Raw genomic sequence first — 142,781 nt, forward strand, 5'->3', positions numbered from 1 at the left:
TGCTTTTCAGAGCTGGAACCATCGAGCTTGGATGTGCTGGTCCACAACCGCACAACAGCCGTCAGTGAGGTTCATATAGATAAATAAATGATGCTGTACATACTTGTTTTACAACATTTTAACAGTATTTTATAGGTATATGCAAGTATGTATAGGTTGCACTAATTATATTTCAGTTTTGGGGGGTTCTTTTATCAACCTGGCTCCTGCTGCAGTCTTTAAGGTTAGAGCAAAAGTGGAGGTTGAAGATGGAGCTAGTTTAAGTTCAAAGGTGAAACAAATAGACTTAACCATCTTCTATGACCACATGGGGGGGTAACAGGTTTTTTTGTGTTTTTTTTTACAAAATTAAATTTAGTTTTTGTTCCTGTTGTTTCTCCTTTTGCATTTAAAATTGTTTACTCAGTTAATATATACATTCAGCTGATTTAATTTTGTTAGCCATTATTTTTTGGTGCCGTTGTATTTAGCTGAACCTCTCAGTGCCCATTTATTTCTTAAAATGGCTTATTTATGTGATTGTGCATATCTGACATTATTTTTGTTGTTTGTGGGGTAAAATAAAACCCACATTTTGGAAATCATTACACTTGTGCCTGTATGTTAATGGCTGCTTAGTCCCTGATATTGGTAGAGGCACTGAACAGTTGGCTTTTAGAGCGTAAGAGGAGAAGGACGCTTCGCTTTGTTGCAGCCTATAAACATTTGTAATTTAATGGAAGCTGCGTATTCTGAGCAGATAAAAACTACACTATTACATCTTTTATTTTATATTTTACCTTTATTTTAATCCATTATAGGAGTGTTGAAGACAATGTGAAGATATTAATACTTAACGTGGGTTAGAGGCTCTTAATGTCGTCTAGAACAGAGTCTCAATAAAATGTCTGAACCTTTCTCATCAGTATTAAACTCCAGCACTACAGGCTATTTAGAGGTGAGTATTTGGTCCAGCTGCGGCCCACACATGTAGTGGGCCACAGCTGTTACGTGGGTGAGCTCAGCTGCCTCAGTGCAAGAACATTTTCACCTTACATGGGCCAGATGTCAAGTCACACCTGTTCCTGCCAGGACTTTAACTGAGCTGTAAGTGCCAAAAACAACATAGGTCTCATCTTGGTCATATCCCACATACATGTACACTCTCTGGCCACTTTATTAGGTACACCTTGCTAATATTGGACCCTATTTTGACTTCAGATCCAACAAGATGTTGAAAACAGTCCTCGGAGATTATGGTCCATATTGACATGATAATATCGCACACTTTCTGCAGATTTGTCAGCTGCACATCCATAATGTGATTCTCACATTGCAACACATGCCAAAGGACTGTGGAGGCCATTTGAGTGCAGTGAACTGTCCCGTTCAAGAAACTAGTGTGAGATAATTTAAACTGTGCAACATGGTGCGCTATACTGCTGTAAGCAGCCATCAGAACATTGATTCACTGAAACTGTCATGGTCCGTGGAAGTGTCTGGGGATTTTCCAGCCTGAGTTAGTGTGTTTCCTGCGCGGAGGTGGTGTCCCACTTGTGTCGTTTCCACGACTAATCAGCAGGTTCTTTAGGTCAGCGCTGTCTGAATGAAACCCTTTCAAAAAATTTGGACCAGCTTGCTGGTGACAGGAGACACCGAGAATGTGTACAGTGTCAGGTTTATTTAAAGCTGACTTATGTGTTCCTTATTTTTCTCATATACAGTTACAGTAGTGTGTGTGCTCGTACAGTTTCAAATGTTTTTAGCCTCTGTCACAACTTCACTGCAGCAGAGGAACATTTGTTATGATTTGGGGGCGTCAAAGCAGCTTTGCGACTGTGTTACGTAGAGACAGTTTCCTGTGTCACGTTTGAATTGTAAGCTTTTCCTTCCTTACAGACTAGTCATAGCTCATGGTTGTTGTTTATTTGTTTGTTTTATGTTTAATTTTACGTGACATTAGTATTTGGGCTTTCTGGCTCCATGATGGATAGATTAGTAGGCCTGTGAAATTGTCCAAAAAATGAGTAAGCTGGTTAGTGAATTGTAATTGAAACTCTTAGCCTCATGGCCCTGCAGATGTTTGCACCACCATTGTAACATCAGTCTTCGGGGCGTTATCGTCTCGTTGACTGGCGCTTCAGTGCGCACTGGAGAGCGCAGCGCTTCTTGCGCCCCCAGCAGTCTCTCCCCGGGACAACACTTGGCTGTGAACCTGTCCCGCCTGCCTCACATATCGCAGACAAGCTGCTGCTCCTGCGGCGGCGTTCCTCCAACACTCCAACCGACGACTCGGTGGTTTCGTTATGGACGTGCAGACTCTGAGCGAAGCAGCGCGCCGCATTCCCCAAATGGCGGAGTGAGTGAGGATGCGATTCCCCAGTTCCATCTTTGTGTCGGTGTCTCTGTTCACGGCCGAGACCACGGCAGCGCTGTACCTCAGCTCCACGTACCGCTCCGCCGGAGACCAGATCTGGCAGGGGCTCACGCTCCTCTTCACGCTCGTACCGTCCGTGCTCGTGCAGCTCACCCTCACCTTCATCCACCGGGACCTGAGCAGAGACAGACCGCTCATTCTGCTGTTGCACATCTTGCAGCTCGGTCCCATCGTCAGGTCAGTGCTGACATGTTTACCTCCGTTTGTCAAACAGGAGCTTGGATCCCATTGTATCCACAGTGTCCACTGTGTTCTGCCGAGGGCATGTCTCTTACCTCCCACAGGTGTCGTGCCCACGGATGTTTTTTTTCCTCTTAAAAACATGCCAGGCCTGCCAGCGCATAAGCTGCTTACAGATGGTGCGATGAATGCATTGCGCACATGCTGTTGTTTTCATTTTCTCTCGCCTTTTGTCTGGTTGGCTCCATACATACTGGCGCATGATGTGCTGTATGTCCGTGTTGTTCAGCTCGGAAGCAAAAGGCTGATCAATGTTGCCACTGTTGATCGATATATGTTACATATATACACAGCTGGCAGGCTGCTGAGCCAAAGCACTTACAGTACAATAAGGTCTTCTACCAGTTTGATCACCTTCAGCCATGATCGTTCGGGCAAAGCTGATTTATGACTGTTCTGACTGAAAGGACATTAAATCATCGTTATGAAGCCTAACTGGAGTCGCTCCACACTCACGGAGAAACCTTTAAATCATAATAGGCCCGGTCTTCCTCTTTGTATAAGCCTGAGCCCAATCCTGTACATAGAAAGCATCCCTGCTGTACACACAGAGATGAAACTGCTATCAAACATACAAACAGCAGGAAATCTGACTCTGGTAAACTCATTAAAACCCACTCATGGTTTGCAGTTGGTTGATTAATTCATTTCCAGATGGACAGAAGAGTGATTTACAGACTATGTGTGTGATTCAGTGATGAAATGGGAAGACTTGCTCTTGTCTTAGTTCAAAGTTGGTTATGTTATGGGTTGGTACATTTCTCCTCTTTTTCCTATGTTCGATAAACCAGAAATTTTGGATTAGTCATTTGGGAACTGATCAGCAGTTTCATCACAAACGCAAATCATTTTAGTAGTTGCCCAAAGGGAAGTAAACAATAGAACCCAGCGACTGATCTGCAGTGGTAAAGACTAAGCATTAAAGGTGTTTCCATTATTAAAATCGAAATAGACTTTTGTTTTTGTAACTTAAACCTAGAAAGGCTTCAGAGGGAAATCCTATCTTTCATTTGACCTAAAGGTCAGACTCATGCCATGAATGATGATGACGACTATGGAAGTGCAACTCCACATGCTCATACTACCACATCTGTTTTTATCACTCACTCTTTAAGTCCTTTCTGAGCTAAAATGCACAACTGGTTTCTCAACTGTGAACATGTATCATGTTGGACAAAACAAGCTGATTTAACAAGTAATTATTTTTTAAGATCGGTTATTTGAGCAGTTGATTAAACTCATGGGTGTTTTTCTAATCTTCCTCATTCAATTCAAGCTTTTGCTATTTTCCAAAATTAATAGACCATATTAATAACAACTGTGACAGGCAATCCTGACAATCTAAACAACCAGTATTTGCAGCCACACATACGGTAATTATGCCTCCTCATGATTCAGCTCGTGAATAGAGTCGTACTGAGCAGCACAGCCTCCCTACCCTCCCGACTGCATTCAAATGATTACTGTTCAGACCTCTACATCCTTCCTCGGTGAAGACCAGATCTAAGAATAGCACATGTCACTGCTGGCTCCTTATCTCTGACAGCAGACCGGGGAATGTCTCTCTCTTTCTCTGCTGCAGACAGCACAGCAGCACTTCCTCCTCTTGACTTCCCAAAACAACACCTCTGATATTTTGATGTGTGTCACCATCAGAGAAAGTATTCAAATCTCTCACAAGTCTGCGTTGGGTGTAATCATTTCTTCTGTTGTCGCCCTAAAGAGAAGTGCTCTTTAATCTATTTAACACTAAAGTGTTGCTGAAGAGTAGTTTGTCAAAATAACAGAAGTCTACTTCCGCCTTTTCTGCAACTCGAAATAATTTAAAGCTCATGTACAACTTAAACAAGTGCAAAAGCTTCAAAAAATTGCATAGATGTGGGATTTTTAAATGGGCGTATGCAAAATTATTAAACAAATTATCCTTAAGATGTATTTAAACCTCCAATAACATTTTTTTTAAATACTCGTGACTCTGCAGTAATGTTACAGGTCAAAAATCTAAATGTTGCTAGATGAATGGGAACAGAGGCCTCATAGGCTAAAGGGACAAATACGCAGAGCTGATCTGGGAGTGAAATGACCTTTTAACTCTTGAAAGCTTATTTGGAGAAATCTTGTTTTTTTCTTTTGTGAAGTGAGCAGTTTCTGTGGTATTTCAGGCCTGCTTGTAGAGCAAAATGACTGGATGTGCATCAGAAGTCTTTATAAAGTGACGTGTCCCAACCTGTCATCGGGGATATAAAAATAGTGGTTATAACTGCTATATTTCGTAGCAAGAAACGTGAAATAACCAAGTGAACTGGGTCACTTGTAATATGAATCCAAAGCAGATGTTTTCCTCGCGAGCTGGTGGAGACCAAAGACGAGCAAAAGAGAGCAAATGCTGATTTCAAATACACACGAGTGACTGAAGCATATGACTATCATTCTGCCAGCAGTTCATCATATGACCTGGAGTGTTGTAAACAGCTGTTTACATGATCCTGTTACATAAGTTCATGAGTTTTGTCAGCTAAAGGATCCTGTTCTACGACGTCTTTAAGCTGTTCTACAGGATTCAGATCTGGTAGCTTGACAGACATTTTACTAAACTCATCATGATGTTCATAATGAATCCAGGTTGCTTTTGCTCTGTGACAGGCTGGGAGCAGCCATAAAAACATGCTGAACTCTAAAGGGCTGCACATGTCCAGTAATAACACTAAAATAGGCTGTGGCATTGAAACAATTGCTAATTTATATTAATGAGCCCAAAGTGTGCCAAGATGACAAGACAACACCACCCCTCCCCCAACAGAAAAGCCACAGCTTTTTTGTATTCAGCTGACATCTTCAGCTTCAGTCTCAGGATCGGACTCATTTTTCACTGCAAGATGCTGTTCTGCTCAGCAGTTAAGAGTGGTTATCTAAGTCACCGTAACCTTTTTCTTATCTCCATCCAGCCCGACCGTTTTGGCATCACCGTCTGCAGCACTGCTGCTGACACGATGGGTTTTTTGGTTGTTTTTTACTCAGATGTCTCTGAGTAAACTCTAGAGACATCTGCGGTGAAAATCCCAGGAGAGTTGCAGTTTTAAAAATAGTGAAATCGAGCCATCTGGCGCTGTGATCACATTTTTTTCACAATTCTGTTGTTTAATGAAAACATCTGCAGGATTTTGCATCACCAATAGTCGAATAGTTACATGGGATTGCAGGTGTTCAGGTATTCCCGACAACATGCTTTGCTCTGCAGAGACAGAGCGCGAGACTGATATTCACCCTTGAATGACGTCGTTTATTTTTACTAACTCAGTGAGGCGTTCACTAAGCACGTCTGTTCAGTGTAAGTCATGCTGATAAACGGTGTGTCCCTGAGCACTCCTGTGGCTAAATCCTTGCGACTTGCTGTTTACCGGCTGTGCATCAGCACTGCTTGACAAGGACAACGCTGCCTCAACCTTTGGCGCTTTGCCCGCTCTATGCACCTCAGTGTTTTTAGAGTCGCACTTGCCAATACATGACTCTGTCCTGTCATTGAGGCCTCATTTGACACAGATAATGGATAGCCAAATGAGGATCATATGAAAATTACCCCTGGCTCTTTGGGCTTCTGTAGCTGCTCATAATTCTGAGCAACAAGCATTGAATTAATATGCAGAATAAGCTATATGTATTCTTCAGCTATACTTATTATAAACAGTAATAAACTTTATGTTACATCAAATTTAAGCTCTGAATAATAGCATTTTTCCTGTAAAGTACAACCTCACATAAACTCACAAGACTACATAATCAGCAAGCAGAGAAATGGACTAAATCGACCTTAGAAGGAAAATGAGTCCTTTCCTTAAAGAGCTGTTATGGCCATTAAAAGATAAGCACAGTTCATTTGCCTTATGCTGGTCAGTGTTTCTAAATTAAATAAAGAGAACTACCTTTACAACACTGTGCTGAATTATTAGATTAGAGGGTTGTTAATGAGACAGTACAATATATCCAACTTTCATCAGGTGGATGAAATCCGATGCACACGCTCATCTCCTCTCCTGTTTCAGGTGTCTGGAGGCCTTCTGCATCTACGGCAGCGTGGGCCGCGTGGAGGAGCCTTATGTCAGCATCACGAGAAAGAAGCAGATGCCCCGCAGGGGTCAGGCAGAGGAGGTGGAGCGGCAGGTTGGGCAGGCAGAGGGGAAACTGTTTACGCACCGAGCGGCCTTTGCCCGCACCTCTGTCATTCAGGCCTTCCTGGGATCAGCCCCCCAGCTCACGCTGCAGCTCTACATCTGCGTCCTGCAACAAGGGGTGTCCATCGGAAGAGGTGAGGGGAGCACGTATGACGTAAGCGTGTGTTTGTGTGGGACCGGACAGTTTTATGGATCATCCACCCATCCGGCTCTGCTAAGAGTCCGTCACAGGTCCTCTACAATGTGGGCTGATCAGCTAAGTGCGATATTGGAAATGAGAGAATGGATGTTTTCATGAGTCAAAGTGGTGTTATGTAACCGCCTCTCTGATACTAAAGATGGAAAATGGTGATTCTGTTTGCCAACAGGGAGCCAGGCTGTGTGTGTTTCTGTGTATGTGGAGTGGGGGGGTGAGCAGGTCTATTCCTGAGTATTCCTGGGAGAAATCGAGTAAAGGGTTCAAACAGTCAAACTAGGACATCTGGTCTTTGAATTGGGTCAAAATAAAAGATTTTATAAATATCTCAGTCTTATTTTGTGTCATAGCCCGAACATGAAAATCTTAAATTACATATTTTAAATCTGTCCTAAAATAATGGTCCCATATTGCTATAGTCATTTATACTCATACCGCCAATTTAAGATCCCATCTTTATTTTCTTGCGAGTGTAAATTGTTCACTTACATGGAAAGCACAAACAGCTTTTTGTTTTGTTTTTTAAAATCTTTCTGAAATCGATCTGTGAACACATGAAGAAACAACCGTCTAACTTCACTCATAATTTGTATATAAACCAACTAAAGTAACTGAAGTGTTGTTACGACCCCCTCTGCTAGGCGACAGGAGGGGAGAAACATACACCAGCCCTCTCACAAAATCTGAGTAAATAAGGGGTTTTAGAACAGAAAAGAACAGGCAAGAGTAAAAGCTTAGGGTTAACTAAGGCAAGCCAGCATCACAAAACTCTAATGAAACTAAGTTCAGCTGTATACCAGGTTTAAACAAAGAGCAACACAGCAAACAGGTTTAACAAACAAGCTTCACATGCAAAGCAGACGAGGAGGCCACTGCATGTTCACCTCAGAGCAGCAGTTCACCATAGTGTGAAGGATCTTCAGCCTTTTATACTCCCCGGTGCAGACAATCAGCCAGTCAATTGGTCATGGAGTGGTCATGGGATCTCCAGGCAGCCAATCGTCCGCGAGGTCTGGCACACTGTGATCTGCATAAGCACAAAAGGGTAGTCTCACTCTCTCCAAGGCCCAGGGCCGTAACAAGTGTTAAATGGGATGTTAATGGCTCAGCATGTGTAAAATATTTTATGAAAGAAAACTAGTTTGTATAAAATTATGTTGCATGTAATTAAACTGTGATATGTTGTTCTTCTTTTAACCTTTTTGGGTTTATAAATAGAGAAATAACCTAAAACTTTAGGCCTGTATGTATTTAGAGGCCTATCTCTGCTTTGTGCCTTGTTACTTTAATACTGTGTACCTAGGGGAGAAAGCTTTAACTACACCTTCAGTCTGCTTTTGATTTGTTTCAATTAGCAATCTCTAATCACAGATTAGTTTCACGTGCAGAAAATGCCAAGTTAATGGTATCATGTCTGTGAAGGTTCATCCACTTCTCCCTGTGATTCAGTCTATCCTGTAATAAACTAAAAATGTCAGCCTTATTACTGTTCTCGAATATTACAGAAAACATAGTAATTTTGACAGCAGAAATTTAAACTCATACCAAGCTTCTTTTATATGCACAGGACGTCTGTTTTCTTCCAGCTGTGAAATGAGTCTGCAGTGGCCTGTCATATCTGTCTTTGAGTGAGACGTTCTGTCAGTGCTCCAACGTCACTGCAGTGATAACACTGTGTGACAGCTTTCATAGTCATCAGTGGATATTTTCTTATTTTCATTCTCTGTAAACCCTGGAGACAGTTGTTAGAAAATCCCAGTAGATTAGCGGTTTCTGAAAAACGAACGCAAACATCCTTCTTCTCCATTCTGATGCTTAGTTTAACTTCAGCAGGTTGCTTTGATCGTGTACGAATGCCTAAATTGAGTTGCTGCATGCGACAGCTGAACTATGGACACGCGCACACATACACTTAGACTTACACTGATAGGCACTCACTCATCCCCCCTCCCTTTCCAACGCCTTCGATGCTTGTTTCCTGCGAGGGAACACGGCGGGTCTGTGTGCCGCGCTGGAATGGTAGCGCTGTGCAGGGCGGCTGCTGTGTTCGCTTCGGATTACTCCTCACCCCCCACCCACCCCTGTGGCTTGTCATGTCTTCACAATGTTGTGCTGTGGACATTTATGTGCTTTTTTGTGCAGAGGAGTTTTTTTGTTTCCTGTTCTCATGCTGTCCTACCATGGAAGCATAGCATGAGTTGGGGTCTCTTTTTTTCCTCTTGTACTTTCCCCATTGTAGTGTACATTTCAATGTTTTTTCTCTGATTCTACCAATCTCCGACCTGTATGTTTGCATGTAATGTTTGTGCTATATGTGTAAGGTCGGGCAACCTGCATGTGACGAATAAAGCTTTGATTGATTGATTGATTGATTGAGATATTTATCTTAATTACCAGTTAAGCAGATGTACCTTACAAAGTAGATGGTGAGTTTAAAGCTCTATTATCATATTTTTTCTCTCAGAAATCTGGCAACGCAGTACTTCATGTACACACTCACCTTGGTAGAAGAGTTTTTCAGGAACGAAGCAGTGTTTACATGGAATGAGCTGCAAAGTATCCTAAACTGGAGACGTGCTTTCACTGATTTATAGGCAGATTTGTTTGTTTTATTTTTTCCAACTTTTTTAAAAAAATGACTCTGTCTCTATCTGCATGTCAGGCACACTGATGGTGATCTCCCTCCTGTCCATTGTGTATGGAGCCCTGCGCTGCAACATATTGGCCATCAAGATCAAATATGATGACTATGAAGTGGACGTCCGGCCTATGGCTTATGTTTGCATATTCCTGTGGCGAAGCTTTGAGATCGCCACTCGCGTTGTGGTTTTGGTCCTGTTCAGTTCGGTGCTCCAGCTTTGGATCCTGCCCGTGGTTCTGCTGAACTTCCTCGTTTTCTTCCTCTACCCCTGGATCCTGTTCTGGCAGAGCCACTCCCCTTTCCCTGAGAATATAGAAAAAACTCTGACCAGAGTGGGAACCACCATCGTGCTTTGCATGCTCACGTTCCTCTACGCTGGCATCAACATGTTCTGCTGGTCTGCCGTGCAGGTGAAACTCAGTGACCCAGACCTCATCAACAAGTCCCAGAACTGGTATCGCATGGCCGTGTACTACATGTTGCGTTTTGTGGAAAATGCCTCGCTGCTCTTGCTCTGGTACATCTATAAAACAGACATCTACAAGTTCATCTGTGCCCCGCTGCTGGTGCTGCAGCTGCTGGTAGCCTACGCCATCGCCATCTTTTTCATGCTGGTCTTCTACCAATTCTGCCACCCATGTCGGAGGCTCTTCTCCTCCAGCATGACCCAGGGCCTTTGGGATTGCTCCTCACTTCTCTGCCTGATGTGCAGCTCTGGCTCTCCACAGAACCGGCCCATGATGAAGGAGGCCCCGACCCCATCTGCGCCAAAAGAGCCAGCCACACAGCGGCCCCACGACACAGCCAGCGACAGCACAGACGACATGCCTAACGACACGACGTATGACATGCTCAATGACACCACCTTCGACACGCCGAACGAAATGGACAGCAACATAGGAGGTGGAATAAATGGCGACATTAGACACGGTGTACCCTGCACCGTTTAACGCATCAGAATTATTCTTACGTGCCATTAAGAGGACATTATCTAACCTTCTTTAATCTTTTTAAGTGCCACATGGATCCCTCATACATCCATTGCAATTCTACATGAAGCAAATGTGTCCTTAACGTGAGAGCTATCCTTGCTGTAAACGCGCAGCCTGTCTTATCAGACTACATGCCAACAATTCATCCTGCAGCCTTTAAAACCAAGAAAAAACCCACAGGCACCATCACCTCACTCTCTTCTTTAGGTTCGGAGACCGTGTCCACGTATATGCTGCATTTACTGATCACAAGGAGCCAATGCATTTGAAGTGATTGTATTTAGTGTCTCTTTGGCATGGAGGCGTGCATGTGTGGAGCCTCAGACGAGGTGTAACTGGTTACTCTGCAGAGGAGGGGGAGAGCCGGCCCCGTGCTAGTTTTTTTGGCCACAATTATGCTTTTGTACTCCTTAATAAGAGCTTTAAGATTAATACGCGCTGCTTTCGTGATGTGCTCGTGTTTGATGATGAGATATTAATCGCCACACGTTGTAAAAGAGCCTGTTCCATCGCCAGACATACTGTTACTGTAAAGCACGGACATTCCCAATGGCTTTTGCACGTTTACACAAAAAAAGAAAGGACTTTGGTGGTTTGGTTCATTTTTTGAGCAGCAGCAGCTGTAGTGATGTGCTTTGTTTGGATGTATTTGCATTTTCCTTTTCTTATTTTCGCCTATTATGTCTGTCAACTGTGTTTCTGTCTGTCTGTCTCTTTAGTTGGAAAATTTACACTGAGTGCACGCGAAACATTTACTGTATCTAACTGAAAAAGAGTCTGTGTTTTGAACTGTTAAAAGTATTTATTCTTATTTCAACCTTTAATGTACTAAGAAAGCAAGAGATAGAGAGAGAATGTGATTGTGGTTGTTTTTGCACTAACTACTTTTTGCAACGTGTCTGCAGAGAGATGATGACCTCGGGAATCACATGAATGCTTCTTATGTTTGTACAAATAAGAAAAGCACTGTTTAAGCCAAAAAAAATTAATATACACATCAAACATATAGAGACACAAAAGGAGGCACTGAAAATATGAAGTCGTACTTTAAAAAAAAAAGAAATTAAATTTATATTTATATGTGAATATTGTCTTGCATTATTTTGATCTGTCACGCAATGTGAATCTGTGCTGACCTCTAGTGGTTGATCAGTGAAACTGCCTGTTTTAGCAAATCCTCGTTTGCAGATGACTAGTGAATTTTGCTCTATCCTGACTTACTGAAGTGACCTGGGAGGGATCTGTGTGGCTAGTGGGATGCTCTAAATGCAAATTAAAGGCACCCACTGTTTACTTAATTATCTACTTTAGCAAAGGTGCATTGGCACACCCTTTATAAAAGACTTCTTTTCAGTGGGTTGGAGGTGGACACAGAGAAAATCAGGATATTTAATCAGAAATAAAAATAAATTTGACGTAAATGTTGAGAATAACTTGTGTTTCAGTTAAAAAGTGTGTGGCAGCATTGTGCACCAGCTGAAGATGAGACAGGGAGGACTGGCTAACACCAACATACAAAGAATTACAGTAATCCCATGGTAAAGATGTGGATTATGGTTTTAAAATTAGATTTCAACAATGTTTTTTTTTTTTTTTTTTTTAAATCTTCACCAACTGTCTCACCTGAAAGAAGCTGGATTTCACCACTGCACTGATCTGACCACCCGGTCTAAAGCCGCTGTCCATCCTAAAACAAAAGTTTGTGACAGTAGGCTATCCATACTGTGCCATAGGGTAAGTCCCACCGGTGACATCAGAAACAAAAACAATCACCTCTTAAAATTTAAGACTTAGGCTTAAGATTTAGAGCCATGCAAGCTTTTAGTTTCTCAAGACACTCAATTCAAATTTGAATAAAGCAGTCATCCTTCCCAATAGCAGAGGCCCAAGTATTGAGCCCTGTGGAACCCCACATGACTAATATGAAAAGTTCTCTGAGCCAGGTACGCTCTGGATCACTCCAGAGCAGTGCCAGAAATGCATACACAATGCTCCAAGTGGTATACAAAAATATGCTACACTGAGTTGAAGGCAAGTTTAAGCAAATGTGGTGCTATGAAGAGACCAGAAACTAGAGTGAAAAACCAAGTACGCTGTACTCCAACACTGGTTAAATCCATCCTCTCATCCAAAGGTGTTGGCCTTCAGCTTCTTTATCAGTGCTCACGAAAACACACAGTGGAACATCTTTAAGGACTTTATTGGACAAAATTCAACAAAAACAGTCTTGAACTCAACAGTAATACAGAAGATCTTAAAAAAGAAAAGAAAAAAAATCCTGGTTACAGGGACTGACCATTAAATGCATCACAGGAAAAACACTGTTGTTTTGTCTAAACATTTCAATAACTTATTAAAATATTAATATAGACTAGTAGAAATACAGTATACTGTAGTGATTACTTAAACAGAGCTTCTCTAACATACAAAGCTTCTTATAGTCATAGTTCAGTTTCTATTAAGGGAACATAGTGAAGGAGACAAAGTTGCAAACATGCTAACATTTTCTAATTAGCAGCACAAAGCACAGTTGAGACTGAAGGAATGTCATCAATTAAAATTAAAAATTAAAATAGTTTTTCCTGAGGGATGAATATCAGTGCTAAATTTAATAAGAAACAATCCAATGAATGTTCAGATATTTCAGTCAAAAACACAAATGTAAACTTCCTGCTGCACACAAAGAGCAGTCATCTGTTTTTACACAACAGGAAAAAAAAATACAGTCAACATGTGGTACTTCTGGGCCAAAGAAAACACCTGAGCATGTTTGAAAAGTACTTTCCAAACAGGTCTGTTTGCAGATCATGACTCCAGTCCAGACCAAACAACATGTTGTCACTGTCAGACCTGCACGTATTCACAGGCTGCCAACTCACAAACCAAAACTGTTGTTCCTGCCTGCAGGGAGAAATAGATACTTGTAGGTCAGCGTCTATCAGAGGGTATATAATCAGAGGATCTTCAGTGTCATTCAAGCAAAGTTTGAGACATGACAGTGTTCGAAGATGGAGAGGTGGGCGCAGGGCTGTCACAGCGCCACAGCTACAGCAAACACACTGACCACACAGTACATGGTGCGGTTCTCCCACCTGACAGTACAGCTCCCTGAAAACCCACAGACAAGCAGAGGAAATTACTCCAAATCATACATGAAATACATGTTTTTATGATTCCATTTATAAACCAGTTTTGTGGGCAAGTTATTCAATAGATCAAAAAAAAAAACAAAACTGACCAACAACCATGGCACCATGCATCAACATAAGGGAGGCAAATCTGGTCTGAGTGTTGGGGGGTGTTACAACCCACCTCTCATAAATTAATTAACCCGGTTTAATCCAAAATGTAACATCAGTGTCATATGTAAAATGCAAACACGGATATTAACTATTATTATTGTTATTTCCACAATTATTGCTCCAAGTTGGCAGCACAGTGGTGTGGTGGTTAGCACTGTTGCCTTATAGCAAGGAGGTCCTGGGTTTGAATTCACCCCCTCTCTGGGCGCTCTCTGAGCCTGTGTGGGTTCTCCAGCTTCTGTGTATGTTAGGTTAAATGGAGATTCTGCATTATAGCAAGAAAATGTGATTTATTCTAACATTTGAAAACAAAAAACAGAAAGGAGGTTTCTGGCACAACTTCACCAACTTCTAAGCTACATAGAGAAAAGAATAAAAGATCAGTCTCTCCAGTCTATTTAAGCCTAGTCCTTGACTAAAAACTTCTTTCAATGGCAATCATAATCAAAGTTTTCTAAGATTAGGCTTAATCCATGTGTGGGAAACTGAGCCTTTAACTTATCCTCTTCTCCATGAACCTTGGTCGTGGGTGAAGCAGTCCCAGAAACTTCTTTAGGAGCACTCCCTGTCGACAGGGACGTTTCAGTTTTAATGAAAGTCTGAAAAAATTAGAAGTCCAGTAACTGGTGACGAAGTCCAGAGTGTAGATCAAACAGTTAAGTTGTTCCATGTGCTGAAAATATTTTTGGAGTTTTAATTTCCTCCATGGGATTAATAATTACAAGAACACGTTTAGGTTTCATTATGATTTCATCTGCTTGCAGGCAGGTCTATGCTGGTCCGGCCATCTACTTATATTTTTATTATAAGATCATTCCTCTATTTTATGCTGTGGGTGATTGAGTACCTCTGTATTTTGACTGTTGTGGTTATTTTTTGTTTGTTTTAAATCAGTAAAAAAAAAAAAAATCACTAGATAAAACTGATTATTTTCTCCTCTTGGATGTGGAGGAGAAAAAGTGGCACATCACTCTAATGTGTTATCATTTGTGCCACTTCCAATTAAAAATATTGGATTTAAATTATTTTGAAATAATGTTTGTTTTTTTGAGTGTCTCACCATCAGTGGCTGTGTCCCAGTAGCAGGAGTTGGCTGTGTGGAGCCCAGCGCCGCTCTTCTGCATGATCGTACAGTTCACTGGGACAGATCAGAGAGCGGCTTTACAACAAACACACGCTTACCTTCACACACAAACGCTACAAATAAGCTTGATGTCCTTGAAGCTCACGTTATCGAACACAGGGACTTGCTCACCTATGTATTTGAACGCCCGACCTTGTTTCACCAGGTGAGTGAGTGAATGCTCCACTATACTGGCCGTCCACTGGTTGACTTTACTCTGGTTATAATCTGTTCCACCGATGACGCCTTCAACGCACTGAGATTAAATCAGTAAACAGGAAGTCATCCATCCATCTGATTGCATTTAAAATACTGTTTATTATGAATGTTTCCAAAGATTAGAGAACATACCTCTTTTACCGAGACACTGATCTCATCGGGATTAAAGCCGACCTGCAGGATCAGTTTTAAAAGAAGCACAAAGAGGATCCGGGTTATTCCATGAATGTTCAATCACTGCCTCCACCTGAATCCCTCAACATCAACAGATTTTGTGTGCGGTCATTTTCGTATATTTAATCAAGTGATGCGAAATCTGATGTTCATGCTACAAAAATAGTCCTCATTACAGGTCCTTGAAGTACACAGGGCAGGCTGAAATTTGGCCCTTTTTAATTCATCATATTTTTCCCAGTACACGAGATTAAAAACAAGTGAGAATTTCAAACCAAAATCTGTTTTACAGGCAACTTTGACACCAATATCATAGGATACGTCATAGTTTCAACTGCACAAATGAACTCCTATGACACAGAGGAACAGAGACGTGCATTTGTATCCTGGATGTTTTATTTGTTTTCTGACAATTCACTGGCGAAAACTTCAAAAAGTACATTTTGATTAAACCTGGTGATGTCATAGGCGGCTGGTTTAAAAAGAAAGTTAAAGACTTCATTTTAATCTGAGTAAAAATAATCTGAACTGGAAATCATCCTAAATAAATCACATAAAAATCCAAGTCCATGTTTCATTTGTTTTGTTTTGTTTTTAAATGCACGCTTCGGTAATTTTATATGCGTGTGTATTTTCTCTAAAATAACGTGCCCATAAACGCACCACTGAACTCTCATTAAGGTCGACATTCTGCTTTGAAATTAAAGTTGCATGAATTACATTTTTGAATCACAGTTAAACTAAGTATTACTAAATGAGTCAGCTTGCCCTCACCTCTGCAAGTAACTAATAACCATTTTATTTTATTTTTAATGAGAGCAGGAAGTTCTTGTCCTACTGCGTTTCCTGTTTGTATAGCAGAGGATTTATTGCTTTGTATAATGGAGATTTGAGACCAAACCACAGAAGTGTCCAACTCCAGGCCTCAAAGACCAGTGTCCTGCAGGTTTTAGATATCAATGATTTATTCATTACCAGCCACTAAAGAATTTCGAGACATGTTGAGGAGGAAATTTAGTCATTTAAATCAGCTGTGTTGGATCAAGGACAAATCTAACACCTGCAGGACACCGGCCCTTGAGGCCTGGAGTTGGACACCCCTGAAGGCTTTTCTCATTTCTCCAATTTGTGCCTCCTCGTCTCCTATCCCTGTGACCTGGAAAGCAATGTCAGTGCACCACAATGAAGGATGTTTGCATCAGGAGGATAGAGAAAGCTGTATTATTTGTTATTAATATTAATATCAGATGATTAACTGCATGATCACATTTTCCCTTCATTGTATTTGAGGCTGGGTTAAATTAAAACAAATGTTATCGCCTTAAATAAATCTGATAACAGGACCACACCTAGCTAACAGGCTAAGCTAGCAGCTAGGTAATTTAGCTGTAAGTTTACTGCTGGCTGCGGACCTTTGGATGAACTTCGCTCATAAAGAAAGCCGTACCTCCTCTCCAGAGTTATACTCCTCCATCGCTGCCGTCACAGATAACACTGCTGCCTGCCCTCTTTGTGGTCTCCGGTGTGTCGGCTGTTATTGTTCCTGTTCACTTCCTCTTGTTCGCGGATGAGGAGCGAAGAGAAGAGCTGGACCCGCAGCCTGAAGCGGGACTCTGTTTTCTCTGTATCGCCTCTCAGTGGCTCAGTTCAGACATTACAAAAGCGTTTTAGCACAGAAGCGCCACACAGAAAGAAATATACTGAGAAACACAAGAGGAGAAAACATTTGTGAAACCTTTAGGATGACTAAGATTCATCAAATATGTTAGAAAAATGACTATACTTATTATATTACTATTCTTTTTTGGGGGGATAAACATGGTCAGCAACAACACTCAGGTAAGCTGTGGTGTTTAAATGATGCTCCGGTCCAAAGGGCTGAAAATATCCCACACACCATTACACATTTCACTCTCTACTCACGTCCTCTGATGCAAACAAGCTGCCAAATGTTGCCCATAAATGAAGTGAAATGGATTTAAACAGCATTTATAAAGGATGACTGGCAGGAAGCCCTGGTCAAACCTATCTCTACATTTAATAGACTGAGAGAGACTCAGTATAAGATTTGTTATGGACTACATATCACTGTTGTTTTGCACAAGACAAATCTCTCTCTCTCTCTCATCTGTGCATTAAGTGCCATTCTGATAGGGAGGAAGCATCAATTGATTTCCAAGTTCTGGACAATGATTTCCAAAGAACATAATGAGATATTTAAAATAAAGATAAAATGTTAAAATCCTGGCGTTTTCCTCTTAAGCCTCCCCTCCCCAACCACAGCGCATTAAAGCCTTCTGGAGAAGTTCCTTGTAATTGCCAGAAAGTGTATTTTACACAGTTGGATCAATGCTTCTGAGCCAAGTGTTACCCTTTGTTACCGGGAATGAAAAGACTACACACAACTTTGTTTTGTGTGTGTGTGTTAAACTGTTTGGTGTTCATTGATAAAACTTAAGAACAAGTATTGGGGGAGAAACAAAGAAGATTGCACAAAAGCCAAATGATCTAATTGATTAGAACAATTATTAGACTGATCATTTTTTACTTTTACATATAGGATTTTGCTGTAGCCTACTTGTAAAACAATCATACTGCATTATTTTCATTTGCTTAATGGTATGATGGCTAAGCATCCATCCATTATCTTCCTCTTATCTGACCTTGGGTCACTTTTTGCAGCAGGGTAAACAGGATGTTGTTGACGCCCTTCTTCAGCAACACTTTCCAGTTCCTCCTGCAGGATTCCGAGGGGTTCCAGTGCCAGATGAGATAAATGACCTTCCCAGTCGGTTCTAGATCTAACCCAGAGTTTCTTTCAGGTTGGGCAAATATCTGAAAAACCTCCAGAGGGAACCACCTCAAGCAGCTCCTTCTGAGCCAAATGAGCAGCGACTCTACTCGGCGCCATCTCTAAGGCTGAGCCTAGCAATGAAGGCTGGGCTGTGGGTAAAGGTGGGTGTCTGACCCCCAGCTTCACAGACTGGCAAAAAGCATTTGTTAATTTTTTCAGATTTGTTGCAACATTTTTAATTTGATTAAATTATTATTCAGTCATATCTCTAACCCTTCAAATGATCCCAGTAGGTGTTCTGTTTTTTTAACGAGTTACTATATTAAAGAGTTCACTTCCATTTTGCAGCTGATTGCTCAGTGTGTTGAACAAAAACAGACAAATACAGCTGCTTGGTGTGTGGATGGATGAGTCAGATTGTGTTTGACATTTTAAATGTAACCAGAAATCCTTTTTATTTCAGACTCCTGCACTGTTTACCAAAAGGTGTGCGGCACACAGACATAAACAAGTTGTGTGCCTTGTTAATATTGATTTGTGTGTTTTATCCAAAGATAATCAACCCTCCCAGTCCTTCGTGAGACTAGTAAATAAACAGTCACTCTACAGCAGGCATCTCCTGCGGCCATTACCACAGAAATACAGACTCCCAGAGGATGCCAGCAGGGAAATCCATAATACATAATGTAGCAGTGACAAGTGGGAGTTTCCCTCAGCCTAGATCTGCACTGCAGTGTGCGCTTTATGAACCGACTTGCCCTTTAAAGTTTAATTTATACGGACAATAAGAAGAAAAAGAATGAATGTCGCATTGTCAGAAAAGAGCCATTTCTCTGTCTCTCTTTCTCTCTGGCTCTCTCATTCACACACACACACACACACACACACACACACACACACACACACACACACACACACACACACACACACACACACACCACGCCCCCTCCTGTCGGGAACACCCTGGCTGTGGATCTCTGCCTTCAGACGGTGCTGAGGCGCACCGACAGGCTCTCACACGGTTCATGATTCTCGGGCTGACTCCGCAGCCGGCCGTGCTCACCCCCCTCCGGACCCTCACCGTGAAAGGCGAGCACACCAGGTAAGACACCGCCGCTCTGCAGGTCAGCCGGCAGCGCTCCGGGACGCTGAAACACCGGCGCGTTGCATACGGCACATATGGTCAGCAGTGCAGCTTGTTCGCAGTTCCTGATGTTTTATTTGTGCCTTTTCCTTGTTTTGCGGGGACGAAAGAGGAGGGGAGGGGGCTCTCTCCGTCCACCATCACGACCACGACCTCAGAGGACTCAGCACACATCAGTGGGTCCAGACAGCCCCGCTTCTTACCTAAAGTTAGGCGCGTTTGGGCAGGTGCATTGCAGCAGAAAGCTGGTATTTCCCTTCTTGCCTCCGCTGATTTCGACGGTAGATTTACCTGTTCGTTAATTTAATAACCTGTTGAGAATGTGTTGCACTGCTGAACTTGTTCCAGCAGACCGAAGAGCTGTTAAAGATGATGTGAAACATAAATAAAGCACAAACAATGCGTGTTTAGATCAAGTGATCTGAGCTGGGTTTGATGTGACAAGAAGTGACCGTGTAACAAGGCTGTTTCATCCTATTCTTATAATAAACCGAGTTTTAGCCTAATTAGTGATGACCTTGTCCGCGGAGTCACCAGGATATCCCACCAGGTCTTTTCATGGGGATTTCACCGTAAAGGTGACAGGCGCACAGCAGTGGCCTCGGGATGCTGCTGAATGTATGGAGGCTGGGCTGGTTGTGTGACACAGTGCTCATTGTACTCTGGCTGCGCTGATAAAGAAACAGGCTGACCTCATTCTGCTGTTCAGAGGTGGGTTTTGCTTCAGATGAGCAGAGGTGCATGTGGGTGATTCAGAAATGAGAAGTTCTTCTTCCATTTGGTGGTTGAAATGTTGTCAGCTGCAGGATGTAAAAAAAAAACCTCTGCTCAGCTACCAACAGGAAAACATGATGTATGCAGGATTTATTTATTAATATTTTATGCTTGGTTGGCTTTCCATCAATTTGGGGCCTCAGCCGTGGAGTAATCATCGGTGACTCAAATGCATATTTGTGTGTTTTTGTTTCGGGATACAAAATGACAGAAAATTGAGGAAAAAGTGGCAAAAAGGATGTTTTCTGATTGCCTTGTTTTGTCTGAATCAACAGCGTAATAGTGAGCTTTCACTCAAGAATAGTTCATTTTTTCATCAGTGATTTAGGCTCCAGAGTGAATTATTTGTTTGTAGATGGGTTTTTTTTTTAAGTGCTAAATAATTTTTGATTTAGAGAGGATGAAGTTGAATACTTTTTGAAATATCCAAGCAACAAGAAATCACCTAATGATATTTACACAACTGGTGAAAAAAACCCTTTTAATTTCTTTCTCGTGTAATCAAAATAACAGTTTTTTCTTTCTTTTTCTTTTTTAATTTGTCACTTGTTTGAATTTGCAATATTTGATTTAAAAAAAAAATATTTGAAGCACCCATTGAAATGAGGAGCAAGTTTGCTCCTTAGGTCAGACATGTGGGCTGATCCATAATTAAATTGTATTTACTTTTCTTATTTGGCCTCAAGTGTTACATCTTAACAGCCAGTATAATGTGAAAATAGAAAAGCCCAATTCAACTTTCCCAAGTGGCTCTTAGACCTCAGACAGGGTTGGCTGCTGTCCAGAGTGGCTACTTAACACTGACAAAGTAGATTCAGACGAGAACTGGCAACGTTTTCATCTGTCAGCCCCGTCCACTGAGTAGATTTAAACAACACTGCTGAGCTAATGAGCTCATATATTGCATAATTTTTATTATGAACCCCTAAAGGCCAATGTGAAAGATCCAAAATGTACACTGCTGTTTCCTTCATAAACAACAAGCCATTGCAGTGTAAGAAATTATCCTGCCGTACTGTAATTTGTCATACTGACGCTTCCCTAAATTGGTTCATTCGGCTCCTCTAAGCAATAGGTGCGGTTATCATTTGAGGCTGTTGTATCGTAGTCTCGAGCAGGGTACCTCGGTGATGATAACCGAACCTTCATGCAGCACACCCGCTGTGGGGGTTGTGAGGGGAACAAATGGGCAAATAAAGAATGAGAGAAGCAAGCGAATGTAGGGATTCCCTGATGTCTTAACACAAAGGCAGGGGAGCTCATCCAGTAGTGCAGAAAGAATCCCTGGGGATTGCAGTCACACAGCATTAGAGGTCTCCGGGATCTGCCGGCACAGGATAGAGGAGTGTGTGCGTGCATTTGTATGTGTGCACATACATTTGCTCGCACATGCATTCTTGTGACAGACACTGCAGGCTGCAGCCAAATGTGCCAGACTGATACTTGTGTGCTGCAAATCCAAAACCTCTGCTTAAAGTTTGAGTCATGGTGTGGCTCTTTGTATCAGATTGACTTGAGACAAAACTATTATACCACAAATATGTCATACTTTCTACAAAGTCGTATTTCAAAAAGCAAACTAGACAGCTGCACCACCTTTCTGTAGCTGTCTAGATTGCAGTATCTGACTAGCTCATGCTGCGCTTGTGGTTGATGCTCGCAGCGTTGTCGTGAGCTGTGAGATCTTGTTGTTGTTACAGATAAAGAAGGTGAAGCTTCTTTGGGAAGATGGTAAAATGTTGCTCAGTGCAGCATTTAAAGCCTCAATCTAAACTTGGTGTGCTCATAATCATTTCTATTTTTTTTACATGAGAAAATATGTGAAGATATTTTCTGGAGTCTGAGAGCCAAAGTCCTCTGATTTCTTACGCTTCCTTCCATTCTTGTCTGCCTAACCGATTCAGGGTCCTGAGGGAGTGGAGGGAGGGTTTTTGGAGACTATCCCAGCTACCATAGTTCGAATCAAGGGGTACACCCTGTACAGGTTGTTAGCCTGTCGCAGAGCTAACACAGAGAGACAGACAACCATTCACATTCACACCAATGGGCAATTAAAAATCACCAGTTAAACTAACGTCACTAACTACATGTCTTTGAACTGTGGGAGTAAGCTGGAGTAAGGATTTCTTAGGCTGTATGATAAAATGTTCAAGTTGAAGGTTATAGTGCTGGATAAAAGAAGAGTAGCTAAGCCTCACACCTGACTTGCTGTATCCATAAAATATTTAATTCATTCCCTTGGCTTTGTCCATAAACTGTATATAAAAGATGGCCATGGCTTCTGTCTTCAGAAAGTGTCTTAAACAAACATTCATGTTTATGTCTGTGGGTGAAAAACAACATGTGGTGATCTCTAGGCTGTGTCGTCATATAGTCCCTTTCATGTGATCACCAGTAACTGATACGGTTGTCACTGGGGCAGGTAAGTGGAACGGGTTAATGTATACTAGTTAATGGAACTATATCCACCCACCATAATGCATACTGCACACCAGCGAGTTTATTTCCTCCATTTATCTCCTTCACAAAGCGACCAGCAGATGAGCCTTGTTTAGACTGCATCGAGCGATTGGAAGTACCGTAATTAGTGACCTTAAGTGGATGGATATGAGCTCAGCAGTTAAAGCAATGTTAACCTTTGTGTGACTTTTGTTTTCCTTAAAATTTCCTCTTTAGGACTAAATTTATAGTAATGTGTTCAAGACTTTCTTTGTGAAATGGCTTCCTGTCGCTTCTCCCTCTTCACCCTGCCCTCCCTTTACAGCAACACGCACACAAAGCTCTAGTGAAACCAGAAGTTTAGGAGAGGACATAAAGTCAATGTCTCTTCAAATGGTCAGTTTTATTCACCTCTGTTTTAATATAATGGATTTAATTTAAGTGGAGTGCAGAACATGGATTTGGAAGATGGTGGCATGAAGCTTTAGGAAGGCAAAATAAACTTGATATGAGCCGAGTAATAACAATATGTCATGCATTAATATTCTTCACCCTCACATGTCTAACTTAACAGTTATTTTTTAAATATTTGAATATTCTCTTAACACAATGGGCCTAAAATCACACAAAAGACATAAAATCTGGCTAAATAAAGTCTATAGTTTTGTTTTTTGTAACAGCTTTTTACCATATTGAAACAGATTTAAACAAACAGTGAACTGATTTCTTGCAGAAGGGTTAGTGATAGATTTTATTTTGATACAGTCTTTTCTTGTAATTTTACCAGTTTGGAAATATCTCATACTTGCAGTCCCTAATATTTCAAGCTTCATCTCTCTGTTAATGAGACATATGAATGAGCTGGGGCTAAAAATACATAATGTGCTTGCAGTTTCCTAGAAAGCCTGGAAACTTGAAATCCTTTTTTTTTAGTTGTTATTCTCCGCCTCTGTAGGGAACCCTCTTTGCCTCTTAAACAACGTCTCTCTGCATTGTTCATTTACTCATATTTTCACAGATGTCTTAAAGAATTATGGAGATTCACACATCAAACTGTCGTCCTTTAAAGCGCGAGTCATATTGTGTTTAAGATTGGTCCACAATTACATTCAGATTAACTGCTGATGCCTGAGGTGCTGAAACAAAGCTCCTCCATGCTGCTGCACTGAATGTCTGATCTCTGTAGTGCAGTGTTGTGCGGGGTTTCCCTCCCTCCCACTCACTGATGGCGCTCTCATCCAAAGCTCTCCAAACGCATGCTGCTTGCCCGTTTGGTATGCAGCCTATAGCCCCGCGTGGCCTCAGAGATGCACCGCATCCTTGTTCAATCACAGCAGCAGCAAGGGAATCAGTAGGCAACCTGTCCAAACAACAACCCCGCGGATGTGGGAGGGGAGGGGAAAAGCATCTCGACAGCAGAAATGTAATTTGGAGGCAGTGCTGAGGGAAAGGGCTCAGTTGAGTAATAGATTGCTGGTCAGGGAGTGATGCCTCACTGTCGCCCTCCATAAACCTTGAATGTGTGGACACATGCCTCTGTGGGCGCTGCAGTGGGATGATGGGACACTTGAACCTAAACACAGAGTACAAACACTGAAAATGCCCCTTTTTTATTTAAAGTTGTATCCTTATCTTAGTGTTTCACAGCACTCAGCATGCTGACCGGGATGTGCCAGTGAAGAAAATCCACCCAGCACGGTGTACATGTAACACAGGCATTAATTAAATTCATTGTTGACATTTCGTGCACATTACGGTGTTTAATCATAACTATTTTAACCAGCTGCAGTGACGTGAATGGATGTGAGGAATTAATGGAAATGTGCAATAAACCTGGGCTGTGAAATGACTGCAGAGTTATGAATGATGAATGGAAAACTACTGATTAAAAAGCGCTATATGTTTGAAAACCAACAAATGGGGTATTACAGAGTTGAATGACTGTTATTTATCATTTAATTATTTGGCATTTTGCTTCTAAAATGTGTTCTAGTTAAATGGAAATCAACTGGATTTGAGCTTTAGAGTTAAATCTTGATATTTGGATGCTAGGAGTCGACTTAATCTTCCTAAAATCGATGTGACATGCTGTTAAACGCTATTAGTAAAGTAACTTTTTGACAATGGAGCCAATAATCAAAAGAATTGGGACTCCTAATAAAGGCTAGCTGCTAAGCTCTAAGCGAATAGACTTTTGTTTCCAGTAAGCGCAGGTTTGGAAAACATAAAGCTGAATCTGAAGTCAATGTTTACCTGCTGCTGAAGAAAAAGGTGAGGTTTTATATTTCATCTGGTCAACAAGGACTTTTATCAGAATGAGACAGGAGGTCACTGCCTTTATGTCGTCATAACAGACGGAGACTCACAGGTGTAGGATTATAACATAGTCCTCGTTGCTGTGTACATTTGAATCATGTAATCCTGAACATTAATCAGAAGTTTCGGTTAAATTTTCCGCCGACCTCACCCATATTTGTCGACAAGGGCAAAGTCCGTATTGGTTTTGTTGGTTCTGAGAAATGCAGTTGTGTTTTTGTTTTGTGTCTTTAGTAGTCCTCTTCTTACATTAAGGTCAGATCATGTTGGAGTTTTTAATTCATTTGAGCTCATTAATTAGCTGTTTTAGTTCCTCCAATGACGTTACAGTTCATTGACTCACATTTTTATATGTCGCAACACATCCAGTGCAGCGTGATTTCGAAAGTTGCATAAGTTAGAGATTATTGAAGATTTATAAATATTTGACTAATAATTTGTAGACTTCAGAGATCATTTGCTAACACATAGTTAACCTTGGCTCACTTTCAAATCCATGCAGCTGGAGATTTACGTGGGTGTGAATGTTGGTTTGTCTACTGAATTAAATACAGAAATAGTTCTTCATAGACCCTCCTGATATAATACTGGAAATGTGTTGGTGAGCAGGCTTTGAAAGGCTTCTAGTTGTTCTTCAAGCTGCCTGCTAATTACAGTAGCCTGCTTATGAGCAGAACCTAGCTCACATTAGGTTAGTATGCTGGGCCCTGATCACACATGCCTAGAGACTGGTTGGCAACCACCTGGCAACCACTTGTTGCTAGGATAAAAACAGTATTCCTTCCTGACTGATGTCAGTCGCTGTTAAATTGACTGCTAAAGCCCTAATTGTGTAGGCTCTAGAGACCAGTTTGTGAACCACTACTAACCATGGGACACTAGAAAAAAGTTGCATTTCCCAATCTGTAGTTGGCAAGTGTTTGCTGGAGGTTGCTGGCAGTTAGGCGAAATTTTCACAAAGAGCTAAATGGCGGTACACCAAAAATCTACTTGTGATTGCTTTGGTTGCTGGCAGATTGCCGTCATCACCTGTAGTCTGTATAGAAAACGCCAACTACTCTCCAACCAATCGCTAAGTGCTAGTGCAATGCGAACCTGAAATGACAGTTTGCAGTTAAAGTAAAAGTTACATGTTTGGAAATGCGTTCATTTTAAGTGAAAGCACAGCTCGAGTCTTTGTTTCCAGTTTACGTATCAAGTTTTGTTACTGCTTGGTCTTTACAGCTGTTTGCAGGCAAATTGCCATCTTCCATGCAAATTACAGGCGACTGTGGGAGTCTGTTAGTGACCACAGCAATCACAAAGATTTTTCTCTTTGTGCCCTGTTTCACCTAGCAACAGACAGTAACCTCTAGGGACCGCTTTCCAACAAGTCGAGGACTACACTTTTTCCCACGTAACTGAGGCTTTAGACCTTGAGAACTTTGAGTGACTATAAATCTATAATCTATAAGAAGTCTTCTAATAGAAGATCCCCAGTCCAAACCAAGAAGGAAAACAAAACTCTTTGGGGTTGCATCAGCAGGTTTAGCTGCTGTTAAAAATCTGCCAAATCAAAGTTCCCAGTCTTGTGTCTTGAATTTTTGTACTAATTTGAAGTCTCCCATTCCTTCTGGCAGCTTTAGTCTTGCTTTATAAGAGTGCAAAGTGATGTTTCACAACATGACACCCTTTCGTAAAAATGACTAATCCACAAATTAAGCACAATTAAAGCAATATAAGGCATGAACAAACCTGTTAGCTGCTTCTCTGGTAACGCTTTCTAATTGCGAGTTGGAGGGGCATCTTTGAACTTCAAAACAAAACCTTTTTCCAGCCTATGTGAGAAATCAGTAATTGTCTGTGGTTGCTCTGAAATGCAGAGCAGGATGCCCTTTCTGTCAAAACGTCCTGTGCTCTAAATATTGGTTGCTGAATGCTAATTATTTTGCAGAAGCAGTTGTTTTGGCTCCTAGCCTGGATTTTCCACAAGCATGTGGGATGCCAGGAGCTGGCATATAGAACAGAAAATGTTTTGTTCCATTTCAGATGAATGTATGTCATGGCCATTAACAACATAATCCTTAGGAAAATTATAAATGCATGCTCTAACACGTTATGGGGATAAATAACATCCAGAAGTGCTTTAAATCCGGAGGATTCAGGTCCCACCTGTCTGTCTAAACAGCAGTTTGTCTTTGCTAGAAGATCTTTATTCATCGATCTGCTGTGGAGGCTCTGCCAGCCCAGACGCTTAACACTGAATTTCATTGTGCATCTGTCTAGATTTTCCAGCTATGCTAATGTACCAGCATACAGCGTAATAAAGCCGAAATGATGCAGGGCTTATCATACGAATTTTCATAATCCATTAGCATCTGCCCAGCCTTAAATTACACATGCTGTTCAGTTGTTACGCTGTGATTAATACTAATGCTGCTATGAACATGTACGCACGCATGCATGCAGAGGATCTCCCTTCTGTCCATTAGCTTGTAGTGTCTTGAAAAGATGAAGGAAAGTACAATTTGGTTGGACTGGAGTGTTATGAAATAGTCAACCATGTTAGTGAAGGGAGCTGGTTTAACCCGAACATTTCTCTCACTCCTCTCCTCTCGAAGAAGAAGCAGCAGTGGCAGCAGAAACTGGGTTAATGAGATCCTGCCTCAATCTAAAAGCTCTTGTCTCTTGTTCTTTAAGTGTTTGCGCACTGGCAGCATGCAAATCTATTACATATCTGACTATGTAAAGTTTTCTCGAAACATAAAGACAACATTTTTAAATCTTAGTTTAATCTGTTCTTTAAAATCTGCCTCCCCTCATCAGAGGGTATGATGGCAAAGAGTAAAAGATTTCAGACTCTCTGCAGTGAAAATCTTTGTTTATCCAACAAACAGACTTCCTGCACTTGAACCGTCTCACAGTTTCTAAACAGTGCCAGATTTGAGGAACAGGCGCCAGACTGTGGCTTCAGTTCTGGACAATTTTACTGCTGCTTTTCAGTCCTGCCAGAATAAACTGGCAGCTTTCACACTGCAGAAATGAGAGCAGCTGATCATACTGAAGACTGAAGGACCAAATGGCATCTCTGTCACTGGCCACGCAGAATCTAAGGAAACAAATGTAATAATACAGGTTAAATCATTATTTTGATTTACATCAGAGGCTTGTCTTATTTCAGCAGGTGTTTTACACGTCTGCTGGTGTAGTTGTGAGAACCATTTTCTAAATTAAGTCTTGTAAGTGGGTATACATTTTGTCATCATGCACTTTTATAAAGCAAGAGAAGTACAAACAGATCAATTTGCAGATGTAATTCAGTGTTGTAGGCTTTGCAGTGTTTGCAGCTGTTGGTTCTTGGTTTTACCCTTAAAAAACATCATATCTTGTTGATTTCAGTCACTCTGAGGTCATTCTAGGGGCAAGCTGAATTCTTTTTGTCAATGTGATGCTGCAGATTGATTCAGACCTGGCAGTAACAATTTCAATTACAATGTGAGATTCTTGTCAGAGTTTCATTCTGAGTCTGTGCTGCTCATATAACATCTTCCATTGTTCATATGGGCTGTCTTCTGTAATATGACTGCTAGCTGCATTGTCTTGACACGGTGTATTATTGCTTACAGTGCATTGTGTGCAGCCCACACACTATAAACCAACCCTTTTCCCTCTCGTCTTGTTGTTTACCTTCAAATGTCTTAACTGTTCAGTACACCGTTCACTGTAAACATGACAGCTCTTTTTGTATCCTCTTGTATAAGACAAGACCTCAAAACCCATATCAGCTTCAGTGTAGATTACCAAACAAAACTGCAGTTACTCCAACAATTACAAAGCACTCCATCTTTGTTCCTGCATGAATCAGATGGAGGAAGTGAGTCATCAAGCTGAACGAGGATTCCTATTGGGTTTGGTTGGCCTGTGGGACTCCAGATGCAGTGCGGCGCTGGCCGAACAGCTGAAGCAAAAACCTAGCTGTGGTAGGCCAGTGTCAGCCTAAAAGCAAATCTGGCAAACCATAAGGTGACTTGGGAGGGGAACATGATACAGTGTACAGTGGAATACTTTGAGGATTCCCAGGAAAAGGGGATGGCTTGCACATCACTGGGGAAAATCTCACTGAGGTAGTTAAACCACTCCTCATAGCAGGGCCCCCTGGGGCCTGAAGTTCTGGATGCTGTGGTCTGTCTGCATGGAGGTCTGAGGTGGTGGTGCCTATTTTTAACAAGTGGTGCTGGAGGTATGGTAGAATTACAGAGGGGGCCATACTCCTCAGCCTCCCTGGAAAGGAAGGCCAGGGTATTGGGTAGGAGAGTCTGTCCATTAGTCAAACCTTGGATCAGGAGGAACAATATGGTTTCTTGTCCTGATTGCCAAACGCTGGAGGAGCTCTTAGTTTTAGGCAACAGTAATCACAATGCTGAGGAGATGAGGAGAAGAAAGGTCCTTTGTTTTAGTTTGATTTGTATTTCTCTCACAAACCGCTGTGTTTTAAGGCATTCTGTACTCCAAACAAGGCTTTTGGGGTCAGAACACTTGGTGTGCATTAAAGGTAAAAACCTGGTGTACGTATCTTTCCCTTTGAAGTCCAGATGGGCTTTTCTCTTCCTGGAAGTCTTTTATTTTACCAGCAACACCTAACAGCACAGCACAATAATCACGACCAATTTTCTGGCTCTGTCTCTTCTGCAGTTTCTCTGCTGGTTTGTTTTGGAGGATAAACAGCCTTTTCCTGAGCTCACGCTGCCCTTTTCCTCTTAATTAGCAGGTGAAATGACACAAGCAACCTTTCAGCACAAGGACAAGCAGCCTTCAGATAAGAGTGATGCCCGAGAGTTCAGTGAAGGTGAAAAGAAGAAAAAAATGGAAGGAGTGCAGGGAGATTAAGAGAGCACAGCTAACGGGGGTTGAGAGAGGGGGTGGGATAAGACTTTTTTTCTTTTTTTTTTTAGAGGAACTGTCTATGCTGGTTTGTTTTTCCTATTTTCTGCTCCATTGAGCCTGGCAGGGAACTGTGGAGGCCTGCAGGCTTGATAGGTCATTACAGAGGACGGCTCTGCTGCGAGTGTAATGTTACAGCGGCTGTGACATGTGTGCTTCATGGCTGTAAGGGCAGCACTTTAAATGTTGGTCAAGGCTTGGTAGCAAATGTGTTAAACATCGGTGGCTTGTATCTTAACTGTGAAAGACAGCCATGGAGGAAATCTCTTTTTTTCTTTTCAGTAACTCAAGAAAGGAATTTTTTTTCCAAATATTATTCACAAAAAAATCTGAAATATCAAAAATCTAAATTTCAAACTCAAGTTTTTCTTTTATTATCTGTATATTTTATGCATTCTAGGTAGCGTTTTAGCAATTTAGCTGGTGTCTACTAACATAATGTAATATATAAACTATACACATTTCTGACATGCTCTCACTCAAAGCTTAAGCTGTTAAATGAAGGATGGAAAAACATCATAACAAAAAGTAAGCTTACCACTTCTTTAAAAAAAAAATGTAATATGACTTGTCCTGCTGGTATTTGAACCACAAAATGGACTTCTCGTTTGTCTGTTTGAACAAAATGCTGCCACAATGTCAATTTCCTTCTTAAGTGTCATTGAGTTTGGAGCTGACTCAGAGTAAACATTCACTAAGCTAACAGTCACTTTAAGTTTGAGTGAACTCTGGTTTCTCAGCAGTAGTTTGTTCCTCCTGCTGCCAAAGATAATGGCTGAGTCCTGAAAGACAATTGATGTTGGGTTAGCTCTTCTTACCCAAGTAACTCTGACAGCAGTCGGATCAAAGAGAAATTGGTCAGAGAGTAAACATTAGAGCAGGTAACCGTTCATCTCCAGCCCTAGTATAAAGCGGCAGAAGATGGAAAATCTCATATAAACTCTATAAACACTAGACAACTTTATTAGCTATACCTTGCTAGTACTCAGTCAGACCCCATTTTGCCTTCAGAGCTGTCCTAAATCTTTGTGATACAGATTCAACACGGTCCTGGAAACACTTCTCAGAGACTTTGGTCTATAGTGACATCATAGCATCACACACTGGCTGCAGATTTGTCTGCTGCACATCCATTACTTGATGTCAGGTCAAAGATGCTTTACTGAATTGAGATCTGCTACTAAATGGAGGCTATTTGAGTAAAATGAACTCATTTTTATGTCCAAGAAACCAATTTTAGATGATCTGAGCTTTGTGACATGGTGCGTTATCCTGCTGGAAGCAGTCATCAGAAAATGGGTACGCTGTGGTCATAAAAGAAACAATCACACACACCATTACATCACCACCAGCTTGAACCATCGATACAAGGCAGGATTGAGCTATGCTTTTTTTTTTTTTTTGTGGTTTTTGAAAACTTCTTACCCTATCTGCCCCTTCTCACTCTACCAGCACTTAACACTACAATCTACCTCAAGGTTCAGAAATGATCTTCTTCATCTACGTTGTAATGCGTGGTTATTCGAGTTACTGTCAGCTTGAAGTCATCTGGCAAATCTCCTCTTATCCTTGGCATCAACAAGGCATTTTCTCCTCGAGAACTACAGCTCACTAGATATTTTCTGTTTTTCAAACCATTCACTGTAAACTTCAGAGACGCTTGTGTGGAAAATCCCAACAGATCAGCAGTTTATGAAATAATCAGATCAGCTCATCTGTCACCAATAAAGTCAATTAAATCAACTTTCTTCCCCATTCTTATGCTCAGTTTGAACTTCAGGGGGTTACTTTTACCATACAATGATACATACATTGAGTTACTGCCATGTGATTGGTTGATTAGATATTTGTGAAGCAGGTGAACATGTGCACCTAACAAACTGGCTATTGAGTGTTTGTACCCGCTTTAAACATCCTCCTCTCCCACAAATCCAAAATAATATTTGGAAGGTTGCAGGTATCAGGTTCTTTGAAGTGAACTACTTTTTACAATACATTTTTGATGAGGTCTTAATCAACAAGCGTTTATAATTGTTCCAAACTGTGCAAACGTGGAGGGGAGAGGGGTTTTTCCCCATTTATAGGAAAAATGTTACAAATTTTGGGACGTGAGTATAAGAGAGATTTATCCAACTGCTATTACAAACAAAATATCCTGAGCAAAAACCTCCTGAGTGTCTATAGCTCAGGAGGGTAGAGCAGGTTGTGTACTAATTGGAAGGTCAATGCTTGATCCTTGGCTCCTCCACCAGTGACAATGTTAGAAAACCCTGAGGCGAGATACTGAAACCCTAAGTCACTCCTGTTGCATATGTCGGATGTACGAGTGTGTGAATATTAGCTTAAAGCTAAGAAGAAAGTGCTTGTATGAATGTAGATGAATGAGGCATCTAGTAAAAGACTCTCTGTGTGCTCAAATTGAGTAGAAAACTGCTATATAAGCACCAGTCCATTTACCATTTACAGATGTTCTTACTGGGACACTAAGTGTGGATTAATTAACTACTATCTTATTGGCAGGTTCTTGACATATTGTTCACACTGCATGGTAACAAGCTGCCAAGGCCTTTAACAGCTTACTGAGATACAGTGTCAAGGGCAGTGATTTTTTTTCCCTCCAACATTTATCACTGGAAAAGCGCTGGAAAAACGTCTGCAAAGCCAACATTAGTGGAAACAGACTGCTGCAAACATGTAACAACAAAACAAACAAATTAAGTATTTCGCCTGGTGTGACGGTGGGGTTATCCGTGGGCGGGGGAGCTATCTTGGAATAATGAAGCTTGAACAAATGAGTTTTTCTAAAGCTTTTCCTCAGCAGGCAGCTTTGAATGCTCTCACACAGGGCGAGACGCAGTGATCGGATAGCTCAGCTAGCAGTCATCCTTTCTTTGAAGACGTTTGTTAGACTGCACTCAGCAGCCAACAAGAAGTTCAAACAAAACCCGTTTTTTTTTTTCTCTCAGACACAGGTGGTCACAACTTTTAGGGATGTTGCAGGAATCCTTTAAAGTTACTCCCCCCAGTTCTGTTTTTGGGAAGGTGCTTATAGTATTTGGGGATGGAAAGAGGCTGGAGATGAAAGCAAATGTGAAAAGCACCTCATTTGAAGCAAACTGGCAGCTTGCATCCAACAGTCTTCTGAAACAGCCAAACTCGAACAATTATGATCACACAGCGGTTGACTGGCTGTTTGGAGATGAGACACTAAAACTCCCTCGTGGTTCCACAGAGCTACTTCTGCCACACTTTGTGGTTGTAGACTAGTGTAATGTTTGTTTGTTTTTTATTCCTTTTTTTTTAAACGATCATCATGTGTCACCTCTCTGTGATTGCAGCTTTGACTGTGGTGGTTTGAAGCACCTTTAAAGCACTTTTGCCTTCAGATACGTGAACAAAGTCACCCCACTCTAATCTTCCGTCCAGGAAAGATGACTCGTAGACAGCCAATCGAGGAAAGATATCGCAAAGTTTGGCTGCCGTTCTCCTATATATGTCTTTCTGCTGCATGTTGGCATCACCTTCTTCGCAGACAAAAGGCCAAATCAGGCGACGACAGAGTGTTAGTCACTGTTATGCAAAGTGTCAGGCTTGATGGAGGTGGGTTATTCATATCGGCACCTAATGCTGCTTCATTACCTTTAAGCCAACCAAGTAATTAAGGTTTTAAATTGGATTCCAGTTGACAAACCGTGGTGAGCCGTGTTTTGGGAGAGTTATTGATATGCAGGGAGTTCAGGGAATGAATTGATGAGCGAGGAGTGAAGGAAATTCACACTGACAGCAGGTTTTCGCTGATTGGCAGTGACACGAACAGTGTGTCTGACAGACCTCCAGGCTGAGAGAAAGGGTCATTAGTGCACTGCAGATATATTATCCACCCTGAGGTGTGTGTGTTAGAGTCTAAGCAAGAGACTAAAAAAGAGAAATCTACGAATGCTTTCCAGTCGGACAAACACGTCATGTATTGTTGCTGGTGTGATTTTTGTCCTCACCCAAATCCACCTCACATCTCTTCCCAGAAACCTCTCCACTCTGCTCCAGCGTGCCACATCTCATCTCGAGCTTTCTGGTGAAGACGCAGCCTGCCTATTGATTTCACCCCACTGTGAACACTGGTTCACATCCGATAGCAGGAAGTAGATTACATGGTGGGGAGATGCACGGCTGAGATAGCAGGATAAATCTTATTTCCGCCCTCAGATAAGATGGTTGAGCTGGAAACCATTCTGAACATGCTTATGGATTGTTGTCTGTATCTGCACAGCAGAAAGCAATAAAGTAAGAGTTTGTGCGCTAACTGCTTTATAAAGAGCTTCTCAGTCTGAAGACTCTCCGTTGGTAAATTATGTTGTCCTGAGCCTGGCTTTTATGTGCAGTCGTCTATCTCAAGAGGTTTGTGCTTCATCTCATTCTGACGCTTAGAGAAGCAATTGAATTTTATGTCTGAGTGTAGATTTGTCATCATTGTGAGATCGGTTGTAAAAGTATGTGGGTTAAAAAAAACTGTTTGACTCACAGGTGCAAAAGATCAGAAGCAAACGGTGTACAGGAAGCAGGCTGAGGCAGAATCCAAAGCACACGCAAGATTAAAGAAACACAAGAGCTGAGGCACAGAGTCGGTCGGATCAGGCTACTAAAACTAGAAGAGCCTTTGTAAAGTATTAAGGAATTATCCAAAAACCTACAGGTTTCTTTCTTAGCACAAAATCAGTTTGATAGTTTTTGTCCTGCTGACACTGTAAAGATTTATCCAGCAAGACACAAGTCAACATCGTGGCATCAATTTTATTTTATTTTTTTAAAATAAATAAAAGTATCTGAGCATTTTAAATGGAACCACAGCAAGCCCATTTGAGTCATACCTTCAATTTGTAGTTGTACTTAGATGGATGTGTGTGGCAGTGCCGAGAATTGCTTTCCTGTTAAAATGCTCCAGCTCTGGTTGAGCAACACGTTTTGGACATTATCTTCAAGCACTCTCTTTATATGATGCAGTATTTATTGTTAAATCGATGACTGGAAGCAGGCCCGAGGCAGTGAAGTAGCCCCAAACCGCATTCTGATCACCGTGCTTCAAGGCTGGTTGGAGGCTCTCCTGAAAAGCTTTCTTTGGTTTGCACGAAACACGTCTGCACTAACTGTGCAAAAACAACTCTGTGTCCATAGCACATTACTCCAATAGAGCTGCTCTTTGTCTTCATGGTCATTGGCCAATAGTCTTTTATGCACTGATGTTTGTTCTAATACCAGATGCTTTTTGTCTGGCACACCTCCCATATAGGATCTGATTTTACACGTGATGACTATTGTTGCGTCTTTACCTTACAAGATAAAACACATCTTGAGGGGTTTGTTTTTAGTAACATCATTTTTGCACCAAATGGCCTGTTCCTATTGGTTGGCAGCTGTTCAAAATTAGATGAGCATATTGCAGTAAAATATTTTATTTCATGTTATTAGGAGATCTTTTCAAATCCCCTGCTAGGATCATATTCATTCCCAACCTTTTCTTCTAAAGGCGTCTGAGAATCCTTTTAATTTGATCTGACCCTACGTGACCTTTTTCATAATCACTCAGGACTTTTGTACAGTGCTGTGATTTAATGGATGTGAAGTTGTGATAAATGTGACTAATTACCAAGATGACGTTGAAGTTTAATTTTAAGCGTAAGTTGTTTATCGTGCTCATCTGTTAGCACTTTATCAAAAGGATCTTTGATTATCTAAATATGCTCAACAGACGCGTGCCGACTGTAAAGATTTCCACTCTGAAAACAAAAGCGTTTGAATGATGGCAATAAATTGAGAATCTATCAATAATCTGTCGGTTAAATGGGGTGTAATTACATTCTGTATTTGTTTGCTCTTTCAAGCAGGTCTGCTGTATTGGTGCAGTCTGCATGGTAACATAAGCAGCGTTTATGAGTCAGAAATGTGTTTTTGCAGTACTGTCAATATAACACGAACATGACAAACGCGCAAGCGAGGGGTGGTGATTAAAAATGTGTGCGTAAACAGGTGTACTGTACCTGGGGGAAAGAGGCACTTGCTATCCAAAGAAAACAGGAATTTGCTCTGTCATATTCTCTGGTGTTTGCAGTGGCAAGGCGTAAGCAGCTGTGAAGTGTGTTATTATTGACCTTGGATGGTGAATAATTGATGCTTCCTACACTTAGAGGAAGTCTGCCCTTGTGTGTTTGTGTTTGCTCCACATAAAGACCCCGTGTTGTTTGTCTGAATCCGGCAGAAGGTGGTCTGCGGCTGTGTCAAGCGACCCGCTGTTTAATGGTCATCAGGGATGATCTCTGTTATTCATCATCACTACCGAGTCCGACTGCATTAATGATTCAGCATCCTGTGAATCGCCGCAGGAGGATTCAGAAGCTATACATTAAAACAAAAGAGTTGAGCCACAGTACAATCTGCCAGTTTTTATCCTGGGGAGAACTTCCCCGACTGACTGACTGTTATAAATGAAGCTGTCTGATACATAGAGCTGGAAATCTTTAAACTTTATTAGGTGATACAGACTCTCAGTTCTTGTAAACACTTCTTTGGGCGATATATATTGCTGTGCCTGGGGACGTTATCTAGAAAAACCTGTGCCTCCCAGGAGATGAAGAATCTGCTGATTAAAGGTGAAGGGATAACTCTTTAAGGAAAAACTGATCTCTCGAGTCAAAGATCTAAGCTGCTTCTTGCTGCAATAACATGTCTAACGCTGGAGTCGAAGCCGGTGAATTTTCAGTTTGAAGAAGTCAGCGTGACCCACATTTTCTACATAAACACACTATATAATGTTCTCACAACCTCACTCATCCCGCTAGAACTCTCTCACAGAAATGCTTTGTGCAAGGCTTTCAAGGTTTATAATCCAATATGATTTATCGAATTGCAGCAAAACCTTATATCATCTAACGCATATCTGGCATTGAGAGCTATAATTAAAAATATACTGCAGTGAACAGTAGCTAATGCTATTTCTGTGGTGCTGACATTAAGGACTCTGCTGCGCTACTGTTTTCGTTTCACACCTTCTCTCCATAGAAGTCAGACTCTATGTGCTGTCTGATGAAAGGACGGCAGTGTTTTATTTTGTTATTTCCGTATTTTATTTGTTTGCTGTTTTAAAGAAAATCCACTGGTTTATTGTTTTTTTTAAATCCTTAGTGACAACGCCAGCTGTGTTTGTTAATGTTGGGGAGTTTAATCGGCTATGATGGATGGAACATAACAGTTAAGCTGAAGCAAAATGCTCCCTTGGAGTCATTCTGAGCTGCTGCATCATTATTTCACAAGTAACAGAGATGAATGAACTGTACATCAGTGCCTTCTTTCCTTGTCAGACTCCAGGGTGGGGGGGCACACATAAAATATTACAGAGGGCTGCTCCTGGTCTTTGGGATGCACTGAACCCTAGTTGTAAGGTTAACTGTCTGTAGCACATGACCATGTAAAGAAAATTGGAAAGCTAGCATTTGGCTCAATTTGTGGCAGTGATTGCTTTTATGTACACCCACCTGACATTATATTAGGTACACCTTTCTAATACCAGGTTGAATCCCCTTTTTTGCTTTCAGAACTGCAGAGTTCGTCATAGCACAGATGCAACAGGTTGCACGAAACATTCCTCAGGGATTTTGGATTTCATCGTCATGCTCAAGAAACCAGTTTGAGGTGATTTGAGGTTTGAGACATGGCTATTGTTGCGTTTTCAGTTTCACCCCAGTTCTTTTTATTCCTCAGTTCTCCAGAGACGACACCGGAACTTAGTAGTTATTTCACAAAACCTTTATCTTCAGTCACTCATGCACCTTCCAGAAGTGGAGAGAATTCCTCTGCAGATCTCAACTTCTTTGTCTGGTACAACGAGTTTTATACAAGCGACCCCCCACACCCCCCATCGTAAAACCCACACGGTGTGTTGTAAACCTAAAACACTGTGTTTGTGTATGTATGTGCGAGCAAGTGAGTGCCTGCGTGTGCGCGTACCTCTGTGTGTTGTGTGTGTGTGAATGTGTGTGTGGGTGTGTGTGTTTTAACAGTGTGTGTCTGTATATGTGACTTCCTGCTGGTCATAAAGTCATCTCCTCCCACCCCCAAGTCACAGCAAACTAAGATCCCCACTCGGGTATCCCTTGGGGAATCTCCACTGAGCTGTTGGCTTCTTGTTGTCTTACTCTTACAGCTAAGGATGAGGAGGGTCTCCTGCAAACCTACTTCTAAGTTGTGACAGTTATGAGCCTTTATTACATTCAGGGACAAAGGTAACAGAGTTTTCCTCTCTTTCCTATCTGTTCCATATAGTCCTAGCATCCCCCAACTGTGGCTTCCTATTTCCTTTTATGACTGGCAGATCAAATTCTGATCCTACCATTTGAATGTCACAGCAGGAATCAAGAGTTATCAGACCAGTTTTCCAATGCTAGTGAGCCTGTGTGAGTTGCGGCCTCAGATTCCTGTTCTTAGGTGACAGGAGCAGCGCCTGGTGTGGTCTTCTGTTATTGTAGCCCATCTGTTTCAAGTTTCAACATGTGGTGCTCAGACCAGCCTGTCTGGCACTAACAACCACATCATGGTCAAAGGTTCTTTTTCTTCATTCTGATGCTCAGTTTTAACTTCAGCAGGTTGTCTTGATCATGCCTACAGGCCCAAATTCATTGAGCTGCCTTCATGTTATTGGCTAATTAGATTAGCCAGCAAACCAACGGCGGTTTTCTTCTTGAACTCATGGGAGACTGGGCCATTTTTGCCCAGTCTCTTTCTTATTGTTGAATCATGAACTCTGACCTTAACTGAAACATGTAAGTGGTTTTTTAATGTTTTTCTGGGTTTGTTTTTTTGACTTCCTGGATGAGTCGTCCATGTGCTCTTAAAGTAATTTCTTTAGGCCGGCAGCTCCTGTGAAGCATTACCACTTTTCCAAATTTTCTCCATTTGTGGAAAATGGCTGTCATTGTGGTTCAGTTTAGTCCCAAAGCCTTAGAAATGGCTTGTAACCCTTTCCAGACTGGCTTTTTTTTCTCAGGTGTTTCCGTTTTGTTTTGTTTTTTTATGAGTGAAGTAAAAAGTGTTTGTTAAAGAAGATCATTACTGTAATTAAATGTAGAAAATAATGAGCATCTCTAACCTGACTGCAAGATTATTGGATATGACTAATGTTTGGCTTATTTCTGCCACATCAGTTTGATTATAATTTGATAATTTTGCGTATAGATTTATTCTGTTGTTTATAAACTGCAATAACGATTTCAACCACATTAGCAGTCAGTATTAAATAATCGCATATGTATTTTTTCCCATCATTTCCTGAGTGTGCAGAGTTGAATGCCTCCCTCACTAACTGCTTTATGAGTAAGCACTGATGTGGGTGTACCCGGTGAAATATTGTGTTGTTTGCAACATGCAGTAATGCTCAAATAACAAAATAATAGTCATGAAGTCTTCCAGTTAAACCAGTCACGGTGTGTGTATAGAGTTTCATTCAGCAGCATATTGGAGCTCGAGACTACTTGAATTTAGTTCAGTTTTTATTTATTTTTTCTGCAAATCTTAAAGTGCTAAACAACTGGGGAGAACAGATGTTTATTTTAATCAGAGCAGCAAAACAATGTGAGCAGAGGGTACAGCAACCATTACAAACAAAACATGAAAGACACGAGGGAGATGGTGACTGATATTTCATATTTCATCCCCGTCTTCTCTCCGGACCCAAGATGACTGGATCTCAGTGTGGGGGGGGAGGAAAAGAAAGTTCAGAGGCATTTAGAATCATTTATTTAAAAGCCACACAGCAGCAGGATGTGACGCTGAATCAAGTTGAGCTACAGTGCCTGTACTCCTCACAGTGAAGAAACAGTGCAGCAATGCAGCTCATTGATGTGTTTTTAATTGTCTTTAGGCTCTGTTACATATGAATGTATTAAAGGACTCTGGATAAAAGCGTAGCACGGGTACCGAGGATCACTCAGTGTTGGTTTTGGTCTTTAGAGGGGAATCTGTGACAGTAAGGAAAATATAACACATCAACAATATCAACAAGCCCATCGTTCAGAGGCTGACAGACATACTGTGTCTGACTCATCCTGTTTTTCCCCTTGGAAGGTTTCCTTTCTGAGAGAAAAGAGCTGAAATTAAAATACCGACGCTTTTCTACCAGCGTCCTGTGGCCTTGGACTTTGAATTATTCCATCCGGCCGCTGAATGCTCAGTTCATGTTTGTTGCATGTTCATTTCTCACTCATATCTATTTTGCTCTTCTGCCAAGTGGAGCCCACCTGCGACCTTTAATTGGCAGATTGATTCTGCTATTTGTAAGCTCGACCACCTGCAGAAAAGACCAGACTGACAGCTGGTGAAATGCCACAGAGTTGCAAAACACAAGAAAGACCGCAGTGTGGCTTTGTGGCCAGATGTCCTTGATAGAGCACAGAGTCGGTGACAAACAATCCATTACATGCTTGGATTGTGAACAGTGCAAAATATGAAAACCACCGCTGTGCAGCGAGTGATCGAAACAGTGAGTCACCGTACTTTCCTCGAAGCAACGTTTATTAGCGCAGAGCTGAGCAGCCAGTGTGTTTCTTCCACTCGGATCCCAGAGTTTCACTGCCTCCTCACTCGTGTTTACTCAGGGCAGAGCGGTAGCGGGAATGTGTGTTGTGTGTACTCAGGGAGGGCTGCATCAGGATACCAGCCCTACAGTAGCACACACAAGCGGACACACAGTGCAGTGCCTGTGACTATAACATGACAGGAGCTTAGATAAATATTAGTTTTGCTTTATTTATCTTGTTGACCAACTATTGTTCGTGAGTGGACTGTACGTCAGAAGGGTCATGTGACATAGGCTGTGTTGTTCTGCTCCGTATTTTTTTTATCTGATGCACAAAACTAAACCCAAACACTACCACAATCATAACAGAAATTTTCAGTATTTGCAAAATTATTGTGTTGATTAAAAACAAGCAAGATCCCTTGGCAACAATGATGATTATGACCTTTATGAGTTTTTTTTTTCTTTTTTCATTTTTTAATGGCCCGTAATAATCCCCTTGTAACTGCATCTTATTTTCTGTTCTTGCTTCTATCCATGCAGAAGTAGAAATCCTTGTAATTTTCATTAGATCAGTCAGTTAGAGGATCACATGAAGTGTGAATTAGCTGATGCAGAGATAAAACGTCTTCTGCTAGTTTCCAGATTTTCCACTTTCATGCCACCAGAAGCTACAAGCTAACATATATTTTGTCAACCCTGTAATGCCAAGTGTATCATGAATTCTTGTGAGTTGTTGAAGCTGAAATGCTGAATATAGCAAATATGATACAAAATAAAACTAGTACATGTATAAGAATATTTTTTTATTATTTTAAATATAAATGTAAATAATAATAAGTAAATAATCCAACATGTATTGAATAGATAAGGAAGTAGAAACATGTAATTATACAGCAGATTTTAAATCAAAGTGTGTAAAGTTAAAAATAAAAGTACATTTAAAAAAGTTCTTAAAAAGCTTAGACCTCAGGATGGTCGAGTGATTGGGAAGCGACGATCTTGAGGGAGTTTATGGCTAGAGGTTATCTACCACATGCACGTGAAAAACATTTAAAGGCTTTAAATTCAAACTGTACCAGTTTACACTGGATTCTGTCATACCCAGGGAACCAGTGCAAGGCTGCTGTATTGTCCTTTTTGGTAATCAGTTATTGGACTAATTGTATATGTAGGAAATGACTGACTGACTCCAATATACAGTGCATTCACATCAGACATTTCTAGATGTAAAAAAGCATGAATAACCTTTTGCAGATCAGAAGGTTTTAAAAGAGAATTTAGTCTGGATGTTGTTCTGAGCTTTAAGAAGAAGCCCACTGAATCTCACTCACAACGCTTCTTGATTCTCAGGCGTTTTCTTCAGCTTCAACTTGAGGATGAATATCTCGGCAGCTGTTATTCGTCCTTTCTCGTCTCATTGAGCCGTATCACAAGGTCACGTCTCTGCTTTAGGACCAGATACAATGAAAGACCTATGTTATTCCTGCCATCTTCAGATGTACTACATTAGCATGCTAACATCCCCAAATTAAACAATAAGCATGCTAATGCTTGTTCTTCCTTGGCTTTAAGCACAAGCTAGAAGTATGGCTGCAGAGGCTCAACCCAATCCAGGATTTCTGGGACAGATACCCATTTTTGGCAAGTAAAAGATCTCATATGGAAGCTTGTTTCCACCACTGAAAAACGAAAAAGTGGGGGTTTATCTCAAAATTGTAAAATCAGTAACTCAAAATACGTCAGAATTTTAAAGTATTCTCCCAATATCTAATTATTTACTGCGATTTTTACATTAGTAAGTTGAAATTTTGACTTATGGATAGTAAAGCTTTTTACTATTTACCATTTTTATTTAATTATTTATTTTCCCAGTGACAGAAACAAGCTTCCATACATTCTTGATATATCTGAGCCAACTTTGACTTTTCATCACTAGCTGCTTAGCTGCATTTGCTCCAAACAGCAGAGTTGTAGCATAGACACTATGTGTCAAGCTGTCCTAAACATATTTTTCTTCATCATATTCACTATAAAACTGCTGCTCTAATGTCTGCACTGATATTGTTATCAGTATCACTGACAGGTTCATATCATCCTAAAATATTTGCCAGCCCATATATGAGCAGTTTTTCTTGTTCCAAGTGAAATCACACATTAAGTTAATAGCTGATAAAAGGCAAATCTGAATTCAACTGCTTGAATCATTTAAATTCTAAGGTATCTTTTATTATTCTCTTTATCAAATCCCCAGCTGACGTCTAAAAGGTGAAGCAGTATCTCTTCACAGGTTACAATGCAGCTGGAGTTCAGCTTAAAATGCCATAATTGCTGATGTCAAGATGTGCCTTTGGCTGCAAATGAAGCTGTGATGAAGTCTGCCGGTTCATTAGTGCTAATTCATGTAAAGTGAAAGGAAGAGGGAAGAGAAGAAAGGACGAGGATGAAAGAGACAGTAATGAGTAAGGACTGAAGGAGACTGGTGTGGGCCTGGGCGGATCTCTCCAAGCCGTCAAATTTGGTTTCCCGACTTAATTCACGCAAGCACAGGCAGAATTTTGTCCTCATTCCACCCCATATACATTAGTATGTCATCTTTGTGGTTGCTTTTATTGTGCACAATATTCTTAGCAGTTTATTTGATCAGGCACTGCAGCGAGACGGAGAATATTCTCTGTGTGTTCAGATACTTTCAGACACATCAGAAGAAATCAAAGCCACTCAGGGTTTCCTTAGCACAGGAAGGATTGGCATTTTCACTCATTTACACTTTTCCTTGTGGACCTCTTATCATAATCAGGACTGCTTTAGCTCAGATGGTGCAGCTATTAGTTGTAGGGTTAGTGGTTTGTTTCCTAGCTCCTCCTCATCATCTTCCTGTCTGTCTGTAAGTCTTCAGCTTTTTTTTCCCCGGTTGTTTTTCTGATTAAAAATTCAAAAACTTCAAAGCACAGATCAAAACAACATACGAGGGAGACTAGATAAAAGAGCTAAATTATATAAAAGTGTTGGAGCAAGACACTGCTAAACTCCAACCTGCTGCTCTTTGAGGCTGCACCAACAAACACAAATGTTTTAAACGAAATAATAGTATCAGCGTGTGCAAATGCAAACCATGAAAGAGATGATGTTTGGTCATTTCAGCTTTTTGATTTGGTCTGGTTTTGGTAGGATGTTACCATGGTAATATTTACTGATGGGATTGTAGCACAGAGGGCCAATCATGTGAGAGGGTAATCACGGGCAGCAGGAGAGGAGAGGGCAGGTTGATCACACAGACTGAAATTGTTTCATATTCCTGTAGCTTTGTAGCATCAACCTTCTTTTATTTATATTTTTAAAGTTGTTGTTGTACTTTTTGAGTGCCTTAGGTGTTTTTATTTATTAATATAGTGGCTCTGCTAGAACTTTTATTGTAGGTTTAAGAGCTGCGGAGATGAATAACCGTTAGCTGCTGCAGAAGAATGCAGTGAACTGTATTGATTTTAAATACAGTTCACTGCAAATGATCGGTCCTGCCTTTTAGCAAGTTTATAACACTGCAGAGTTGGTTTGCAGACAGATTGTTTTGGTTAATGTTTGGCTTTCAGTATTGGGTATTTCAGTCTTTTGTAAAACTGATTATAGTTTAGCAATTCTGACTCTGTTTTTAGTGCTGTGGCTGGTTGTGTCCTCTGGTGATGTTCCCTTATGTTCGGTGCTGATATTGTCTGTGCTGCTGCATTTAATTAGTGTCATTTGAAGAGTAATTTGGTTTACATTTCACGAAGACGATAATCCCAGTGCTCCATCACTGGGTAGTTAGCTTCCAGCCTTTAGGATGGTTTTGTTTCTTCTTCTTTTTTCTTAATGCCTTAACAAATGGTGGTTTTGTGGCTGATGACCCACACTGACTGCTGCGACCTTTTCATGGAAGCCCTTATGTCTTGATTCACCTGTGATACAAAAAAGTGCTTATTACTGCCGGTACAAAAGCAAGCTGCCTCGTGACGGTGCTAGAGGTTAAAATAAAGTTGTGCTAATTAAAGCAATATATTCAATAACTGTTGAAACATGTCAGTAAAAAACATAAATGTGGAAGTTTATGTTTAAAATATTTAACAGTACCAACATTACAATTTATGTATGGACAAGAAAGTCACCCATCTGCACATGGACTGCACAAGGGTCCAGATCTGTTGTTGAGAAATCTCTCTCCAGTCCTGAGTGAGTGCATTGATAATTGATGAACGTGTCCCAGGTATGTTGCGCAGGACACATATCGGGACTAAATGGTGGCTGACAAAGTGTCTGGATATGCTCCTGATCCAGAGAGACCTGCACTGCTCTGTCAGCAGGGAGGGCAGCTATTGTTCTGGTGAAACAGCCGCAGGGTGGGTGCTGCTGCAAGAATAGCACAAGTACAGGTTGGAGCACCTGATCTCAGCACCTCTGTGCACTCAGATTTCCACCAAGAATAATCACATCATACATGGTGCTCTCGTGGACATGCAAGGCTGCAGCAGCACCTCAGAAACATCACCATGTGAGCTCCTTTGTGTTCAGTAGACAAATTTATCAAAGGCACTGTTGACTCAAACCAATCAACCTTATCAGAAAACTACTCACAGTCTATTTTTGTTTCTGTAAGATTAGATTAAATGATATCCTGAGAAATGACTTTACAGTACAACAAAGATTTGAAAGCTTATTTCACAAAATAACACTTATAACACCTGTATGTACTATAGTGTATATAATCCTGTGTGTATGATTGTTCCCATCTGCGTTATAGATATCTGCATTTCTTAGCAGACTGAGCAATACTGCCATCTCTGTGGCTGTGTCAGGTTATATAAAAGCCGTTGCCATGAAGCTAGGTGGTTTGGTTTGCAGGTGTGCAGATAATTAGTACAAGTCTTGTCGGGAATTTCACGGAAAGATAGAGCTTTGCTAATGTAAGCTCAGCAGCAGCGCTCTGAATGTCAGGCTCAGCTCCTAATTGGGAGGTTGTTAAGCTGCTGTGGAGCCGTCAAATGTCTACCAATTACTTGTGCTTCCACTTGTAATACAGAAAATCATTGTCTTATTTTAATTAATGCTTTTCAAACTGGCCTGAAGACAGGTATATTAACCAGGATCAAACAGGATTTTTTACCTCGAAGCCGTGATGATTTATAAAGTTATTATTGCCAGATGTATGTTAGTGACTTTTCTTTGTGTCTGCTTGACCTTGTCTAGGTCTCCAGGGAGTTCCAGCTTTCCCTCCCCCCAAAATAAAATCAAATAAAAGAAGAAGTTCTGGAGAGACCCTGGGAGCTTTGAATTCATACCTTTCCAGCACTAAAAGAACAAGATGAACACCGCAGGATGATGTAGTTCTTGCTGACGCCCTCCATGCAACGTATTCCCCTGGCTGACATAACTGGATAACTGGTGACCGTGGGATCAATGGAGCAATCTGGGAAGGATCTGAACCTCTCCTTTCTGCTGGAACATGAACGAGAAATGATCCTGAAGGTGCTGCAGAAAGACGAGAAGCTGAGGAAAAGAGAGGAGAAGAGGATTCGGTGAGGACTTCCACGTCACCATTTAAACTCACCGTCATCACGTTTACTTTTCTTAGTGTCCTGTGACATTCTTGTGTTTCTGTCCCGCAGGAGGCTGAAGAATGAGCTGCTGGAGGTCAAACAAAAGGGTTTCATCCGGCCACATGATTTGGGAGCCCGACAGTGCACTCGCTGCCTCAAGACTCTGGGCCTGATCTTCGACCGGGGCGATCTCTGTGAGGAGTGCCAGTCTCGAATCTGCAGCAGCTGCCGTATTGTGAACCCCAGAACACGCGAGTGGAGATGTACCTTCTGTGACAAGCTCACGTAAGTGTGACATCTGAAGGGGGACCAGAGCAGCGTTCAAGCTTTTCTTTGTACTAAAGATGATTAATTGCACCACATCTGCCTCCATTCATCTGTGAGGGTGCCCTGGGGTTTCACTGCTGTGATCTACAGGGCTTAAAAGAGAAAAAAGCACTGCTGGTCTGTGTAGATCTATCATGTTCAAAAGTTAAATGAGCTAACATGTGAGGACTAAACAGATACAACATTATGCAACATCTTTCTCTGACACTTACCTTTTCTTTCTAATCAGGATTGTCCTTAGTTTCTCTTGAACTTACCCTGCACTATTGCCACATTTAGAGTTTTTCTGGCCTCTAAAATTTGCAGGGTTTTTGTTTATTTGTTTGTTTTTAGCTGTAAAGCCTCGTTTTTCAGCTGGTTGTTTTACTGTAGTGTGATTGATCAGGTGCTGTGAGCTCTGTTTGGAACCATAAATCTTCCCATCTCTGCTCTGACAAGCCACTGTCCCTGACTGTCGCACACCTGGACAGTGAAAAAAGCCAGCAACCGTGAGCCGTCACCAGCCTTGGCTCCTGTGTAGTGATATTTTGAATCAGGGATTTTTAAACTGGTACCGTACGTACAACATTTGAAAGGTGCATTTAATGCAAATATCCCCAGTTTCTGTGTGACAAAGCGTCTCGATGCACTAGTATTCGAAACAAATGTAGTCTAATGAGCACTCGAAGGTTTCCAGTAATTCTCCCCGCCTGCTGATGGAGGGCTAAATAACAGAAACACCTCCCTGTGCAGTTCATTAGTGTCACAGCAGCTTAATAACTGTGCTTTTAAATAGGCTATGCTCTAAAACAGTTTCAGCAATAACTCAACATTATAACCCTCATGAATAAAGGTGTTATTTTTAACGCTGAACTGAATTAGCTTCGGTGTCAGATAAATAGTGTGACCGAGTGTGTTAGGATATCTTCAAACCTCGTTTCTTTGAACCTTTGGGTGCTCCTGGTGGGCGTAATTGTCCAAAGGCTTTTTAATGCCACTTTTGATTGTATCCTGACATTAAAACCTGCTTTAATCTGCTTTAGCTTTAAGCTCCAAGCTTCCAACTACCTGTGCGTGGTGGCTCCGAGCTAACTAAACATTCACATTTAAAAAAATGTTTCTGAGAAATAAAGACGCAGGTTTTCCACTGCTTAGTCTGAATAATTATGCTGAGGCCAGAAGATCATGTCTGCAAGAAGTAAAACTTTTCTCAGCTCACGCCCACACGTGTAGCGAAAAGGTTTACATGCAGAAGATCACAATCCGAACCAGGAGGAAGGAAAAATGGATTTTGCCTACGGGTGCCGGATTAATTTCAGAAGTTAGGAGGGTAAAAGGGAGAGAGAGAAGTAAATGCCCACCACTGTATTCAATAGTTTTTATGCTTTGTGCTGGATCTGTTCTCAATGGTGATTGAAAATGCAAAAAGCGTGACATAAAAGTGTCGAGCTATGATTTACAACTCGTGTTTAGTGTTAGTTAATGAGACTGAGATGCAATCGCTGGCCAGTATTGCAGAGATGTAATATTGCAACAGCAACACTTTCAGAGAAATATATTTTTCTATGTGCAAAGTATTACCAAAGCTAAAATTCAAATGTTTTTCTCATTTTTGCCTGCTTCATTTACCCGGAGTTCTTTGAGTCGCTATTGATGATTAAATTGAGAATTCAGAGACTTAGAAATAATGTGCGACATGGGAGAATAGAGCACTTTCATTCCTTCTTGTTTCCTCTGATTTTACTTTTACTACATGTACTGTCTTGAGGTGTTGATTCCCCTTTAATGTCTTTGTACGACAGGGAGCTTAAGGTGTCGAGCGGAGAGTGGTTCCTGGAGGAGAGGTCTAAGCGCTTTGAGCGGGGGCAGTTGAGCAGTGAGGTTGTCAAACAGACGATCCTGAGCACCCCGCTGAGTGAGTCCGACTGCTTGTGTTCTTCAAACCAGAATGATTACAGTTGAAAAGACATGTTAACGGTGCAACAGAGAAGCAAATGTGCTGATTTCAATACTCACTGGCTGATGCGTTTGTTCCCGAAGGCCCAGAAGTAAAAAAGGCCGCCCCTTCAAAGCAGGAGAAACCTGAGCCTGCAGTATCCAACAGATTAACTGTACTCAATGGTGCCAGGAGAAAAGGGTAAGCAGATAACACAGAGCTTTAACAGCTGTTTAGCTTCATACAAACACATACTGACCTTAATGAATTAAACAACATGAATGTTTAATGCATGCAGGACATGCAGCACATAGACAGGATAAAATCATCAGAGAGTAAATGTTCAATGTGTTGAGTGTGCACCTCAGTGTGAAAGCATTAGAAAAGATCATATGTATGTATATGTATATATGTATGTGTGTATGTATGTGAAGGCAGCACTGAGAGGCATACAGACAGAAAGCAGAGCAAATGATAAACAATAGACGATAGAGATTTACTTTCAGCATTTCATGGAGTCGCAGTTATTTTATCACTTGATGAAATAACTAGTTTTGTCCAAGCTAACAGACCAGCACCTCCAAGTTGGCTAAAAGTTGGTTCTACTCCATTACATCTTTATTTTCTGTTTTTGCTTAAGAATACAAGCAATAAGTAAAACAAAGTTAATCTGAAATATTTTCAGCATCCAAAGCGCTTAAGAAGCAAAGCTGAAGCCGTTGCCATTTCTGGAACTGCCTTCAGTGTTAAACTCTGGATTAGATGCTGTTATTCAGCTGACCTCTGTGTTTTTTCAGGGGTGGTGCAGAGGGTATGGAGTCCATGGCATCCAAAAACCTACGTCCCCGGTCTCTGGACAGATCGTCCCATCTTGATGCTAATCGGAGGGTCAGGGTCAGCAATCGATGCACACAAACAGCAGCGCACTGGGGAAAGTTGGAAAGTTTTTACATTTGGGGTGGAAAGCGTATTTTAAAGGTTTGCGTGGTTTTGTTTGTTTGTTTGTTTGTTTGTTTGTTTTTTAATGCAGCCTGAAGGAGCAGAGAGTGACGACCCTGAGGGCGCACCTGAGAAGAAACCTTCTGGCCCGAGCATTTCTGTATCCAGGCCCTCAGTTTCATCAGGTATTTTAATTTTTGTCCCTGCACAACGAGGTGATGTGAATCCTGCCACCGTCTCACAGCTTCATAGCTCTCACACAAGCATTTTGATAATTCACAAGCTATCGAAACAAGTCACACTTTCAAGAACATCACCTTTGAGGGTTGATGCAAAAGCACTCGTCTCCACTTCAACTCAGACTGTAGCTCACAAAAGATAAAATTATTCCTTCCTTTTGGAGAAAATGTCACATCTGCACGAATTAGACTATTAACTTCTACACTCCAAAGTGCCGAACCTCTTCATCTCTTTCAGAGCACTTGCCTATGCTCCTATCTGCTGGCTCTGTAACTTTATCAAGGTTTTTTAAAATGGTTCTGATGAGGGTTTTAGTTCAAACAAAGCTGAATCTCTACTCAAAGCCAGTTGTCAGACCAAAGCAGTAAAAAAATAGTTGTTTTGGTCTTAGTATTTTTCTGTGCCTGATTATATAAGAACTATTCACAGCTTATTTTTTCTTTCTGAGACTTTTTTAAGCTGCCTGAGGCTCATTTAAGGCCACAGCTCTAAACAGTGAGAAAGGCAAAAGGGTGTAGTTTGGAAAAGGCTTCACTCTCAGTTCCCAGGCCTGGCAGTTTTTCCAGCATAAAAAGAGAGAGGAAGGACGCAGAAATGAGCTCTTAAAGTTTTTTTTGTGCTGGCACTCAACAGCCGACGGGCTCCTCCAGGAAACTGACTGAAAATATAAAAACTTGATGTGAGATATGAAAAAAGACCCCTCAGCTTTCAGTTTCTACTCTCCAGAATTTAATTTAGAAACATTTCAGGAGATATTTTTGGAAGTCAAAACAAGATCTGGAGAAAAGAAGAAAACATTGAGTGAGCGGAGGGAATGCGCACTTTCTAATTAGAGAGGCTCTGCATAACCCCCTCATATGACTGCAGAGTACCTGCAGGAAGGTTTAGCTGACGCGGGGATTATGGTAAAGTGCTGAAGCACAAACAGGGTCTACACAGCAGAGATATTGGAAGGAAGCTTTACCTGCAATCTAATTAGAAAAGTCAGATGGAAATGACTAAGAGAATCCCAGAAAGTTGACGGTGCTCATCTGGACGAGTGGTAAAACGTTTCTCCTGCTGAAAACGCTGCGCACGATGAACGGAATCAACCTTCTGAGGTCTAACAAATCTGCAAGACGATTTTATGGGATAAGTTCTTTGGGAGCAAGTGGCATGGAGTTCAGATGGAGCTGTTTGGCCGCAATCCAAGGTTTCAAATGTTCAGAGAGAAAAGGGGAGAAGTAAAAGCGCCTTGCTTTAGCTGATGGATCAGGAAGATTGGATTTCCACAAATGTCACTTAACTCTGAAAGCAAATAGCATGCAGCTAAGAAGTGAAACTGAAATAAGCAGCCTTCTACAACAAGACAAGGATCCTAAATGGACCTCTGTCTCTTGCATCTTTCTGAAAATTATTTTTCAATAAACTGTGTTTTTTAGACCTATTTTAGGAACATGAATTAATTTCACTCCAACCAGTCGCAGCAGATGGCCCCGCCCCTCCCTGAGCCTGGTTCTGCTGGAGGTTTCTTCCTGTTAAAAGGGAGTTTTTCCTTCCCACTGTCTTTAAAGTGCTTGCTCATAGGGGATCACATGATTGTTGGGTTTTTCCTCTGTATGTGTTATTATAAGCGCCTTGAGATGACTGCTGTTGTGATTTGGCGCTAGATAAATAAAACTGAATTGAACTGAATTGAATTTAAAGCAACAAATAGTTGGAAAAGAAATCCTACATCATAACAAGAAGATTTATCTGCTGCAGACGGCACGATTGAGCAAATAGGAAGTTAATAAGTTTCCAAATCTGACCAGAAGTCCGCTGCTGTCTGCCTATATTTCTCAGTGTTTACGTTACAGCACTGCACCTTCAGAACGGTTTTCCTTATTTCTCTTGCCTTCTTCCCTCTCTTCCTTCATCAGATCACAGTCGATCAGAGTGTGACCTGTTATCTCCCGGCTCTGAACCCAGTGACAGTGCCCTCTCTGTCAAAAGCCGCTCAGTCCCCGGCCTCAACGAAACGGTAAGCGCCATCATCCCACCCCCACTCCTCCTTCACACTCATCACACATTTGATTTTTCAAACAAACTCATAAATCTCTGAGTGGGAAATTGCCGCACCTAGATTTTTTTTCCCCTCTGTTGCGCATTTATACATGATGTGGTTACACACTACAGTAAGCTCGGGATCCGTGGGCCGATGAACTCGACACGATGCGTCAGATGTGGGACTGAATGTTAATTTCACTTCAGAGCTCACTTCAAAGAGCATGACAGGCATCTAAACAGATGTAGGCCAAAAGCAGGTGGAGGATGTGATGGTCAGTGTTGGGCTGCTTTGTTTGTTTTTCAGCGAGCAGCAAACAGAAAAACTCTCAAATGTTTTTTTTTTCTTTACCTACTCATCCATTCATGCACTGTTCATTGTAAAAACAACCACAGTGTGGTTTTGCTCGTGAAAATTTAATTACCGCTCTCTGTCCGGTCCTGTCTGATTAAATTTATGGAAGCTGCCTGCATCCACCCACACAGCTGCCGCATGGAAAACTGCACAGAGCACAAAGACGCTCTGGCCGGCTTCTCGCGTGCCATCTCCCGTGTCATCTCCCTTCTGACTGAATCCGCTGTCATCCACAGGAGTTTTCTGACGACGACGAGGACATCGATGCCCTGATGTCAGCCCACAGCAAGATTACGAGCAGACGCCTCAGCAACGCCGTGTCAACGGTAACACCCGTGCTAGATCACTCACAAAATCAAATAGTAATAGGAGTTCCCATGTGGTCAAACAGGTACACGATTATGCTCCGTATGCACACATACCGTGCGCTCACCGCCAGATGTGTGACTCAGATGTGTGCGTTCTAGTGTTGACTGTGCAAACACAGACTCAGCTGTGTCACGAACACCTCCTGTAATAGGAAAGCTTAACCCTGTTTCCGTAAACTAAGTAGTCGTATGGAGGGAAGGGTCACTGCTTTGAGGCGTGCAAGTGTGTTTATGTAGGTTAATGATGTGCGCTTTGCGGGAAATATGTCATCCATATGTAAATACTGAAAAGTGGAGATGTGTGTTTATATGAAAAGCTAAGATTTGAAGCTGCACCCATCTATATTTCAAACTAACAATGGAAGTAATGTGAGGCCTCTAATGAACTCTGAGGAATGATCTCAATCTGCAGTCCTGCAGAAGCATTTCGAGATGATCGTTTTGTGGAAGTGGAACGGCGCTCATAACACGACATTAGCATAAAAATGGCTCCCCTGTGAGTTCTGAGGCATGATGACTGATTGTTTAATCATGTGTAGTTTATCAAAGTTCCAATAAAGAGACTAAGGTGTCAGATTTTTTGCATTTTCTCACTCGTCATGTCCGTCACGTTGTCCATTTCAAGCCCAAACAAGATACACTATAATCACCAAAAGCGGAAAGGGAAACTAAAAGACGCGCAGCCTCTGCTGTCCTCTAGATACGAGCTGCAGCTGTTTTTCTTTTTTTCAAGCTTTATTGAAAACAAGACAGCCATATCTCACTCTGTCTATTTACACTGCAGTTGATCCATAGCACCTATCTCACAGGTGTGGGATGACACCAGCCTATACGTCGTCTGTCATCTGTCAGCAAGAATATGACATCATAATTACCTGATGTAGCCCAGCAACCGTTTTATCAGACTACTACTGTGTAGTCTGATAAAACGGAGTTATTATATTTTGTTTTCTTTAATTCGTTTTCAAATTTCTCTTTACCTTTTAGTTTTTCTTTCAGTTTCGTTTTTATTGTTTGAAGATGTTTCGTTTTAGTTCAGTTTTTATTGGTTTTAGTCTTTTGAAATAAAATGTCACGAGTACAATTTAGGAAAATCACTTCAGGTATTACAATAAAAACAACTATTTAAAAGCAGTTGACGGTCAGTCTCATAGACATCCAGAGTCTCAACAATCACGTGCATCAGAGCGTCATCATGTAAATTGTAATAAAGTTTTTGCCACTCTAACGAATCTACAAACAAAGAATATTACCTTTAAATTATATTTTCATTTTCCCAATTTAAACTTTTTGTTTTGTTTTGTTTTTTCAGTTAACCGAAATGTTTTTTCACATCCAGTTTTAGTTTTTAGTTTAAAATAACTTTGGTCTGAATCTGTTTTTCGTCCACCTGTTTTCAACCAAAAGCCTTTGAACTGAAGAAGAGAGAGTGGGCTCTTAGAGAGGGCTGAGGCCTGGAGCTAATGTTACGTTTTTCAGACAGAGGCCGGACCGACTGGCTGCTAACAGGCAGACTGAGACAAAGAAGCATCTCTTTTCTCCAGATCATGCAGATCTGCTGTAGTCAAGCCCCAGAATACAAATACAGAGTTAAGTTTCATTTAATATCAAAGCGATAGTGTTTTTTTTACTTAATTGCTCATACATTTACTTGATTCAGATATGCATATTAACTTCTTCAGGGGAATCAGTCACAGCCAGCTCTAAACTACTTTGGCAGAAAAGCAGTTATTTAAATGTCGAGATAACAATCTTATTCATGACTCACTGCGCTCTGCTCGTCTCCTTTGTGAGCGTGTTTAGTTTGAGAGCTGGGTAGGTAAATGGATGATATGGCCAGCCTGTTTGACAGTCGATCTTTCTGTTACAGTAGCAGTCACTGAGCTGCTGTTGGCAGTATGAATGGAAGTAGAAGGTGGTGATGAGATGTGATGCAGATAGTTCGCTGTCACTGACTCGAGCTCTAATATACTCTGCCCACTGCTGTGATTCACTGCACAGAGGGCTTTTGTGGATAATGAAGGCACAATGAGCTACTATTAGAGGCATTTAATGGTTCCCATGATCTATGACATGTTTTTTTTCCTTTTTTTCGGTTTTAACGAAACCTTTTTATTTTCTGGTGAGGTAGGGGGTAAAGGCGATGTGTATAAATATCATAAATATCAACTAAACTATACGTTTATTAGACTTTTAAGGAAATAGTAGTGGTTTTTTTCATGACTGTAGCAAACTAAAAAGCTAGCCAAGTGCGTACATGTGTATGACACAGATACCCGCTGATCAGTGCTGAGGGACATTAGAGTAAAATACTGTTATTGCACTCATTAGAACTGAAATACAGGGGTTTTTTGTATTGTCATTATTTTCACTCTAATGGTTGATATTCACTCATCTGCCACTTTATTAGGTACACTGTGCTAGTCTTTTGACTTCAGAGCTGCTTTGATTCAACAAGGTGCTGGAAACATCCTCAGAGAGTATGGTCCATGCTGACATGATAGCATCACACAGCTTCTACAGATTTGTCTGCTGCACATCCAACTAAAACGAAGCCAAACTAATATGAGCAGTGCTAATGAGCAGTTATTGAAAAGTTAAATATTTAAATCTGCAACGATTTTTAAAAAGATGGTTAATAGTTTAAAGGGTTATGTCCCATTTCTTTCTCGTAGCAGCTGTCTATCCGTTGCATATTTTCAGATTTCACAGCTGGACGAGTTGGTAAATCTGTGATTTCTAACACATCAGAGAGCTCAGTACTCACTCTTTCCTCTTCTATCTTTCTTCATATATGTTTCTGCCTCTTTTATAAATAGTCTTCCACTCCTGGATCAGAAAGAAGGTGGGGGTACCTCAATGTCCCCGACTCAGATGCTGAGACTGTAAGCCTCTCCTTTGGTAGTTGTGCATGCTTTTATTGCACATTCACACAGTAAAGGTGCCGTAGCAAAGCACCAGAACCTAAATATTACATGCAGGTTTCAATAATATATAGAGAATTTTCATGAATATACCATAAGATGATATTCTGAGTGTAACTGCATGCTCACTGCATGGTTTTGCTCGTACTTTTCCTTTTTTCTGTTGGTGCTTTAATTTGGTGCCCCTTGCATTTAACAAAGCCATTTGTCATGCTGACTTCCTGCAGGAAATAAATGAGTAAGACTTTACAGTAGAGGTGGGGTGAGAGAGCCAACGTGGCTCAATTCTGGCTTCTGGAGTCTTTTGCTCCCTGGATAGCAATATTATTATCAGTGGATTATGCCAGTTTTATCCTGTCTGGAGCTACAGCAGTCATGCTTTTAAAGACATGTTCCAGACATAATTACCTGCTGTGATTGCAAATATTTTTTTTCCTCAGAGAAATAGGTTTGGCAAGAGTTCAGTGTGAGGGGGAAAATTGTGATGGTGAATGTGGCATAAAAATGTTACTGTTTAATTTGATGGGCAAACAGTGAAAATTCAGGAGGAGCAGCCACCCAAGTCAGAATTTTACCGCTTTTTAACTTTAAAAAAAAAAGTTCACTTTTATTATATTACATGTTTGCTAATGTGGCTTTTATTTGATGGAGCAGACCTAATTTCTATGACAGTTATAACCCTGTGGATCTGACTATTTAAGCTGACGACCAACAGCAACAAGTGTTCTTCAAGCAAAGTCACATCTCTCTACACTCTCAGTTGACACAGTTTGCTGCATTCACAGGTCTGATGTGACTGTGGACTCGACATCTTTAATGTTCAGTCTCTGAAATTTCCAAAAATGGCAACAAATGCCGGTTAAACTTCTAAAAGATTGGCCAAGTGACAAATTCTACAAAGTCTACACGCTGCTACATGTCACGCATCCTTACATATGTCTTGACATTTCCAGACAGAATATAAATGCTTTTTCTCATTTATACCCCCTGAAAGCTTCACGTTTTGCAGTTCCCTCAAACTTCCAGTGACAGCAATGATTGACGTGAGCCTCAGTCTGAACATTGTGCAGATTTTCCTCCTCTTTTGTTCATCGTGTTTTGTTTCCACTGTATTTCATCACTTCTCTTGCGTCACATGCTCCCCTGTCTCCCTTCTCCCCTCCTTTATCGTCGCCGTCTCATATCTACGCCTTTATCTCTCACCTTGGCCTCGTAGAGCAGTATAAACAGCACGATGAGCATGTACAGCGAGACCGGTGACTATGGCAACGCAAAGGTGAGCGGCGAGATCCTGCTCAATGTCAGCTACAGCTACAAGACCGGCGCTCTCAGTGTCCTTGTGAAAGAATGTCACAACCTGGCAGTAGGAGATGAGAGGAGGCAGCGCACAGATGCGTAAGAGAGCACGCACGCACACACACACACAATGGCGTAAGAGGACTCCGTTATAACCTGCTGTGTGTTCTTGTGGCAGGTATGTGAAGACTTACCTGTTGCCAGATAAGTCCCGACAGAGCAAGAGGAAGACGAGCATCAAGGCCAACACCATTAACCCTGTTTTCAACGAGACTCTGCGGGTGTGTGAGAGGAAAACTCAATGAGAGCTAGAGAGCAATGAATTAATACGTTACATCATAAAACGACATTCAGTTGATCTTCTCTTGTGGGATTTTTTTTTTTTTTTTGAACTTCCTCTCTCTCAGTATGTGATCAGCCACTCGCAGCTGGAGACACGAACCCTGCAGGTGTCCATATGGCACCACGACCGGTTTGGACGCAACAGCTTCCTGGGAGAAGTGGAGCTGGCCTTTGACGCCTGGAAATTCGATTGCCACATAGAGGAGTGGTACACACTGCAGCCCAAGGTGGCAGCCTGAATCAGCACATATAGTGTTTTTCAGCTACCTCGTATAAATATGAGCATCTGGTTTATTAGTGTGTGTGTGTGTGTAGGTGGAGGGCAGTATAGACGCAATGCTCCAGTATAAAGGAGAACTAACTGTTGTGTTGAAGTACATCCCTGAAGGAAAGAACGTCACACCGACTGCGGACCAAGTACAAGGTATGTTCATGGCTGTCATCACCATTAAACTTTACAGTATGATATACTGTATATAATAAGATTTCTTGACATCTGGAGTACATTGCTGCAGATGTTCTGTCAGTCTGTGTTGGCAAGTGTGCTGTTCTATGCAGCAGTCTGCTGAGAACACAGCATCAGAAACAAGGATGCAAGGAGACTGGACAAACTGTAATCGGAGCCAGACTGGACATGCTGGGGGAGGTGGTGGAAAGATGCACACGAAAGACGTTAAAAGCCATCCTAAATAACTTTGATCTCCTCCTTTACAACACCTTTATGAAACCAAAAACCATCAGTACTGGAAGACTCTGCTCTCTCTGTTGTAAAACAGCAAGATATAGAAAATCATTCGCACCCACAGCCATCAGGGTTTCAGTTCTCATACAAACCGCAGATGAGCTGTCAGACATTTGAATTTCCCTCGGGGATCAACAGAGTTATTCTTCTTCTTCTTCTTTGCTCCTTATTAGTGACATTTTAAACCACAAAATCAAAAACATGTTTGTTATATTTAAAACTTTGAAGTTCTGAGGGTCTGAATAATGTTTGACTGCACAACATGAGTTTGTGATAATGAGTGACCTACCAGTGAGTTGTTGATTTGCTAATGAGGATAAATATATATTTGCCCAACCCTCTTGGATCTAAATAAAATCCTTCTTATCCCCGTCTGACCTGAAAACATTGTTTTTCGCTACTTTCAGACGTTCCCTGGTTTTTATCCCCAATTACTGCAGCGCGACTGCTCGACTGCTGCCCAAATGATTAGAAAACAGAAACTGACCTCCTGTTTGTGACTAGTGAAAAATATTCCTAGACATCTATAAAGCACTGCATGGTTTTGTAGAGCAAGTGGTGTTGTTAAGGTTGGTGCAAGCAGAGGATTGTCACAGGGGTCAGGGCTGAAGGAAATTCTTTGATTTTTTTTTTTCTATATGACCCTTTTTTAATCATACAGACGTGTACAGACACACGCCCCCACACACACACGCACACACACACTCTCCAAAACTAATACTTGTCTTAACCAGATGCATGTATGGATCAGGTCTGGTAAATCTGAGAAGGAAGGAATGCAGTGGGCTAAATCACAGCTCTAAACTAGGGGCTGAAGTCCAATGTGCACAATAGCTGCTATAGCTGAGACTTTTTGGGGGGGATTAGTGTGTTCTTTTCTTGTGAAAATCCTGATAAGATGACCACCTGACCACCAGATTTTATCACTACAGTACACAACATCTGTTTGCTTGCAACCAGGTACATCTTAGGCTCCTGAAGGTACTCATCTATATCGTGGATAAAGAGGCCCATTTGTAATTTATGCTCCTGTAATGTCTTATAAAAGCATTGTATCATTTTAATTTCACAACATCTAATTGATTTCAAATGCAAAACTTTAATTATGCAAGCTATTTTGTGTTGAGATTGCATTGCCTAGCAACCACCTAACACCTGACAAAAATTACAAACCAAACAATACTGCATCATGAGCATGCAGTAGTTATTTAAAATGCGAAAAATGCAAATGTCCAAAATATTGAACAGAAATGGAAAAACTACGTTTGTGTTCTTACACCAAAAATATCCACTATGCTGTCTGCAACAGATGATGCTTGTGTGGATTTCATCACACTAAGTAACATAAAAACTGGTTAACATAGGTCTTCATTTTAAAGGTGGGTTTAAATTGAGGCTTCCATCATCTTTCACTGACCACATCTCAGAAGAGATACGAAACACTTCCTTTGTGAAACTTTTGCTCTTTGCTGGCTTATATTTATAATAATAAAGCATGTAACTATGGTAACTGACGTGGTCATGTGTGACATGTGGCTGCATGGTTTTCATTGCTGTGGTTTGCATGAATTAAATTTGTATCCTGAAATTCCTGAATAAATAAAACATGAAGGGCCATATGCTTTACAAGCATGAGTCACTACTTTGTAGCTAGTAGGGATAGATATTATTGAACTTAATGCCTTTATTGATTCTGCAAAAAGGTGCAATTTATTTATTGATTTTTTTTGTGTAAGTCAGTGTGCACAGGTCATTGATATCTCTTTCTTACTGTTATGACTGATTTTATTTAATTTTGTATCTAATGTTACATATACATTATAAACTTTCGCTTGCACATGGATTCATTTGTCTGCTTTTCCTACCAACGCAGTGAAAAAGAGTTTTCTGAAGGGCAAAAAGACGAGCCCTTTAACTCTGCCTGAAGGGGGCATGGTTGAGCTGCTGGTCAAAGGAGCCAAAAATCTCACTGCTGTCAAGTCTGGAGGCTACTCGGATCCTTTTGTGAAAGGGTGAGACACTGGTTTATGAATTTGAATGAGGTAATGAGGTTTTACGTCAGAGTAGGCACAGCTTTTATGAAGCACACATATAACTTACAAATGTAAATGATCTAAATGATATTTGACGTCTCATTTCAGAAAATGTAATCTATTTTGGCATTTACAGTGTGTTATTCTTCAGTTTAAAATCTGGCACTAGTTGTAAATCCAAATCATGAAGTTACATGGACACAGTTTGAGACAACAGGACTAATTTTTCTGCCTCTGTAGTCACTTTTTTACTACTTCTGAAGCTGTTTCATCTCTTTGGGTCAGTCTTGCATCTCTTGGAGCATCTCATGTCTTTTTTTTTTGTCGTCCTCTGATTTCTTTTCAGTGACCGAATTTTATTTATTTATTTATTTATACCATTTTCCCCTACCAGTATATTGATGCAGTATGGAAAATGAATGATAGTGGACTAAATTGTGATTTCTTAAAAAACACAGCTTGAGTATATGCTAAGTAACTTCTATCCTTTTTCTTAGATACCTCCTCCCTGATAGCAACAAGTCAACCAAGCACAAGACCGTGGTGGAGCGACACACCGTGAACCCACAGTGGAACCACACCTTCACCTACTGCGGCCTGCAGCCGGGAGACCTCAACAACGTCTGCCTGGAGCTGACTGTGTGGGACAAAGAAACTGTGTCCAGCAACGTCTTCCTGGGAGGGGTGAGGCTGGGAGCTGGCACAGGTAAGACTGTGTGGCAGGAAAACAAAATAATCTGGTTAGCCAGTGTTATGAGAGAAGGAATTTCCATGTATTTTTTCTGTTACAGTCAAAATGTTGCAGAAAATGTTTTATTATTTTTTAAACAACTCATATGTTGTATATCTGCTTGAATGGATGCTTTTATTTATCACATTAATTAAAATTTTCCTGTGAGCCAAAGTCAGACGTATTTATATTTATTCATAATTTTGCTACAGTCCTGTCACATCCACAGTGTAACAGACATTTTCCCACTTCAGCCTACATTTTAGATTTCCCACACTTATAAATATACTTTTTTGTTTTTCGGACTATGTCCGAGATTAGAGTCACAGGTATTATTTCGACATATACTGACATCACTATTTTAAACTCTGCTCGAATTAAATGTAAACATCCATATGTCTGTACAAAAATAAGGACAGGTATTATTGGTGTATGAGGAAAAGAAAACTGCCTCATGCAAACCTTACTCTAGTAGTTCTCTTCAAGCACATGCACGGTTTGCACATTAAGCAAAAATCATAAAGCATATGGAAATCCTATTAACTGTGGGCTGTCTAGTTCTAACAAAGTAAAACAAATGTGTGTGTTTCTCTCTGCTCCCATCAGGGGAAAGCTATGGGAAGGAGGTCGACTGGATGGACTCGTATGGGGAGGAAAAGCGGCTGTGGCAACGAATGATTGAAAATCCTGAAGTCCCTCATGAGTGCACTCTGATGCTGCGATCCAGCATGTGCAAGCACAATACATGAACCCAAACGAAGCACAGCTAGAGAAAAGACTGAGACTGGAAGGGAGAAGGGAAAGAAGTCGTCTGAAGGTGTGAGGAGGAGCTAGAAAAGCGGAGCGGTCAAGGGGTAAAAAAAGAAGGCAGTGAAGGGGTCAGGACTCAGAATAGGAACAAAGCCCATGCCTCTCCCTGCTTCTTTTCTCTTCAGATCCCTTCTCCCATCCACAGGAGCCAGTCATGCCTTACAAATTCATTCACATGTGCCCCTCAGCCCTCAAAAGCATCTAGTCTTGACCAAACACTGCTGTTTATGGAAAACCAAGTGCTGTATTTAACATACTGTACCTTCTGAATAAGCACAGGGTGACTCCCAATATGTCCGCCTGTGTCTCTGTGAGTCATTTCTGCATGTAGCGGCTGGAGACCATTCACAAGGCATTAGACGAGGCACCGATCAGTTATAAATAAATGTGAACACTCCCCTTATAAACAGCAAAGCTGAATCCTGTTTTGAAGCACATGGGATGTTGAGTTCATCCCCTCAAACAGCTGCGTACAGGTGTAGAAAGTGACTCACTCTTACTACTGTGCTGCTCAAGTACTCAAGAAGTACTTTCACTTGAATTTACTTCTTCATAGGCTTTCTTTTAGATTAAAGAAAAGATTAGCAACAGAACACTTGGAGAGATTTAAATTACATATGCATACATATAATTTAATAAAATGAGAAATAAAATGAAATTTACTTAGTTGACATTGAAATAGAAGAACAGGAAAAAAGTCACTTTTGAGAAGCTGGGTGTAGCTGGGTAATTTTTCCATGGATAGTATAGCAATAGAAGGATGTTGTGAATCCTGTACGTTCATTGTCCCCATAGGATGTACCCTCAGGATGATAATGATTCCCTAATATTCCCTTGGGCTTTGCCTGCTGGAGGAAGGTTTCACTTATCCTGTAAAGTGGTTATATCAGTGTTCAAAACTGCTGTGCTGGTGAATCATGAATAGTTCCTGGTTGGCGCATCCTAGTGAACCCAACTTTCTCAATCAGCCGCTCAAGGGTCGCATTTGAATTTTGAATACAATATCTTCAACCTATAAATTGTGTGAACAAAATGTTATGGCATTCATAACCCTCTTAGAATTCTCTTTTAATAACTCTTGCAATCTGAACATTTGTTTAGTGCCCCCATCTGGTCAGAACAAAGTGCTAATTTGCAAATGTTAGCATGCTAACACAGTAAAGCTAAACATCACACTATCGGTATGCTAACTGTAGCGTTTAGGTTTGCTGCTTGCATGGCTGTTGTCCTTTTAAAGTGCATCTGCACGGGAAGCGGTTTGCAGTAAAATGCTACAGCAAGTCAATGACATTTGGCAACTTTAAGCTACCATGGGTGGAGGAGGGGGAAAACACTGCCACAAAGTTGATGGGTACTGAGACAAGCTTTCCTCAACTTCAAGGCAAGTGGCTTAAGCAAGTACTAAGTAAATTAGAGGGTTAACTAGTAACCACATATAACCCTAACCCTTACCCTGGAATTTATGCGTCGTTTACCAAAACGATGGGTCAAGCAAATCGCTCCCTGTGTGTATGCAGCTTTATGCTAGGTTCAGACGACACTATGGCCTTTGAGATTACGCCGTTATAGACTGAAATTATTTGACCAGTAATAGAGGTAATTTGTGCACATTGCTTGAGTTGTCCGTCATATTGAATGTCATGCAACCACCGATCATGAGTAAAATCTGTATTCCCCAACTGGTTTGCAAGTGGTTGCTGGATGTTGCTGGGTAAAGTCTCAAAGAGGCTGCTGCACCAAAAACCTTGCAATTGCCTTGGCTGTTAGCAGGGTGTCAAGTTTGGCTGTAATTTGTGTGAAAGATGCCTTCTTGCCTAGAAACACTCATTAACAACTAGCGAAGTGCTAAATAAACTTTAGAAAATGCAAGGCAAATGGAAAACCCAGAACCTTCACCTTCAAAGTAAAAGTCAAAGGTGCAACTGTTGTGGTTATTATCGCACTTTTCACAATGGCGCTATCACTCAGTGAGTAGCTGGCGCGTCTCTGACAATAACTACAACCTGAACAGTCTGTTAGCAACCAAGGCAACAAACACAAATACATGTTCTTAAACAGGTCAAGGATTTTTGCTGGTAAGTGCCATCAGTCTCTATGGCTGTGTGACTCGGGCCTTATTCACTTGACCCTACATTGTCGCACGAACAAAACAGCAGATGTAACATGATTTGGAAAATGTCACTAGCCAGTAGTTTGCATTCTTTCATGACCTGTGTGATGCGCACAATGCTTGTCTTCTACCCCAACCCCTGACACCTTTCTGCTGTTTTGTAGTCCAAACCTGACGTAGTCCTATTCTTTGAGGGGGAAAAAGAAAGTTGCTTTGTTTTGTTTTTTTTTGTTTTGATTGACTAAATAATTACAGATTACCCAGCTTAGACTAGCTTTGATGTAAATTGCTTAACACTGTATCAGTGTGATAATAGAAAATGCATGGTATTAGAGAAAAAGAAAAGATTATATAAAGCACTGACATTGTCACTTTACTCCTAGAAAACAGTTATTTGAAGTGCGTTCCCAGCAACCCCTGAGAAGGAGGCTGTTTGCTAAGAGTGAGTCAGCACTGAGGCGAGCGCCTCCATCTCAGTAATGAGCCGGTGACAGTCGGTGACCTTGCCCCTGTCGCCCGGAGCTCTGTGGTCCACCGTCATGCGTTGAAACGCACAGTTAACAAAAACTCATCTCAAGATAAACTCCGTAGAGCAATTCTTTATGTGGAATGCCAATTTTTTCTGCTTGTCCTCTGAAAACGTCCGCTCTCAGCTCCCAGTTTGACACCCAGTTATAGTAATAATACATGTGTTAACTGTCCAGCATACATGACAAGTCGTGCAATACCCAATTACTGAGAAAACTCTTGATGTACAGCATGTACTCTCTGTTGTCTGGTTTCCATGCATCAGATTCACTGTTTGAAAGCCTATTTCATCCCAAATGTGTTACGAGAATATTTTGAATTAAACACTCTTTCCATACACTGTACCCATTTTAGTCTTGATTTTACTTTGGCTCAGTCTTAAAAACATGTTCATTTATACGTTCAGTCATTGTTTGACTCATTTTACCGCAGATTCCTGCATCAGTGCAGTGTGCCATGAAGGCACTCGGCTTGTGGCACTGCTTACGTGTTTCCTGAGATCTGGTTCAGGTGAGTTTGGTCAATCAAGTGCAATGACAATATGGTCAGCAAACCATTTGGTGGCAGTTTAGGCACTGTGGGATGATAAGACCTGTTTGAAAGGGAAATCAGCATCTACGTACAGCTGGAAACATGAAGTGCTTTCCAATCTCCTTTTTGATGGCTGCATCGATTTTCATCCACTTTGTTTTATCACGTTCAACCAACACCAGCAGATGACCTGGAAACTTCACACTGGACTTTATAAACACTTTATAAACACTTGTTTTCAGAATGCTTCTGTACGTGCAGCTATCAAACAACATATCCAATAAAGAGCTCAACATCGTAACAGGTTTAATTCTGTGGCCTTAAGGTCACCTAGAAAGTGGAAAAATATCCCCATAGCTGGGTCTGGGTGCAGTTTCCCCCTCCAGGGGCAAGGGTACCTAGACCCGGGGCTTAGAGTACGCTTGGGGAGTGTGATTGTGTGTACAGTGTCTATTTATGTCTGTCTCCACGTTGGGTGATTGCTGAGTAATTGCATATGAGAGCATGAGGGTGGGAATGGATGTTTGTATCTGTGTGTGCCTGTTTGTTTGTGTCTTTATGTCAGGTTGGGTATCAGACGCCACCTCTCTGGGGACATCTCAGGCCCTCCAAGGTATGGAGGCCTATCTCCCCTCACCACTCCCCCTGCCAGTGGCCGACGCCCGCAGACATCGGGCGGTTCTTTGTGTCCGGGGATGGGCGTCCAGGTACGCACCGGCTCACTCCTTGTGGCTGCTTGTCGGAGCCTGGAGCCTGGGGCTCGCTCGGACCTCTTCGGGGGTGGGGTGCCCTCAGCCTGGGGCTTGGTCACTCTGGCACAGCTGGCTGCCGGCGGAGCTCACGAGCACGTCACTGCAACCCCCCCTGGCTTCTGCTTCGTGACTGGTGAGTGACCCCTCATTTGGGGCTCTCCTCAGCTCTTTCCGGGATAGTAGAACGGTTGCCCCTCCGTTGGTCTTCCTTGGTCTCGTGTGCTCTGAGGGCCTCTGGATGTCTGGAGCCTGGATCTCCTCCATACCTGCTTCATGCCCAGGAGGACGGGGCTATGGCTCCCCACACCCTCTAGGAGATCATTACATGAAGGAACCTTTTAAATACAAGCGCGCTCACAGGTGTACACACAGGTGCTCACAGACACAAGCTACACCCTTTTTAGCTCCTACCTCAAAGCACACTGTGCAGTGTCGATCCTACGTGCCGCACAATACAGGGAGTGCAGAATTATTAGGCAAATGAGTATTTTGTCCACATCATCCTCTTCATGCATGTTGTCTTACTCCAAGCTGTATAGGCTCGAAAGCCTACTACCAATTAAGCATATTAAGTGATGTGCATCTCTGTAATGAGAATGGGTGTGGTCTAATGACATCAACACCCTATATCAGGTGTGCATAATTATTAGGCAACGTCCTTTCCTTTGGCAAAATGGGTCAAAAGAAGGACTTGACGGGCTCAGAAAAGTCAAAAATAGTGAGATATCTTGCAGAGGGATGCAGCAGTCTCAAAATTGCAAAGCTTCTGAAGCGTGATCATCGAACAATCAAGCGTTTCATTCAAAATAGTCAACAGGGTCGCAAGAAGCGTGTGGAAAAACCAAGGCGCAAAATAACTGCCCATGAACTGAGAAAAGTCAAGCGTGCAGCTGCCAAGATGCCACTTGCCACCAGTTTGGCCATATTTCAGAGCTGCAACATCACTGGAGTGCCCAAAAGCACAAGGTGTGCAATACTCAGAGACATGGCCAAGGTAAGAAAGGCTGAAAGACGACCACCACTGAACAAGACACACAAGCTGAAACGTCAAGACTGGGCCAAGAAATATCTCAAGACTGGTTTTTCTAAGGTTTTATGGACTGATGAAATGAGAGTGAGTCTTGATGGGCCAGATGGATGGGCCCGTGGCTGGATTGGTAAAGGGCAGAGAGCTCCAGTCCGACTCAGACGCCAGCAAGGTGGAGGTGGAGTACTGGTTTGGGCTGGTATCATCAAAGATGAGCTTGTGGGGCCTTTTCGGGTTGAGGATGGAGTCAAGCTCAACTCCCAGTCCTACTGCCAGTTTCTGGAAGACACCTTCTTCAAGCAGTGGTACAGGAAGAAGTCTGCATCCTTCAAGAAAAACATGATTTTCATGCAGGACAATGCTCCATCACACGCATCCAAGTACTCCACAGCGTGGCTGGCAAGAAAGGGTATAAAAGAAGAAAAACTAATGACATGGCCTCCTTGTTCACCTGATCTGAACCCCATTGAGAACCTATGGTCCATCATCAAATGTGAGATTTACAAGGAGGGAAAACAGTACACCTCTCTGAACAGTGTCTGGGAGGCTGTGGTTGCTGCTGCACGCAATGTTGATGGTGAACAGATCAAAACACTGACAGAATCCATGGATGGCAGGCTTTTGAGTGTCCTTGCAAAGAAAGGTGGCTATATTGGTCGCTGATTTGTTTTTGTTTTGTTTTTGAATGTCAGAAATGTATATTTGTGAATGTGGAGATGTTATATTGGTTTCACTGGTAAAAATAAATAATTGAAATGGGTATATATTTGTTTTTTGTTAAGTTGCCTAATAATTATGCACAGTAATAGTCACCTGCACACACAGATATCCCCCTAAAATAGCTAAAACTAAAAACAAACTAAAAACTACTTCCAAAAACATTCAGCTTTGATATTAATGAGTTTTTTGGGTTCATTGAGAACATGGTTGTTGTTCAATAATAACATTATTCCTCAAAAATACAACTTGCCTAATAATTCTGCACTCCCTGTAATATTCAATATTTAGTATTTACTGTTATATTCACATAGATGATGTTTATTATATTGCTCTTTTTTTTTTGCTTGTTTTCTCTTTATTCTTTCTCAACCGGTGATCCAGGTGATTGATATGTATTTTTTTTGTCTGTTTGTTTTGTTTTTTGCCCTTTATCACTGTTTTTCTTTCCCTCTTTCTTTTTTCTCTTTTCTTTCCCCCAGTCATGTCTGTCCCATGTGTAGCAAGTGAAAATAATATAAAATAAATAATAAAAGCAAAAAAAAAGGAAAAATATCCCCATAGTTTAAATTTTTAATGTTCAGGCTAGCCAACACCAGGAGATGTCGGGGAAACCACAATCATTATATTGCAGAAACATCCCACGGGACTCGTTAACACCTTGGATTCGCTGTGTCTCCACTCTTCCACCAGAATTTAATTTCTAAAATTTGATTTCTAAAAAGAAAAGCAAAATGTGATTTCATCTGAAAAGAGGACTTTGGATCACTGAGGAACAGTCCAGGTAAGACGCTTTCTGATGTCTGTGGTTCAGGACTGACTTAATATTAGGAATGAGACATTTGTAGCTTCTTTCCTAAAGATGTGTTTGTGTGTCGTGGCTCTTGATACAATGACATCATCCTCAGTCAGTTCTTGAATAAACTTTTCTTGATGATCTTCTCAAAACTGCCGTCATCCCTGTTGCTTGTGCACCTTTTCCCTTCCAGTATTCTGTTTGTTTTGATGGATGATGAAAAAAAAACATCTGGGTAACTGTGGAGTCAACAACATGATTGTGGCTGATTGTACTGAAGATGCAAAGTATTCATACTGTTTAAATTGTATTTCACTCAAACTGAAATAAATATACTAATAATCTGAATATTTTGTTTTGTTTTTTCATAAGCTATGAGGCATATTCATGAAAATTTAAATGTCAAGTTCAGGAATCATCTAACTGAAGACCTTCAAAGGTCATAAATATGCCAGACTAGGATGTGTGATTCTCTGCATGCTTCCACATCTTTCCTTTTCCCAAAGAAAACCAGTGGACCATTGAGCTGTAGGACTATTAACCAGATGTCAAACAAAGAGCTAAACATCATAGCATGCCCTTATTGGCTCTTATAAAAAAAAAAATTTCCCATATTTAAAATGCAGTGTTGCAAAAACAGTCCTGAAACCAGAATTTGTCTGCTGCACATCCTTTTTTGGAACAACCTAGTAAGTGATACTGAACACAAAACGAAGGTTTAAATGTTTTGCAAATCACTGCATTCAGTGGGTTTTTTTAAGTTGTGGAAGGAAGTTTTTTTGCTTCAAGGACAATTTGTATTTTAGGAAAATATTTAGTACTGACTTATCGAGTTCTCCTGTGAATCATTTGCCCTCTTAACTTTCTCTCTTTACTTGTCCTCGGGCACTTTTGCAGACTGCTTCCTCACACTCACGCACACAGGAGCACATCCTTCGCACTAGACATATTTAATCAGTGTTTGCAAATTCAGACACAGATGCACTGCATGTACAGAGTACATCCTTATTGGGAAAGGTGCGACATAAATATTAGGTGAAAGGTCTTCCAGTTCATACAGTAAAAAGACTTTTTTTTTTTTTTTACAAAGTAGTAAGACAATTATTCTGCTTTGAAAATAATAATAATAATAATAGAACAAATAAAATACAGACAAGACACAGGAATCAGTATGACTGTAATGCACTGTGTGATTAGCACCATGACTGACATCCAAACTTTTGACACACACACACAAACAAACAGACATGCTCGCGCACACAGGATACAGGGCAGATTTGGTTCAGGTAGGAACGTGTGACATGTGGATGGAAACGGGAGATCCGAGTCTTTTCTGCTGTGACGAAGGAGGGAAAGCTCAAAGATGGCTGACAGTCCATGGAAGTGTACTCGGCGTTTTATGACTGGCAGGTCTGGCCCGCCTCCTGCTGTACCAGCATCTCGTCTTTGCGGAGGGGGAAAGTGTCGATGGTGGTGAATAATTCAGCCGCTGTGATTGGAAACGGGTAGCGTTGTTTGTCTATGCCCTGCTTGTCTACCAGCACCATTTGGAAAGACCTTTGAGGAATCTGGAGCAGTAACCTAAGAAATGCATTCAGTTCAATGAGCAGGAGCGAGCAAAAGTCACACATGCTGAAGTTAACAGAGGTGGGTGTGTTTGCATGTTAGTACCTGAGCTGCAGGGCCAGTCCTGGAGAAAGCAGGTTGTGTCGAATCCGGCCGACTTGTGCCGGGTAAGTCCCGACCAGCTCGATTACTGTCACATGTCTCAAGTCCAGGCCACACTGAGCTTGCTGTTCTCACAGGACACAGACACACAGATCCATCAGTTTTATGTTTTTGATTACGTTCAGCGCCACTCGAAAACAATGCTGTCTCTGTGCATGTGTTTTCCACATGTACGTATGACTACACTGTTTTAGACTGTGACTAATTTGGAGCCAATCTTGGCTCTGTTTCAAGTTAAGAGCTTGATCTGGAATCTCAAATCCGCAGCACACTAGAGAAAGCAGAACTGGGAGACATCGTGTGTCCAACAAGTATACACACTGGATTTTTGTTCATGAAGAGAGGGGGAAATTTTAATCCAGTGGAAACCCCACTCCTGTCCTTATTGCATGAACAGGAATTCAAACAATCCGGCAGGCTGTTGATGTTGCTCAGCAGGTTAAAGTTAACAAAAATAGATTTTAAATGAGACATTTTCCAATAACTGAAAAAAAACAATGTGCCTACAGTGCTGTGCAAAAGTCTTGAGCCACCTCTTAGGTCCAACAATTTATTTAAATGTCCGGGCTTCTTGAAGGACTCCCAAAGCTTTTCTTTGGATGTTTTGTGCCTCTTGTTCCGTTTTCTGTCAAGATGATCCCACACTGCTTCGGTAATCTTGAGATCCGGGCTCTGGGGAGGCCAATCCATGTCTGATAATGTTCTATTGTGTGTTTTTTTTCTATCCAGGTATGATTTTATTGCATTAGCAGGGTTCACTGCCATGCTGAAAAATGAAGCTATTGGCAATCAGACTCTTTCCAGATGGTACCCCTAACTACATGGTGGATTAAAATCTGAAAGCACTTTTTCTGCATTCCTATTTGTCCTTACTTCTCTTTGCTCTTTTCTCAGACGGCTCATTTTTTCTGGTTTTGATTAAGTAATATTGTAGAGTCCTTACCTTCCAATATAATACTCCATGAGGTGACTGCTGCTGTGAATTGGCACTTTGTAAGTAAAACCTAACTGAATAACTGTTGCAAGCATATTAATAAACAATTTATTGTAATATTGATATTTCGACTCATCCATTTATATAAACGCACGAATGCTACAGGATCCCTGCGTACGTGGGTTATACATCTGTGAATGTACAGGGGGATTTTTGTCAGTGTTTCGAATGATGTTCAGGTGATAGAGAACTTGTACAGCACTGCAGTTTGCTACTTATTTAGTATTAATATACTAAGGTAAGTATTAGAACAGTGTCTACACATGTGCTTATCTTGCTATTAAAATGTGAAACTATCTGAGCTAATTATTAGCCCTTTATTTATCCAGGTAAAAAATCTAATTGAGATTAAAATTCTCATTTCCAAGAGACGCCTGACATCATGGCTAATCTGCTATGTTATTATGAAAGCATACAGTTTAGTACATTTACGCTAATTTACAGCTACACTGACACTCCTTTTGCTTTTTAAGCTGTGAAGTTGTGGCACACAACACAGATAGATTTGGACAGACTTCACTGAGCCCTGAGGGGAAAATCTCTCCACAGTTTGCATAAAAACTCATTTCAAGTTAGATCTGCCTACTCCACACAGCCCAAACTTTCTGACAGTTCCTTTGTCTGCTACTGCAGCAAGATGATTTTTAAAGTGTTTGCAGTGAATAAATAACCATACTGATGGGTCAGTTGTGTAATTGTGTAAAATTATCACCATTTTCCCAAATAAGGTGAAAATGAACTGTTTTTTCCTTCACTTTCAAACTAACTGTAGAAATTCCTGATAACCAGTCGACAGACTGCAGGACCGATCAGTCATCTTGTTCACAAACTGACACCGGTTTATCTTTCAGCTGATATCCGAGTCACTTTGAAAGGTCAGGCATTTAAAAACAGCTCTGACTTAATGCTGTCTGATGATGTGGGAAAGCATCCACCCCAGAATAGCCTTATCAGAGCCAGTGTCACTATCATTTATTCACTGCCGTGACATTTCGTGTTCATCACCACAACACCCTCTCTCCTATTTATTTATGTCACCACTTTTACCCACTTAGGTGGCAAATCGGGCGAAAAAACCCCCCACAAACACACTGAGGCTGTCTTTGTGTGCATCATCACAGAGGACGCAAGACGCTCTGGCGTTGACTTCCACCCCTCCATCTCAGTCGACTCACATTCAGCTCATTAACTGAGAGTCGTGCCTCACCTGCAAGTTAGTCATCTGGAAGCGGTAATTATGATTGGCAGCCGTTGGCGCGGAGATAACGAGGAGCCTTCGCTTCTCATAGAACTGGTCCAGCAGCGCAGCAGCCGTACGCACTCCCACGTTGATGTTCATGGCTGTGACGACATTGAACGGACAATTTAAAGTGATGAGACAAGGCGTGACACACACGCTACAAAGAAAAGGGTGCTATTACAACACATTATTTCTGTGAGAGGTTTCATCATTGATTGTTTTTGGCTGCTCAGGTGATCAAATCAAATTAATGGCTCACGGTCTTTGACCCTTGTTTTCGATTATAATCCTTACCTTTTAACGGTCCTTTGTGTTTCTGGAGGGTTTTCCTCGTTTTCTGTGCCTCCTATGTTTCCTCTTTCTGCTTTTCATCGTTTGTCTGTGTGTTTGTTTCTGAAAGTCAGTTCCTCCTGTGGCTGTCTCGCCTTTGTTCCTTTCCCTGCCTTCATTATTGTCTTGACTGAGTCCATCCCTGCCTTATCCCTCTCCCTGGTGTGAGCATTTAGTCTGTGTCCTCTGACCCACAGTCCTAACCCTGTTGTTGTCCCATCACCCTCATGTTTTTTAGTCGCTCTTGATTTCTCCAGCTGGCTCACTGCTTTCTTTTAGTCTCTTTGCGATTGGATTTTATTTCTGTATTGATTCTCGTGCCACAATGCGCATCACTTTTTACGTTTGGTAAACAATAAAAGCACTTTTTATATTTATTCTGCGTTCCAGTCTGTCTCTGTAGGTCCAACTTATGAGTTTCATTGGAAATGTGACAGAACCGAGTCGAACACATGACTTTTGTTATTCAACTGTTGCACTTTTTCTGTCTTCTTGAACATTTAATGGAGGACCGTCCAGTATTGATCTGTCCAATCGATCGGTAAGAGGCGCCATATTGTCCTCATTTTGGATTCTCATATAAAACCAGAAAAGGTTACAGGAACTATATGAAAAAAGAAAATGCACTCCAATATCTCTGCATTAAGCAGGATCCCTCTGAGTTTCTGTAGTCAAAAAATGACCTCCACCTCTGTTTTGATTACATTCAATGGTGAAGAAACCCACTTACATAAATATCAGGCCATATAATATTTAACAGGACAGAATTTCGATTTTAAAACGTCATATTGGGCTAATAAGTAAGCAGATTTTGTAAATGAATGCAAACTAAATTCTCTAAAGTCCTTGAGCTCTCTATTGAGTAATGTCCAAGGCTCATGGTTTCAGTTTCTGTGATCATTCACCTTTTCAGACTTCAGGATTCCCTCTCATACTGCAATATTTCTACAATTAATTTAATCATCAGCAATTTCAGCTACTTGTAAAAACTCCCAGCAGGTTACAGGACAACAAAGTGTCTCTCTTACTGACTTGTTGCACGAGCAAGCTTTTTCCTCTGAAGATTTCATCCCAAAAAGCAAAACTAAACAGTGAAAATGAGGCTTTTAGGGAAGCTAGATAAAAGCTAGTGGTATATATATTTTTTAATTGCCAATTTAAATTGTATTTTATTATTTTAAGTTGTATCATATCGACAAAAAAACTGATCTATCAGAAGTTTGTCTTTGTCTTTAAAGTCACTGTATATTGAACCTTCTCTTTAATGAAGTAGAGATTCGCTGCATTTCAGCCAGATGGGGGAAAAAAACTGCCAGACAAAGCAGCCAAAATGACGGCAAGACACAAAAACATTTTGACAGCCAAACCATATGAAAAACAGACAAACTGAGTAGAAAAAAAAACCACCTAATGAAAACCACTGCATATGATTCAAATGGTTGGAAGTGAAGCGTTTATACTCACAAAAACATAAAGAGACATAAAACAGAAACCCACTGGAGAAGATGTGAGCAGTGAGATGAAAACTACTTGCATGTGTGTTGGTTGTTACTACAGATTTTGTCTTTTTAATAAATCCTGAAGTACACAATGTCTACTTATAAATACAGGCTAAGCACATGACACAGTGATGGTAAAACGAGTAAGAAAGGTCTATGTCTATGTTTATCCTTCCATTTCTGAATGACTTAAACTAATACAATTATTAAATGAAGATTGTCATGTCTGTACGAGAACAACTTGTATGGCTTGAACAGGATGCAGTACTTACGTGCACAGGTTGTGTCTGAGCCCGACCAGGTGAGTCCATACTGACACACTCTGGCAGCGCTGCCCCGTAGCTCGGAGCCGCCGGTGCAGGTGAATTCACAGGTGGCTCCGTAGTTGTCTTTGTCACTGTCACACTTCATGTAACCGTTGTCCGGAGGAAAGAGAGGGCTGCAGCGACGCACTGTTCACAAAAAGAGACGGTAAGATTCTGGAGAATTAGCTTTTTACAAGCCTGATTAACTCTTGCCTAATAGATATTTGCCATATTAGTCTGTATCATATGTTCAGACTTGGCTTATGCATAAACCGTTGTGCTAAAGGGGAAAATAAAAGCTGGAGTTGCATTCAGGTAACTGCCACAGTACTGTGCAAAGGTCTTGAGCTGCCCCTAGTTTCTATTTTGCTTCCAAGCAGCCAGTCTTGTCATTTTTTTAAAAAGGGATCTTTGGAGATTACATTTTCAGAAAAACGAATCATTCAAGCATAAATAAGGTACCTTACTCAAGGAATGAACCAGTGTTTAGTCCCCTCATAATAAATTGTATCTTTAGCCACTTTGATATGGCTATTTTATCACCACCAAGGTTTTTAGCAGAACCTCTGGCATATCTAGACATGAAAAAAAAATCTGAGGAAACTAGACAAGAAGAATAAGCAGTCCTAAAAAAATGCTATCTACAGCAGATAGACATTATGGGCATTAAAATTCAAGCAAAGATCTGAAACAGAACCAGAGAGATGGATGTATGTAGGTGGATATATACTGTATTTCCATATATTTTTGCACATGTTTATTTTTGCAATAAATCACTGCACTTATTTTGCATTATACTGCAAGACTTTTGCACACATATTCTGTATGTACCGTACATCTGTTCTGTCTTGATCTAACACGTTTAACACGCATCCTAGCAAATATTGCATTGCATAATGTTAGTCTACCAATTAAATATATATTTCTATAATCTTTGGAGACTTCTTGGAGATAACCCCCTGAAAAAGTGTGTGACCAAAAACCCTGTTCCAGACAAACGATCAAAATCTTATCCCCTGCTTTTAGAGGCTCACCTCGCACTCTGACAGTGAAGCGGCAGGACCCTTTGTTCCCAGCCCGATCAAACACAGTGTAAGACATTTTATGGAGCCCCTCTGGGAAGTTGGATTTTGAGGGCTTTCCTTTAAGGATAACACTGGGGGGGGGAAACAAAAAACACATTCTCAGTTTTAATCTTTCAACTTGCTCTTGGGGGCTTAACAAGGAAGCAGAAAAGCAACTGACTCTGTGAGGATGCCGTCTGCAGTGTCAACACCCTCTGGTGTGTCCCAAGTCACCCTCGCTGTCAGCTTTCCAGGTTCTGCCCACTTATCCTTCACATTTGGACACTTGATTTTTGGAGGATCAATATCTACAGGAAATTAAAAAAACAAACAAAAAAACTTGTCAAATCTTGTCATCACTGTAACTCTTGCAACATAAAGTTATACGGTGCATCCTCCTAAACCAAATCTAGCCTAGATGAAAGACATGCTTGAAGTACATGAAAGCCATCTAAAAAATCTTTTAAAGCAATACAAAAAGTAGGATGACTGCAGAGACAAAGATGAATCTTGTGAGGAAAGTGTCCTCACAGATTCAGGTGATGACACTGTCACTGGCTTTAGTTCTGTGACACTATGACACTATGTACAGGTCACAAAGCTGAAAGCCATTTTTAGTTCAGATTGGCGCAAAGAAATGAAACACATTACACACTGGTGACGGTCAAAGTCTGCGTATGTGTCTCTGAGTATAACACACAGAGTTCTAACTTCGCCAAACACTGTATCAGGACAAATAGTAATAGAGATGTATAAGTGAGAGCTGGAGCTGACGGTGTGCCTCTGGCAGCTAATTACTTGTTAGCAGCTTAGAGGCTTCAGTCCTCTGTGGGAGATCAAACTGTACACAAAAGAACAACAACAACAACAACAATGCAAACAGTCTTACCAACACAGCTGGGCACTCCTGCACTCCACACCGCGTTGTAGCGGCACGTTGCCGTCTTCTGGCCCTTCAGAGTGAATCCGGGTGAGCAGAAGAACTCACAGCGAGAGTTGAAGTAAGAGCCGTCTGAGCACTTGTAGCCACCATTAATGGGCATATCCAGCTTAGGACAACGGATCTCTGAAAGCAGGGTGAGCTCATTGTCATTGTGGTGCTTGCATGAGGGTTTCATTGCAACAGATGCATTTAAATACTTATACACACACACACACTCATGTCTCAGGAGGTGGCAAAGCCTTCAGCTGCCAGACTCCTCTCCTATGGAACGAGCTCCCAGATCAGACTCAGGATGTAGACGCTCTTTCCACAGTTAATGTTTGGTTTGAAACTTTGCTTCTGCTGCAGGTTTTTGATCCACAAACTTCTTTTGAGTCTGGTTCTCCTGGTTAATGTCTTCCTGTTAAAAAAGGGAGTTTTTTCTCCTAACTGTCACTCACATTGTAGCATCTTTACCTTACAGCGTTGAGTACACTGAACTTGTGAATTGGACCAGTATAAATTAAACTGAACCGAGTTTGACAGAGTAAGCCAGCAGACGCAGGTGCTGACGTTTGCATGCATATGCAAATTCCTAAGGAGACAAGTGGCACACAAAAGTATAAAAAAAAAATCCAACAAACTACATCCCCTAAAGAAGACTGTGATATGTGGTTCAAAGCATATAAAATTTCTACTTCTAGAATCAGGAATGAGCTCTAATCACGCAGGAATCACTTTGACGTGATGCTTTAATGTGCAGCTACAAGCTATCTGGCTGCACTCAGAAACAAAATCTCTCTAGAACAGTCAGTACGGTCTCATTTGCTAAATTTGGGCCGTCCACAAAGCGTGCCTGTGGTCATTTTGGATGACGGCTCTGTTAATAAGATTTGAAGGCTTATAGACAGCTTTGGTTTCTGCAGTTTTTCTGCTGATTGGCAGCTCTGTGGAAGGTTCTGGCTCCAAACAGCGGCATCTCTGGGTTCCCAGTTTGATGATATCCCACCTCCCTTCATCCATTTTGATAAGCATGGCTATAATGCGTGTGTTGAATACATGCATGCATTTAAACAGTGAGAAACACAATGTGTGCGCATGTTCAAGTGGACTTTCTCACCTCGGCAGGCGTAGTTAGAGGACCAGTGTTTGCTCGCCATGCACACCACCTCTGAGCTCTGAGCTTCATATCCCTGCTTGCAGCGGATTTTACACCGTGTCCCCATCACGTTCCTGTAGTGCTCTCCTCTGGGTGTGCGACAGCTCACGTCACCATGTTTAATTTTAATGGGTGCGCACCACGGGGTTCCTAAAAAACAGCAGAACGAGGCACTGACCTTTTCTTCATCGTTTTATCTCATGTCTTTATGGTGTGGCCTTGAGTGACAGACGCTCAGTAACAAGCACTTACCTGTGATCATAGAAGCTTAGAGAGAGACTTCCACTGCCAGAGTGAAAGAACAAAAACCCACCCATCACCTTGAGTACAGGCAGATACAGTGGATTTCTTATTACCTTTTCAGTGACTTCCATTATCCAACAGTCTCATGAGGCAAAGGAGATAGTCTCACTCGAGTAAAAGACTGATAATAATGTGTGTAGAGAGCACTTAAGTTTTTGTGTGTGCGCGTGGTTTCAGAGCGTGAAAGGCACCACACCAAATACAGTCTTTATTAAGAATGCAGCTCTTTTTTATCCTTATCCTTAACTGATTTAGGAATCAAAGTTTATGGTACCCTGGATCCATTATCATCTTTCCCTGATTAGGACTGTTCCTGATGCTGATAAGGATGACCAGGGAAAGTTAAAGTCTCGAAAAATAGTGCCTTAATTAAAGGAAGAGTTTGACTTTCTTGGAGATCTTAGAGAAGACAGTTAAGAAGTCTATTTCAGCTTTTCATATGGAGCTACAGTACTGTGCAAAAGTCTTGAGCCAACTATTATTTCTTTGTATTATGTTTCAAAAGCAGTCTTGAGCAATTTGTCTTTGAACACTGGCTGCTTTTTCACTCATTTTCAGTCCAGTCCTTATACCTGACCATTTCAGATGTATGTTTTTTGTTTGTTTGTTTGTTTGTTTGTTTTGTTAAGCCACTTAAGACTGACCTATAAATTATTCAAACATACAAAGGGCACCAAAAGCAAGGAATGAACCGGTGCTGTGTCTACACATAACAGACAACTTAGCAAAACCATTTTTTTGTTTCTTTAGGCACTTTGTTAATAGCAGCCTGTCATAAAAACACATAATTTGTTTCCATTTCTTTGGTTGAATTGACAAGAAATGCCAAAGATAGCACATCTTGACAGGCATAAAATAGTAATTTTGTCCCAAGAACGTGACTCGCAAAGAGCTATTAGCTGAAAACTTGGCATATTTCTAGGCACTGTGTGCAGTGTGTCCTTAAAGACAGTAAGGACCCAGTGCACATGGTGTGAAGGAAAAAATAAGGAAGTGGCAAAACAATCTACAGCAGATGAACTGTATCTGAAAGTCATGTCCTGAAGAACTAGGAGAAAATACAGCAAAAACCTGTGGGAAAAACATCAGGTAAGTGAGTCGTGACTGGTCCTTTGGGCCAAAGTTGAATCATCATCAAAATGTACAGAGGAGGTCAGGAGAGAGGTACAGCAGTGAATGTCTACATCTGTAAAACTATGGCGTTATTTTTGTGCCACTATTCTGAGCGCACGTAAAAATAAATTGCAGGTACAAGTGTTGCATTTTGAGGAGAAATTTATTATTGAGCAAAGAAAAGCTAAATTTGAGTGAACAAAATTCATTGCTGCGTGCAAAAAATGTATTTCAGTGTTTGCTATTATCCATACACACGCACACAATAGCAGCCCCTGTCGCTCAGTTTTTGCACTTGCGCTCGCTCGCAATGTGTTGCTCGCGCTCTCAACATTTCGGAGCAGCATTTTGGCAGTCGTGTTGGAGATCGTGTCTGTCTTATTTATCAGTCATGTATTGGCCTCCCCAATACATGACTGGACCTCAATGGCAGTGTGGGATTATCTAGACTGAAAACAGAACAAAAGGCAGCCAACATCCAAATAAGAGCTTTGAATGTCCTTCAAGAAGAAAGTATATCTAAGTGATTTCAGGCTGTGCTGAAGAATAAAGGTGGTCGTACCAAATATCGATTTTTAAACTTGTTTGAATTGTACAAACTCAGTTTTTGCCTCATATATTTTCCATGTATGTTTACATATGTTTCAATCATTCATTACATCCATTTTCCATTTTTCTAGCAAAGTATAAGGAATTGAGGAATTACTACTACAAGACTTTTTGCACAGTGCTGCACTTTCAGTGACTCCGCATAAGCTAAACTCTGCAGACTGAATTCAGTGTTCACTTCTGATAGATTCGTTTATTAAAGAGACTGAATCAATCTTCTAATCTTCTCAACAAACTTAAAGTAAGAAAGAAAGTATTTCTTTAAAAAAAAAATCAAACTATTCCTTTGAGATCTTTGCTTGAAATTGCACATTTCAACTCGCTTCCTCACAGAGTGGATAGCTGCCCATCTCTGTGATGCTTGTGTAAAATTTCTTGAATGTTGCCAAATTTAAGGGGCCACAAGGTTCTTATTCCAATACAGGAAAATCAAAATCTGCAGTTTATTTCCTGCTGGCTCTAGTTGAACATTGAGCCTGCAGACCACCACAAACACACAGAGGAGAATACACACAAGCTCAGGCTTACTTCCAGGTGGAGTCAAAATGAGTTTTCATTACACAGCAAACCACCCTTGCTCCTTCTCTCTGTGCTGGTGTGTGTGTTGGCAAAACTTCCACAGCCAACGAGTAAGAGAAAATATTATATCTGAGCTTTTACTCGAGGGGAGAGTGCGGTTTGGCCGGGATGATAATGTTCCGTGTCTAACTGACCCTAGATTTAAAATGGGAAGCTACTTTGACGTAACAGTGTCAGTTTACAAAACTGGCTGAATGAGCTGGTGTTGAATTAATGGAGGAACTGAAATGAGTTCAGCTATTTTTGTTCAAGCTAAACAATTTTTTAGTATTTTATCGAAAATTTTATCCTGTGAAATTCTTGCCTCAATTTAAACTTGGGTGTATACACTATCTGACCACTTCATTAGGTACACATTGCTGTGTATTCGGCCTTCAGAATTACTTTAATTCTTCATGGCAGAGATTCAACAAGGTGCTGGAGACATTCCTCAGAGATTTTGATCCATATTGACATGATAGCCTCACACATGCATGATGAGAATCTCCCATTCTACCACATCCCAAAGCTGCTCTTTTGGTTTGTGGAGGCCATTTGAGTAGTAGTTACGCCACCAACAGTAGCATGAACCACTGATACATTACAGGATGGATCCATGCTTCCATGTGGCTTACACCATCTGAATGTTACAACAGAAATTGAGACTCATCAGACCAGGCAACATTTTTTCAATCCGCTTCCTGTTTTCTGAGAGGAATGGCATCTTCTGCTGCTGTAGCCCAGCTGCTCTTATGCATGCCTTATTTATAATGAGTGGTTTCCATTTTTGCCCAGGAAACTGAATATTTTCTCTTTTTTCGATCACTCTCTGTAAACCCTAGAGATGGTTGTCTAGAGAAAAGCCCAGTAGATCATCAGTTTCTGAAATCTTCAACAATACCCAACAACCACGCTACATTTAAAGTCACTTAAATCCCTTTTCTTCCCCATTCAGATGCTCAGTTTGAACTTCAGGGGGTCATGTTTACCATGTTTAGATTCACTGAGTTCCACCCATATGATTGCATTATTGCACAGCTGAATAGGTGTATCTAACAAAGTGGCTGGTGAGTGTACTTTCTTAACTATAGTGCATTAATTGTCTACTTCTAATGTAAAAACGTCTTGAATTCAAATGCGAGTTAAGTTTAAACTGATCCTGTATGTCTGCGTGCATGCTGTGGCAGTGACAAACCAAGTGTCGTTACCTCTATAGGTATGAGAATACCAGTCCTCGTCGTCTCCGTAGGCGTACCGTCCTGACCCTGGGGGTAAAAGAAAGCAAGAAAAAAGCAACTAATACAATGAAGAGCTACGTTTATGTTGGGCAATGTTTGAAAGCTTTGTCCTGAGCTGACCTGCAGGGCTTTTATCCGCCCTGCAAAACAGCACCAAGAACAGCCTAAAAGTATTGCTCAACTTCATCTAATCCAGATACCACGGGTGGGAGTAATCAGAATCCACTGGACAGAACACATGCAAGAAGAATAAGTAAGTCCCAAAAGATCTCTGTTTTCCAGTTGGCTTGGAAAAACGAATCTTTTTAACACAGGGATACACTCTGTGATCCTCATTTGAAACGTTTTGCTACAAAACAGCTCCTAAACATATACCCACCATAGCCATCGATATTGTGTCATCTTTAGCAGTGACACATTACTGAGAAAACATGAAAAAAAAAGCTGAAATGTGACACATCATTGAGAGGCACTCACAGCCAATCTGTGAGGAGCCAGGGGGATTCATCTAGGAAAGAGGATGAAGGGATAGGGAAGATAGAGCAGGCCTGGAGCTAATAAAGCTGAGAGGAAATGAGTAAGGATGGGGTTAAAGAAGCAGGAATAAAACTGGCTCAGAGACGTTATGAAGCCCGGCGTGAATGTGTTCTCTGTTCAGGGTCCACAAAGGAGGAGTGTTCAGACCTCCTTCAGCACCGTATATCGGCCACATGTCAGTCAATGAGCCCAAGATAAAAATCACCAGTAGCTACCACTCCTTCTTCCTCAGCGTGGTTTTTCTGTCAGTCTAACAAATGCTGTCTGGGCGAAAATGCTGCAAGTCATATAGCACACAGTTACACACATGCACACACACAACAAGCTTTGAGGTTTCAGCATTCAGATCACACAGCATCGACTGCACAGAGCAAACCCACATACTGAGTGAGTCAGATTTAGCTGTCTAATGGGAAAACTTAAGTGTCTGCTTCTTAATGGGGCGAGGGAGGGAGGAAAGAAAGTTATGGAAAACCAATTACAGGTGTGTCTGTGTGTCTCTGTGTGTGTGTTTCAGCATTATAGTGAACACTAGTTAGAACCACATACACCGTCAAAGTTATCAGCTCTGAAGGAATTTGCAGCAACTGCAAACAAACAGGATGTGATCATTTACACTGTGATGCAACTGGCACTCATAACCCTATTTTTGTGCTTTTTATGGGTAGACTTAAAGATACGTTCATTTATAGAGAATTTGAAGGACTTGTGCATTTGTTAACGTTATCTAACTGATTAGAACCTCGCTGTTTACTAGATTACTAGTTCAGTTTGCAAGACATGCAAAAAACGTGTTTTTACGACTATCAGTTAAAATGTAATTGCTGTGAATCAAAAGGTAGGAAAAGCAGTGCATTTGACACCGTTGCTAGAGCTGTGTTTACAAAAAGAAATAAAAATCATCACTGGATCCTTTTTCACTTTTACTGTGGAGTAATGTACCAAGATGGAGCAGTTACAGTGAGAAATTGCTTGCACTTTGCATAACAAGAAATCTGCTAATTAAATGTTGGGAAAAAAGCAATTATTCACAGACTTATTTATTAAAACAGGTTGTTTTTTCACCAGTTATTAGAAAAGTAGCTGCCTAAGGGGTGCCAGGAGAAAGCCTCTTCTCTAAAAAAGAACATGGCAGCACAGCTTAGTTTTGTAAAGCTGCACAAAGAAAAAGACTTCTGGAACAGTGTCAGCTGGACAGTTAAGACCAAAGTTAAGATGTTTGGCCTTAATCCACTGAGCCACGTTTAGTGGATCCATCCACGCGTTTGTGTTGTTTATGCCAAACTCTGATCCATGCAGAGCTGAGTGATTCCCTTTGGGTTTCCTAACACACATAAACAGGCTTTAATACAATAATCTTACTCATCTTTAACACCTTTTTTAAAAAATTGAGTTCCCATTCCTTCTGCAGTTTTAACATTAGTGAGCTAATTTATTCAGTCACCCTTTATCTTCCTGAGTTTTACTTCATTTAATCCATTTTGTTCTAAATTGTGTTTTTTGGTAACTGCAGTGTGAGAGTTTCAAAGCTTGTGACATAAATAAAGTGCATTCTATCGTATTCTATAAAAATGTGATCACTGTTTTACAGCCACTCATTTTTCACTGGCTGCATGTTATCAGAATGGGTCAGTGTGTCTGACATGATCACTGAAGTTGTTGTAATAACACAGTTTGCCTTACTAAAACCACAGACAATATAAAAGATAGATGTAGCTTCATAGTCGGAAAAGTGAAGCCACGAAGTGCCTTAAATTTGCATTCTTTATGTGGCCACCAGGGGGCAGTGCTTGTGGCTGCAAAAATGCTCCCTGTCCTATTGAACTGTGTGAACTTTTCTGCTGAGTTTATGGACCCAGTTGCTAATTTTGGTTCATACTGAATTAAAAAATAAAGTCTCCTTTCTAAATCTTGGTCATTCTATATTTTAGAAATGAGGATAATTTTGGGTGCTGGAGACATTCCTCAGAGATGTCTTACATAATGATATGTGATTGGCAAGGTGTTAGCAAGTGAGCATGCAGTTTCACAGTCATCCCACCTCTGGACACAGGAGGGTAATGAGACACAGGTGAAACCAGTAAGGGCACAAGTGAAAGGAAAGCTAAAGACAAATGTGTATCTGAACTTTACAGGAAATACCAGGAAAGGCTGGGAAACTTAAAACAAATGGATAAAATAACCTAAATAACTAAGAGGATGAAAATAAGTTAAAAGCTTCACAATAATCCAAAAACAACTAACAAATCATAAAAACAATGAGACCATGACAAGTCATGCACATCACTACTTTTCATAAGCTTAAGGTAAAAAAAAAAACATTTGCCTCACTGTGTAACTTATAACTCCTTATCATTCACAACTAAAACAGCCAACATGTGTAATAAAGATCAATAAAACAAACAGAAATGCTCCTCTCAGTATAAAAAAACGCTTTATGTAACACTTTTGTAGCTTGGTGTTACCCAAGAGTGTGTTATGGTGTTTCTCATTCACCCATTCAGAAACACTCACACACCAAGGTGGTCACCTGCCACCAGGAGCGACCTTGGTTTAAGAACAGCCTCAGTCTAAGGACACCTCACCAAAAGCTGCATCTTTCAGCTATATTGGCTAAAAGAATAATAATTTTCTTTAAAATGGGATCAGATACAAAATCCATGATGAATGATAATCTCACCACCAGGTGAGGTACAACAGCCATAAATCTTAGTCGAGCCGATCAATAGCCTCTCCCCAAACTCAATTATTAATCTCTCTATAATTAAATAAGATGAAACGCTGTTGTGCCACACTGGCCTGCAGGGAACAAATATTTAATCCTTCCCACTCTCTAAAAATGCTTAGCACACATGTAACTTATTCATCCACTTTGTTTGCAGAAACCAATTTGGGTCTTGGCTCTGTAATAAACAAAAGCAACTAAACAAAAGCATTGGAGCTCAGATATTCATCTTCAAAGAACAAATAACTTTTTCTTATATTGTTTACTTTTGGAGTAGACTTTTTTTTTTTATCTTTAGACAAACAAGCAGCCATGAAGGACGGAGGGCACACAAGGATGCTCAGAGCAGCGTGAACTCTCCCATCACTGATGTCTCCATCTGCAGCTCTCAACAGCTGCTGATACCTTTCTCACCCATAGGTGGGACAGATTTGATTGGATCACAGCAGCTACGCAGCTGGAATAAATGGACTGGGTCTGGCTTGTGCTTGTTGATGAGAGAGCTCCACATTCAAAGGATTTCAAAACAGGGATTGAGCGATCTGAGACTTTCCTTCATTTATATTTAACGAATCTGTCAACGCGATGAGGAGGGGATCGGCAGCCAGCATCATCTTCCTGTCCATCTCTCTTACTTCAAAGGAGTTGTCAGTGTTAACAGTGCAGGAACGGCAGGAGCTTGCCTTCCTGAGAAACCTCTGGGAGTGAATATGCTTTAAATTACAGAGCCTGATTCTCCAATTAGCTGTTCTCTGCAGGCCTGTAATACAAACCGTCATTATGTGGAAGAAGCTCTTTTCCGGTAAATGTGGAATCGTGGCTGCAGGCTACCAGAGGGGAAGAATAATAAATAAAATGCGCTGTCATTTCTGTAGAACTCAATTCAAAACGCCACGATTACAAACTTACATAATTCCCTTTTTTCTGCACTAATGACTTGTGTCTCACTTACACTCACGTCTGCTTTGCTTTTCTCATTACATCAGCAGTTTCTGACCCTGAGGAGCAAACTGCTCCGGGTTTCATCTCCATTACCTTACATAGAGGTACAGTGTTACACCCTACAACCCACCACAGCGAGTGAAAACCTATTAAGGAAAGTAAACTCGCCTAAGTGCTCTCAACTGATGACGCCTTGATGCATCTGGTTTGTGTGTCTCGTGTAAAAGCAAATACTTATATCCAGTAAAACCTCTGTAGGTACTAGCCAAGCAGGATGAAGCACTTCATCACCTGAGAGATACAAAATAACTACAAGCTGTTGGCAGCTGAGGTGTTTGACTCATTCAGTTAGTGTTCACCAGGTTCACTGCTAGAAACCAATCATTCCACACCGGGTCTTTATTTAGCATCTGTTTGTCCATTCGTAAAGCAGAGACAATCAATATTTCTGCATCAACAATGGGTCGGATGGACCCCAGGAAGGATAGTGAACACTAAGGGGGGATGTGGGGAACACTGCAGTTTCTCCTGTTTTAGTGTTTCAGTTCACTCAACATTTTCAGAGGAAGGCAACAATTTTTAGAGAAACATTTGATCAGCACCACACAGACACATGCCATTCAAATGGGTGTATGCATCATGTATTTTCAGGATTCACAGTCCAAAATAATCTGCATTTATCTTAAAGTGACCATTGTTGCAGCCCTTCATTTCATCCACCTTCTCAGACAAGCTGTTGTCCCTCATAAACAGCAGAGCGATAGACCCATACATCGATATCCGGTGATTTAAAAACATAACAGAGTGATATTTAGACACACGAAACAGATTTCTCTAAAATTTCTCAAACATGTGTTTCTCTCGTCACTTCTTTACTCTTGATTTTAGGTTATTGGCTGTTATAAATGCTGATGCCATTATACTGACAAACAGCTAATACTGGCTCATATATCAGTCCAGCCAGTATTGCTCGGATTCTAATAACCACCAGGCTTGGATATCAGTTTAGTGGGAGAACTGTGTTCCTGAGATGACCTCATGAAAAGTTCGTGAGAGTTTGCAGACAAGACGGCATCTTCAGGGCAAACTATACTGACCACTGCGATCTGCTAGCAACGAAAGCAATCAAAAAGAGGTTTTTGTTGCAGCATCTTTGCAACCAATTTCACAGCCAAGAACTACTCAGGCACACTTCACCTTAGCGACTGGAGGTAGCCAAGGGCCCGTCTCACACTGCTTATTAACTTATAGATTGAACTTATTGAGTTCACTCTATTAATCCTTACAAATATGGTTTTAGTACATCATGGCCACAAGTGAATAATGAAGACTTCATTGAACATTTTGTAAATCCTCCTGCTGCTTTCTCTTTCAGCCACATGCAAACGCCTCTAATAACACTTCAGTCTAAAACTAGCTACCCATTAACCAGAAAGGCATTTGGAAAGTGCATCCTTCACCAAGGTCAATATCCCTGTATTGCAATGAAGAACGTGAACCAGATCCACCCTCAACTCAAATATTGTGGATCCTGGATGGTAAATTTAAGAAAATTCTAAAAAGCTCTAGCACTGACTGAGGAATTACTAGAGAGTTCTTGGTCTGGTCCTTGTGCATTGCTTTGTAATTATGCAGGTTGCTTTCAAGCAGACTTCCTCGATGATGGTACTTGCTGGCATTTCCTCAAACTACTCCCTTCATGAGGTGTATGACCCACATCAGTAAAACATACCCTCATGGAAAATGTGATCTGGCTGTGATTGAGTGACTACATGGCCGTACAAGTAAGCCCCCCCTCCCACACACACACACACACACACACACACACACACAAAAGAGCCCGAAAGGAGCAAAAGCAACTGCACATCTCTAGATTTGACTCTGGTGCACTGCCAAACAACCCTGGCCATGCCTAACTAATAAAAGGCTTACTAACCAAAAGAAAAAAACACAAACAGAGCCCAGTAAAATAAACTCCTCATAATAGATGCAGGCGCATACACAAGAACAGACCAAAGTCCTGACTGTCGGCTCAATGAGCAGTTTTTAGTGTGTCAGTATGAATCTGCTCCACAGCTTGTGTTCATGTTTCAGCCTGTATGATCATACAGCAGCGGTGAGCCACTCTCAAACCATCTACAGGCACACAGCCACTGCAACTGACTGCACAAGCTGGGACACACACACGCACGCACGCACACACAACACTTCATCCGGACGTACGCTTTGAAGTCATTCAGCTTCTCGCTGGAGGCTACAGGCTTTATGTTTCTGGATCTTGCACATCAACGGTGATTAGTTGCATTATGGAGTGACTGCTGTGTTGGACAACGTCTTGTTTCATTCATCCAAAGAAAAGCAGTTATTTTCCATGAAGGAACAGTGATAGAAAAGTTAACAGGGGCAGTAAACTCTTTGGAACTATATTAGAACAGAAACTCTTTCGTGTTAAGTAGTGTAAATAACTCCAAACACCCAAAGCCAAAATATGTGAAGGCCCTTTGTTTATTTTTATTCAAAGCTCTTAGTTATTGAGGTCTTTTCAGCCTCTTAGCGCGGTATCAAAGATTAAGAGGTGGAGGCATGAAGAAGCGAAAATTAAACTTTGAACGCAGATCAGCTGCGGGCCTGTGATTAGTGCCACCGACCGAGCTGTGCGCACAGAAACGTCCCCCACATGCACACTGCACTCCCCCCGCTCTCCACCCCCTCCACGTAAACACAGCCGCGGTTCACCAAACACCAGCAGCAGGGAGGACGAGAAACCTCAAACTCAGTTCAACTTACAGTCATCTCTAAGCCCCAAGCGCATAATTTAACTACACTTACCCTTCCACCAAGCCACTGGCACCGCCAGAGTCTGTCCATGTGGACTCTCTCTCAAGATAAGCTGCTCTACCATTTGATATTTCTTCTTTTCAGCACGGTTAAAAACGTCCGGAAGATGAATGAGAGGCTGTAAGTTGCTGTTTACCTTCATACCCGGAGCAGAAGCAGAGCTGGACAAACAGGAGCAGCAGCGGCCACATGTCCATGTCGGGACGCGGGACGGACGTTCCTCAACATGTGAAGGGGAGCCTGCAGGAAAGCTTCAGTGCATTCCTTCTTTCTAAAGGCCCGCCTCTTGCTCCAGAAACAAGGGAGGATTCTCTCCACACAGCCTGGCCCGACCACCGGCATGAGGGAGCCAGACAGGGAGGACAGTGCCAGGCTCAAGGCTAAACTGTGACCCAAGTGCATCAAATCAGCCCATTTTATTTTTATTCCTTTAACTTGTTTATTTACTGATATACTTTGTGTATTTTACTCAAGTGACTACTGTGCATATATTTATTTTATCTATCTTTAAAATACACGAAAAACTATCAGTTGTATAGATAGCTAAGTTTATTTGGCCCCTTAACGACATTTGATTGGAGCATTTTCCCTACACCAACATGGATACAACACATGCACATTTCATTGTGTGTTGCTCATATTTAGGTGATGGCTTGAGGAGCAAAATAAAGTTATAAAGTGGTGGATAGGTTTTATTTTGAGACTGAAGCCCGACACAATGTATAAGTCACAATATTTTTGGTTTACCTGCAAATGTTCTGTCATCATGTTTGCCTCTCCACGTTTTGGTGCCCCTTGTAAGGTGTGAGGATTGGTCCAAATACCGATGGTATTGGATCAACACTAGCACGATACTTGATTTTGATCCTCTAAGTTCAGTAATTAATATATATTATTTTATTTATTTATTTTTTAAATAGTTTTATAGCTCATCTGCAACCCAGGTCTCTACAAAAAAAAGAAAGCATAAATTTGCAGTATCCCATCCCACCACTTTATTGGTGAAATAAGATTTAATGTCACCCCTGCACATTTCACACTTTTACAGCTTCGCTGCATCTCAGAAAAGTAAGTAAATGAGTACAGTTTTGTGCTATGTGCTATGCAGCACATTTCAAGACAAATATCACAAAGTGCTTCATAACAAAATACTAAAAACATGGAGTCCAAAAAAGTTACCTGCAAGCAACATTTTCAGCTCCTTTTTAAAAGAGACCACAGAACTCGGCTCAGTGGGAGAGAGTTTCAGAGTGTGTTGCAATAGCACTTTGTACAGAGTTTCAACATCTTTAACAGATTTTAGATTTCAGCCTAGTTTAAAATCAGATGGACACTTTTCAAAAGTGACAAGTATCAGCCAGTTGTACAACCAGTTTGTAATTCCAGTGAATCTTTTTAAAGTTTTTCCAGAAAAAATCATAAATCTTCAGAAAACTCAGAGCCTTTCTTGCCTTTTTTTAGCAAGTTGATTTAAAATGAAGATAAAAGTAGCCTCACAGCAGTGTTTTTCACACACATCATCAAACAAGCTTTTATTAGAGTGTGAGTTCTTTAATCTATCACATTTAATGTGAGAAATGGAAGGGGGCTTTTATGCACACTTGGGTATATTTAATTTTATTTTACAAACATGTCCAAACTTCAAAATAATGAGGTCAGTAATCTCTGTGAGCCAAGAGTTCAGGCTTCAGACTGGCCAAAAGCGTTTTGTTTTGTTTTGTTTTTCACTTTTAACTCTGTGTGACGTCAGTGAGAGCGGATATCCCTAATATGGTCATCTCAAGCATACACGCCTGACTGTGAGCACACAATCCCCACCTACCTGCTGTTTGCAAGGGGTAACCAATCAGAAGCAACTTGCCTTAAAGAGAGAGGGAAATAAGCTAAAATAGCTTCTTTAAGACAGTGGATGGTAGTAGTATTAGACATAAAATTATAATTTTGAGCTGTGAATCACAGAGCAACCTTAGAGTCCAAGAATTAAAAAAAAAAAATCAGAGATATGGCACTTTATTTTTTGTCCTGTCTCCTTCTGCTCTCTTTTCTTTCCCCTCCTCTTACCACCAACCAATCGCAGCAGATGGCTGCCCCTCCCTGAGCTTGGTTCATTATGAGGTTTCTTCCTGTTAAAAAGGAATTTTTCCTTCCCACTGTTGCTATGTGCTTGAGTCGTGTGATTGTTAGGGGTTCTTTCTAATATTGTAGGATTTATCTTACTATATAAAGCACCTTCAGGGAAATGTTGTTGTAATTTAGTCCAATATAAGTAAAACTGAATTGAATTATTAGGTGCTATTAAGCCTCCAAATGCCTTTTCTATCACTGATCTAAAACTGCAAGTAGAAAATATTTATGGTTAACTTACAGAGTGAACCACTGAATAGTATTTTATAAAATTAGATATAACTGGAGCCACAAAGCTTTTGTACTTATGACTCTGCAAACACATCATTTTAAAAGTCTACAATCAAGAGTTCATGAATGTAAATACAGAAGATCTTACAACAAGGTGCAGACAGCTGGTTACGCTAATGAATATGGGGCTAGATTAGACTTTGGCAGCAAGCATTTAAAGGCGCTTGCACAGTTCTGATGAACTTGTAGCAGAATGATGAGCAGAGACAAGTATGGAGGAGGAGAGAGACTGCTCATCATCCAAAGCATCTGTCAAACACAGTGGAGGCAGTGTTATCGCATGGCTGCAAAGGCAACCCAGGAGTTTCTCAAGGCCAAGCAGAAAAGCAAGGAAGGTCAAGCAGAACATCTCAGTGGATTCTAGACTTTATTCAACTATTAAGAACAATGTGCATCATCCAAACACTTAACGAACCTAAATGTGACAGATATAAAATTACGCATGCACATACCGCACTGCTGACACTTTTATTTATGATCTTGTTTGCATGTAGAATAGTATAATATTTGGTACTCTTAGTTTAGCGAAGGCAGGACTTTTGATCTTTGTTTGTTTGCTTTAAGTTTATGTTCAAAGCATTGCATGTTTCACCAGAATATAAAATAATTCAGTAAAAGTAAAGGTAAAGTAAAATAAACATTAAAAGGTTGTAGTTAGTAAACCGTTACAAATTTTGTCTGAACTTCTGTATATTTGTAAAGTTGAGTGTTAATGAAATCATTTATGATTGGAAACGAGTATTGATGTGTATTGTTGTGGCCGTTTTCTCTGCTCTGTTCCCTTTTGGAAGCTGAAATATTCCCCCGCAGAGAGCTCTTGTTTCTTTCTCGTCCCCTTAATAAGTCACATCCATTCTGTCTTAACAGCTGAAAATAATATCACATAAACAATGGCTGCTTACAGCAACACAGCTCAGCACTTAGTAATGTTAGCCGTTCATTGTGTTTGTGATTCACAAGTCAAAATGTCTGCTGTGAACCAGCTCTGTTTACCTGATAGGGTTTAAATTATATTAACCTTTATGCTGAGCCGCTCTGCTCTTTCATCACCACTGGAGAGCTGCAGAAACAGTGCAACATGGAAACTTGGGCACAAGTTTGCTCCCTGTTTCAGTTTCCTAATGATGAACATTTTATAAGAAGTCGAGCTGAATCCAAGTTGTTTCCTAGCAACAATACTCTGATGAGATGTTCTATAGTAACCATCATGATCTGTCTTTAGTGTTTTGTCTCCTATAGCTGAAACAGAAGCTGTTTCTGTAGTATGTTTTTTGCAAGATCTGACTTGACGTTTACTTGACAGTCTTCTAGAGCTAATGATTGCTCTGTTTCATAACACGTGTACATGCACGCACTGCAGAAAAGCTGAGAGAATACAGAGCTCCTGCAGGACTAATTGGTGTTTAATTTTCTGTCTAAGACAAGCATGAGGTTTGGATAGAAACCCTGTGTAGTGTGTAGTGTAGCAGAGCGAGTCCACACATGAAGGTGTCAAAACTCTCCTTGTCTCGACAGGGAACAGGAAAGAGGGGCGTGCAGTGAAACGACTGTGAGAGGATCTCCAGAGCAGTAATTATATGTGGGTTCAGGTGACCGTCTTGGCTTTGGTTGATTCGTTTAACACTTTGTTGTGCTGGTTACCACCAGTAATTTTGTCTTAGGACTGTCTGTGGTCGGCATGAAGCTGGACACTCTGGTGACAGTGGCAGAGAAAAGGACATTAAAGAAACTGATGGACATTATGGACAATGCCAGGCATCCTCTGCACACGGCCATTAACAACCAGAAGAGTCTGTTCAGTGACAGGTTGCTTCTCCCAAAGACAAGAACTAACAGACTTAAAAACTCCTTTGTCCCACACGCCATCAGACTGTTTAACTCCTCTCTGGAGGGGAGAGGGAGGGGAAACAGGAGGACAAAGGAGGGAACAACTAAGCTGTAGTGCCTCTTCACCTCACTGTGCAATACCTTGTGCAATACTTTTGTAAATAGTCAACGGTGCAATAGACTCAATACTTGAAATGTGCAATTCACTTGTATTTTTATTTTTATTCCTATTTATTCTATTTATCCCCTTCGTATATTTTATTTATATTGTCTCTGTATTTTTATATATGTGTGTGTGTATAACTCTGTAACTTCTGTCGGTGCTGTGCTTTTTTGGAAATCGAATTTCCCAGAGGAACCCACCCGAGGGATTAATAAAGTTCTATCTTATCTTATCTTATCTTATCTGTCTCTGGATTTAGTCCGATGAGTTTAACTGTTGTTTACAGGCAAGAGCTGCTTTCTGATCCAGCTCAAGACAAGAATTGTGCCTAGTGTAAACACAAAGTAGTGTTGCAGGAATTTAGTCAACATCAAGGTAGCAAAGAATAACTGAACTTGAGCCATATGCTGAATGTAAAAATTGATTCAGTGAATTATTACAAATAAATAAGAAAGATTTCTACATAATTTTTATGCATCCTGATAAAATTTGGGCTTTTGATGATTTCTTTGAGCTGCAAGTTTAACCCCCAGGGTGCTTTAGGGGTTCGGTTTGTAGGGTTTGATTACGGGTTTTGAGAAAACATTTGGACTTGCTCCACTGACAAAAGGCAGGAGACTGGAGACCAATTAACGGGGTTCAGCTGACAGCAGGAGGGAACAGAGAGAGAACAGATTATTACTGATCGGGGCATGGAGGTGAAGACAATCTGGCAACGTGTGCTGCACACGCCCACTTAATGTGGGGCTGCTGTCCAAGTGTGAGGAGAAGAATTGAGGTCTTTGACTCTGCCCTGAGGCAGACCTGCACTCCCGAGGAAAAAGTAAAAAGCAGTTTTAACAGCCCAGAGTATGCTACTATCACCTGCCACCATGCTTGACAGCTGTTCTTAGGTTTGAAAGCCTCACCTTTACTCCTCCAAGCATACCTTTTCTAACATCTGAAACTCCTTGTAAGCACTGTAAGCAGACTTGTGGGTAATTTTTGCAGAATGTTTTTCCCAAAGAAGAAAAACATGTGCATTAAAAAATTAATTATTGTCACTCAAATGCTGTCCTATCTTAACAATAACATTTGTCTTATTATTCTAAGCTGAGTGGCCACAAATTACTCATTTTACTCTGCAGCAGGCAGCAGTTTCTAATGAAGGTGCTCTGAAAACCCCACTGTAAAAACTCTGTTCAGCATTAGATAACAGACACAGCTGGTTGATGTAATGGAGCATGTCTGAAGAGCCTTAAAACAGAAATATGTGTGCATATTTAACTTAAGCCCAACTGAATGATGTTTTTGTCTTAAAAACAACACTCACACATCAAAATGCTTTCTCTATTATCTATTATCTTTTTCTATTAACTACACTGTGATCAACACAAGTTTTCTCCTATTTCTGTGTGACATGTTTCAGTACTTCATTGTACACTTTTTGCTGCAAACGTAATATGTTTTGACAAATATGAAATATTCTGAAATAACTGACTCATAAAAAAGCTGTTTTCAGTATTTTATATACATTCATCAGAACAGGTGGAAGACTTGAGCCTAGATATACATTAGAAAATTATACAGTATTCAATTCAAGGCTCTATAATAAATACATAAACACTCTGATTAGGGTTAAGACAATAGGAACATACCATCACCAGTTACTTTTAGGTACATTTGCTAATGACTGTCTTCATGGCATTCCTCAGAGATTTTGATCCACATTGACATGATGGCATCTCACAGTTTGTTAGCTATACATCCATCCAAGTGACTCGTGAGTATAGCAGCGTAATTAGATACACTGAAACCTGGAAATATATGTGTCCATTGAACATAATCATGTTATCTTAAACGTTCATTTGTTTCAACAGCTGCAGCTTTTGAGCTTCTTTGGAACCTAGTGTGTCGTACCTCCATATCATCATTATTATTATTATTAATATATGTCATTCTCAGTGTGTTTTCTTTATAAATATCAATGTCACTCATGTGCAAAATAAGCAAATTCGCAAAACAGTTAAGTCATGTCAAGTCTATGTGTTCACATTTTGGCTTCAGTGCCCTCAAGCTAAGGTTTAAGCTAAGGTTGTCAAGAAGCGCTGTGTGGAAGGCAGGAGCCAGACCCAAAATGCAGGCGCTCAGGCACAAGGTTTAAACACAAAGAACTCAGCTTTATTTGCTGGCAGGGGAAGTCATACAAAACTAAACTGGGGAAAATATGAACTACAACTTACAGCGAGGAACATGCGGAAACACACAGCTTGAGGGACAACACGACACTGACGCAGAGAAACACAGGGTTTAAATACACTGGGAAGTAACGAGGGGAATGAGACACAGAAGGAGAGCACAGCTGGGAGAAATCAGAACTGATGAGACAAGGAAGCAAAGCACAACACATTCACATAAGACACAGACCTTCAAAGTAAAACAGGAAGTATAACACGGAGACGCGAACTTGACACGGTGGAGACAGCAACTAAGAAACACAGAGACTTACACGGAACAGAGGGGGCACAGAGAAACATGAAGGGCAGGGGATCAAAACTAGAAACCATAGAATAAATCACACGAGTACAAAATACAAAAATCACAAAGAACTAAAAACGCTGGTTCAGGAGACCCAGGATCCTGACAAAGGTAGTGCCAAATACACCACTTTAGTGTTGTTCTACACAGAGCACCACATGGATATCAATACGCACATGAAAATAGTTCTTGACAAAACTTAGATTGCAGTATAAATGGCTTGACTGCCTTGGACAGTGTAAGGGTTTTTGAAAAGTGCTTAGACACACTTGTTATGTGTTTTCAGAGCATAAAGAATAACTCAGACGAAGCTCGTGTTTAGCTGAGATTTCTGTGGGTGTGGCTTCACCGTGGGCGTGGTCACTGAAGGTCTAGGTATTGAGGCAGGACATCGTTCCAGAACTGCTGAGAGTCCTCAGCTTTCGCCCCCCCTGCAGCTCTCTGCCTGGTCCTCGGTGCTGGTTTGGGTGCTTCTTTCTGTTTGCTGCTTCTGTCTGGTGGCGGTTTCTGTCGCTTCTCTTTTTTTTTCTTTGCTAATTTTGCTTGGTCCTCCTCTTCCTCATTCTCCTCCTCCTCTTCTTCATTTTCATCTCCTTCTTCCTCTTCCTCAATTCCCTCTTCTTCTGCCTCCTCCTCCTCCTGGTTCTCATTTCCCTTTTCCTTATTCTCGTCATCCCTTTCTTCTTCATCACCCTCTTCCTCACTATCCTCATCTTCATCATCAGTTTCCTCATCATTACCTTTCATGTCTTTCCTTTTTCCTCTTAGCCTTGTCTGTTTTTGCTGTTCTTCCTCTTCTTCCCCTTCCTCCTCACCTTCCCCCTCCTCCCCCTCCTCCTCCTCCCCTTCATCACTCTCTAACAGATTTTTTTTAGCAGGCTCCATGCTTTTATTTTTTCCTTTTGATTTCTCCTCTTCCTCACTTTCATTCTCTTCCTCAGCTTCTTCTTCTTCATCCCCTGTATCCTCCTTCTCTTCCTCAGCTTCTGTTTCTTCGTCCCCTGTATCCTCCTCCTTCTCTTCCTCTTCTTCCTCAGCTTCTATGTCTTCGTCCCCTGTATCCTCCTCCTCTTCTTCCTCTTCCTCTTCTGCAGACTCTTCCTCCTCCTCACTCTCTTCTTTGTCCTCATCCTCTCCATCTTCTGTCTCAGCTTCCCCATCACCTACGGACTCACTTTCTTCCCTTTCCTCACCTCCTTCTTCCTCTTCTTCTTCATCACTTTTTTCATTTTGGAGTTCCTCTTCATCAGCCTCGCTATCTTCTTCTTCCTCTCCCTTATCACTGTCTTGCTCTCCTTCACTCTTATCTGCCTCTTCATCTTCAACCGAGTCCTTCTCCTCATCCTCATTTTCTGTGGAGGCATCATTTTGTTCCTCAGTTTCGCCCTCTTCATCTTCATCATTTTCTTCTTCTTCAGTTTTGGCAGATTCTGCAGTGTCTCCTTCCTCTCCGTCCTCCTCCCCCTCTGACTCTCGGTTCGTGCTCTCATCGCTCTCTGATTCATCACCGCTTTTCTTCTCTTCATCCTCACTCTCCTTCTCTTTATCCTCTTTACTCTCTTCATCACTGGACTCTTCATTTTCACCTTCCTCCTCTTCCTCCTCAGCTCCTTCACTCCCATCAGAGTCACTCAATCCATCACTTGTCTTCTTACTGCTTTCTTCCTCTCCTTCAGTTTCAGCAGCATTAGTTTTATCACTTCCTTCATCTTCATCACTCCTGCTTGTTTTCTCATCACCCTCTTCTTCCTCAGATACATTATCTTCCTCTCCCTCTCCCGTATTGCTCTCCTCTCCTGTTTCTTTGTCACTACTACTCTCACATTCTTCCCTTTTATCTTCACTGTCACTTCCACTCTCGACATCTTCATCTTCATTCTTTCCCCCATCCTCAGAATCCTCATCCTCTCCAGATGCCTTGTCGGATTTCTCCTCCACTTCTTTTTGTGAATCTTCCATGTGTTCACCCCTGATATGCTCAGACAGGCCCCCTTTCACTGCCTCCCCCTCTGATGGATCACAACTGCTGTCATCATTTTCTACTTCTTGGGATTCATTTACAGATTCCGATGGAACACCAGCTTGAGCATCTGTCTTCAGGCCATCCTCCGTTTCATTCGAGGAAGAAAAATGTGACAATGTGGAGCACAAGGACGGCTCCGTAACTGCACTCTGCTTCGTGAATTGTCTGACTTTACTGAGCGTTTTAGAGGGTGTCGAGGTGGCTTTGTCACTGTCAGACTGCACACTTGTCACTGCCTCACGAAGGACCTCAATAGCTGCACCTGCAATCCCAGCAACTGGAAGAAGTGACGCTGAATTACTGAGAATTTCTCCCCAATTTGTTTTTCCCCCATTCTTGCCCCAAGTGTCCTCTTCATCTGTTTCAGAAACACGGGAATCCATAACAACAGGCTTAGCGCCTCGCAGGGGTTTTGCAGCTCTAGGAGAATCCACCTCTGGGCTTTGAGGGGAAATTGGGTTACCTCTCACTTCTGTAGGTGTATCCTGCTGAGATGACGGCAGGCTGGAAGCTTCACTCTTTGGTTTAGCCTTCATCTTATTCTCAGAGTCAACATCCCCCTCACCTTTAACTCTGATTTCCTCTTCCTTGCCTCCTCCTCTTCGTTTTGTTTTTGCCCTCTGTTCAGCACCGGATTCCTTTGCCGTCTTTTTGTCCTTTATTTTTGACAATTTCTGCTCATCCACAGTTCCACCTTTCATCTTCAGAGTGGCGTCTTTGGCACAATTTAACTCATTTTCCTCACACTTTTCTTTGCTTTCACCTTCAATGAGGGGATTTTCTGCACATTTACTTTGATCCTTGACTGGTGTTGGTTTAAGCTCTTGCAATTTTCCCTTAACTTGCAATGGTGTTTTTCTGGAGACAGATTTCTTGGTTTCAGCCTTAAAAGGTGTTGTGTTTTCTTCCTGTGCTGCTGGCGATTTAGCATCCACTCCTGGTACAGATTTAACCTTGTGCTGATCTTTTGTTAGAGTCGATTTGACTCGCCGTGTCCCCCGACTCGCCACTTCAACAGGTTTGACGTCATCACTTCCCCTCTGAGTTGCTTCATTTTCCTTTACGCCATTTTCTGTGGATGCTAGACTGGCTGCTTGATTCACTTTACTGACCTTGATAGAAGGAGATTTCGGATCTAAAGATGATGATTTCTTTGTCTCCTTTTTTGGGGTCCTTGTCAAGCCTTTCTTCAGAGAGCTGTTATCCTCTTCATTCGGTTCATTACTTTCTCTCAAATCCTCAGTTTTCCTCGTCTTGTGCTTCACTTCAGTCACTCTCTCCTGTGCATCTGTCAGCGTCTGTTGTGTTTTTGTGCTATGCTCTGACGGTTTCCTCTTATCTTGCTGTGATGATTTAAAATGCGGGAGCTGCTTTTGAGCTTGCCTGTTTTCTGAAGGTTTGATGTTGCTGGACTCCTTGGTGATGTTCTCTTTGCTGTTTGAAGTCACTTTGTGATTTTTCTTTGTGCTCTTCAGAGGAGACACTTCTGTCTTCAAGGTGCTGGGGCCCTTCATAAGCTCTGTTGGCAAAACCTTAGGGGAGTTTCGGTCGGTCTTCTCGTTAGTCTGGATCTGTTGTGCAAATGGTTCTTCTTCCTTTACTGCATGTCTAAAAGCTCTGCCCTTTTTCTTTCCCTGTAACAAATCACATAAGGATTCAGAAAGATATAATACGAAAAAGAAAAGTAGATTAAAGAAGGAAAGCTGCACAAGCGGAGCGGCCGTCAGTATAACTGCATATGTAATTTGTTCAATGTTTTATGTGTTTTTAATGCTTTAAATATCATCTTACCTACCTACTGTACTTGCACCCTACTATTATAGACTACTAGAGGTATATTTCAGTGGTTTTCAAAGTGTAAATAGAATGTCAGGGCAGACTCGTATAATTAGTTGCACTGAAGACTTTAGTAGGTGTGCACGAATAATTAGTGTCAGCAGTTTGGTGAAATATATTCCCCTTCTCTTCCCGAGTTATGGCACTGACAAAAAGTGAATGAAAAAAAGTGTTTCTGCTGAAAATTATGATGTCACAGTGAACCCGCCTTTTGACCACCAATGACTGTAAAAGTTCTGTTAAATCTCAACGATTTCAATGTCAATTCATGCTAAATTACACATATATAGATTTCATTTGTAATACCAAGAATCAAGCATAACACCACAAAGTCAAGCTCGGATACAGTCCCAGTGGATTACCTGATGCCAGCATAAATCCACTGTCTGTGATGTCTTAGCTGAAACTTTTCTACATATTGAAGTAGAAAATCTTTCACAGGGTGTCACTGAGGTGCTATTTAATCACACAGCAGCCAGTCTGCCATTGTGAGGTGTTTAAAAACAAGTTCAGCACCTCATAAACCTTCTCTCCAAAATTGATTGTTTTCATTAAATACCTATGTATAATACAATATTTTATTCTCTTGATTACTGATTATTTTAGAAAACATACTGGCAGGGATAGCTCAGTAGGTAGAGTGGTGGTTCGACTCCACTGAACGGCTACCCTGAGGTACCCCTGAGCAAGGTACCGTCCCTACACACTGCTCCCCGGGCGCTACACTGTTGGCTGCCCACTGCTTCACTGGGTGAATGGGTTAAATGCAGAGGAACTATTTCCCTATGGGGACTAACACGCACACTTTACACTTTTACACTGTCTCAGACTGACGCTGAAAAACTAGTTCTAGGCGGGACTACTGTAATTCGTTATAATCAGGATGTTGTAAAAACTTCCTAAAAGGCCTTCGGTTAATCTAAAATGGTGCAGCAAGAGTACTGACAGGGACTAGAAAGCAACAGCATATCTCTCCTATTCTGGCTTCTCTTCATCTGGCTGCCTGTTAAATGCTGGATCGAATTTAAAATCTTTCTCCATGCATACAAGGTGTTGAATAATAAGGCCCCATCTTATCTTAATGACCTTATAGCACTGCATCACCCCAGCACAGTACTGCACTGCCAGACTGCAGGTTTACTTATGGTTCCTAAAGTATTTAAAAGTATAATGGGAAGCAGAGCCATCAGCTTTCAGGCCTCTCTTCTGTGGAACCAGCTTCCAGTTTGAATTCGGGAGACAGACACTATCTCTACTTTTAAGATTAGGCTTAAAACTTTCGTCTTTGATAAAGCATATATTTAGGGCTGGATCAGGTCACCGTGAATCCTCCCTTGGTTATGCTGCAATAGGTTTAGGCTGCTGGGGAATTCCCATGATGCATTGAGTTTCTCTTTTTCAGCCACCTTTCTCACCCACTATGCGTTTATACACTTCTCTGCAATCATTATATGATATATTAATAAGAAAACTAGAACGTTATGGTGTCAGAGGGGTAGTTTTAGATTGGGTCCGGAGTTATTTAAGTGACAGAAAGCAGTTTGTGAAAATAAATGGTGGTTGCTCCTTATGTATGGACATTGCTTGTGGTGTACCCCAAGGGTCAGTTTTGGGTCCAAAATTCTTCAACTTGTACATTAACGACATCTGTAAAGTGTCCAAAGTATTAAAAATGGTTCTCTTTGCTGACGATACAAACATTTTTTGCTCTGGTGATGATCTGCAGAATTTATTGGAGGATATGACTAATGAAATAAGTAAAGTGAAGTTCTGGCTTGATAAAAACAAATTATCATTAAATTTGAATAAATCTAAACTGATGTTATTTGGAAATAGTAGTTTAAATACAAATGCAAAGATTCAAATAAATGGTGTTGATATTGAAAGAGTCAGTGAAAATAAATTTCTGGGGGTAATAATAGATGAAAAACTTAACTGGAGAGCTCACGTAAGATATATTCATTCCAAAGTATCACGAAGCATTGCAGTACTAAACAAGGCAAAACAGGTATTCGACAGAACATCACTTCATATTCTCTACTGTTCACTGGTTTCACCATACTTAAGCTATTGTGCAGAGGTCTGGGGCAATAACTATAAAACCACATTACATTCACTTTTTACTCTTCAAAAGAAAGCAATTCGAATCATCCACAATGCAGGTTATAGGGAACATACAAACTCACTATTTTTGCAGTCTGAAATATTGAAAATTGACGATATAGTGAAATTCCAAACAGCACAAATTCTATTCAAAGCAAAAAATAAAGAACTGCCAGGTAATATTCAGAGTATGTTTTTTTTGAAAGAAGGAAGTTATAATTTAAGGGGTTTTTGTAACTTCAAAACAATGAAGGTACGTACTACAAGAAAAGGCTTTTGTGTTTCTGTTCAAGGAGTGAAACTATGGAACAAACTGAATATGGAATTAAAGCAATGTCCAAACATAAAACTGTTCAAAAAGAGTTATAAAAATATGATCTTCTCGATCTATAAAGAAAAGGAAAATATTTAAATTAAGTGAATGTCTCTATTTAAAAACAAACAAACAAAAAATTCATGATGTGATATTATAGTATATAGTATATCAGAAATCTGTTCACTATTTTTATTACAAATTATATCAGTAAGGAAGCTGACTAAATATTCACTGATAATTTATGGGACAGGGGTGGGATTAAATAAGTGTATACTTCTTCCCACTCCCTTTCAACATGTAAATTAATCAGAATGTTTTTTTGTATGTAATTTGTATAGTATTTTTTTTCTCTCTTATTTCTTTTCTAAATGTACTTGTATATTGTTCACATGTTGAAATAAATTACCAATCAATCAATCAATTAGTTATTAGTCATCTCTGGAACTCTGCCACTGCGCGTCTTTGTACCATCTTTCTCCCCTCACCTCCAACCGGTAGCGGCAGATGCCAGTCCCTCCCTGAGCCTGGCTCTGCTGGAGGTTTCTTCCTGTTAAAAGGGAGTTTCTCCTTCCCACTGTCACCAAAAAGCTTGCTCATAGGGGGTCATATGATATGTTTTCTCTGTTTTCTCTGTGTTATTGTAGGGTCTTTACCTTACAATATAAAACACCTTGAGGCAACTGTTGTTGTGATTTAGCATGATATAAATAAAATTGAAATTTCTCTCACACTTAAAACCCACACATGTGAGGACACACATACAGTACTGTGCAAACACAAATACACAAATTTACCCCTGCAGTGAGGACAGGATTGCTGGGGGGGGGGGGGGGGGGGGGGGGGGGGGGGGGCACCACATGTTGCAGTAACCCATAGCACACAGCAAAGTAGGAGACTCTTTCTCAACTTGCTTCATCACTGGTTGTGGAAACACTGATGAGATGTGGCAAGATTCCTGAGAACTTTTCCAAAGCACTGCATGTGTGTGTGTGTGTGTATCCGTGTGTGTGTTTGTGCATCTAGGGGCTGGAGCCCAAACAAATTTGTGTATCAGCAGAAGCTGTCCAAATATCTGAAACTGGCTGATGAAGATTCATTAGAGATATTCAATTCTATATTTTTCTTCATTGTTTTACCAAGTGGAAAATTTCTTTACACACACACACACACACACACACACACACACACACACACACACACACACACACACACACACACACACACACACACACTTGCAAGAACACACACACATACAGTATACACAGCACGTATGCTGATGTATGCACATTTCCTGGAAAAAGTCAGAGTGTTCTACGTTGCTGCTTCCTGCCCTGCAGTGCATTTAATCCAAACCAGAGAGAAGAAGCCAGAAGAGGAAAATAACAGTCGTCTCACTCTACATTTAAGACTCTGTGGACTATACTGTATTTATCTGCTCTATCTAAGAGAAACCATCGCATAATGAGCCATCAAAAATGTCTTCTCTCACCATATATGGTGAAAAGACTTCTTTCTCCTCCACTTCTTCAGTGATTATTTGTCTCTTAACATTTCCTGAAATAACAGACAAAATTAGGTTAAACAGCTTAAACCCGCTCAAGCATCAGCTAAAAGCTGGCTATAACATTTATTGCCACTTGTTGAAACCATAGAATTCAAGTACCTGTTTGTGTTGGGGCAGAATGTTCTTCCTCCTTTAGATTTTTAATGAAAACATTACTGGGGGGTCTAGTCGGGGTGTAGGGCTCTTTAGGTGGCACAGGAGATGAGAATTTGTTACTTAGAGGCTTCTTAGTGGCTGCTGCTCGGTTTAGTCTAGGCTTTGCAGTCATTTTAGTAGCTACAGGACTGCTGGGGTTTAATTTTGTTATAGACTTTGGTAAAAGCAAAGGAGAGGGCACCTTTTTGCATTTAGACTTAGAAGAAGCAGACGTGGATGCTTTACTTTGAAGCGTGAATGATGATTGTGAATGTGGGGTTGATGCCTTAGAGGATAACAGTGGACTCTGAGGGGATATGGATCGAGATCTGGGGGAGAGAAGTGGGCTTCCTGTCACCTCTGATTTTGGTTTAGGGGATGATGAAGGGGTAGTAGCATCATTTGAAAGGGTTTTCAGAGTTAGGGAATTTCTGGATCTTTGCCGAGATGTGTTGAGAAAGTCAGAGTTAAGCCGTGGGAGGCTCTGAAACTTATCCCCAAACAACTCCACAGAACGAACCTGAAAAATAGGAAACGAGATTCTCGAGTTTAAGTTTGGAAATGTATCTATGGAGCGTCAGCAACCAGTGGCAGATTTGCAGTGTGGTGCAACACTGCCCCCTATTGATATAATACAGGTCATACAAGTTTTCCAAGGGGTTCTGCAAGCATGGGTTTCAAATGTTTAACGTTTTATTATCGCATAAAATACACTTAAATACCTGTTTCATGACTGCACAGGTCAAATAAAAAATAAAAGAAAAAAAATCAATTCCACCCCAACCCCTTTACTGATTTCTTTTTTCAACATGCCTGCATGTTTATCACACTCAGGTCCTCAAATAAAATTTAATATTAGACAAAGATAACCTGACTAATTACAAAATGCACTTTTTAAATTCATTAAGGAAAAAAGGTATCTAAACATGCCTGGCCCTGTGTGAAAAAGTAATCTGCACCCTTGTTGAATCATGAATTAACTGTGGTCAACCACATTTTTTTGGAAGTCTGATCCATCCATTGGAGAGCACCAAGGAGAAAACCACTGCTGATCTAAAACAACACAAAGGTTCGTCTCACTTTTGCCAAAAAACATCTTGAGAACCAGGGGACATGGGAGAAAAAAAAATTAAGACGGACTTTTGCGAGATCTCGCAAAACAAACTCGGGATCTCGCAAAACAAACTCGGGACTCGCAAAAGTTTTAGCCGCATTCTTAACCTCCCGTTAACGGGAGGTCGAGACCTACTACAGCCGGGTGGAACACCGCTTTCCCGGCACATCGTGCCTCGACCTCCCGGTTGGCTTCGAGCCGGCGTCCGAAGAATGCGGCTAAAACTTTTGTGAGATCTCGCAAAAGTCCGTCTTAATTTTTTTTTCTCCCATGTCCCCTGCAGGGCTCCGTAGAAATCCAATGGAGATCCAAAATGCTAGAAAAAAACCCTCCAATGTGGCTGAATAAAAAAAAAATCCTGCAGAGTGGGCTAAAATCCCTCTGCAGAGATGTAAGACTTATTGCCAGTTATCACAAATACGTGAATGCAGTTCTTGCTGCCCAAGTGTGGCACAACCAGTTCTTAGGTTTAGGGGGCGATCATTTTTTCATTCAGGGCCAAATAGATTTGGGTAACTTATTTCCATGAATTAAACTATAACATAAAAAACAATTATTGTAGGGTCTACCTTACAATATAAAGCTCCTTGAGGCAACTGTTGATGTGATTTGGCGCTGTATAAATAAAATTGAATTGAATTAAGTGTTTTAAAAATGAGCAGTAAGTTGAAGGGTCTCACTCTGTCTCGGTGGCGTGCCCGGGCTGAGAGGGCTGAGAGTGGTGATGGTGGAGTTGGACTGATGAACTTGTTTTTAAAGATGATTTTGGTAAAACTTGACTCCAGAAAGTAGTCTGCGATTAAGACATCCTTCTCTGGCACCGCTTCTTGGCTCTCTGCTGGCCTGGGTGTAGCCACGACCAGCATGTGGTGACCACCGCACGACACCTGACGGGGAGAGAGGACACAAGAAAACATCTTTGTTACATTTAGCTGATTAACTCTCAGTCTGCTCTTCACTCATTTACCTGCTGACATACAGGATATTACTCCCTCAAGGCTACAGCAAGATTGTTTTCGAGATTACGTTTGCCTTACTTTGAGAGAAGTTTACCTCTGATGTATCTAAGAATACTGCTCCCTATGAACAATCAGCTGCCAAATAGGAGAAAGCCTGCAGATGCAAAGAAAGGCGATATGATGTGACACTACACGATCCATTCAGAGCTCATTACTCATTAAAAGGCTGATCTCTGAAAGTATCCAGGTGCTGGCTGTGAGCACAGCTTCAGCTGCTCTTCCTGGGGTGATTGGTGAAGAATATTCTGTTATCGATCACTGATGGTGCTGTGGATACATCCTGCTGTAGTAGGCTTCCTGTTACAAGCTGTGGTGCCTCTCATACATTTTATGGCCTTTTTGGAGGGAGTTGACTGATTATGAAGATTACTTTTAAAGCCCTTCACATCACCTTCACTTACTGACTGAACAGCGTATTGAAGAAAACGTGTGCAGAGTGTCGGGCTGAACTGGTTGATGAAGTTTTCCTCCCCTAACCCGAGTTTTCCATGACGACCATCACCAAACGTGTACAGCAGCCCGCTGTCTGTGGAGCAGGGGGAGGATAAATGCATCAAACACAGACTGAAGGTTTTCTATCCTGGCTGAAGTCGTTTTGCTTTTAACACATTTTATAAACAACAAAATCCTTGATTTTTATTTAATTCCCTTTTTAAATGCACATAGGAATGAAAAGTTTGAATACTGAATATTGGTTTTTAGTACATTGTTTGGCTGAAATTAGATTTATCATTTAGTTAACTGACAAAACTTGGATTTATCTACCCCCTCGAAAACTGACTCACATGTGGTGATAATCAACTGAATACCTCTAGAGGCAGACAACATCTGAGAAAGTTTATGAAATTAGTCACTTTAGCAAATTCTAGAGAAAGCTTGTGAGTTGCTGAACTTGCATTTGAACACCTCACAGTGGCAGACTGGCTGCTGTGTGATTAAACAGCACCTCAGTGACATGTTTATGCTGGATGGGGAAAAAAGAGATTCCACTTCGTCTTCATCATCAGTTAATTTGTTTTATTTACCTCACTAATGGTACTTTTAACCTGATTACAGGTTTGTTGCTGTGTGTTTAATTATGCGTGGTACACAAGTCATATGTCCTAAAGAAGTTTGTTTCTTGAACTTATCACAGAAAAACTTTTTTAAATAATTCCTTCCTTAAAGCTTGTAGATATATTATATTCCATTAAAACAGTTATTATTGGCCTTTATATGCTTTCATATATAAAACATGCATGGACATCTAAAAAGGTGAATGGGAAATGCTACTTTTAAAGTCACAATGACCTTCAAAGATGGCTTACCTGTGACCACAGCTGTGTGGTTCTCTCCACACGCGATGTGTCTGACCTTGCTGTTACAAAAGTGCTGCAGCGCTTTTGGCAAATGAACCTCAAACAGAAATGTTCCGTGGCCCAGCTGACCGTACTGACCTCTGCCGAATGTGTACACGTTCTTCTCTGGCACAGCAAAGCAGACAGAGGGAAAGAACCCTTTTGATTCAAAGCGATGTATAGTACATTTACTCAACTACTGTACAAGAGCACTATTCTCAGGGGAATTTATTTTGATGTTCTTCTTCATTGTGTCTGTGCTACATTTGAGCTGAGATCACTTATTCTGTCCCTTAAAGTGTCTAACATAATCAAACAAGTTGAGTTCTGTGGCAGATTTTAAAGAAGGAAACACGATGTGATCACCACATGTGTTTTACAGTTAAAATCAGCCCTACTTTGATCAGCTGACATTAAATGTTGCATACATATTAATGCATACAGTAAAAGCGATAGTATTTTCTCCTTATTTTTTCCCACAATAATGTGAAAATCATTATCAGGCACACTGATACTTTTGCTTAAGTTAAAGACCTGAATACCTTTTCCATCGCTGTTTAACCAGCTCCTTTCACAGATGTTTTATGCTTTTCTTTAAAAATAACAAATTGTTAGCATACCTGTGAGGACCACTGTGTGCTCTCCTCCACAGCACACTCGGGTGACATGACCCAGGACTCCCTGCACCTGCTGAGGAATTCTGTGATTGGCCAGCTGCTCCTCCTGAAGACCGAGTCTTCCATTCGCACTCTCACCAAACGTGTAGAGACGACCATAAACTGGGACAAATCCAACACAATAAATGACACAAGTATTGAAGACTGGTTCATTTAACATTGGACCTACTGCAGTGATGCATGTACCTGTCACAAAAGCTGAGTGCTTATACCCACAGGACACCCATATGACTGCTTCTCCAACGTGGACCTCTCTGGGTTCTGCAGCAAATCCCTCGTCCCCAAAAGAAATCTGACCCACAGAGTTGTCCCCCCACATGAACAGCCTCCCATCCTCTACCAACACACATACGTACATACACTTTACATATGCCCAGATCATCTTTTCTAGCAGAGAAACTTATTATATCGTCATTGTTCAAACCTGTTAAGGCGGCTGAGGTGTTGCATCCTGCAGAAAGCATTTTGATTGGTGCCCAGTCGCAGAAGGGGCGGAGCAGGTGAAAGTATGTAGACTTGTCACAATGGCCTAAACCCAGCTGCCCGTCCTGGTTGCTACCTGCACTGTATACACTGCCATGAACTAAATATACAAGTATACTCATTTTGAGGACAACAGTGTTCATGGAAACATCTCTCACGTGTAATTAAATATTTGTTTATTGTCTCACATGTGCAAACAATTGTGTGGTCTCTCCCACAAGCTGCAAGCTTCACCTTCTCAGACTTCAAGGCTGGAAAGGAAATGCAGTAATTATAGTGAGTAAAATGGCTTCAAAATACCACAATTATCTTCTTGTTAATGGACTAACAAATTCTGGTTCTGGTCATTAGTTAACAATTAAAAATAATTCAAATTTATCACACATTTTCTCAACTTTCTGCCTTTTTTGTCTCACATTTTTTTGTCTTTTATGTGATTAGAATCACAATACCAGAGGAAACTATGTGGTCACAATTGCTCCAAGCCAGTAAGAACAGTAACAATACAACACAACTGGTTACATACAAGTAATATATAAGTTACAAAATATAACAAAATAGCTTGAATAGATACAAATAGCTCTAATTATAAAGATCCCAGTATATAAAACTGTATTGCACTGTACTCTATATTTTGGGGCTTAGATTAACAAAATAAGTCATGTGGGCTTATTTTTTTTTATGCTTTACACAAAAAATAACTAGTTTGATGCAATATGACCCAGCCACGGTGAAAAATACTAACCTTTCACAGAGGTTGGTTTCCTGGCACTAGGCTTAATTCTCAACCCCAGCTGGCCCCATGTGTTGCCACCAAACATCAGCAACCTCCCATTTTCTGTAACGCCATTGCAGGCACAAAAAGAATGTTATTAGTGAACAATGTCAGCTTTCATTACTAAAATATACATACAGTGTACCTGTGATAACAGCAGAGTGCTCTCCGCCACATGACGTTTTCTTTGGATGGTCATTCTTCAGCCAGAACTTGCTGGGAACATTATTAGCAAAGCTGGTCCTTCCAAATGTGAAAATTGCTCCTGTTTCTGGTAACAGATGGACAAATACAGAGCTGTGCAAAGGTCTTCAGCGACCTCTTTTTTGTAATATATATTTTGCTATGAAAATGGGAAAGAGGTGCAGTTATCTATTGAAACATGCAAACATACATGGAAATACACCATTATAAGGCAAAAAACAAGTCTGTGTAATTCTTACAAGCTTGGAAGTTGATATTAGACCACCTTTATTCTTAAACACAGTCTGAACTCTCACAGCCCCAAACCATGACACAGGGTTCACACAGGGTTTTACAGATGGTTGTACCTCTTTCCTGACCTCCTCTGTATTTTGGCAATTATTTGAACGAAAAATTTCATATTTGGATTCATCACTGCATAAGAGCTGCTGCCAGACCAGTTATTTTGCAATTTGACCTCAGCCTTTTCTCCTGGTTTCACTTCTTTAATAATGGCTTCTTGACAGCCACCCTTCCACTGAGAATATTTTTGATGAGACTTCAGTGAACAGTAAATGGATCAGCTGAAGGGCAGATGCATCTCTCAGTTCCTGTGTCAGGTCTTTGCTGGATTTCTCAAGGACATGATTTTCAGATACTGCTTATCTTCTGTAGATGGTTATTAAGCCTGCTACCTTCTTTTATCTTACAACTGTAAAGTTTCCTCAAATTTTTAAGAACACACTGCACACCATGATAAGATCTTTTTTAGGTTTTTGACAAATAGCTCTTTAGGAATCATCTTGTGGTTGCAACAATACTGTTTCATGCCTATCAAATATGTTTTCTTTGACATTTTTTATATGATTTAAGGTGCTAAAGAAATGGGAACAAATTGTGTTTTATGACAAGCTGTTAAATTAGGTGTCTTTTTAATGCTTGTGTTTCATAAGTCAGTGTTAACTGGCTTAACAACAATAACAAACAAACAAATAAAAATTAAAATATCCCCCTGAAAACGGTCAGGCATAGAGACTGGACTGAAAATAAATGAAACAGCAGCCAGTGTCCTAAAGAGAACTATTGCTTAAAGAAATGGTTTTAGGTGAGAAGCGGTTCAAGAATTTTGCACATTGCTGTCTGTGATTCATCTCTAGAAAGCCCAGGGACAGAAAGTTTAAGTACTTCCCGAACTTAACACCCACTAAATCCCAGCCAAGCCTGCTGTCAGAGCTCAAGCCATTTAAGTATCAGCAGGCTGACAGAAATAGAAACATGCTATCCGTGAGCAAAATGGAGCCTGTGTTAGGTATGATTAGGTGTGCATGAAGCCGAGGGCTTTATAATATGTAGCAAGGCTCACCTGGTATGTCGACATCGGTCTGCCCGGTCATCTTCACTGCTGGCTGTCTCCCTCACACCTCCTCACCTTGCGGCTCCCTGCTGATTAAGTAGATCAAACCCAGGAGGACAGGTGAGAGAGAGGGGGAAAGAGAGAGAGAGGCAGGAAGAGGCTTAGCCACAGGAAGATGCTGCATTATGGTCATTTTATTTTATTATATATTATTGTTCCCCCCAAAAAATATTCCCTGCTTCCCCAACAAGAAACTTTGGGTAACCAAAGACATTAAAGCTGTACTGAACAAGAAAAAGACAGCTTTTAGAAACAGGGACAAAGAACAGTTGAAACTGGTGCAGAAGGAGCTTAAAGCCAAGATTGCTGAGGGAAAGGAGTCTTACAGAAGGAAGCTGGAAAGCAAACTCCAAGAAAACAACACCAGGGAGGTGTGGAAGGGAATGTGGACCATTACTGGCCAGAGACAAAAGAAAGGTGTGGGAATAGATGGAGACGTTGAATGTCCAAACAAACTAAATCTGCCTGCGTCTTCTGTCTCCACTCCCAGCTCTTCCGATCTTCTCCATTTTCCTCCCCCCTGTCTTGCCCCCTCAGCCTGTCTCTCTTTGTCCCTCTCAGCAGATGAAATCACAAGGGAACTGGGCAGACTCCATTCCAGTAAAGCTGCTGGCCCTGATGGTGTGTGTCCCAGAGCCCTCAGGTGCTGGGCTGCCCAGCTGTCTGGAGTTCCAATTCAAATTTCAAAATCAAATTTTATTTGTCACACACACAACCATACACAGTATGACATGAGGTGAAATGCTTATTGCTGTGCAATGCCCGACCATTAAATTATAGAATTGACAGTAATATTTACAGATTACTACAAAAAATTACAGCTTTAATTTAGAAATTTACAGTAAGATGTGCAAATAACAGTTTATGTAAGAAATTATTAATAAAAAGAAATTATAAATTATAAGAAGCGTGCAAAAGGAAAAACCAGAGTGCGTGTGGAGATGTGAGGTGTGTGAAAGAGTCCAGTATCTTATGTAGTTCATATGTATAATCCACAGATTAAAACAGTTGTTTGGCTAAAAATTGTCGAATTTTTTCCAGGTTCCTGGAAAAATGGAACACGAGTTTTAAAGACAAGGTAGCCAGGGAAGCCAGAGACCTTAAAGAGACTTGTCTTCTAAAAAGATTGCTGAAATCGGCCTTGAACAAAGGAAGGGATTATGCTGATGAGCCAGGTAGTGTCCCAAGGTAACATTTTATTAATGTAGTGATTTTAGTTTTCATTTTTAAAAGTTATTTAAAAAGCAGTAGTGTGCATAATGTGTGTATGGATCACTTCTTTTCTGCTCATACCCTCAACCAGACATGGCTTCTCTTCTTGTTTTGCTGCATCTTCTCACGCCACAACCAGCTGGAAGGAAACGTCCTAAGAAGATGAGTGTTGGATCCAGTTCCACATACTGTGGTTCATGGAACACCTTTTCTTAACCTAAGGGGCTTATAAAGTTATGCTTTTTATTGTGTTTCAGTCCTACCAGAGCCTTGAGGATCACCTCATGAATAATGAAGGAAACCCCCAGCCATATCTCCTGGCCACAGGGACTTAGAAAGCACAGGTTTTCAGCTTCTACATTGTCTTGGATCGGAAGCTTCTTCCATGTCAGTCATGCACATCACTGCGTGCATTTGATGAGCTGTTCAAGTGTCACTTCGTTGACGTGTGAAATATGAAGACACTCTGTCCAGCCTGCACACATTTTTGCAGACCTCTTTGTACAATATTGATGTAGGCACAACAGCGGGAATTCATTCATCTCATCTCATCCCAGAAGATGATTTGCACTGGCATTTGTTGCACATTCTAAACATCGTTTTCCCAATCTCTATCACTGAAGGAATGACTGTGTATTTAAAGCACCTGATTATTGTACACCATAGACTCTTTAGAGAACTATACCCATCAAGCAACTTAATTCCAAAACATCATTTCATGGTCCACTATCCGAGGTGCGTTCGAAAGATTGGTCCTCTCATTCATATCTGGACCATGAGATTTGAAGCCAAACACAAATTTTTCAAAGACTGTATTAAGAACCTTAAGAATTTGACTGCACCACTTGCAAGGAAACATCAATTTGCATTAGCTTATCATTGGGAATGTATGAGTTTAAAAGCAGTTGAGTCTGGTCCAGCTAAAATGTGTTTGAAGAATACTCAGAAATTATATCTCCATATCTTCATGTTGATTTAGACCACTGTCAAACTCACACACTGGGTAATGTGTATTGGTGTTGAATATATTGTTGGGCTTTTTGTTTGCACAGGTGTAACATGGTAGACTAATGTGCCTGGATTAATTCATCTCCATATTATTGTGTGAAGCTGCACTGGGTTGGGAGTGGTTGTGTGTGTCACATTTACAGTGAGCCAATGGCTATAATGGAGTTGGACTAATTAGAGGCAGGTGTAATTGATTGCACTGATACATTGGTCTACTTATAGCCCACACTACAAACACTGCTGTGTTAGTTTGTCTCTCTGTGCAGGTATGTAATGTGCTGAAACCTGTTCTGTTTGGGATGGATGGGTTGTGTGCTGTGAATTATATAGTGAAGGTGCTATTTTGTCTCTCTGTATAGGCCAGTGCCTATTATATGCCACAGCCTAAAGGCAGCCGAGTTGCAGAGGCCGGAGTGACCACTGGCTATCTATTTACAGGGTGGTAGGTCTCATAGGACAACTGCTAACCCTGTTCAAGTTAATGTGTGGAGTTCAACTGGCTTTGTGGCATAGCTGGCTCCGGACTTGGACTGTGTGTTTTTACTTGGTCCACAAATGGGACACTGGACTGTTTAATCTGTTACCTTTTGATTATTGTGTTAATAAATTATCTTTTAGAATTTTATTAACTGTCATCGTTTTACCCACGGCTGAGACAGTTGGTCAGACCTAGAATCTTTGTGTGTGTTACACAGGCACTTATGAAAACATGTCAGCTTTCAGCAAGATAGCTTTGATCATTTTGCATGATGGTAAAGCTGTTTTTGTTATGGTTGAGCATGAAACATGTTTCCATGATCATTTTCATGCTTTTCAAGTAAACGAAACCATTCCTAAGAAGATACTGGCCCTAGAAAGGGAGAAATTAAGACCTTTCAAATGTTTTGATGCCCAAATGTTATATGGGTGTGATTCACAATTTCATGTTGTGTCAGAGAGTTGTATTATTTAATTTGTTGGCTTAATGGAGACTTAGTCTTCCTCATGTTAACACTGCATTACAAGTGCTTTCTTTAAGCTTTCTTTAAATTACAAGTTTTTTCTTTAATTCTGTTAGGCCTATATGATCACACGTCTCAACTGTTTAGCTGCCATTATAATAGCTGTTTTAATGGTGAATGTTACACTATTACAATGCTGTTTTAATAAATAAATTCATACATTCATAATAATCAGTATGGTGTTTTTGTAGTATTTTATACCGAAAACCTTTTTTTCATTTGAGTAACACTATAAAATATCAAAATGAACTCTAGTTATGAATTAAATTTTACTCTGTGGTAGTAAAAATGTAACTCCATGAGAGTTTAGTTTTAACTCCTAAAAAGAGTTGAATAGTTACTGTCACTCTGCACTCAAGGTTATTCAGTGGTCACCAGTGTTGGGAAGGTTACTTTTAAAATGTATTCCATTACAGAATACATGCCCCAAAATGTATTTTGTACGTGTTACGTTACTCAATGAGAGTAACGTATTCTGAATACTTTGGATTACTTAATATATTATCATTCAATTCAATTTTATTTATATAGCGCCAAATCACAACAAAAGTCGCCCCAAGGCGCTTCATAGATACAGAGAAAAACCCAACAATCATATGACCCCCTGTGAGCAAGCACTTTGGCGACAGTGGGAAGGAAAAACTCCCTTTTAACAGGAAGAAACCTCCGGCAGAACCAGGCTCAGGGAGGGGCGGCCATCTGCTGCGACCGGTTGGGGTGAGAGAAGGAAGACAGGATAAAGACATGCTGTGGAAGAGAGACAGAGGTTAATAACAGATATGATTCAATGCAGAGAGGTCTATTAATACATAGTGAGTGAGAAAGGTGACTGGAAAGGAAAAACTCAATGCATCATGGGAATCCCCCGGCAGCCTACATCTATTGCAGCATAACTAAGGGAGGATTCAGGGTCACCTGGTCCAGCCCTAAATATATGCTTTAGCAAAAAGGAAAGTTTTAAGCCTAATCTTGAAAGTAGAGATAGTGTCTGTCTCCCGAATCCAAACTGGAAGCTGGTTCCACAGAAGAGGGGCCTGAAAACTGAAGGCTCTCCCTCCCATTCTACTTGCTGTTTACAACTACATGAATGTGATTTATTACTATTACTGAAGGTCCGCGGCTCATAGCCGAAAACTAGCTTTACTTTGTTGCCCGGGTCAGGTTTGCTAGCGAGAGACAGAGAAAGGCTGCTCCAACGGAACTTATTGTTTCAGAGGAAAACAGGAACACCGCGTACAACTGAGTCTTAATAGCTTACTTACAACTGGGCTCATCAGGCACTCTTCTTGGCTGCAGTGGTTGTTATTATTATTATTATATTTACATGCTTCCAGCTAGAGCTGGGCGATATGAGATTTTTTCATATCACGATATGTTTTTTTCATTTCAGGCGATAACGATATCTATCACGATATAAGCCAAATAACTATATTTGTAAGATTTAAATGTGCCGTTGCTCACAAGTAAAATGTGAAATAATCAGCAGCTTGTTTTTATTTAAATATTTATTTCCCATAATAAGTTCAACAGGGTAGATGTACTTAAGGAACATGAGACTTTTTCAGATAAATAAAGGCAAATATTGCAAACTACACAAAAGGCAGCCGCTAAAGCGTTTAAGTTTCAAAATAGAACAAACAAAACAGACTAAATTGTCAATTCCACTTAGAAACAAAATATTAATTCTAAAAATAAATCTTAGTTTGTTTTACAGAAGAACAGACAAAACTGACTAACTTTTGTCAATATCAAATAAACTGAGAACTAAAAGGAAATTCTCAATCTCTCCTTGTTGTATAGCTGAGCTTTTCAAACAGTTTTAACAGTTACTTTAGTCTGACAAAAGCCGAATGACGAATTAGTGCTTCCAGTCAGAGACTGAGGCTACGTCCACACGTACACGGGTGTTTTTGAAAACTGAGATTTTCCGTTTTCGTTTTAAAAAAATAATCCCATCCACACATAAAGGCAGAAATGAAGGAAATTCTATGAGACAGTTTGTCACATCCTTGGCTGATTTCGACCTCAAAGGGTGTGCTTGTGGCCATTTTGTGAAATAGTCAATAAAAACACAAATATACTGATGTCCGCTGTTGGTTTCAGTAGGTTTCCCAATAATGTCCATCCCAACCAATTAAAATGGCTGAGAAACCTTAAAAAGAAAAACATAGTTACATTAATTAATTGTTGCAGCACTTGCCTGACAAACTGCACACTGGGAAACCTAATCAAAAACAAAAGCAATTCAGTAAGAAACACAACAGTAAATTAATTTGAGAGATACAGAAACATTGCTGTGTTCATCTTAAAATAAGTTAGCTGTAGTAGAATTACAGAGTTTCTTTTGAGTACCCACCCAATTATTGACGTCCAATGACATCCCTGGCCAGTAGAAACGCTTTGAAATGGCTTCTCTTGTTTTTGTTTAGGTCAAAGAAAGGTCAAGCTAATTAAGACTAATTAAGACTACACATTTTGCCATTGTGTGTGTGTGTGTGTTAATATATGTATTGATGAGGTTTATAAACGCTACGAAGTTGCTGTTATTACCTTCAATGTCGTAAATAGCAGCTTTTCTTCGGAGAAGAAATTTCTCTTTTTTCGTGAAAAGCGCTGGATACTCGCCTTTTAGTTTATTTGCAACCAAACTCTTGTACTCGTCTGGTTCCATCCTCTTGTGGTGTTGGTTATAAAATAAATTGTTATCTTCTCGTTAGCTCAGAGGAACTCGGGTTTTCACAACGTGAACTAATTTGAATAATTAACGAGGAAACCCACGTGACCTAAGATTTTGGAAAAATGTGTCAATGTTGGAGTCGAATAGGCCTACGAAAGGTTGCCCAAAACTGACTTGCAAATTTTTGAAAAGCCCTGTTACTGACAAAGACGTGTATATTTATATGTTTTTTTTTTAATTTAAATTATTTATTGTCAAAGAAAAACTGCTAACGTTTATTATTGATGGAGAGGACACACATTTTGGCAGACGCTGCCACACAGCCTGATAAAATCTGTACCCCTCTATAACCTTTGCTGGGAGGAAGAAATCCTCTCCAGAGTTACTGGGGTTATTGGTTATACTCTGATTTATTTTGCAAATAAACTCCTTCGTGATAGCACCGCTAATGTGCATTACAGAAATGTAAACCATAGTATCAACGTCTTTGTTTGGACAAACTATTCCCAGCAGATACTGGGAAGCACTTACTTCAATAGTCTTCCGCACGGCACATTACAATGTCACGAAGTTAGTATTAAAATCCATTCACGAATCGAGTCTGTTGTTTGTTTTCCAGGTTTACGCTTTATTGCGCGGATTGCAGATCAGTGACAAGTAGCGTACAGAAACGAAGCTGGGCAAGTGGCTCCTCCTCCTTTGCGCGCTCTCGTAGATTGGGAAACAGTTTTTGCCGGGGGTAACTACTTTTAGCAGGACACCTGAAACACAGGAGGCATACAGAAGTTGTTCCTCTCTGATGAAATATCCACATAGCATTGCGCTCCCGCTGCACTTACCGTGAGCCACCATGCCTCTGAGGCTGTCTGCTGCAAAAAGCCCGCTTTCCAGATATTTCCAATCTCTGCACAGCTGTTCAGCACGAGCGTTTGGGTAAGATAAATCCGAATGTGGAAGAAGAGCTGTGAAAGTAGGGTGCGGGTGATAAAAGATAAAATATATTTGTTGCTTTTCCAGCGCCGGAGCCGCCTGCCTCGGCTCGGTGAATTTAAAAGGTCGCAGCTGTCTGACTCTGAAGGATTTCAGCTCAGATGAAATCAAGAAGCTGCTGTGGGTCTCCGGAGACCTCAAGCATCGGATCAAGCACGAAAAACAGGTATTTAACTTTAATTGCAAAACTTCAGTACTTATAGTTGGTGTACTCTGTGGTCTCTGGATGTGTAATTAAGAGTCATTTCTATTTCAGTATTTGCCTCTTCTACAAGGAAAGTCGATTGCAATGATATTTGAGAAGAGGAGCACCAGAACAAGAATGTCCACAGAAACAGGTGTCAGTTTTTCTATGCAAACATATGCATGACGTGGCTCAGGGTATGGGATTTGACAGAGGCAAGATATTTCATTGCTATATGTAGTGGTGTGGAAAGGCTTTTGTCCCCCTATTCTGATTTCCTATTTTTTTGTTTGTCACATTTAAAATTTTCAGCTCATCAAACAAATTTAAATATTAGACAAAGATAACGCAAGTAAACGCAAAATGCAATTTCTAAATAAAGGTGTTTGTTAAGAGGAAAAAATCCAAACCTACATGACCCTGTATGAAAAATTATTGCCCAATAAAACCTAATAACTGGTTGGGCCACTTTTAGTAGCAACAACTTAAATTAGGTGTTTGCGATAACTGGCAATGAGTCTTTCACTGCACCGTGGAGGAATTTCAGCCGCTGATCTTTGCAGAATTGTTGTAATTCTGCCACATTAGAGGGTTTTTGAGCATGAGCCGCCTTTATACGGTCACGCCACAGCATCTCAATCAGATTCAGTCTTCATTTTGTTTTGCTTGTGTATCTTTATATTTTTCATGTGTTTGGTTACTCATATATTTCAGGGGTTTTTTTTTTCCTAATAGTCATTCTTTTTTATTTAATATTATGTTAAATTAATGGAAACTTGCTTCCACCACTGAAAAAAACAACATTTTTTTCTGTAAGTCACAAATTTAGGTTGTTATTGTGTATAAATTGAGCAATGAAAGTGATTCTGAAATTTGCTGTGTGTTTCTTTATGCATATAATGGATGCTTTCTCCCATTGGAAAAACAACAACAAAACACACACAAAAACATTGTTGTTATCCACAACTGCACACCTTCATGACGACCGTAACGAAACTTGGAATTTTCTTAACCTTAATTTAAAAATTTCAAGTTATTTCGTTCAATTTAGACGTTTTTAGTTAACTATGTCAAGATGCGAAATTAATAAGTTACACAATCTTTTGATAATAACCCAAAATTTTTATTTGTTTTATTTTTTCAGAGGCAGAAAGTTGAAGTTTTTCCATAATTACTGTTTCAATTATACATCCCAATATTTGCTTTGTAGCTTTTTATTTGTTAGTTAGCTTTTTTATTATTTATATGTATTAACTGAATCATTCTTGATTTAATATTGGCATAGATCCATACAGTTACACCCTACAGTGAGTAATATGGTCTTGTCACATCAGGCCAAAGTCAGTCTTTGTTTACATAGATGACATGTATGAATGAATGCTTGCTTTATTTCACTGATGAAAACATGCTAATGTAGCTTTACCTATAGGGATTAAAAGTACAATGGTTTTAACAGTGGTATCTTACTGCATGGAAGGTCATTAAGCCAATAATTACATAAATTAAAAAACTATCCTTGTGCAGGAGCCCGGCTAATGCCATTCAGTGCAGTCATTGTTAATGTAGTCACAAAAGAACTGCTGAAAGGCGACTTTCAGTACAAACCCCCACCAAAACACTGATCAGCACTCCTCATTTCCCCTCTCCACCACCCCCACACTCCCCTTAGTGTGCACTCCTCTATATATTCCTGCCTGCACATTTACTTTAAGTACACTTTTTAAAGCACTAGTTGACTTTTAGGGAAACTAAAAGTACCTTAATCTTGTAACTCCAGGATTTTCTCTGCTGGGTGGACACCCCTGTTTCCTTACCTCACAGGACATCCACCTGGGAGTGAATGAGAGCTGCACAGATACAGCCAGGTGAGCTGTTGGTTTATCTCAGGGAAATAAAAGCAGCTGCAGGCTTTAACCTTTTCTATAGCAGTCTCCTCATGATTTTCATTGTTGTATGTAATTGCTGAAGAAGAAACGCAGTTTTTCTCAACAAGATTTCCCTCCTGGCTCAGTATATAAACCACAAAGTCCTTGTGCATGTCTGATCTTTCACAACAGGGTCCTCTCTGGATTCTGTGATGTTGTCTTGGCTCGTGTTTACAAGCACTCGATGCTGGAGGAGCTAGATAGGGAGGCTTCAATCCCCATCATTAACGGACTGTCAGATCTGTATCACCCAATCCAGATTCTGGCTGACTTCCTCACCTTACAGGTACTCTTACCCTGTGGTATTCTGCAATTTTAATGCACTAGTTGATAACCATGCAGTACCTGTTTTCTTTAAATCCAGGAGCATTACGGATCCCTTAATGGTCTAACGGTGAGCTGGATTGGAGATGGCAACAATGTTCTCCACTCCTTCATGATGACTGCAGCCAAACTCGGAGTTCATCTTAAGGTTGCTACACCGAAGGTTGGTTTCTTATTGCGCTATTGGATGCATGTGATCTCTTTGTTACTCTGGTCTTTGTATCTTATGTGTTTTTGTGTAGTTTGAGGTTAAAGGCAGGCAGTCAGCCTTGAGCTTCTTATCTGCGCACTTCTTGTGTCAGTAAGATAAAGTCATATCTTTGTGTTCAGGGGTACGAGCCAGACAAGGGCGTTACTGAAGAGGCACACAGGCTCGCCAAACAGGTGAGGTCCTCTAAAACCTGCCATTAATGTCTTCTAGTTTCAAGTATTCTGCCAAGGTTAATGTTAATAAATAATATTATATTCTGTCTCAGCATGGTACTCAGTTGATTCTGACCTCTGACCCCATGGAGGCTGCCCGTGACAGCAATGTCTTGGTCACTGACACCTGGGTCAGTATGGGACAGGAAGAGGAGAAGAAAAAGAGGCTAAAAGACTTCCATGGATACCAGATTTCTATGCAGGTAAAGAAGGACATTACTTTCAGCCAAGTAGTTACTCTCACCTTTTTACCTGTTTTTAAACACTAATATTTTTCAGATAAAAATCATTTATTTGCTATATGTTTGGGTGTGTATATGTGTATTAATGATACATGAATATATAACAAATCACGGAAAAGTATTGTTCTTGTTTTTTTAGATAAAGACAAGAAAACTGTATAAAAATGGTTTTTGAGAAAGTTTTGTTTTTATGCATCATGTCACCACCTATTGAAACTGGTTTTAAATGGTTTTAGTTTAGTTTTTCTGCGTATACAGGGAGTGCAGAATTATTAGGCAAGTTGTATTTTTGAGGAATAATTTTATTATTGAACAACAACCATGTTCTCAATGAACCCAAAAAACTCATTAATATCAAAGCTGAATGTTTTTGGAAGTAGTTTTTAGTTTGTTTTTAGTTTTAGCTATTTTAGGGGGATATCTGTGTGTGCAGGTGACTATTAATGTGCATAATTATTAGGCAACTTAACAAAAAACAAATATATACCCATTTCAATTATTGATTTTTACCAGTGAAACCAATATAACATCTCCACATTCACAAATATACATTTCTGACATTCAAAAACAAAACAAAAACAAATCAGCGACCAATATAGCCACCTTTCTTTGCAAGGACACTCAAAAGCCTGCCATCCATGGATTCTGTCAGTGTTTTGATCTGTTCACCATCAACATTGCGTGCAGCAGCAACCACAGCCTCCCAGACACTGTTCAGAGAGGTGTACTGTTTTCCCACCTTGTAAATCTCACATTTGATGATGGACCACAGGTTCTCAATGGGGTTCAGATCAGGTGAACAAGGAGGCCATGTCATTAGTTTTTCTTCTTTTATACCCTTTCTTGCCAGCCACGCTGTGGAGTACTTGGACGCGTGTGATGGAGCATTGTCCTGCATGAAAATCATGTTTTTCTTGAAGGATGCAGACTTCTTCCTGTACCACTGCTTGAAGAAGGTGTCTTCCAGAAACTGGCAGTAGGACTGGGAGTTGAGCTTGACTCCATCCTCAACCCGAAAAGGCCCCACAAGCTCATCTTTGATGATACCAGCCCAAACCAGTACTCCACCTCCACTTTGCTGGCGTCTGAGTCGGACTGGAGCTCTCTACCCTTTACCAATCCAGCCACGGGCCCATCCATCTGGCCCATCAAGACTCACTCTCATTTCATCAGTCCATAAAACCTTAGAAAAACCAGTCTTGAGATATTTCTTGGCCCAGTCTTGACGTTTCAGCTTGTGTGTCTTGTTCAGTGGTGGTCGTCTTTCAGCCTTTCTTACCTTGGCCATGTCTCTGAGTATTGCACACCTTGTGCTTTTGGGCACTCCAGTGATGTTGCAGCTCTGAAATATGGCCAAACTGGTGGCATCTTGGCAGCTGCACGCTTGACTTTTCTCAGTTCATGGGCAGTTATTTTGCACCTTGGTTTTTCCACACGCTTCTTGCGACCCTGTTGACTATTTTGAATGAAACGCTTGATTGTTCGATGATCACGCTTCAGAAGCTTTGCAATTTTGAGACTGCTGCATCCCTCTGCAAGATATCTCACTATTTGTGACTTTTCTGAGCCTGTCAAGTCCTTCTTTTGACCCATTTTGCCAAAGGAAAGGACGTTGCCTAATAATTATGCACACCTGATATAGGGTGTTGATGTCATTAGACCACACCCCTTCTCATTACAGAGATGCACATCACCTAATATGCTTAATTGGTAATAGGCTTTCGAGCCTATACAGCTTGGAGTAAGACAACATGCATGAAGAGGATGATGTGGACAAAATACTCATTTGCCTAATAATTCTGCACTCCCTGTAGTATACACAGTTAGATACTTTCATATTAAGAAAACAAGTTCAAGGAAGGGAAGGAAAGTCTAAGTCACATCCCTGAAAATCCTTACACTCCATGGACGATAACACTTACCCGTGGTTTGATGCCCTTCTGTTACAGACAGGAAGTGTGGCCAAGTCAGACTGGACCTTCCTGCACTGTCTCCCTCGGAAAATGGAGGAGGTGGATGATCAGGTGTTCTACTCATCCCGTTCTCTCGTTTTTTCGGAGGCAGAGAATAGAAAATGGACCATCATGGTGGGCTGAAATGTTAACGCACAATGTGCTGTTTGAGTTTGTTTTAATCCCCTTTTAACTCCAGTTTAATTTTCTTTCAACTGACCATCACAACTGTCTTCTGTCTTTCAGGGCCTCATTGTTTCTCTTCTGACCGACTACACGCCACAGATCCCCATGCTGAAGTTTTAACATCAGTTATTAAGAGGGACTAAGCTTTTCTGTGGCATGGGATGACTTCAAAGAAGACTTTTGCAATGCTGTCATATTGTAACTTCAGGATAGAGCTGCCATGTGGGAGCGTGGGGCTGTGGTGTGCTTCTGTTTATGTGTAGTAGGTCTGTGTGTCAAAGTGCAGAGAACCCAGGAATTCCCAGGACTCGCTTATTGCTCACAGTTCTTATTTCACTCTTGTGTGATGTGTCACCACAGCTGCCTTAAAACTTCAGTGACGATGAAGAACTAGAGGTTAATCCATAAATAAAATACCCCCACTGATTTTGTAAATGTTTAGTGCATATCTGGAATTTGCAATACACCAATGATACAGAGATACTGTTTAATAAAATGTATTTTGTGACCAAGGGCCTCACTTGAAGCCACTTCAGTCAATTGTTCAATTACTTTTAAGCCTCTGAAAATGGGGAAGTCTATAAAAATGCACAATATTTTATCATAAAACCCTGTAAGTTTAAGCTGAAAGCCTGCACTCACAAAATCACACTATGACACCGCTTTATATACTACACTTGCAGAACTAAACATGTTATGTGCTATTGGCTGAGTGCGCCCCCTATGGGATGGAGCCATGAAGCCTTCAGAGTTTTTTCATTGGATAAGCGGAGGTGACGTTTTAGTGCGGGAAGCTATGATCTACGTGGGTGGTCCAGCTGGATAAAACGATGCAGCTCAGTAATTCATTCATAAACAAGCCGGCCTGTCATCAAGTAAACACTCACGCACACATTCACATGGCTTTGTAAACACTACTATAAACGCACACGGTGCGTGTGGCATCCGCGAAAGAATACACTATACTTTCATCGTTGTTCTGCACTTGTCATAAGGATTTGATCACAACAAACTCCACACGGTTAAATTAAATAACGTAAGCTGGTTCAATGGCAATATGAAAGCAAGACAATGCTCTTAAGCGACCACCCACGTACGGAAGGAGACTGCTCGGGGAGGGAGTCGAAGCTGAGGTGGGAGGTGGATGGGGAGGAGGACGCCATTGCAGCCGCAGCTGGCCGTTTGTGAGTCGGCGGAGGAGAGAGACATTACCAAAGTGAACAATGTCGACTGGCTTTCAGGGATTTCCCTGGCTCGGCTCTCTCTTCTGGGGCTGTGGTGTGGAAACAGAGGAGTAAGATGGACGTTTTATCCCCGTCGAGAGTGAAAATGTGGAGCCGCAGCGCTGAGCCTAAGCAGGTCAAAAAAAAAGAGCCGAGTTTCAGGGGGGACAATGGGGGAAAGTTTTGGCTAACTAACGGTAGTTTTAGCTAATGTTAGCGTTACCGCTAACTCACCGTGCTGCACCTTCTTCACATGTGCAAGATGCAGTTTTATTTTGTATTTTTTTTACTTCCATATTCACGCTAAATCAAAAGGTTAACACTAACAGGGAAACAAAATAGTGAGCTTTAACAACAATTACGCTTTTCCGATGCGAAATAATGTGCAAAGATAATGCTTTCCACTAGTGAAAGGCTTTAACTGTGACCGAAGACTGTTTAATAGTGAAAAGTTTACCCTGGCTGTAAACAGTCTTTTAACGTGGTGAAATCTAGTGTTCAAATCCTCTATAGTTTTTTAAAACTGCAGTAAATTGTTGCTGGAGTTATTGTTATACATTAGTAGAGTTATATTGCTAGTACATAAACACGTATGGTGGGAGGTGGTACAGTAACCAGTGTTTGTTAGTTTTATTTCTGACATTCTTTTTCACCTGTAAACATTTACTTTTGTACTTTGAACCTTAATGTGAAACGTGTGTGTACCACTTTACTTAAAGCCGTCACTATTTAGTATTCATATGTAGCATACATATTTTATAAATATGTAAAATTTGTACCATGGAGCAAAATTTGGGCAAATCCAGGTAACTCCAGAGTTTAGCCTCGACTGTGAAGGCAGTTCACTTCTTACTGCGGTATATCCCCGTGGATGAGCTGCAGTCCTAACCTGTTCTAGATGAGGTTATGATCAAGATTAGACCTCAACCACGTCCTGTCCAGTTAGTTCTCTGGAATATATCACGCCAAGAAGAGTGATATCTACTACCTACTAGCACAAAGGGTGCTAGTAGGTAGTAGGAAGATCTGAGGTCTTTATCTTTCTCTAAAGACCATCTGTAATTAATATTTAGTCTTAGATGCATCTTTATTCTGTAATGTTAGTTTTCTCTGTTGGCTGTAAACAATTCTGCAACTTGTTGTTGTTGTTTTTGTTCTATAAGCATAAATATTTGATGTCAAACCAGGGCATCTGTTTGGGGATTGAACTTGGCTGTAGATTAGTTTGAATTCGTTTTTTTGCGTTTATTCTTTTCTCACAGAGCGTTAAACACTATTGATAGTTTGTCTGCAGCAGCTGTATTATGTGTTTAACCTCTGAAAATGACCTGTGCATGTTTTTGATTGCTCAGATGCTTCCAACGCTTTAGATTTGATAAATCCTGGATTGACTACTTCATGTTACCCTAAGCCCGAATCCTGTTGTTGGGCTAACTAAAGCCAGATAACAATATCCTGCGTATGTTATCAAACTTGCTTCATAGTACAGGTCCCTGGTCTTTGCTATTAGTTTTTGTGCTGCAGAAAATAGTAAAATCCATGAGTTGAGTTCCAGCTGCATGAATGTAGATTGAGGGTTGAAGGGTTGTTTTTCGCTGTAATTCATGATATTGTTTTGTTTTTTTCTTTGTCTTAGTTTGGCAATTTATTTTGTCTAATAATGCCTTCTCCTCAGCAGTCCCCCACCATTCCTTCACCAGTCCGGTGGCCCAGCTTCTCACCATGAACACGAGCAGGAACTGTACCACAGTGGGGAATGGCGAGGGTCTGGCTGCCCTGGAGTCAGTCTCCATTGTGACCATCACGCTGCTCGCCTGCCTCGGGAACTTTCTGATTGTGGCAACCCTTTATCGCAGGCCTTATCTGCTCACACCCAGCAACAAGTTTGTGTTCAGCCTGACTCTGTCCAACCTGCTGCTGTCCGTGCTGGTGCTACCGTTTGTAGCTGTGAGCTCAGCAAAGAGAGAGTGGATGTTTGGGGTGGTGTGGTGCAACTTCACCGCCCTGCTCTATCTCCTCATCAGCTCTGCCAGCATGCTTACCCTTGGAGCTATCGCTATCGACAGGTTAGTGCCAGATTATACTGTATTATATTGTAGCCCTATAATCAATCTAAGCATTTAACTTGAATTCTTTTAAAAAGTGAGCCCTTACACTGACATTAGGACATATGGTTCCCTCCAGCGGAGAACCTGTAGCCCATTTTTGGTCTCTGCTAATTTCTGAGAAAGATTTAGCTGATTAATGCATCGCTATATTATTAATTTATCCCAGATGTTGGGAGATTCTGGCATCAAATGGACTAGAGCATGAAATTTAGTGTTGCTTTAAGTCCTGAAGCTGAACGTAACCAAGACAGTAAAGTTACAGTAAGCATAGGAAACTGAAGGTTAGCAATTTTCCACTTCAAGCTCAGATGAATGTTATGCTGAATAAAGTTTTAAAAAATGCTCTTGGTGCATTTCCCTCTAACGTCACACTCTTGTAAATAAGAGAGGTTAACCACAGACTTAATTTGTGGTATTTTCCTGTAGATTTCTCTGATCAGGTGATGAGCATGGGCTTAAATGCTTGAACTTTAAATGCCTGCTTAAACAAATACATGGAATAAAGCCAGTAAACATATTGCACAAAATTTATAGACAAAAAGTTATAGATATTTTAAGGCACTTTATTTATTCCAACAACAAAAAAAACATCTTTGATATTTGGGGTTTCCTAGTTTTCATTTTCTGGTTCCAGTTTTTAGACTCGATCGTATTTTGCCAATATTTTGTGCAAGTACTTTGTGTAATAACAAACTCAAATGGTTATTCAGACACAAAGTTCAGTTTATTTTGCTTTGCTTGTAAGAAGGGGAGAATTGTTAATTAATTTTGGTAATCAAAAAATATACAGTAACATACGATACCATCTCAGAAAATGTCCTTCCAGCCCCATTATTTGTCCATCAAACATTCCCCGGCTGTGAGGTTTTCTCTATGTATCCATGTTTTGTTTGATTGCAAATTTAAATTCTTTGGGTTGTGGCTTATTTGTTCAGAAAACCATGCAATTAGGAGACACCTTTGGGACTCGAGGAAATTGTTAGCAGCTGTTCTGTTGTTTTCCTAAATGCTAGAAAACGCCTGAAATGATTAATCTGATGTTCAGACCAATAATCAACAATTGAATGACTTTTGAGATTAACACTAAAGTTTCAGCACTTATAATAACTTCTTATCCACATGCACTGCCTTTCAGATTTTCTGGAGCTACTTTTAAACCGCTGCAGTTGAATACTGTTTTAATTCTGTTGGGTGTCGCAGAGCTACCGAGAGCTACTGTAAATTTTCTGTGTAGCGCACAGTTCCTGCTGTTCTCACTGCTCACCTAATTATCCTCAGCATCCTTTGGGAATTTTAGATTACAGAGCCTGTTTTTGTTCTTCTGCCAAGCCCGTCTGTTCTCTTCTGTTTGCAGCTTTTAGGAAAACATTTCACAGGATTGTCGGGGAGAGAGAAAAGTGCAGCTTTTAGCTTTTGTATCACTGACTCCAATCTCAGCAGCCTGTGTGCTAGTCTGATCAAAAGTCTCCCTGGAGGACGGTGTTGAGTTCCTGTTGTGCAGATTTCTTCATCGTGCTCATGTCTCCTCACAACAGGTACTACGCCGTGCTCTACCCGATGATCTACCCCATGAAGATCACAGGCAACCGGGCGGTTGTCGTCATCGCCTACGTGTGGTTTCACTCGTTGGTAGGCTGCCTGCCTCCTCTGTTCGGCTGGTCCTCCTTTGAGTTCGACTGCTTCAAGTGGACGTGCGTGGCGTCGTGGCACAGAGAGCCGAGCTACACGGCCTTCTGGGTCACCTGGTGCATCCTCCCACCCTTCTTCATTATGCTGGCGTGTTACGGTGTCATTTTCCGCGTAGCCCGCATGAAAGCCCGCAAAGTTCACTGTGGGACTGTTGTTGTGGCCCAGGACGACTCCACTGGAGCCCAGAGGAACGGGCGTAAGAACTCGAGCACCTCGACTTCCTCTAATGGAAGTCGGCGGAGCCTCGTGTACGCAGGGAGTCAGTGCAAGGCTTTAGTCACCATCTTAGTGGTGATTGGCACCTTCCTCATGACCTGGGGGCCATACGTTGGGGTGGTGGGCACTGAGGCCTTGTGGGGTCAGGGCAGCGTGTCTCAGTGGGTGGAGACTCTGGTAGCGTGGCTGTCTTTCTGCAGCGCGGTGTGCCACCCACTCATCTATGGCCTGTGGAATAAAACTGTGAGGAAGGAGCTGCTGGGGATGTGCTTTGGAGATCGGTACTACAGAGAGTCGTTTGCCACGCGCCAAAGGACGTCCCGCCTCTTCAGCATCTCCAACAGAATCACAGGTGGGACTATAGCTGGGGCTCTCTGTGTCATGCAGATGTGTGTGTATGTTGCTGGTTTTATCTTTAGTAAATGCATAAGGCTGGTTTAGATTTATATTCCTGCGGGATGTGATGATCTCATGAGAATTTGTGTTTTCAGACTTGGGGATGTCCCCACACCTGACTGCCATGCTCGCGGGTGGAGGACAGCTGTTGGCCCCAGGAAGCAGCACAGGAGACACTGGCTTCAGTTTCACTCAGGACTCATGTAAGTTGCACACGGAAAGGGGGAAATAATTGCTTCATATCAAAAACTCCAAGCAATCCTCAAGTGCTGCCAAGAGCATGCCAAAGCAACAGGTGGCGATATAACCCTAAGCGTGAAGAAATGTACTATGTACTAATAAAAACGGTGCACAGTCTGATGTCCACATTTAAGTGCAGAAACTAAGATTTTGGAAAAACTTCATCCTGGCAGGAGTTTTTCAGTGGTCGAAAGGCAAATACACAGAAAAGCCATATTTACCAAAACACCCATGTACGTGTAGATGTAGCACAAGCTGTCTTACCATTGTGTCCATTTTTTATTTATTTATTTATTTTTACAAACAGGACATGATATTAGTGCATCTAATTAAAATTCATACATTTCCGAACCTGATCTTTCAGCAGCTCCTCTGTTTTCTTTTTTGCCTGCGTTGTGAGCTTTTGTATCCACAACACTGTTGTTTCAATTCGTTTTTATAGGGAGTTGATTAACTTCAATAATCATTGCAGAAAAATTATAAGTGTATGAAAAATTTAAATTTAGTAAAAAAAAAAAAAAAAAACCCTGCATATTATCATGCATGTCTATTAGTCCAGGGGTGCTGGAGCCTATTTCACCTGCCAAAGGGTCAAAAGGTTGGGTAGACCCTGGATGCAGATGAGGATCTGAAAAAAATGACAATTTGTCATGTGTACCTTATTATTATCTCTTCTATGTAGACTTTACAGATCCCCAACCCCGAGACTGAGGCAGTTTGATGATTGTAGGATTATCGTGTATTTTATCCCTGCAGACTCATGAATAAAATGAAACATCCCTCAAAAGGTTGATTCTGTTCATCTGGACGTAGAATTTTTCAGTGGGAGAAAGGTTTCGTCACTCATCCAAGTGACTTCTTCAGTCTCAGCTGACTGCAGGTTACCCCAATCTTATAAACAGTACATTTGCATAATGATTGAAACTAGCACCACTGAAGGAACAATGGGCTGGGAGGTCTGTTCCATGATCATTAATATGTAAATTCTCATGACCATTGATCAACAACTACTGATCAAAGACCAATGCACTGTTTATAAGGTTGGTCAAAATGTCAAAAGTGTTTGATTGGCCACCATAATCTGCTTAAGTTTTTAAGATGACAGAAAAACTGAAGGTATTCTGAAAGTTAAGAATATTTACATTTTTCCAGCAGCATTTGACAGCTAATCGAGCAGTTGAGATTCTTCATAAACATACAGCATTGTCACACAGTCATCAGCCTACAGAAACTTACCAGACCGTGGAGTTTGTTAAAAGAGCTCTTTCCTGCAGCAGACCGAAACACAGTGAATCACTGCTGTTTGGCTTCAAATAGAATTGAAAGCATGTTCCTATGGGTGAAATCCCTTCAGCGCCTGGTCGTTTGTTTCAGAATACTTTCGCTCTAGAAAAAAATGCTACATAAATACCTTTTCATTTAAGAACATACTGAGGGCTTATTGAGAACTTTTTGTCCAACTATGCCAAAAACATGCTGCATCGCCTAACTTTGATTTAGAATTTATGCGTTTCTAGAAAGAAAAGCAGCACTTTTTTTTTTCTCAATTTTTTTCTACAGTTAAGTTTAAAATTAAAAGAGAACAAAGCTGTAAAGATGAAGTTTGAAAGCCTTACAAACCTTACTGCATCATACACCTCTTTGTTGGGCAGCCTTTTTGTTTTCCAGCTCATGTTTTTAACTGATCCTGTAGGGAGGGCAAGTGGTGTCATGTTCAACACAAACAAATGTCTTGTGATCCACCTTTGTGTGTACATTTGTGGCCATATGGTATGAAGATGACTTTTACTGCAACTTTCCTGCAATCTCTGTTAAGTTCTGCTTGCAGTTAACTTGCAATGATCCTCTTTATTTTCCTACACAGGCACAGATGTGATGCTGCTGGATAACTTCTCCACAGATGGCTCCTCCCTCGCGCAGCACCACGGGCCTCCGTCCGGGAAAAGGAGGAGCTCAGTCACCTTTGAAGACCAGGTGGAGCATTCCAAAGGTATCCGTCATTCATTTCCCGCTTCTACAGAAGATTAGAGAGCAGGGAAAATACCTTAGACTTCACATGATACACAAATGACCAAAAAAAGAAAAGAAAAGGGACCAGGCAAGAGAATTGTTTACTGTAGCTTGTGTTTACCAAAGCTTTGACTGATGTCTGTTGATTTCCCCAGCTGAAAACACATCCTCAGTCCAGATCCACGCAGAGGTGCACAAATCTCTCGACATGTTCGCCTCCTGCTTGGCGAAAGCCATAGAGAGCGATGCTAAGCTCACCCTGTTTGGGGAGAGTTCAGCTCTGTCAGCAGGACTCCTCACAGCGAGGGCCGCACCGAGGCCCAGATACCTGGAAGGCCAGAGACTGAGGCTGGAGAGTATTGATGAAGGGATCGTTAAGGATGACAGAGGTGAAGAAGAGCAGGATGGAGAGGAGAAACCCACCTGAACAGCAGCTTTCCCACTCTTGACTAGGGATGGGTACCGGTGTTCTGACGTAAACGGTAGTAACCAGACCGAAAAGCAGCGCACATTTCAGTGCTTTATTTCGGTGCTTTTTTTTCCTGAGCTGTGATACACTTTAGATTCTAGCCAATCATTTTACGTTTCCGAGGATAGTAGGCGGGGCCAGGTACGTACGTTATTTTAGAGCAGAGCTACAGATTAAAAATGCCCAAGGCGAAGCAGTCAAAAGTCTGGCTGTACTTCACAGCAAAATATGCAAACTCAGCAGCCTGCAACAAGTGCTTCAAGCTGATACTGTGATACTGTCAAAGGAGGTAACACCTCAAATCTGATGAAACAGCTGGCGACGCATAGAGGTTTTTTTTTTTTAAAAGCCGAGAAATGCGCCGTATTTGATAGCTTGCTGCGAGACCTCACACCGAGCGCATCTACTGCGGGTGTGGTGCCTGTTATCAGACCCGGAGTTAGCAACATCCCCAAAAACACGAAGAGTAGAGTCCTGGCCCCTAGCCCTGCCAGTGTAGCAGAAATGATGACGGATGATGATGCAGCAGCAGCCGTTCTTCTCTGCGTGAGTAGCTTAATGTTGTTCGTGTGTAATTTACGTTGAGTAGGCTAACCACGTTATTACATGAATGCAGGTAAGGTGAACTAGCAAACAGCGTCGTAGTTACATGCGGCTGTCTTCTTGTTTGATGGCAGATACCCCCTTCACCCTGGCCAAAAAGGCTAAAATGACCAAAGAAAAAGAGGGAAACAGCTGAACATGAGAGGTTTTTGGACAAAGTTTGTGTTTTTTCCATTGTTTAAGCTCTGCTTCCAGCCAAGAGTGATACCATATATGCCCCATAGCTGCAGAAAAGGCTGTTATCTTTTTATAAAAAACAGCTGAACATGAGAGGTTTTTGGACCAATTTTGTGTTCTCCATTCTTTAAGCACCGTTCGAGCACCGGCACCGTTTCAAAAGTACCGATTTGGCACCGGTATCGGATAAAACCTAAACGATACCCATCCCTACTCTTGACACTGTTACAGAGCTCTGTGGTACCGCTGATGAAGTCTGCCCTCTTTACATGTGGATACTCCTTACTTGAAATTATTAGCGAACAGGAAGAGGCACGTTATTCATTCTACGATGTTGGACCCAGTGCATAGCATCAAATCTAATAGGAAGCCTTAACTACTGTAACTTCATTGGTCTGATCATTTTATTAACTTCTGCTATAATATATATTATGTTATTGTATGTTTTTAAGCTTAATAAGAAAAATTGCCTCAGTGGGCAAAATGAAAAAATAAATAAATAAAATAACAGCATCTTTTGACAGATTAGCTCTTTTCAGGTAGAATTTCTCTCCTAACATTGCACTCAGTAAATCCTCACTACAGGTTTTCCACTCACTGTGGAGAATTAGACTGTGAGGTACGTGTTTACTCAACGCAGGACAACCTGCACCTTTGTCACTCTTACTGGTACAGGATGAACTCCAGTAATTTGAATTTGCATGGGAAAGAGTCATTTTCAATATTATTATTATCACCGTCACTTTGCCTCCTGCAACAGTGAAGTTTTACTGATTTCAGAGGCATCACTGGTAGATTTGGACAAAGGAGTCGTTGAAATGGCTTTAGTTTGCAGATCAAAGTGAAATTAAGTTAGACTGAACAGCTGTTCTGTGTTCTAGTAGCTGCAGTTTCAACAGAGTCAAAGACACTTGGTATAACAACATTTACACACTTCTAAATGACCCAATTAATATGTGCACATTCCAGTGACAATGGGATGCAGTTTGCATTTTGTTCAGTGATGTTAGTAAAGGTACGGCATAACACTTTGCATATATGAACATATTCTGCCAGCAAAAAATCTAAAATGTCTGTTAATATCTGTAGTATGAATAAGGTGCCTGCTGTAAGCACGGCTGGAGGCCTGGTATTTCATGATTACGTGCGACTGTGGGCAAACAGAGTTATTGCACTTAAACACACAATGGGTACTCTTTCACTGCAGTTTCTTATCAGTGAAGACCGAATGAGCTAACAAGAAATGGAGATCATAGGAAAATGAAGTCCAGAATCAATAATCGATCTTGTTGATGTCAGAAATGTTTGTGTGTTTAGTGTTGAATCAGGAAACCTGAGCATAGGGAATATTCATTGGTACACTGGGTTGTACCTCATCTTATACACTCTCTGTATTAGGAGACAATTTTTTTTTATACATAGAGCCCAGTTGTGGTGCTTCAGTCTTACCTCGTATGTTGAACAGGTATTATGTTTGTAAGAAAAAAAATGTACACCTGAGTGATGTAACCTTTTCATATACAGTAAGTGTTAATACAAATGTTTGCATTAAATTTAGTTTTTACATAAAACATCGTTTGAATTCTTTGTCTGCTGTGAATGAGAGCTGAAGCCAAACAGCAACCAAAACATTGAATCACTGAGCTGTTTGTTTTTCTTGTTCTGCAAACAAGCCGCACAGTCAGCATCACCTACAGCTGTGTTGACAGCTTGTTACCTGGATCATAAAATACTTTATGCTGCAGGGAAGAATAAAAGCTGATACCCCAAACCTCAAGACATCAGTAACATTAGTTTATCACCTCTATAAATGTGAAATGACTTTAACGAAAATGTTCAATGTGTTTCTTCCTTAAAGAAAAAGTTCTTGTTTGAGCCCCAGATTTGGGCCTAAGGTGAAAGAACCTCTTGGTCTTCTTTCCAAAATGAGCTAAATCTGCACTCGTCTCTATCAGGCAGCCAGGAGTAATCTTTGGCTCTGATTTCACTTAATACATGTCAAACTTCTGTTTCACTCTTGTTTTTAATCACTTGTAAATTATTGCCAAGTTAAGTCCCATTGAGTTACGCTCTGAACTGGAAATTATTATTCATGTACTTATTTCATCACATGTGGATTACTGTAATTGTATTTTTACTTGTCTAAGCAAAAATGTCCTTGGAACATCTGCAGGTTTTTCAGACCACTGCTGCGAGGCTTCTCACTACATATTCCAAGTTCTCATGTCACACCATTGCTCTGCCAGCTACACTGGCTTCCCATTGATCAGAATCTGCTTTTCACTTTTAGAGCTCTTCACAGACCAGCACCTGTCCACCTTTACACCCCATACCTGCCGAGCAGGGATGCATGGAGGTAAAAGGAGGCCCCCCAGAACACTCTGCTTCTGAGCTTGAGATCTGTGGACTCTGTGGTCTCATCTTTTTAGACTTGAGGTGGGTTAATTTTTTATGTTGATTTTGTTGTTAAGCGCTTTGTGATGTTTATCTCAAAAGGTGCTATAGAATGAATCACTTTGACGAGTCACAGGGATTGCTTGTCCAAACACTGGTTCACTTTTAAGTGATTTCCACAGGAAACTGGGTTTGGACCAACAGAGCAGCTGTTCAGTAGAACTGTATGACACAGGTTTGACCCAAGAGCAGCTGCTCTGTACACCCACAACAGCTGTCAGTATCTGTCAGCAGGTGCCGTCTGTTGCTGAAGTCAAACACTTAGTCTAAATTTTCCATCCAAACCCAAGTGCAGATATATTTGAGATACCATTTGGCTTTATTTTTTCCAGGTTTTGTAAAACATATTTTTGGGGAGAAGATCCACAGCTTTCTTCCCCCGCCCCCCTTTCTTCTTCTTCTTTATCAACAAGAAAATTAAAGCATCCGTGTTTTACTTTATGTCTGTATTCACATGCGTAACTGCCGGAGCAGCACATCAACATTTCTCAGCTGTGCTACAGTTTCAAAAACGTCAAACGTTAACACTGATCAAAGCTCACCTTCTCCTAACAAAATAATATTGCACTTAAACTTTCACACCAGCCACCACTTTTCCTCACACTTATATTTTGACGTCCTTGCCTTTACATTCACACAAATATAGTTTATCCTCATACAGACACATCAGTAAGAAAGTCTTCTTAAAAAACACAAGGGGCTAGAAATTACACTAATTTTCAAAAGGAAGTTTTTCTACACTATACTTGTACAAATCTCGGGTATTTTTCAAGTGCTATACAGCAAGAAGAAATAGTGTTTATTTTAAAATAAAATTCCAGCTGGCTACTGCTCGTCCTCGTTTTCCTGGCCTGAGCCTTCGGAGCGATCGCCTTCTACTCGATCTGCAAAGAGGAAGAGGCAAATATTAAAGAGAGGCTGAGATTGGTCTAACAAAAACAGCGTGCTACATGCGTGTGTGTGTGTGTGTGTGTGTGTACCTGATCTGATGTGGTTGAGGGAGGCCAACATTCGAAGCATGAAAGAGGCCGGGACTGTGATCGTGTTTCTCGTTTCCTCCAACATCAGCTCATTCCGAGTGATGACCTTGACGAGAAGAGAAGAAGAAAGGTTTTACGGTGGGTTTGGTTTTTTTTTCTTTTCTTTTCTGTGGGTTGACTCTACCTCCTCAGCGAGGACTCTGTTGAAAGACGGCGATGCTTCCAGTGGCGACCAAATCTTGATATCATAATCTATCCCTGAAGAAGCCAGAACTGAAACAAAGCAGGAAATGAGAGCAATGTCAACAAGTGAAGAAACATCGTCCGGGTTCAGGCGGGACATCCGCGGGACTCACTGGGGTCGTAAGGGTGCGGCTGCAGGCAGTTGACCACGTGGTTGTCGGCTTCAAGTAGCATGAGGTGCTCTGCGGTGTGTCTGTCCCAAATGAAGATGTGGCCGCAGTCTGAACCACTCATCACAAAGTTGTTGCCCCAGAAACACGACTCCTTTATCTACACACAGTTAAAAGGGAACATTGAGTATTTTGGAAACTGTACTCTTCAAATTTCACAGTCTGACAACAGTTAAAACACTGATATCAGAGCCAATGGATTAATATGAGTTCAGACTAATACAACACGCGTGGCCCGAGGTATACCATTGTCCTGGAGTTGCGGTGGCCTTTGTAGACCATTTTGACTGAAGGTCTCCTGATATTCTGAGTCTCGCTCTCCTCCATCTCCCTCCTTTCTTTCCTCCTGCGGAACAGCTCCTGAATACGAGCTGCTGCTGATTGTCTAAGAAAAACAAAACAAAAAAGAAGAAAGAAACCCCAGACTCATACATGTGCCTGAAAGCAAACAAACCCATGCTGTCAGTGCTGCCTCAAGTCTCATGCTTCAGACCCAAGCTACACGGATATTTTTTTTTAAACCATTAACAAGATTGTAACAAACAAGCTCCAAGCGAGAAAGCAGCCACTTGCAAGCGAAAGCACCTGCCTGATCCATCATAACCGACTCAAGCCAATAAAAGTTTGTTCTTCTCAACCTTAGAGTGACTTCAACCAGATATACACTGTAACAGTATTGTACACAAAGCTAAATCCAGAAATGTTTTAATGATACAATTTTCATAATTTTGACCAGACAAGCCACCAGAATAGATCTGAAAAATAAAAGAGAGAGGGGGCAAGAAAGACATAAAGCAAGTGTAGCCTTTCAACTTTAATTTGAGGAAGGTAATGGGTTAGCATTTATGGAATTATGCACACTGCCTAATTTTGGGGTTGTCAACTAAATAATTCACTCAATTGGCATAGAAAAAATGTTATTACTACTTGAATTTAACAAATAAATAAATAGTCTAGAGGGGATTCCATTCTTGGCATTTGCATTTGGAAGCTGTTGCAGTAAAACCATAACACGGGCTCAAAGAAGCTCTAAATGAAAGGAAAACAGGCCACCATTAGGCTGTGACACTACGAGTGGCCTAATAAACAGCCTGGATGATTACAGGATGAAGAACTCCACCACCAGAACGTCTGGTCGAGTGAAGAACTCTCAGCCACATGCAGTAAAGATCACGTCTTCATGGTCTCCTTCACGTATCCAGTAGTCATGGAACACGACTGCAGAGACAGCAACTGGCTTCCTCCATCAATCCCAGCTCTCAGACGCTCTCCCATCTCTTCTTCTGCCTCCTTGCAAAATTGTTTTGCAAGGAAGACCACGTTACATAACCACACAATCTCATTTCATTATTAATTTCTTCACTACAGACAGAAGCTCTTCTGGAACTAGTGGCTTGCGTCAGGTAGGGGGTGTAACAGGGAGGTGATGGGTAAATGATAAATGGACTGATTCTTATGTAGCGTTTTTCTACTCTCCTGGAAGTACTCAAAGCGCTTTTTACAACATGCCTCATTCACCCATTCACACCCACTCATACAAGCACTTCCCTTCTGTACTTAAGTGCAATCTAAGCATTCACACACAGATGGACGCATCGGAGAGCAACTTGGGCCGCATGCCCAAGGATACTTGGCATGCAGACTGGGGAAGCCAAAGATCGAACCAACCTTCCAGTCAGTAGCTGATCTGCGCTACCACCTGAGCCACAGCCACCCCACATGGGGAGGTCTGCACAGAGGTAGCAAGGTAGTCGGGCATTAATAGTCTGCATACATCCAAATCTCCTAGTAGAGAAAGGAAGTTCTTAGTGAATCGACAGTCAGAGGCTGTCAGTCAGCTCGACAGCTTTGTGCTCATAATCAGGATGAGCCACCAGGGGGAGGAAATCTACTTTGATCAAGTTTCCAAAGGTAAAGAGTTGAATATTCTGCAAAAGGCACCATAAAGGTCGAATTAAATCAAATATGTTTTATCTTTAAAAAAATAATTTGCGGACAGGTTATTTAGTTACATGTTCAACTACATTTGAGTCCTAAAACGGTTAAATAATTTTTTTCAATCCCCTCAAATTAAAGCCAAAAGTGCTCATGAGCTGCCACTTTCATTTCAAATCTACTGAGATGGCATACAGCGTGAAATTTATGAAAATGCCACTTTTGTTTAAACCTTTGACCTCGCTGTGTGTAAATGTGTCCGTTTTATATTCGTTTGGCTCCTTTCTGCAAGGATTTCATGCATGACACTCATTTCTTCTCCATCTGTTCTACACAAAATGCAGCTGTGATGCTTCTGTTCACACCATTTGTGGAGTCAGTACTCACATGCACGGCACTCTACAGTCAGCTGTGTGTGTTATTAGTGCACTGTGAGAGAAACCGTCAAACCAAGACAAAAGAAAAGAAGTTATCCGATTACTGCACATCACGTTGTGCTCTTAATTTTAAATGCTCCGCAGCATGTCACACTCCTGATGCATTAGATGCGTTCACTTTCCAATGCAAACAGATTACCTGATCATCCTATCTCCTACTGCAGATCCTCTGGAATTAAATCTATATTTGTAGTAAAACAGTCAACAGCAAAGCATCACAAATTCTAAAATCGGCACACCCACCCCCTTTTTAACTGAACTAAGGAATGCGAAATGATCACCTGCATTCAAACAGAGTTTTTCTTACTTGTAGTAAGAAACATTATGCTCTCAAACACACCTCTGCCCCTGTCCTCTGAACCTTGAGGGGGGGATAAGAATAGGATCATCATCACTGTCATCAGAGTCCTGGTTGCCGCGTGCGGGCTGACTCTGGCCCTCCACGCCCTCCTGCCCCTCCTCTGTAGAGGGCTCTGCTCGCCGACAGCCCCCTGACCTCTCCTCTGTACCTTCCGGCTGACTCCTCTCCTGCGGCGAAGACGCCATGCTGTCTCCCTCAGAGGAGCCCTCTGCTGGAACCTGAGCTGCTGAGCTGCTGGGGGCACTGGAGCAGGAGGCATCACATGCTGGTTCTACGGAGGAAGCCAGCAAACTCATATCATCGCAATCAGGATTGGAATACAGAAAGCCATTCATTGTGTCATGTTTATTGTTCTAGATCAGACAATGTTTGAGATCGAAGCGTTTTCATGATGCTGTAGGAGACGACTCACCCTGCTCTGATACCGAGCTCTCTGTCGACAGACTCTCTCTGCTCTGTACAGCTGCAGCTTCTGATGTTTTGGGGCCTCCACTGCCCATCGAACTGGACGTGCTGCTGCTCCTGTAGTGGAAGAACAAGAGTTACCATCAGTCCTTTTGGGGTGTTTTTTCCTGAAAATTACTCATATTTATCTGGGGAAAAAATAAATAAATAAATATGGGAAGACACAAGTATCATGCAGTTGCCCCGACTATAAGAAGGTAACTCCTATTGAGTTACCTGAATTTGAATGGAATGAGTGAAGTTGCACTGGAGACCTTTGCTTTTCATTCTGTCTGTAAACAAGACAGCTCGAAAAGTTCTGAATGAATTCTGATAAAACTCTGTCAGGGTGTAAGGTGGGTTCATGTTAACTCTCCATTAAAGTTTGGCTTACATCCACCAACGTCTTCACTGTCAACTTATTGATTTATTTGTCAAAAAAATTGACAAAAAGCCTGATAACTTAAAAACTATGACTCTCACAAGCGTGGTGTGTGTTGTCAACACATACAAACGTATACAAAGCACCGTATGAAGATTTAAATGATCATGTCAACCTTATTTATCTGAAGGTCAACATGAGCCAAATTAAATTTTATTGTCATTTATTGTATTGACATACAGGTATACAGAGGAGGAGATATGAGCATTATAAATATGAGATTATAAAGTTAATCCAAGTATAATGTCACATTCAACCTAAAAAGCTGACACCCACTGGCCATCACTCACCACTCATCAGTGAAGTCCAGTTTGATAGTGCTGGTGGTGGTTCCCTCTGAGCTGTAGTGCAGGCTGAGGACAGGCTCTGCTGCACTGGGTCGACTGGTGGAAGTAGAGGTGGAGATGGATGGGATGCTGCTGGCTGGTGCAGCAGCAGATTCATCAGCAGGTGAAGCTGTAGCTTCGGCTGCTACTGAGAGAGGAAGAAGAATACACACAGGCAAAACAAGCAAGGGGGGCTTACTGAGACGCACTGGCTGTACAGACTAAAACTCTGATCAAAAGTAACTCTTCCTGTCGTTTGCAGTGTGCAGTTGGTCATTTAAAAACACACCACAAATATGCAACTCTGTGTTGCATCCATTCCCTCTGATAAACAACATTAAACAGAAATGGGAACATGCAGCAAACGTTAGACAAAACCACAAAGGACACGTCGTAAAAGACACGTATTGACAGACAGCCACAACAGCAAGACACAAGACGCACACAAACACACACATGTCAAAGGCCCTAAAGGGTCATTACACCCGTTAGCTGCTAGCTACACTGAAGAAAAGGAACAGGTTTCCAGGGAAGATGAAAATTTGAGCTGGAGGACAAAGAGGGACTTGTTGCTAAGATGCTACATGCTATATCTCTGTCAGTATGCACTGTAAATAATCACAGATGTAGTGCTTCATATATAAAGCTATACAGTACACACAAAGTAGCTTGATATTATACTGTTGGTGTTGTATATAAAAAGTATTATAAATACCTCTGGACTCAGACCTTTGTCCTAGAGTAGTTAGAAAAGTTATTTATTAGTAGTAACTGATTGGCTGCCCCTAGCAACCAGAAGGAGGTGGGTGGAGCTTGGGAGTGTGCCGATGGAGGATGATGTCGGCGATCGTGAGCAGTGATAGCTCCAATCAAAGCAATCATTTTCTGTAATTTCCCCAGTGATCCATTAACTTATCATTATTATGAGAGTCATATTAAAGTGAATGTGCCTCGCTCCATTTTCCCAGTTGCATCTGCACACATAAACATCTGCAGCACAGGCGTGTCTGGGCATGCACATAGGCTTATGCCTGGCTTCTTAGAAGTCAAGTAAGTGTGTAAGTGTAATAGTTACACTGATCCACCATCACGAAATGAGACAAAAAGATTTTTCTGACCCCCTTTTTTTTGGCACATTGTGCATTATGTGGTGCGCAGTGAGGATTTTATCAACCATCAGCGATACCAAAAGGGGACTTTACTACTGTGCAAGTTGTTGAACCCTAGAGCACTGATCACAGGTATACCTGCATATTCTAAAGCCTAGAATTACTAAGATAGCTCAATATCCAAATCTCTGATCATGCTTAAGATGAGCATCATCCACTTTTAATTATCCTCTTTAAATTGCAACAAAGTAAAACGTTTAAATTAAACTGAATATGACATTATTTTCAAATTAAACAAAGCTGTGTAGATGGTCCACTCTGATCAAGAGAAATCAAGAGTGAACCATTGGGGCTTTTCAGGGTTCTTGTGAAGTGTTTATGTAACAACATATGTGCCTTAGAAAGACCATTGTTTTGCTTTGGCACTATACAAATAAAACTGAACAGTTAAAGATGAAGCCACATTAAATCTGACTACCAATGCTAATCATTGCAAAGGAGAAATGTCAGACGTAGTAGGGCATTTTAGAAAAAGCTAAATATTGCACAGATGGTTCAGCAGAGAGCACTGAAATGTATATGTCTGAGTAGTGCTTTTCTTTGTCATCCATTTGAATTTTGGAGATATTGTTTATTACATTACTCAAAGCTCTAACTTCTTAAACAATTGTATTAAATCCTTTGGCCAGAGCAACAGTAACAGTCAGACACATCCACATCTGGACAGTAGAATATTGAACAGTAAAGCAGTGGATACAGAGAAAACAAAAACATGAAATCGATGGAGGACAAACAGTGGAGTGAGACAGGATGAGGGAAAGTGGTTAAGACAGAAGGTGGAGAAGACAAAGCGAGTGGCAGGGTGAGGGTCAGGGAATGGGGTTGGGGAAGGGAAAGACGCACCCTGCTGTTCATCAAGAGTCATGGATCCCAGCTGTTTGTTTACCACAGACGAGGGGGAATCTGGAACACAAATGAGACCAACTAAACATTGAACAAAGAGGTCAAACGTGAGGGCTCACACGGGTTAAAAACTTCTAAATCATGTTTAAAATAAATGAATAAATAAATAAATCCAAGGCCAAGCAGAAAGAGCTTTCACATCAGCCAAAAATAAAAAAGCTCCTTCATCTGATAACAGCTGTGATCGGTTTACAGAGTGTTGGGGAAGCTCAGTGAGAATCAGCGATTAGTAAGTCTGAACGGAAACAAGAACATGATTTTCATGCATGCTTTTTACAGATGTGCAAAGAAATGTTTTATATCTGCTGTGTTATGTAGAACCTGGAAATCCCAACCATCAAGAAGTGCTTACTTGGGCTTGCCACAACAAAACAACAACAACAACAAAAGAAAAAAACCCCAATAACATCTGTTTGGCTGCTGGCTACACAACACACTTCTCCAAGATATCTGTGACCAACTAAAGCCAATTAAGTGAGAAGAAGCAATTTAAATATTGTGTCTACTGAACTGCACAATGACGTGTTCAATAAAAGCTTTCATAACAGATGCCTCATTATGTAAAGCCAGTTTTGTTGTGTGTTTAAAAATCGGTTTATATCTTTAATATTAAAGTTGTACCTACATTTTTAGAGAAAAAAGCTGAAAGTGAGAGAAGCTCTTCGGGTTAACTAAATGCTGTCACATTAAAACTGAAGCAGAACAAACTTAAAAAATAACTTATTAATAAACATATATTACATAATCATTATTTGATTCGAGGGTTTTACTTTATTGCTTTGCGCTCGTGCACAGACCAAAAAAAAAAAAAAAAAATCTGTTGAAATGTTACAAATTGTTGCAAATAGGAAAACCGAGCAATAGTTTTGCGGTCTTTCCGAAGCTCCTTCAGAGTCAGTCTGTGGATTCCAAAGTGGATGCTTTTTTGCTTATTTTCACTCCAGCATTTCAAAAAAAAATTATTATTATTATTTTTTTTTTTTGTTTCAAGCATTTTAGTTCAACTCAAGCAAGTAAAATCACTTATGTCTGTTTATTTTTTCTGTTTGTCCACCGGCTTTTGAGTATCGAGACACATTTACAAAACGGGCAACACTAACTGATGGAAATAACCTTAATTTTAACATCAGCAGTAGGTGAAGCCAGTAATGTGACCTATCCAATGACATTGAAGAAAACAAACAAAACAAAAAAAAGGCAAGTTATATCATCAAACATGGTTGAACAACCATGAGGCCAAAGCAAAGCTTCATACCGTCTGGTGCCACTCCGGCAGGAGAGTTTGCAGGTGGAAACTCAAGCAACAAGTGGAAAGATGGAGTGAGAGCATTAGTGAGTTAAGGGCTGAGCAAACAGTGGAGAGGCGACACACTGGACTCTGGAGTTTAGAGGAAGTAAGGGGTGAATAATAAGAGAGCGGGGAAGATCAGTGTGTGGTTAGTGGTCAGTAACAGCAAGACTGGGTCTTTCTGGAGCCTCTCTACAACAGACATGGCTGTCTTTGCTTAAAAGGCGGGGACGGGTTAATGGCAGGGGAGCAGCCCTTATGGAGGGATTGCTGCAGGGTTGATGAGCTCGGAGGGGTGGGTAACCTGTACAGGGTTGGTTCTCAGGAGCAGCAGCGGCAGAGGTAGCAGCTCTTTGCGACTGTCTCTCAGGGGCTGCAGAGGAAGAAGAAGGTGAAGAAGAAGAAGGAGAAGGGGCCGCTCGCCGACCCCGTCCAGGTGGGTCAGCCAGCCGGAGCAACCTCTGCAAACGCCTACACACTAAACTTATGGGCAGCCGATGAGGACCATACTCTGACAAAGGGGCAGAGGAAGAGAGGAAGAGTGGATGCACGATTAGAAGACTGACGGAGGATGTGAGGAGAAGATTCGGCACAGAGAATCGGGCAAAAATGAAATAAACAAGCAGGAGGAGGAGGACAACAGGATGCTGAAGGAAAATAAAGTGAAGTGAGGCTGCTGCTTGAGTGGAGTGGCTCCAATGAACACACACCCACACATACACACACGCGGACACACACTCATACACCGAGCAGTTAACCCTCCTCATTGGACTGAAGGCTTACATGTGAACAGTGAGTGCGAGTGCGGTCCTGGTTTCTTACCTGAGAGTGCGGGCTCAGAGGTGGGCGTGGCCGTCGGGGTCCCAGTTGTGTCA

General features: G+C 41.0%; 8 protein-coding genes across 20 annotated transcripts in view; 4 read left to right on the top strand and 4 right to left on the bottom strand.

Moving 5' to 3' along the window:
* The first annotated feature begins 2,128 nt into the window (after nt 1-2,128).
* On the top strand, nt 2,129-12,048 carry xk (X-linked Kx blood group (McLeod syndrome)). The gene is made up of 3 exons (XM_080903061.1): nt 2,129-2,593; nt 6,697-6,959; nt 9,684-12,048. Exons 1-3 carry the CDS (start codon nt 2,349-2,351, stop codon nt 10,610-10,612), a joined length of 1,437 nt encoding a protein of 478 aa, XP_080759187.1. The 5' UTR covers nt 2,129-2,348; the 3' UTR covers nt 10,613-12,048.
* Nucleotides 12,049-13,295: 1,247 nt separating this feature from the next.
* Nucleotides 13,296-17,047, bottom strand: dynlt3 (dynein light chain Tctex-type 3). Its single transcript, XM_080903280.1, has 5 exons — nt 16,920-17,047; nt 15,431-15,472; nt 15,212-15,335; nt 15,017-15,094; nt 13,296-13,762 (listed from the first exon to the last, which is right to left on the bottom strand). Exons 1-5 carry the CDS (start codon nt 16,944-16,946, stop codon nt 13,686-13,688), a joined length of 348 nt encoding a protein of 115 aa, XP_080759406.1. The 5' UTR covers nt 16,947-17,047; the 3' UTR covers nt 13,296-13,685.
* A 2,190-nt stretch (nt 17,048-19,237) lies between these two features.
* sytl5 (synaptotagmin-like 5) lies at nt 19,238-64,015 on the top strand. 4 transcript variants are annotated; one of them, XM_080904085.1, is made up of 17 exons: nt 19,238-19,368; nt 45,638-45,966; nt 46,057-46,272; nt 48,096-48,208; nt 48,334-48,430; nt 49,027-49,123; nt 49,260-49,353; nt 51,310-51,410; nt 52,025-52,114; nt 54,976-55,041; nt 56,297-56,475; nt 56,555-56,657; nt 56,784-56,945; nt 57,034-57,142; nt 59,334-59,472; nt 59,991-60,199; nt 60,830-64,015. In XM_080904085.1, exons 2-17 carry the CDS (start codon nt 45,848-45,850, stop codon nt 60,970-60,972), a joined length of 2,037 nt encoding a protein of 678 aa, XP_080760211.1. In that variant the 5' UTR covers nt 19,238-19,368; nt 45,638-45,847; the 3' UTR covers nt 60,973-64,015. The 4 variants fall into 4 exon arrangements, with proteins under 4 accessions (XP_080760211.1, XP_080760213.1, XP_080760214.1 ...); XM_080904087.1 differs by having other exon boundaries at nt 49,027-49,117; XM_080904086.1 differs by lacking the exon at nt 19,238-19,368 and adding an exon at nt 38,005-38,129.
* Nucleotides 64,016-68,240: 4,225 nt separating this feature from the next.
* srpx (sushi-repeat containing protein X-linked) lies at nt 68,241-87,891 on the bottom strand. 2 transcript variants are annotated; one of them, XM_080902509.1, is made up of 10 exons: nt 87,590-87,706; nt 80,527-80,583; nt 76,697-76,885; nt 75,544-75,720; nt 74,836-74,962; nt 74,625-74,746; nt 73,558-73,737; nt 71,424-71,557; nt 69,166-69,287; nt 68,241-69,075 (listed from the first exon to the last, which is right to left on the bottom strand). In XM_080902509.1, exons 1-10 carry the CDS (start codon nt 87,660-87,662, stop codon nt 68,892-68,894), a joined length of 1,365 nt encoding a protein of 454 aa, XP_080758635.1. In that variant the 5' UTR covers nt 87,663-87,706; the 3' UTR covers nt 68,241-68,891. The 2 variants fall into 2 exon arrangements, with proteins under 2 accessions (XP_080758635.1, XP_080758636.1); XM_080902510.1 differs by lacking the exon at nt 87,590-87,706 and adding an exon at nt 87,735-87,891 and having other exon boundaries at nt 68,244-69,075.
* A 6,714-nt stretch (nt 87,892-94,605) lies between these two features.
* On the bottom strand, nt 94,606-115,995 carry LOC308409943 (uncharacterized protein; the record flags this gene model as incomplete). The annotated part of the gene is made up of 15 exons (XM_080902937.1): nt 115,929-115,995; nt 109,449-109,528; nt 108,048-108,173; nt 107,873-107,965; nt 107,316-107,378; nt 107,069-107,203; nt 106,831-106,980; nt 106,588-106,746; nt 105,938-106,093; nt 105,032-105,156; nt 104,292-104,498; nt 102,462-103,017; nt 102,288-102,352; nt 95,148-98,177; nt 94,606-94,662 (listed from the first exon to the last, which is right to left on the bottom strand). The coding sequence occupies exons 2-15, from the start codon at nt 109,477-109,479 to the stop codon at nt 94,606-94,608; spliced, it is 4,953 nt and encodes a 1,650-aa protein (XP_080759063.1). The 5' UTR covers nt 109,480-109,528; nt 115,929-115,995.
* Nucleotides 115,996-116,188: 193 nt separating this feature from the next.
* Nucleotides 116,189-122,154, top strand: otc (ornithine transcarbamylase). Its single transcript, XM_080903636.1, has 10 exons — nt 116,189-116,330; nt 116,415-116,553; nt 116,644-116,725; nt 118,349-118,436; nt 118,629-118,782; nt 118,861-118,983; nt 119,151-119,204; nt 119,297-119,446; nt 121,435-121,572; nt 121,684-122,154. Exons 1-10 carry the CDS (start codon nt 116,248-116,250, stop codon nt 121,741-121,743), a joined length of 1,071 nt encoding a protein of 356 aa, XP_080759762.1. The 5' UTR covers nt 116,189-116,247; the 3' UTR covers nt 121,744-122,154.
* Nucleotides 122,155-122,667: 513 nt separating this feature from the next.
* Nucleotides 122,668-129,932, top strand: gpr161b (G protein-coupled receptor 161b; the record flags this gene model as incomplete). 2 transcript variants are annotated; one of them, XM_080904098.1, is made up of 6 exons in its annotated part: nt 122,668-122,982; nt 124,522-124,912; nt 126,490-127,211; nt 127,351-127,458; nt 129,360-129,485; nt 129,661-129,932. In XM_080904098.1, the coding sequence occupies exons 2-6, from the start codon at nt 124,569-124,571 to the stop codon at nt 129,930-129,932; spliced, it is 1,572 nt and encodes a 523-aa protein (XP_080760224.1). In that variant the 5' UTR covers nt 122,668-122,982; nt 124,522-124,568. The 2 variants fall into 2 exon arrangements, with proteins under 2 accessions (XP_080760224.1, XP_080760223.1); XM_080904097.1 differs by having other exon boundaries at nt 122,677-122,982; nt 124,525-124,912.
* dcaf6 (ddb1 and cul4 associated factor 6) overlaps nt 129,873-142,781 on the bottom strand; it is a 30,013-nt gene continuing 17,104 nt past the window's right edge. The window contains exons 10-21 of one of the 8 annotated variants that reach the window (XM_080904091.1): nt 142,729-142,781; nt 142,211-142,417; nt 140,559-140,618; nt 138,511-138,688; nt 137,747-137,856; nt 137,314-137,605; nt 137,113-137,154; nt 134,848-134,986; nt 134,545-134,701; nt 134,373-134,461; nt 134,189-134,294; nt 129,873-134,092 (exon numbers count right to left, since the gene is read on the bottom strand). The exon at nt 142,729-142,781 is cut by the window's right edge and continues 292 nt beyond it. In XM_080904091.1, coding sequence (XP_080760217.1) covers nt 134,034-134,092; nt 134,189-134,294; nt 134,373-134,461; nt 134,545-134,701; nt 134,848-134,986; nt 137,113-137,154; nt 137,314-137,605; nt 137,747-137,856; nt 138,511-138,688; nt 140,559-140,618; nt 142,211-142,417; nt 142,729-142,781 — 1,492 coding nt within the window. In that variant the 3' untranslated portion in view covers nt 129,873-134,033. Of the gene's footprint in view, nt 134,093-134,188; nt 134,295-134,372; nt 134,462-134,544; nt 134,702-134,847; nt 134,987-137,112; nt 137,155-137,313; nt 137,606-137,746; nt 137,857-138,510; nt 138,695-140,558; nt 140,619-142,210; nt 142,418-142,728 lie in introns of all 8 variants that reach the window. The other 7 variants (XM_080904090.1, XM_080904092.1, XM_080904089.1 and 4 more) reach the window with 7 other exon arrangements.

The sequence above is a fragment of the Rhamphochromis sp. 'chilingali' genome, assembly GCF_963969265.1.
Source record: "Rhamphochromis sp. 'chilingali' genome assembly, chromosome: 14".
Lineage (NCBI taxonomy): Eukaryota > Metazoa > Chordata > Actinopteri > Cichliformes > Cichlidae > Rhamphochromis > Rhamphochromis sp. 'chilingali'.

Bases quoted from the DNA above. Each gene is read 5' to 3' on its own strand.
- otc (XM_080903636.1), top strand. From the start codon at position 116,248: ATGCCTCTGAGGCTGTCTGCTGCAAAAAGCCCGCTTTCCAGATATTTC. The intron at 118,437-118,628 runs GTGAGCTGTTGG...CTTTCACAACAG, and splicing joins AGCTGCACAGATACAGCCAG to GGTCCTCTCTGGATTCTGTG. The intron at 121,573-121,683 runs GTGGGCTGAAAT...TCTGTCTTTCAG, and splicing joins ATAGAAAATGGACCATCATG to GGCCTCATTGTTTCTCTTCT.
- sytl5 (XM_080904085.1), top strand. From the start codon at position 45,848: ATGGAGCAATCTGGGAAGGATCTGAACCTCTCCTTTCTGCTGGAACAT. The intron at 49,124-49,259 runs GTCAGCAATCGA...TTTTTAATGCAG, and splicing joins ATGCTAATCGGAGGGTCAGG to CCTGAAGGAGCAGAGAGTGA. The intron at 52,115-54,975 runs GTAACACCCGTG...TTTTATAAATAG, and splicing joins TCAGCAACGCCGTGTCAACG to TCTTCCACTCCTGGATCAGA.
- srpx (XM_080902509.1), bottom strand. From the start codon at position 87,662: ATGGTAGAGCAGCTTATCTTGAGAGAGAGTCCACATGGACAGACTCTG. The intron at 76,886-80,526 runs GTAACGACACTT...GCTGTTTTTTAG, and splicing joins GTATTCTCATACCTATAGAG to GAACCCCGTGGTGCGCACCC. The intron at 74,747-74,835 runs GTCAGTTGCTTT...TCCCCCCCCCAG, and splicing joins GCAGACGGCATCCTCACAGA to TGTTATCCTTAAAGGAAAGC.
- xk (XM_080903061.1), top strand. From the start codon at position 2,349: ATGCGATTCCCCAGTTCCATCTTTGTGTCGGTGTCTCTGTTCACGGCC. The intron at 2,594-6,696 runs GTCAGTGCTGAC...CTCCTGTTTCAG, and splicing joins CAGCTCGGTCCCATCGTCAG to GTGTCTGGAGGCCTTCTGCA. The intron at 6,960-9,683 runs GTGAGGGGAGCA...TCTGCATGTCAG, and splicing joins AGGGGTGTCCATCGGAAGAG to GCACACTGATGGTGATCTCC.
- dynlt3 (XM_080903280.1), bottom strand. From the start codon at position 16,946: ATGGAGGAGTATAACTCTGGAGAGGAG. The intron at 15,095-15,211 runs GTGAGCAAGTCC...GATCTGTCCCAG, and splicing joins TCGGGCGTTCAAATACATAG to TGAACTGTACGATCATGCAG. The intron at 13,763-15,016 runs GTGAGACACTCA...GTGGGTTTTCAG, and splicing joins CTGGGACACAGCCACTGATG to GGAGCTGTACTGTCAGGTGG.